General features: G+C 39.4%; 2 protein-coding genes and 1 non-coding gene across 3 annotated transcripts; all 3 read right to left on the bottom strand.

Moving 5' to 3' along the window:
- Positions 1–29,620: 29,620 nt before the first annotated feature.
- Positions 29,621–117,147, bottom strand: UHRF1BP1L (UHRF1 binding protein 1 like). Its single transcript, XM_040980115.1, has 21 exons — positions 116,857–117,147; positions 84,678–84,840; positions 83,443–83,481; positions 80,679–80,770; positions 71,220–71,409; positions 70,435–70,575; positions 69,387–69,557; positions 63,850–64,030; positions 62,886–62,969; positions 61,337–61,519; positions 60,526–60,644; positions 57,393–57,534; positions 55,305–55,498; positions 52,421–53,916; positions 51,991–52,166; positions 49,603–49,745; positions 48,537–48,687; positions 44,710–44,963; positions 44,306–44,414; positions 34,424–34,617; positions 29,621–32,781 (listed from the first exon to the last, which is right to left on the bottom strand). Exons 1-21 carry the CDS (start codon positions 116,898–116,900, stop codon positions 32,662–32,664), a joined length of 4,386 nt encoding a protein of 1,461 aa, XP_040836049.1. The 5' UTR covers positions 116,901–117,147; the 3' UTR covers positions 29,621–32,661.
- Positions 117,148–129,422: 12,275 nt separating this feature from the next.
- On the bottom strand, positions 129,423–130,373 carry LOC121162468 (olfactory receptor 10A7). The gene has a single exon (XM_040989474.1). The coding sequence runs from the start codon at positions 130,371–130,373 to the stop codon at positions 129,423–129,425; it is 951 nt and encodes a 316-aa protein (XP_040845408.1).
- Positions 130,374–140,158: 9,785 nt separating this feature from the next.
- On the bottom strand, positions 140,159–140,267 carry LOC121164260. The gene has a single exon (XR_005885061.1). It is a non-coding gene; the product is annotated as a U6 spliceosomal RNA (small nuclear RNA).
- Between the last annotated feature and the right edge of the window lie 3,912 nt (positions 140,268–144,179).

Raw genomic sequence — 144,179 nt, 5'->3', positions numbered from 1 at the left:
ACAGCAATCAGGCTGGGCTGGGATAGGCTGCAGCACCCAGCAACAGGAGCTGGAACGGGGGCAGACTAGACTAAGCCACGCTGCGCAGTAACACTGCGGACACTGAGGTGAGGTGAGTCATTGCCAGTCTAGGTCCAATGGGGGCCTGGTACATGAGTCCCAGGGACAGGGGATCTGACAGGGCTCAGGTAGTTTGGTTCAGGTCTTGGGGCCCACCTGTGTCATGGGGGATGGGGACAGGGGAACCAGTGGGGTGTGGGCCGAATGGCCCAGATCCTGGGGACTGCCTTTTACGTGGATGTTAGTTTCATGAACCCCCGGGGGTGGGAGATCTGGCAGGGCTTGGGTCTCCTGGCCCAGATCCTAGGACCCACCTACTAGATGAGTGCTGGGTTCATGAGCCTCAGGGGGGTGGGGATTTGGCAGGGCTTGGGGCACCTGGCTCAGGTACTAGGACTTACCTGCAAGAACATGCCCTACTTAATAAAAGTTGGAGCAATGGACACAGGTCCTGTTGTAAAAGGAGAATATGGCAGCTTATTTGGTGCTGTAGTAGAAGGAGAACAGAACAAACTGGACAACTACCCCAAATGATGGCAGCAAAAAATCCGGGTGAATGGAACCAATGGACATCAGGAGGGTGGCGTCGGCAGCATTTCAGAATTATCCAAGCCACTTGGACAGAACCTTCGGAATATGTACGCGCTGAGACTCTGGGTTGATATGAGGTGGCGGTTCCTAATCCCTGGGTACTAGGATGTGTGGAAAGTCGTGGGTGGTTTTCCCCTTTGTTTCTCCCCTTCCCCCAGGAACAAAAAGAAGAGATAACAAATTTGGAAGTGGGCCCGGCGTGATGGTGTAGTGGTTAAGGTCCTTACCTTGTACACTGGGATCCCATATGGGCGCCGGTTCTAATCCCGGCAGCCCTGCTTCCCATCCAGCTCCCTGCTTGTGGCCCGGGAAAGCAGCTGAGGATGGCCCAAAGCTTTGGGACCCTGCACCTGCGTGGGAGACCCGGAAGAGCTCCTGGCTTCGGATTGGCATAGCATCGGCTGTTGTGCTCACTTGGGGAGTGAATCATCGGATGGAAGATCTTCCTCTCTATTTCTCCTCCTCTCTGTATATCTGACTTTCCCATAAAAATAAATAAATCTTTAAAAAACAAACACAAAAACAAAAACAAATTTGGAAGCAATGAATTCACCCAATTTTTCCTAAATCTCGATCCTTCCCATTTTGATCAACCATGTAATCATTATTTAAAAAATTATTTTAAAAACTGTAGTTTTCACTTTTTAAAAATATCTATGTATAACTTATGGATTAATGAACAGGAATGAAAAATATTTTCATGAAACAATGTGAAAACAAAGCGAAATATGAAAAATTGAATAGTTTAATCATCTAGCATATGCTTTTTAATTCTCTTACCCTAACAAAGAAACATGTGCAACTAATTTTCTATTTATTTTCCACAATCCGAAGTCCTCCCACCCACCATATCCATGGTTGGCTTTTCCTGTCACCCAGCTGAGGCCCAAGCCTGCCAATATAGGGATCGAGTTGGACTTGATTTGCAGCCAAGAACAGAAGGGAGTCATTGTGAGATTTTTTCTGGACTCAGCAGCTAACATCTGACTAAATGTGTCTTCTCCATTGGTACCTAATTGCTTTCCAATGCCCTCTTTCCATTATACAGAGAATTGTGGTTTCAAATCGCAAAAGTGCCAAAATCTTGGCTAGAGGATCTGAGCTTGAATCAAACATCTGGGTTCCAAACCTGGTGTCACCTCCTCTTGCCTTAGAAAACTTAAAAGAATCTTAAGTTCCCACAGGAGGAATATAATTAATCTCTCCTCGTGTGTAATAGCTTGACAGGGTTGCCATAACAAAACACCACAAACTGGATGGCGTATCCCTGAGTTGTGGAGGTAAAAAGTCCAAGATCAAGGCATTGGTAAGGATTCTGTTCATGGTGTATTGGCTTATAGATGGTCAGTTTCCCCATGCTTTCACAGAATCATCTCTCCAGATCTCCTCTTCTGATAAGAACACCAGAAGAATTGGATTAGGGCCAACATTAATGACCCCATTTTAACTTAATTTCCTCTTTAAAGACCTTATCTCTTTGGGATTAACGTCGCGGCATAGATGGCTAAGCAGCCACCTGTGATACTGGCATCCCACACAGTCACTGGTTCAAGTCCCAGCTACTCCATTTTCAGTCACACTCCCTGATTGTCTCCCAGCATAGGAAAGTCACAGAGGATGATCCAAGTGCCTGGGCCCCTGAAACCATTGGAAGACTCAGAAGACACTGCTGGATTTGGTCTGGTCCCGTCCTAGCAGGGTGATCTCTCTCTCACCCTCTCCTTCGCCTCTCTTTCTCTTGGTAACTCTTTCACATAAATGAAATAAATCTTCTTAATTAAAGGATCCTATCTCCAAAAATCAGAATCTGAGTTACTGGGGGTGGGGTGGGGGTGAAACCGCAACAGGGGGTTGTGGTTCTGAGGAATACATTCTAACCCACAACAGTAAGGTTGATTTATATATTGAGAATCGAATTAGACTAAAGAAGCGAAGGCATGTATCTTTTAGAAGATGCTTAGTAAATGTTTAGTAAAGCCAAACAAGTAGTTTTTGAGGTAGCAGTTTTTCTAAAGTTATCCATATTTAACGCAGAAATATACATAAAACTTTGAATAATTAGTTTATTTCTCATACACACACATATATATAATCTCATATATAATTTAAGACTAGACTTGATTTCTTTGCTGTTTTGAGTTTCAGTAATAATCAAGAAGTTACTTCTTTTCAATATCCATGTGATACTATACTTTGATAGACTTACATAACTTTTCTTTTTGGAATTCTGGATATTAAAAAACTCCCAATAATTTTACTCACGGTTATATTCAAAACTAGATTCAAACTTTCAAATTGACTGCTTGACTCAAAAATCCAAAATACAAGTGGATCAGACCACAGCACCTGCTGGCATAACCAAATCTGTGGGCCAGATGGTAGGGGATCTGGAGGATCACCTCGAGCATGTCAGAGCATCGGCCAGTGGGCTCAAGATGCAGGTCTGGAGGGGGGCTGGTTGGACCGCTGCACCTACTGAAGCCTGCCGAGAGTCAGATCTGGAGAACAGCTTAACAGCAATTCAAGGGATTACCATGACTGGGCCACTGTATCCACTGGTGTATTCCCCAGTCCAAGTTGACTTACAGATATGTACAGGAGATGAGGCAGATATGTACATACTGGACCAGGCTGTAGCACCCACCAGAAAGCACAGTCACTAGGGCTAGGGACAGGCCAGGCAGATGATCTGATTAGGAGGGGAGCTCCCTTAATTGCATGAGTACCTTAGTTTGAGAGGATCCTTGATCTTAGGGAACATCCCATGGACGTGTGGTCAACCATGGATAAACGCAGCAAGACCAGACCACCTCTGTTACTGACTGCAGAGAAAGAATGATCTGCATACCCATTGTACATGCCAGGCAAGACCAATGACTCCTGTAATCCAAGAGAAGATCTCAAGTACCTGTTCAAAGGATGGAAAGAAAAGCACCCGCCTCCGTGGATACATCTCTCCCACTACTCCTCCCCTCCCTGGCCCTCTCCACACCTATCAGGGGGCCCACAGGGGTCTGCAGTCCCCATAACCTCACTTCCGTAATGAACATTTAAAAAATGAATGGTTGGGCCCCAGTGGCATGGCCTAGTGGCTGAAGTCGCTGCCGGGTTCCCATATGGGTGCCAGTTCTAATCCTGGAGGCCCCACTTCCCATCCAGCTCCCTGCTTGTGTCCAGGGAAAGCAGCTGAGGACGGCCCAAGGCTTTGGGACCCTGCACCCGCGTGGGAGACCCGGAAGAGGTTCCTGGCTCCTGGCTTTGGATCGGTGCAAGCACTGGCCATTGCACTCACTTGGGGAGTAAACCATCGGCAGAAGATCTTTCTCTTTGCCTCTTCTCCTCTCTGTATATCTGACTTTGCAATAAAAATAAATAAATCTTTAAAAAAAAAAGGAATGGTTTTGATATGAAAAAAATACTTAGGAATTAGAAAATCTGGACGATAAGTATAAACAGGAAGCTAAAAAAAAGTCTGTGTGTTTCCATGCATATGTGAAACCATAAAACAAAAAAATACATTAACAAAATAAAAACTACATCAATTGATACATTATTGATATAATTCAACCACAAACATTGGCAAAGCTTTCTGTCCCTGGGCAGGAATAAAATTTAGGCAAAAATTAAAGACCTCTTCAGTATTTACAACCTTTGAATTCTTTGTATGTAAATTATTAGCTCAGTTTTATGATGATATCCAATAGCTATGAAATATATATTAGTAAATAATATCACATTTCCTAATAGAGAAATACAGATATACTTAATAAAAATAAATTTGATCTAGTACTTTGAATGAAAGAGAATAAATATTTAAGATTTTATAGAATCTATACCTGAAACAAATCTCTTCCTTGTTTATTTCCTCTTTGGGTTTTGCTATTTTATTTGAACAAATCTACACATAAAATAGACTGTTGCAACCCAACTCAATAAGATAAGCATCATAATGATCTTGAGTCTAGAAAAAAAAGGATAAAAGCAATTATACTGTAGTGCTACAATTAGGAAAGCAGCATAAAGAAAACCCCAATGAGAACTAGGAGTGAGGGAAGGATGAAGAAAAGTAAATGGCTAACTAGGAGGGACTTGCTTAGCTACTCTTACGTAAGCATTACAGAACAGACTAGCACATTCAAATCACCTTCCTCATAAAGCACTGGCTCTCACAGGGTAACTTAACTCTCAAGAAAGACATGATGCTTGCAAAAAAAGAAAAAAAAGGTGACAAAGCTAAATTTTTTGACAAAGCATCCTATCCCATTCCTAATACCCTCGTCATAGCTAACTCCCTTCTGCCTAAGCAGGTATCTCCTTCAAAGAAGGCACTTGGTAGTAGCCGGAAGATCTCTTTTTGGCTTCCTGCCTCCAACATCCTAGGCCTTTGGGAGAAGAAAAGAGCATTTCAAAAATGGAGGGGTTGGGAATTGAAGACAATAGGATTCTTCACCTCCACCCTGAGACAGAAAAATACTTCTGTGTTAGGAACACAACAAAAGAAGAGCTGGGCCTGGCTCAAGTACTGTGATCCCCTATGGGTGCTGGTTCATGCCACAGTTGCTCCACTTCCCATGCAGCTCCCGCTTATGGCCTAGGAAAGCAGCAGAGGATGGGACAAAGTCTTGGGACCCTGCACCCATGTGGAGACCTACAAGTGGCTTCTGGCTTCAGGTCAGCTCAGCTCCATTCGTTCCGGCCATTTGGGGAGTTAAACAGCAGATGGAGAGTCTTTCCCTCTGCCTTTCCTCTCTATAAATCTGCCTTTCCCATTAAAATAAACAAATCTTTTTTAAAAAATGAAAAGCTGCAGGAAAACAAATGTATGAACATTGAGAACAGCTGTGCCCATCTACCTTAAACATTAAATGTTAGCACTAAGACCTGAGGTCATCAAGTGTTGAGACAACTTTCATGTTCACTCCAGGAGATCATTGCCAGGAAGATAAACCTATAAGCTAGTAAATTATTTCCTGAATCCTTTAGCAATTTCCTTAAAATAAACTTATCTGAACAAATTGTTTCCTCATCTAGGCAGCCCCTTCTTGGTACTACAGGGGAGAAACAAATGTGCTTAATGGTAAACTATGCCATGCCTAGAGCACAGCCTTCTGGGTCATCTGACTGAGTGGGTGGAAATTCTGTGCCTTTCCTTGCTTCCTGGCTCTCTTGCAATCTTGTAAGTTGTTCATGAGTAATGGCAATGCAAAAACATTCATTTCTGCAGTCATATAACTAACCTGCTCGGTGAAGTGTTAACTGTTTTCCCTTCTTCATGATGAAAAGAGCAAATCTGGCCATCACTTGCACATTCATATTAGTGTTTCAAATACCACCCGAATTCCTCGTTCATAATGGGATAAATACACTATTTACACATGTTCATTTTACAGGTGCTGGGGAACCATTTTCTCTTGAAAGAAATTATTGTCTAATAAGACAATAAGTTTCTTAACTGGGCAAACAGCTAACTTAACAAATAGTTGCTAATCAAGATTCACTTCAAGATTCTGACAAGTTCCCACCAGTCTGTTCTATTGCATGTCAGCCAGTTCTCCTTAGATCCACACTGTTAAGCTACTGAAACATGAGACCAATATCTCCTTCTGAAATGCTGTGAAACATGAAGGTTTTTTTCTTATTGGAATATATTCAGTAAGCTTAGTTAGGGCTGATTATTACTTATTTGAATAAGCCTTTTATGGGCAGCTGGATATCTACACTATGGTGTGTAACAGTTCCCTAACTTGTAAAAGACCCACAATTAAGAAGAACATTTTAGGGAAAAGCATTTAGTCTAGCAGTTAAGATGTCCACATCCTGCACTGGGATATCTGGGTTCAATTCCTAACTTTGGTTCTTGGCTGCAGCTTCCAGCCAATAAAGACTCCAGGATGCACAATGCATGAACTCTAGGAATTGTATTCCTGTCACCCATGTCAGAATAGGGTTAAGTTCCTGGCTTCCAGCTTTGTCTCCAGCCCAGCCCCAGCTGTTGCAGGTGCTTGGGAAGAAAACCAGTGAATAGAAACCATGCCTCTCTGCCTAATATCCAGATAAACCACATACATATATTTTATATTTCAATCTAGTGACACTCAGGTCTATTTGTCCCTAAGTAAAACAAAAGTTGAGGAAACCAGGAAATAGCATTCATCTTCCCTGTAAGCAATGCATTCTGATAGCTTCTGCTCTATGCTTTTTCATTTTTAATTCTTGTATTTATTTTTATTGGAAAGGCAGATCAGATTTACAGAGTGAAGTAAAGACAGAGGGAAAGATCTTTCATCCACTGATTCACTCCCCAAATGGCTGCAATGAACAAAGCTGAGCTGATCCAAAGCCGGGAGTCAGGAGCTTCCTCCAGGTCTCCCATATGGGTGCAGTTCCCAAGGTTTTAGACCATGCTCTACTGCTTTCTCAGGCCATAAGCAGGGAACTGAATGGAAGTGGAGCAGCCTGGAAACAAAACTGGCACCCATACGGGATCCCAGCGCTTGCAAGGTGGAGGATTTAGTCATTGAACCATTGCACTGGGCCCTCTGCACTGTTGGTGATGGGAATTAAGTTAATGAGGCATGAACTGCATTGTAAAAAGTGCTTTTCTCAAAGAGGAGCATTCATGCACTTAGACCAAGACAAAGGAGTGTGACACCAAGGAGTGGGTCAGACTGGTGGCCTTGTCTCAAGGAACAAGTGACATCCTAGAGGAGGAGTGATTGTATCATCTGTCAACAGTTGGGCAAATGGAGTTGCAGACCTCTCACAAAATTGCTTGTCCCTCCTCCCCATCATGCTTACATGGATGAAGCAAAAACTGCCATCCTGCCCCAGAGCGCTGCACAACGTAAGTATGGGCATTCACTTTTGAGCTTCTCCATAAACAATCAGTGATGCACAAGGCTGATGTGTATTTTACAAATACCATAGGAAACACAAAACTTAGCCTCCAGCATTTGGTGATGAGCCAACAGCGACGGGCATGTCTATCAAGTACAAAGAGGACTGAGAAGCCTTAGCTGAGTGATATAGATGTCTACTGCTCTGGTAGACTGAAATCTTAAAAGTAGAAATTAAGATAATTCTTCATTCTAATACTAATGAGACAGAAGAAAGTTACATGTGTTTCATACCTGAGTGCTTACCTGCACATTTATATCTTAAAACCATGGGATTTGTGCCATAGAAATTGTATAATTCAGTCAAGGCTTTTGGAATGCTGATTTTTTTTTCCAGTGAGGCTTACAGGAACTAATTCAAAGTAAGTAGTCATATTATTGATTTAGGAACCACATGCAATCACATACTCCTTTTTGGGATCAGATACTTTGATCCACTGTCATGGTTTCGAACTAAATAGTGGTTTACAAGGAAAACAGTTTACAAAATGCAAACACAATTAGATATAATTATACATGATTCATATATTCTTAAGGATTAAATTTATAGTGCATTTTAGCACAACAAGTTCTATTTGTTAAGTATGTTACTAGTTGAGGCCATAGTACCACTAAACCATGCTTAACAAACAACCAAACTGTGCTTTTTTTGTGTATGTGTATGGAAGGTGAAGTCCTAACATTGAGGTGATAACCCTTCTGGGGAGGGCTGTCTTTCTGGCTTGCAAGCAGCTGCTGCTAGCTGTGCCCTCACATGATCTTTTTTAATGTGTGGGAGAGAGCAAAAGAGCAAGCTCTCTGGTGTCTCTTCAAATGATGACACAAATCCGGTCGGATCAAGGCTGTAAGCTTATGACCTCAGTTAACATTAAGCACTTCCTTATAGGCCCTATCTCTTAGTACAGTCACATTAGGCATTACAGTTTCCTAAGAGTTAAGGGGGAGGACACAACTCAGTGTGCAGCACTAATGCTTTGAGATGAACACCTACCAAAAGAACGATTTAAGAAACCGAAGAGCTTTATTGCATTTCCCCCCAATTCTTTCAGCTTGACTTACATTTTTCAAAAAATGGTTTATCTGAAAAGCAGAATGTTAGAGAAAGAGATCTTCCAACTGCTGTTCACTGCCCAAATGGCAACAGTGACTGGGGCTCTGCCAGGCCTAAGCCCAGAGCTTGGGTGTCAGGAATCAGGAGAGTGAGCCATCATCTCCTGCATTCAAACACCTTAGCAGGGAGCAAGACAGGAAACAGAGCCACGAGGAGTCCAGTTGGTGATCTGACAGAAGATGCCAGTGTCACAGGGGGCAGCTTGAACACAACTCAACGCAGGCCCCTTTCTTTGTTGATCTAGAAGGCAATGATTTCTTTCACGACAATGGATAAATGGCATTTTGGAGGTAAAGTTTAACTAAAAAATACGTTTTCTTTAGTAAAATTGGAAAACATTTTCTTTAAAGCCTTGGAAGCTATTTTATTCTTAAACGACTGTGACATTTATCCTTACATGACAACAGTTAAACTGTGATTCCAGAAAACCATTTGTGAAATGCATTATTGACTGTTGGCTATGCGCTTGTTTCTTTGTTAGCAGAAATGCCATCATTTTGGACAGCTCCTAAAGCCATATGATTAGAAGTTCTGATCCAAAATCAAAAATAAAATTTTTATTCTTCTTTTAGTTGCCAATATTAATGATAATGATAGTGGTGGCAAGGAGGAGGAAAACACTAGCCAGCCTGGCGTATTCATATTCTACACTTTTATCCCCTATACAAATGACTGATTTTGGCCAACAATGTGCTATTTATTCATAGTGACTTAATTAACACTTACCTTAAAGATACATTTATAAGTTTAGTGCATAGACAATGCAGTATTGAAGAAAATGAGCTTTATAAATATATTTTTGGTTACTTTTATGCTGCTGAATTTCTTGCAGATATAAGAGATAAATGAATAATTAAGCTTCAAATTAATGGAGTTGCTGGAAACTTTACAATTCTATTAAATTAATAATTACATAAGTCATAGATTATTACCAAATTATGATATTATCAAATTATTAACAATATGATTATGCATGCTTAAATATAATTGTACTGAGCAAGGGCAATTATGTTTTACAGAAAGTAGGTTATTAGGCATTTTAAACTGATGCTCATGAGGAACATTTGTTAAATAGTAATCCTTTCTTTTTGGTTTTTCTTTTTTTGTAAAGAGGGAGCACACTGAAGTTTTATGTATGCATCTTTAAACTATTATTTAAGCACAATTTATAGCCCATCCACTTTAGGTGAGCTTTAGAACATTTTAATCACCCTCCAAACTTCTCTACGTCTCTCCAAAGTCAAGCAATCTCTCGCCCCAGCTGCAAGACAAGCACGGCTCTGTTGTCTGTTGTTATATTTTTGCCTTTTGTAGAATGTAATAGTCATACTTCGTTGTCTTTTACTTGTCATGATAATTTTTAGATAAATCCATGTTCTGAGTATCACTTTATTCTGTTTTATTTACTGAGTTGTAGTCTCTTAAACATAAAAGTATCATTTGCTTTTACATTCTAACAGTTAATGACTGTTTGAATTGTCTCTACTGTTTGTTTGTCTCTACTCAAAGCATTTTGAATAATGCTTTGTTTGGACATGTGTCTTCATTGTTCTCAGTAATCACCTAGGAGTGGAACTGCTGGGTCAGGTCATAGGTGTATATTTACATTGTTTACAGATTTATTTGAAATAACAAATATTATTATTCATTGAATATTTGAAGAAGAGAGAAATGATATCCCATTCATTGGTTCATGTCCAAATGGTTCTTACTCCCAAGTGGTTCCAACACTCTGAGGTTGGGCCAGAATGAAGCCAGGTGCTTTCTGGCCATTTAAAATTTCTCCCTCACATGCATTATCAGGAAGCTGGATCGGAAATGGAGCAGCCAGGACTTGAACCTGTATGCAGTGACCTCATCTGCTATACCACAGCATCAGACCCGTATATTTCCACTTCCAAGACACTGCTGAATTGTTTTCCAGTGACTGTACCACTTACTTTCCCACCAGCAATGTAGGAATCCTGAATGTGCAACATTATCAGCAATGAGCGTGTCAGTTTTTAAGATATTCTGGTAGGTGTGAAGTAGTATCTCATTGATGTTTTAATTTGCATTTTCCCATAACCAGTCAGGTTCAGCATCTTTTGCCTATTTCTAGTATGGAATCGTTCATATTACTGACTTGGAAAACTTCTGTTTCATGTAGATCTAGATGCAGCTACTTTGTCAGATAAATGTTTGGCAGGAGTTTTCTTCCAAGCCATATCTTTGAGTTTTGTTTTCTTAATGGTTTGAACAAGCTAAAAATCTTGTTTCCTAAAGTACGTTTGCCAAGTTTTTAAAAATTAGTAATTTTTGCCTTATTTGTCTTATTCCAAGGTCACAGATCACTTACTCATATGTTTGCTCTAGAATATTTATGTGCTTCTGCCCTTACATTTGGTCTACAAGATTCATTTTGAACTAATTTTGGTGTATAATATGAAGAAATACATTTATTTCATTTCAGTGTGTATATCTAGCTATTCCAAAGCCATTTTTAAAAATTCCTACTCTTTTCGCAGTGGATTTCTCTAGCACTTTTACTGAAATATATTTGGCATGTAATTTTAAATTAATTTCTAGATTCTCAATTCCGTTCCATTGATTGTCTATCTTGATGAATTCTTTCAGTTTTTAACCCTCCAGAACAGGATAATAGTTAGAAAAAATAAACATGTTTAATACCTTCCATTGAATCACAGAATTCATCAAAATCTGGTTAACTAATCTTTGCTTAAAAACATTTTTTCTTGTACCCAGTGCAATGGCTCAATGACTAAATCCTCACCTTGCAAGCACCAGAATCCCACATGGGCGCCTGTTCATCTCCCAGCTGCTCCACTTCCCATCTAGCTCCCTACTTATTGGCTTGGTAAATTAGTACAGGATGGGCCAAAGTCTTGGGATCCTGTTCCCAGAAGGGGCTACTGGCTGCAGGATTCAGATCAGATTGGCTCAGCTCCAGCTGTTGTGGCCATTTGGGGAGTGAACCAGTGAATGCAATATCTTTATCTCTCTCTCTTCTCTATATAAATCTGATTTGCCTTTCCAATAAAAATAAATAAATCTTAAAATTTTTTTCTTACTATACACTATTTTGCATTTTCTTTTATTGGATCTAGAAACAGTAAGAAGGAAAAGACCTATTGCTTTGAGGGAATAAACTACCATTAACAAACAACTACTTACTACATCATTATAGGCATCAAGACTAGTTCTCAAAGTTAAGTGTGCTAAGTAAACATCATTGTGAAACAATTGAAATGTAACAATTGTTCCTACAAACTCATTCATGTCTTCAGCCACCAATGAATTATATCGAAGGATATAAAATATTAAAATAGATGACATAAAACCACTGTAATTTTGCAAGTGGGGAACACAAGAGTTGCCAGAGCAGAGAAGATGCAGATGTTTCCATTTTCAAACAATGGATTCCAGAAACTGAATGCTAACCAGCATGACATGGAAACCTGGCAAAATTATAGCACAGGTGAAGCAGTTCGTTTACCAACATCTTTTCTTGTGGTCAGGATAAAACTGTTTCTTTAACAAACTAAATTACTTAAATTACACATCTGGAAATAGCTAATCTAGATCTCAAATTATTTCAAATATCTGATAAATATATTTCTAAAAACATTTTTAGCATTGCATTCATTTGAAAGGTACATAAAGAGAGAGGGGGCAAGAGAGAGAGAGATTCTCATCTGCCGTTTCTCTAGCTATGTGCCCACAATGCCCATGACTATGGAGCCTGGCTCAACCCAGCATCTACGAACCCTCCCAGGTGTGGCACAAACCCAAGTACTTGAGCTATCATCTACTGCCTCCCAGGGTGCACATTCGCTGGAAGCTGGAACTCAAGAGCAGAGCCAGATCTCAAACCCAGGCGCACCAATATCCCAATTAGTGTCTGAAATGCTCTACTGAAGCCAAAATTTTCTTAGGAAAATCATATAACTAGGAAAAAGGTAATGACATTAAAAATAGAGAAAATTGGGACATACGCATTGTGGTGTACATCACTGGTGAGGTTGTTATTTCGGGCATTCACGTCACATATCAGAATACCTGGTTCAAGACCTGCTTGCTCTGGATTTCTGACACTGCTTCTTCTAAGGTGCATGGGAAGGCAGTGGATAATGGTCTAGCTACTTGGGTTCCTACCATCGACGTGAGGGACCCTGATAGAGTTCCCAGCTCCTACCTTGACTTCACTTAGCCATGGTTGTTGCAGGCATTTAGACAGAGAACCAGTGCTCAGGAGCTCTCTATGCCTCTCCCTCTCTCACACTGCCTTTCAAGCCAATCTTTAAAGAACAGAAAAACTATACAGAATTAATTTTTAAATACTACATATAATTCTATACTTAAAAATAGAACATGTTGGATGAAGTGAACTCGTATCTAATTATCAGAATTGATGTCCCTACACTCCATGTGACAGGCCTAGTGACATGAAGTATAGGAAATGTGTAGGTGAAATTTTGATGCATGAATTTAGAGTTCATGGAAGAACTCAGGCCTGTAAATATGAACTTGGAAATAAGCAATATGTTATGGTACTTAAATTAATGAAACCAGAATAGGTAGCCTAAGTGTATGGACAGATTGGTCTGGGGGCAAACAGCTAGATCAGTGGGAGAGACATAAAAGACAGGTCCTGAAGCTAAATGAAGTGTTTCAAAAGGAAGAAATGACCGGTTTTTCTTTCTTTTTTTTTTTTTATTGTTAATCACATTGTATTATGTGATACAGTTTTATAGGCACTGGGATTCCCCCTACCCCTCCCACAACCCTACCCCCATGGTGGATTCCTCCACCTTGCTGCATATTCACAGTTGAAGTTCAATTGGGATTCATTCATTGCATGCATAAACCTAGCATAGAGTTCAGCATCTTATTGTCCAGATAAGTTCAGCGGTTTCTAGGAGAGACCTTCTCTGGTCTGAAGGTAGAGCTAACAGAGTAAAGTCCCTGGAAATGACCAGTTTTTCAACTGCTTGGTGAGGGGACAGGTAATATGGAGACAGAGAACACAATTTGGACAAGAACCATTACTTAGGCCTTTGTCTGGCAGGGATGAAAGTCTAATTGGGGTTGGTTTAAGATCAAAAGGGAAGGGATAAGAGAGAGACAAGCAATACTTAGAAGGTTTTCTGTGAAGAGTACAAAAATGTAGCAGATGCTGAAGTGGAGTGGAGTGATCACAGACTCCAATAAAATAGTAAAATTTAATTTACTGCTTTAATGAATATACCTGTAAATTACAATAAAAATGAATGGCTTAAATGCCACTTATCCTGTGTTCTGAAAATCATGAATTAGATAGGTAAAGAGAAGAGCATTTTCAACAGATGGGATTATGTATATGTGTTTCCTTAAGGCTGAAACAGACCTGAACACAAGGTAGAGTGAAAATCAAAGACTTTTTTTTTTTTTTTTTTTTTTTTTTTTGGTAATTGGAAAGTCAGATTTTACAGAGAGGAGAGACAGAAAAAAAAAAAAGATTTCTCTTCACTGGTTTACTCCCCAAATGACTGCAATGACTGGAGTTGAGCTGAACAGAAGCTAGCACAGCCCGGAGTTTCTTCCGGGTTTCCACATGGGTGTAGGGCCCACAAGGCTTTGGGCCATTCTTCATAGCCTTCCAGGCCATAAGCAGGTAGCTGGAAAAGAAGGGGAGCAGCCAGGACATAAATGGTGGGTGCCCCTATGGGATTCTCATGCTTACAAGGGGTAAGACTAGCCAATAGAGCCATCATGCTGGGCCTCAACACTGTGTTTCTAAAAGAGGAATGAAATGCCTATATTCTACTATATTCTAAGATAACACTGGCCATTCTCAGGGAAAAAAAAAAAAGTTTGGGGTGTGACCAGAGCAAGGCTGAAAGGTAAGAGCTACTGAAAGTATGGTATGTTGCTTAGACCATTCGGGTGTGAAAATGGAGAGAAACTAACAATGGAAGTATGTATGCAGAAACAGTCCTTCAGCATGTATATAGTAATCAGCAGGGGAAACTGTACAGTCAAGAATCCAGAATTTTGGCCAGGTTGGTCGTAGTGTCCTTTCCACAGAGGTAAGACCAACAGAGTGATAGGTCATAGCTGAGAAGAGACGAAGCAAAGAGAACCAGGAGCTCCAGTCTGAATACGGTGACTGCAAGAGGCTTGTGAGAAGACCGAGAGAGGATAGCAACAGGTAGTTGCAATAGTGATCTGAGCTGAAGATACATTTTTGAGAGGTTTGGCACACAAATTATACTTTAAAATACAGGGAATGGCAGGCTAGCTAAGGAAAGAAAATCAATCAGAGTATTTAAAAGTTGACTAGAAAAAGAATCAATCAGTTGGAAAGAATGAAGAGCAAAATTGGTAATATCAGAGTGTTACGGAAATCAAGGCAAGGAGTACTAACAAACTCTATTTAAAAAACTCTAAAAGGTTGTGACGACATGCAGGTTTTCATTAGTTACAGCATGGATGTTGATGACAGCAAAGGCAGTTGTGTGTGGTGACAGGCATGAGACTTGAGGTTGGAGTGGAACTGAGAATGAAGAAAGTGTTGAACTGGAGACTGCTTATTTTATTTAGATAACTGTTACGGGAAGCTTGCCTCCGAAGACAGAACGAATATCTGGCTTTAAAAATATATGGTACAATAGTATGATTATTTCTCAAACATGAACAATAGAGGCTGAAGACAGGAATTAAATGGGAAGGAATAAATGGCTTTGGAAGATTTAAAACCCATTAGCAGGTATAAAAAAAACCTGAATTTCTTTTTTATTTTTATTGCAAAGTCAGATATATAGATAGAGGAAGAGAGACAGAGAGAAATATCTTCTGTCCGAAGATTCACTCTCCAAGTGGCCTCAATGGCTGGAGCTGAGCCAATCCGAAGCCAGGAACCCAGAGCCTCTTCCAGGTTTCCCACGTGGGTGCAGGGCCCCAAGGCCTTGAGCCGTCCTCGACTGCTTTCCCAGGCCACAAGCAGGGAGCTGAATGGGAAGTGGAACTGCCAGGATTAGAACCAGCACCCATATGGGACCCCGGCGTGTTCAAGGTGAGGACTTTAGCTACTAGGCCTTGGCAACGGGTCTAACAAACTGAATTTTATTGTATTCGTGAGTCGAGCTTAGTTCTAGCATTGGTGCTATTAGACAGAACAGCTAATAACCTGGCCCAAAGACAGTATTTTATAGAAAAGAGGGGAGATAACATATAAATAAACATATAGGGACAAATCACTCTGAACAACAATAATCGTTATAAATAAGAAGTCCATGGACCCGGCGCAATAGCCTAGGTGGCTAAAGTCTTCACCTTGCACACGCCAGGATCCCCTATGGGCACTGGTTTAGTCCCGGAACTTCCCATCCAGCTCCCTGCTTGTGACCTGGGAAAGCAGTCGAGGATGGCCCAAAGCCTTGGGGACTCTGCACCCACGTGGGAGACCTGGAAGAGGCTCTGGGTTCCTGGCTTCGATTGGCTCAGCTCCAGCCATTGAGGCCACTTGGAGAGTGAATCCTTTCTGTCTCTCCTCCTCTCTGTATATCTGACTGTCCAATAAGTCCATGAGCTTGAGGTAACAGTATCTTCTGCAGGCCTCTATGTGTTAGCTGCCAGGAAAAATCAAATGGAAGCATTCCAATAATATATGACCCTGGCAAAACGCTACTTTCCTGGTCCATACACTCATAACCTCACCATTACCTTCATGCCTGGAATCAAATGGACAAATATCACCCCCCTTGATTTCTATTTATGTTGTTAGCGTTGCTGTGGTTTGGATGTGCTTTGTCTCTCAAAGGTTCATGTGCTGGAAGACTGATTTCCATTTCAGAGTGTGCAGTGGGGAGACTTCTATGAAGTTGGGTCTAGCAGAAGATAATTAGGTCATGGCGACTCCACCTTCAAGAACGGATTGGTTCTGATTGTGAGAGGTTGTTAAAAAGCATGCATGGGCGCCTCTACACACATGTTTTCATGTCTACTTTTTTGCCATGTTGTGATTCAGGAAGGGGTCCTCCTGCCACAGAATCAGAATGTCAAACACACCGATTTAATTTGTAAATCTCCTAGCCTTGGGTAATTTGTTATAGCAACACAGAGTGGACTAAGGAGTGAGGTGAAGTGTACCCTTGCCCCCTCGCCATAAAAAAAATGTCTAACTCATTACTCTTGGTATCTGTGAAATTGTCATTATTTGAATGTAGATTTTTATAGATATAACAAAGTTAATATAAGCTCATTTGAGTGGAGCCTAATCCAGTATGACTGGAATCCAGATAAAGGAGAAATTTTAACACACACACACACACACACACACACACACACACTGAAGGTAGCCCAGTAAAAACAGAGGGAGAAATTAAGAACTATGTCACCACAAGGAAGACTACACTACTGGAAGCTGTTAACAGGCAAGAAAACATCCTTCTCTGTAAGTTTTAGAGGAAGCATATCCCTGTCAACATCTGGCCTTCAGACCTCCAGCTTCCAAAAGAGAGGATCCTTTTCTGTTGCTGTTAAGTCACTATGGGGCTTTGTTACAGCAGTCAGAGGAAGCTAGTGCACCTGGCTAAATTTTACATCCCCTTGCTTATCCTCTGATTTCTCTAGCCTCTCTTCCTTGATGGTACCTGCATAAGTAATAAAATCCCATTAAATCCAAAATTTCAGCCCTTTGCATGACCATACCTTCATAGTGAAACCCTGCATTGATTGTTCTCATTTAAAACACATGAGAATTAACTACAATTAGCGTTGCCTGGTAATCATAAGCTATTTCTCTATTCTTTCTCCCATAAAACTACCTTATATCTTTTCTCTCTTAACCCCCGCCCCAATACTTCTTCCCTAATCCTCACTCGTGGGATTAAATGACTTCACTGTTACAATAATAGAATACAAACCACATTCACAAGATCCACAAGCTTTCGTTAATCAATGCTATCTGAATTTGTCCCAATTCTCTGCCTTTTGTGTTTCCACCTAAAATCAGCCCTTCTATTTGTGCACTGCATTCTTTCTCACACCTCAAGGACATTATCCCTTTCCTCTTTCATCACAAAAATTTCCCTTGCTACCAGATTTTTTGCATTAACAATTCATTTTTCCTCTTATGTATAAAAAACCAACACTCATTTTACCCCACTTCCTTTCCAATGACAGCCTTTTCCCCTTGATTTTATAACATGTCATCTATTTCAGTTTTTCATAACATTCCATTTGTTCTTAAGTTAACCTTGGCTTAATAATTAATGATGCTCTTCAAATGTTTGCATTGGCAAGTTTGTGGTAAAGTTTCACTTTAATGCAAAACTCCAAGAACAACAATCTATACTTAGTATCTCCAAAATCTCATCCTTTTTTCTCTCTTGAGCCCTACTTCAAGCAGGTCTTGTTCCCATGTACCAATGCTATTTTTAAAGCCATCAACTGTGTCCACATTTGTTAAACCCAATTGTTGATTCCCATTCCTTGTCTTTTTGGCAGCACTGAACCAGTCGATTAGCCTTTCTCTCTTAAATAATTTCTTCACTTGATTTTCAGGGCATCATACTTTATGAATTCCTTCCTGCCACATAGGAGGAAACATCTGTTCCAGTCAGTAAGAAAAAGGAAAGGCTGTTCTGGCCCTTCCTTATGAAAACTTAACAGGTAGCATATAAGTCTCTGCTTGGTGATGTGGCCATCCTTGGCTATAAAGAAGCTTTGACTAAATCATCTCTATACATTCTTTTTAGAAAGTCACTTAAAAATTAGGGAATCCATTACGAAAGAGGAGGAAAAAAAATATTGCACAACAATTGGCACCATAATTTCTAAATATTCTAAGACTATATTTCTTAGGAGAAAACAATTCTGAAAGTAAAACTGAATAAAGATAGAACACATGGGAATGCTAAAGCATCACAAAATTCTTCAGTCTCATATTATTTGACATTTGCCTTTTGTTTTTTTCAATGAAATATACAAGAGCAAAAGGCGCATGGAGTCAAAAGTATTGAGTCATTTCCATTTCTTTTTGAAAGATAGTAGAGGAGAGGAGGAAAGATGATGGGAGGGGAGAAGACATGAGAGGAGAGGGGAGAGGAGGAACTGAAAAGGGAGGGGTGGGGTAAGAAGGGAAGGGAAGGGAAAGGAAAAGGAAGGGAAAGGGAGAGGTAAGGGAAGGGAAGGGAAGACAGAGGTGTCTTTCTTGTGCTAGTTCTCTTCCTCAAATGCCAGGATCCATGAACTCATTATGGGTTTCCCATGGCAGTGGCAGTGATCCAAGCAGTTAAGCCAACACCTGCTGCCTCTAAAGGTGTACACTGGCAGGAAGCTGGATCAGAAACCAAGGCAAGCCCAGGCGCTTGGATATGGAATGTGGTGTTCCAAGTGGTGGTTTCATAATCACTGTGCCATAACTCTGGCACATATTGGATCATTTTTTAGTAAATATAATACAGTATGTAACTGTGCACCAATCTATATGAAGAGTTCATATAATTCAGAGGGAAAAACAAGGTCTCATAGAACAAAAACACAACTAACAAAAAAAAATTCTAGACTTATCTTTACGTTTATTAGTTATGAGTAAAAAATATATATATATAGCCACAAGACAGAGAATTACCTATCTTTATAAAATAAAAAAGTTTTTGGTTAAAAAAAAACTTTTATCTCTGGAGCCAGCATTGTGCTACAGCAGGTAAAAACTAGCATGTAAAACACCCACATCCCATCTGGATGCCAGTTCATGTCTGAGCTGCTCCACTCCCAATCCACCTCCTTACTAATGGCCTGAGAAGGCAACAGAAGATGGCCCTTGCCTTCTTGCTTGAAACTGTGGATGAAGCTCCTGGCCTTGGCCTGACCCAGAGCTGGTCTCGAGGTCCCCCTAGGGAGTGAACCAGTGGATGGAAGATTTCTCTGTCTCTCTCTCTCTCATAAGTCTTTCAAATACAAACATTGGAAGAAAAAAGAAAAAGAAATTCACCTTTGATCAGAGTGCAATGAAAATAAAAACTGTTAATCCTTTAGAAAGTAATTTTTATCCTAGGAAATTAACAGCCTTTTCAAACAGGGTATTTATCCTAGGAAATTAATTAAGGGACCACTGTTGTGGCACAATGGGTTAAGCCACTGTTCATGACACCTGCATCTCGTAGCAGAATGTTGCTTCAGATCCTGGCTGTTCTGCTTTCACTCCAGGAAATCAGCAAGGATGGCTGAAGTCCTTAACTCCCTGTTACCCCCTGAGAGACTCACAGCCTCCAGCCTCAGACGGCCTGGACCAGGCTGCTGTTACAGCCGTTTGTTGGGTGAATCAGCAAAGAGAAGATCTCTTGCACTTTTCCTCTCTGTTATTATGATTTTTAAAGATGCTAATACATTTTTAAAAGAAATTATCCTGACATGTAGACAATCTTCTGGAACAAAAATGTACACTATAGAATTAAAAACTGAACACAGGAGTGAAAATCAAATGAATCAAGAAAATTTATTTATGATAAATTTTAGTAAGCCTATGTAATGATTATATAACTAAAATATTTATATAAAAGTCATTACCAAAGGGGAAATATTCATGATATACTGAGAAAAAAATATTCTGTGACTGCATAAATGTAAATGCCAAGTAATCAGCATAGAGAATAAGGGAAAAAAGCAACATTAATAACTATAGTAATAAAACATATTTAAAAGGCATGTTACAACTAACTGGAGAATTGGATTGTGCTAATATAAGTAAGCTGTGTTAGGTAAAATAATGGCCCCAAAGCTGTCTGCCTCCCTCCTACATCCAGTGTACATTCTGTTAAATGGCAAAACTAACTAAGGTGACAGATCTTGGGGTGACAGAAGAGCTTCCTGGAATATTCAAGTGGGTCCAATCTAGTAAGAACAGTTCTTAAAAACAGAAGCCTCTCCAGGTAGCCGAAGAAGAAATCAGAAGGGTTTAAAATACAAAAAGGTTCTGACCCATTGTTACTGATTTTGAAGATGGAAGATGGGGGTTAAGAGCTAAGGAATGAGGAGAACCCTGGGAGCTGAGAATGACTCCCTCCACAACCAGGAAACAGGACCTCAGTCCCCAAATTACCAAGAAATGATTTTGGCCAATGATCTGGGAAGCAGAACTATTCCAGAACCTCCCAAATGCCTAAAGTCCTGCAGAAACCTTGATTTCAACTTTGTGTGACTTAAGAAGTGTACCCAACTAAGCCATGCTGTATCAGCAGTTCTACTGAACTGTGGAGTAACAAATTTGTGGTGCTTTGTTATGGCGACAACAGAAAATACTAAGAGGGAAATACAGGTCAGTGTTAACAACAAATGTTTCAGCAGACTCTTGAATATCCATTCTCCAAAACTCTGACCCCTGCCTGGAATAACAGGAAGAAAATTTAATAGCATTATGATTATGGCCAAGGAAGGGCTTCATAAAGTAACGTCACAGGTATTAAGCCATTCTTTGCTATATGACGATACAATTAAATGAAGAAATTCATAAGGCTGCCCAAGGTCTGCTTGAGAATCTGGGTGGAATTAACAGGTAACTAAGGAATTGGTGATTAATACATAAAGTCTGAAGCAAGCTGGAGCTATTGGAGAGCAGCTTTGCCTGCTGGCTCTGGTTAAGTCAATGCAGTTGACAAAAATCACTCATTCTGGAGTTACATCTGTCACTTCTTTTCCAGGTCAGCATCCCTATCTGAAAATGGGCTGGGGAGAACCTCACTTTCCTGGTGTTGAATATAAATTATCATGGGACTAAAACAATTCAGGCATTTGAGGCTTCTAAGGGGTTGGCAGTCAATGGTCCACTGCCTAATTATGTAAATAAAGTTGTATGTATCACAGCCCATGCCCACTCATTTACATATTGTCTATGGCAGATTTCACTCTGTAGGGAAAGAGCTGTGTAGTTGCTACAGAGACCAGATGGTCCACTAAATACTTAATCTTGTCCTTTGCAAAGTTGCATTTTTTTTTTTTTTACCTTCCCAGCTCCTAGCCTAAAAATACTAAGCCTAAACAAAATGAAGTAAACACAATGATTTATGTTGAGGTGGGGAAAAAATCAACAGCAAATATATAGGACAAACCTGATTCAGCATGAATGTACCTTACCAAAAAAGTCCTGATGGTTACAAATAAGCATGAATTATAAATGGGAGGCCAAAGTGCTTTAAAACCAAGAAATCAAACCCTAAAATAAACATGATCTTGAACAGCAGTTGCAGTTCTACTGGAACCAACCATGCTCCAATATCCATATTTTTGTCTTCAAATTTATCTCTGCCTGGCATGTTCTAACCTGTGTGGTTAGTTGAAACTCTCAGATTGTGTGTTGTGCGTACTCAGCAGACTGTTCATTCCCTACTCGCTTTTCCCATCCTGCTGGTAGGCACAGCCCATTTAAACTAGGTTCTCTTCTCCGTACTGCTGTCCTTGGCGAAGAACCAGGCGTCAGTCCTCACTCACTCTAATCAATGACGACTCAGGCAAAAATGCAGTTTGCTTAAGTGCAGTGAGATACAATGGTTAGTCTGCTGAGGAATTCTGGGGACAGGAAAATAACTTGGAGGCAGCTTTACCAGAAAAGAAGTATGTGAAGAAAAAACACTCTTATCTTGTGCTGTGGGGAGCTGTAGGGAGCCTGCAGCCCACACCCTACACGGACGGGCGCCGAACTGCTGCTTCCTGCTGTGGTAGAAAAAACAAGTCTCAGGAAGTCTGCTGTGACTGGCCCAGGGGTGCGTGGATGGCGCGTGGACAGCGCGTGATCTGTGTGAGGATTGGCCTGCCCACTGCGTGCAGAGGTGACCTTTACGTTGATTGGCCAGTTACCCAATATAAGGGAGCCAAAGAAATGGGAGAAGGGAGAGGGAGAGAGCCGGCCTCGCCAAGATGTAGCTGCTGGTTTTGCTGTGTCTTCTCTACAATAAAGGTTCCACAAAGACGAGTGTCTGGGTTTGACTTGCTGGCCAAGGGATCCCGACATTGTGCCTTTGGCTATGACTGTTTAAAGAGGTTTGGCTAGGAGATGTTAACTACCATGAGTATTAGGTACGAAGACACAATCTCCCACATTAATGAAGGGTCAGAGATGAAACTGGGTCCTGGGTCCTGGATAACATGAATTAACATCTGTAACCACTCCATTTCCAGATGTACTGCTCTTCTATTTAAACCACTTTTAGAATAAACTTTGGTTTGGGCTGTACTTTTTTAGGAACGATGCTAACGAAAAACCAATTCAAATACAGATTTTTTTTTCCTGCATGCTTACAACTCAGATCACTTATAAACTCAAAAACAAAAACAAGGGTCAGAGAGATAGAGACAAAGCCCCCAGTCACTGGCTGCGATGTCTGTGGAGCTGAGGCAGGGAACTCTGCTCTCCCACAAGGGTGTCAAAAACACAACTATTGGAGCTCTCATCTTAACCTCCTTCCAGGGTCTGAATGAGGAAGCTGGAGTCAAGAGCTGGAGCGGACTATCAAATTGAAGCATTTCAACATGAAACACAGGCATCTCGGCCACTAGGCTCAAGCACAGATCACTTCTGATAGCAAACATGAAAAGCCACCCACCTCCACCGCCCAGCTTTAACACACACACTCCAAGCAAAACAATTCTGCAACAGCAGACAACCAGCTGGGTGTTTTCTCATTCAACTCTGATACTACTTACCCAGAGACAGCTTCGGTTCCCATCATCTGAGGCTTCAGTCTCCAAGTTGCTCCATCATCCCACTTGGCATGCCAGTCGAAAGGGTCGTATTGCTTACCTGTGCTTTTGACCCATTAAATATCAAGGATCCCACAACCCCTTTCTTGAGTTTGGTAATTTGGCTTGAGTGGTTCATAGAATCTACTGAAACACGTACTCACACTTACTGGTTAATGAGAAAGGATCTTATCAAGGATACAGCTGAGGGGAACAGGATAATGTACGGAGAAAGAACCAGCAAGCTTCTCTCTTCTCAGGGAACTCCATCCCACAGCAAATGCCTAGCTTGTGACTTTTTCAATGAGTAGGCTGAGTTTTTAAGATTGGGTGGGGAGCAGGGCATTCTCTCTTAGGGATAGCAGTGAAGGGTCTCTTTTCAAACAGGGGTCTTATGATCTACTACCAGGATTTCTTACACATGTTATGAATAAAGAATTGTGGATAAAAACAACGACGGTATGTCCTACTATCACAGGGACTTGGACAAGTTAGAGTACATTTAAGTGATGGCAGCAAAAGCTTTGAAACCTCGTCTTTTGTCAGATAAAAGAACAGGGATCTTAAGCCTAAAAGAGGCATAACATCTCTTTCATAAATGTCAATGAAAAATCTCAGACCAATGTGTAGTAACTTACTTTAATTTACTAACAGAAAAGAAGCAAATAAAGATTAAATTAGAACTACTTACAAGACAAAGGTTTGTGGCGTAGTGTTTTCTTACTGCCAAGATTTTCACCTCCCTGTTAGAAGTATTCTGGATTTGCTTTGGAAGGAGGTTGAACTAAAACTTTAATTTTCCTTCAACTCCAAGATGCCATGATTTTATTCTCTGAGTTTGTGATATGTAGTTCACTATGAAAAAGGCCAAGAGTAAATATAAAATCAACAGTATGTATTTTCATATTTCAAACTCAAAAATTGGTCACACTATAATAATCTCTGGACATAGTAAGGAAACTGCCCAAAAAACAGGCTAAAAATAAAATCAAAGTGGAAAGTTACTCAGTTAAAAGAAAAGTAATAGTGAGAAATGGAATTCTTTGTAAAGGCAATAATGTGGGGAATAGGAATTCTAAGTGATGCATGAGAAAAGTACAATGTATGAAATGTGTCCCCAGTAAGGCTTACATATATGAATGTATTAATTCCCAATATTAATGTATTACTATACTAATATTAATAATATTAATCCCTAAGATTACAGGGGAAAAGTTAACTTTTTAAATAAAGATATACTTGCTTCCTGGTTCATTTTTAGGTTGCTATTATACTATGGGAACACCTTAAATTCTAGACATTGTAAAAGCTGACTTTCTTGTTCATTTTATATCCTTCTTCAGAACTCTTGTGCTTTCTTTTAGCTCTAATGCTCTGTACTGAAAATCTCCTATTCCATTGCAAGGAACAGAGAATATAAAAATAAGAATGAAGCACCAAATATGATTTATCATACACATACAACTATGCTATTTAGAATTACAGCACAAATATACTGGCTTCACACAACATTCCATTTTTTGCCTTAATCATAATGCCTCCAGCAACAGAGTCCTGACTCTCTTTTCATGTCAAAATTGGAATCATAACAGATTCTAACAAATACAATCCTGTGGGTATCATTTTATTAAAGAACTGAACTACATGTACCATTTTCTTCTTATAGTTTTTCTGCTTTACATTTTAATGCAAATGATACACATTTAAATATCACTTGACATCATTAAGAACTTGTCATATCATTAACATTAAGAATTTGTCATAGATCTTCAAGTGTTTAATTGTTGAAAATGTATTCAATACATTCTCCATACTTGATTTGTTCGCTACTATTTTGAAAAGATTTACATATCTTTTTCAGTTGGGAAAGATTTTAAAAATTAGAAAAGGTAAACTTTCATCATACCTCTCTATATTTATTTTGTCCATGTCCTTCAGCATTACTTCTGCTTTCCTTGTTTTCCTTAAACCTTAATTTAAAAGTTCACAAAATCTCACTTGTTTTCAATTTCTGTGATTTGGTTTGAGTTTTTTCCCATCTAATTCTGCTGAATGGCTGTAAGAAAGTCTTAATCACCCCATTGAAGTCACCTTGCCAACAGAAACAGGGAAAAAATAAGAATATAAAAAATTTCACTGAACATTTGAAGAACTCGGTGTAATTTGTAAAGAACCAACTTTGAAGACACAAACCATACTGAAACCAAAAACTAAGTGATGAGTTATATGGCACTACACTGTTGTTACAATGGTTTTAGAATCTTAAGAAGCCCAAGTTATTCATCTTGATCATTAGTGATTTTTTTCTACCATAAAAAATTTTATAAATCTATGCAAAGTGGAAGACATGAATTGATTTCATGTCTTAACATCACTTTTCTTTAAAAAATGAAAGTTTCAAATTCTCAGACCTGGTAAGATCACACAGTAGCACTGCCAACATGAGAGATCTCTAAAAATTTCACAAAAGGTCGGGCTCTGTGGAGCAGTGGGTTGAGCTTCACCTGACAAGATGCCTGGGTTCAGTATTGGAATACCTGCTTGGAGTCCCAGCTACTTCATGCTTCCAACCCAGGCTCCTGCTAATGTACCTGAGAGAAATGGTTAGCATTTGACTCCCGGCTTTTGCCCAGACCAACTATGGTTGTTGCAAGCATCTAGGAAATGGGCCAGTGGATGGAAGATGGATCTCTATCTTGCTGCTTTTCAAATCAATCGATAAATCCTTCAAATGTGCATTAAGAAAAAAAGAATCACAAGAATTTCAAAAATTTTCACAATAAAATAGAATTAACTTTTAATTCCATTTTCTACTTTTTCAATGATCTATCTTTATATAAATTTTAACGTTAAAAAAAGATTAATTTAATCTTTATTGGAAAGTCAGATATACAGAGAGGAGGAGAGACAGAGAGGAAGATCTTCCATTTGTTGATTCACTCCCCAAGCAGCTGTACCAGCTGGAGCCTAGCTTATCTGGAGCCAGGAGCCTCTTCTGAGTTTTCCACGCAGGTGTAGGGTCCCAAGGTTTTGGGCCATCCTCCACTGTCTTTTGAGGCCACAAACAGGAGCTGGATGGGAAGCAGGGCCACCAGGATTAGAAACCAGTGCCCATATGGGATCCCAGTGTGTGCAAGGTGTACTTTAGCCACCTAGGCTATCATGCCAGACCCTGAATTTTAGAATCATTAGAATACACTTACATTTTTACTCATTTAAAAGTGTTTTTTAATATGGAGATAGACTTTTTTGTTTTTAAACATTTCTTTATTTTACTTAAGTTAGGCGAGAGAGGGGAATTTTCCATCTTTATTTCTCTCCAAATGGCTGCAATGGCCTGAGCTGACACGTCCAAAGGTGGGAATCAGGAGCTTCCTCTGGGTCTCCCACCTGGGTGCAGGGGTCCAAATATTCAGCTCATCCCCCACTGCTTTCCCATACCACTAGTAAGTAGCTGGATGGGAGGTGGAGCAGCTGGGACATGAACTGGTGCCCATAAGGGATGCTAGGCTTGTCCTTGGCAGAGGCTCAATCTGCCTCACCTTCATTTTATACAACTCTCAAAAAAGATTCCTCATAAGCCAAAAACAATAACAATGAATGATTATAATTTATTTGAAGCACATTATTGCCTTGGTGTTTTAGCATACTGTGCAATTCTAAATTTTAATATTCTATGTATTTTAAAAGAAAAAAGAAGCACAACTCAAAACATATTTTTGAGCACCTCTACGTGCAATGTAAGATGAGACTGTACTTGGAGGAACTGGGTATATTTGTAATTAATTTTGAATATCAGTCAACTTCCCAAAAAGAACCTATTTGAGCTACTACTCTTTTGGCCTCATTTCCATTCTGTTTGGCAAACAGAACTGGCAGATCTCAACAGCCACAACACCATATGTAGCCAGATGACTTTCTGGCACTGCAGCAGCACCATGAGTTATGTGCTCATTCTCCATTTTGTGATAAATCAACTAGACCTTTAGCTATTCCAAATTCTGCAGAACACATATGGCAAACATTCCCATCCCATCCTCCTGCCTTTACTTCCCCCTCTGTACGCAAGCAACCTGCCATCTTAAACAATTACCACAAACTTTTTTTCTGTTTCTGTCACATCTCCCTTCAGTCCAACTGGGAGGAAAAATAGAATGCCTAGAAAATATTCTTGATTCCTTATCCAGTCCTTTTCTTCTCCCAGTAAATGTATTCAGCACCTACTTTGTGCTGGGTACTCCATGAGGCATAAGGAATAAAAAGTTGAACAATAACAATGACAAAAACACAATTCCTGTCTTTATAGAGTTTACAATCTCTAGTTGGTTTGACATAATCAAACAACATATAGCTACAAAACTGTTAAATGCCAACCAGAGGCATGTGGTCATATGAGGATGAGTTAACCGCAGGAAGGTTTTAAACACTGACGCAAATCATGGAACATTTCCTGAGGAAGTGACAAATAAGCAGAGAGCTAAAGACACATAAGAGTTAACTAGATAATATGGACAAACAGGTATTTCAAGCCAAAGCACGAGCATAGGTCCTATGAAGCAGGATTAATTCTTACCTGCTAATTAAAGAAGGATAATGAAGGCAGAACACAAAGTAAAACATGGTACCCAAATAGGTTACTGATAACAGGTAACATCAAATGAAAAGGTGATGTGCCAGCTACTGTCCTGAGAGCTAGCTCACCATACATAGCAGTATGTAAAGGTCCCATGAAGTAGTGTTGGTATCAAGATTGGAGCCATGAAAAGGCCATTGAAATGTTTTGATTTAGAGATAAAGATGAGGTGTGTGAATTTAGTTAAATTCACTTGGTTAGAAGTTCACACTGAACAAAAACGATTCTGTCTGCTGAATGGAGGGTGCATGTGACAGGAGCCCCAGTTAACTTTGGGAAGACCAGTTAGCAGACAACTGCAGTAAATGTTGGCCCTGATGCCAACTTATTTACGGACTGAGTGGCACACAGTGAAATACACGAATGTTGATGAGGAGTTGATGATGGGGAAACGTGCCGATTACAGCCAGGATAAGTAGTGGTTCCATTCACTAATAATTGGAAGGGGCTTTGATTAAATCATAGATTATTGTCAGAGAGGGCAAATAATTCTCATACTGAGACATTTGTAATGACAATACAATAAGTTTAAGTGTTTTAAATTCATGTTCTCCACATAAATGTCCCTGTGGTCACGTAGTTACTGTTACTATTTTTACACAGATCACCTGAAATAATGCTTTGTCACTAGTGTGACAACTAGTGGTTGGTACTTTGAAATTCCAGGATGAGAAAAGAAAACTAATATTTAAAAAGTTCTGACATTTATAAAATTAAAAAGTTCAAGAAAATCTACAAAAAAACTATAATTTACAAAAAATAATGCCTGCCATGGAAACAGACACATACCAATGAAATAGAAAGTCCCCAAATAATATATCCTTGGACAATTAGCTGATCTTCAACAAAGAAGCCATAAACAATCTTAAATAAACAGAACAATCTTAAATAAACAGTGCTGTGAAAACTGGATATTCACATGTAGAAGATGGAAATTAGAACCTAATTTCACACCAAACACAGAACTCCACTCAAACTGGATTAACGACTTAAACACATAACCACAAGTTATAAAAATACTAGAAAAAAGCTCCAAAATATTGATCTAACCAAAGATGCAATCCCTAAAGCACAGCAAAAGAAATAATCAGTAAAATACAATGGCAACCTACAGAATGGGAGAATGTATCTGCAAACCATACATTTAATCCAGGTTACTATCCAAAATCTGTAAGAAGCAAGAAAATTTTAAAATTAGAGATGAAATTTTTAAAAAAATTAAAACAAAAGATCTGAACAAATGTTTCTCAAAAACTATACAAAGCCAACAGGTATGTGAAAAATGCTCAATGCCACTAATCAGAAAAAATGCACATTAAAATCACAGTTTGATGCCACTTCTCCATAGAATGGCCATCATTAAAAAAATGAAAGGTAAGTGTTGGTGAGAACGTTAGGAAAAAGGGACTTTTTACACTTAAATAAGAGACTGATAGAATTATGATTCCTTATGAAGGACTACACCATTGTAGTAAAAATCTGTCTGGGAGTAGGAGTTGGGGGGGGGGGAATCCCAGCCTATACAAAATTGTACCACATAATTAAAAAAGGAACCTTTGTCCCACTGGTGAGAATGTTAATTAGAATAGCCAGTATAGAAAACAGCACAGAGATTCCTCAAAAACAAAACCAGAACTACTGTATAATCCAGCAGTACTACCAATGGGCAAGTTTCTAAAGACTATAAAGCCAGTATGTTAAGAGTTAGCTACAATCCCATGTCCATTGCAACATTATGAAATAGCCAAGACACGTAATCCATCAACAAATGAATGAATTTTAAAAATTTGAAATATAAGCAAAATGGAGGGATATTTGCCTTTTTTTTTTTTTTAAGGAAATTCACCACTTGTAAGAACAAGGCCTGTGAAATACTATGTGAAATGAAATAAGCACAGAAAGCGAAATGAGTAGATGCTCTACTACTTCCAAGCAGCGTGCACAAAAATTGAACTCAGGAGCGCAGAGAGTACAACAGTGCTTGCAAAGTAGGGGTAAGAGCTGGGAGAGGCAGAATACTTTTCAAAGGACTCAAATTAAAAGGAATAAATTCAGGAACCATACCGTCTAACATTATGGTTACAGTTAATAACTTACAGATTGTATATCTGAAATGGCTCAGAGTGTTTTCAAAACAAAAAAGGATGTGAAGTAACACACACACATTAACTAGCTTGAATCAGCCATTCTGCAATGTAAACATAAAATATACTGTACATTGTAAATATAGTCTCAAGCTTGTCAGTGTAAAATAAAGAAACCTAAAACAAACATAAACAAACAGAAAGTGGAAACCTCTACCTCCACCAGTTATTAACGTCTCTCTGCTATGACTGAACAGAAAACAATTCAAGGTATGGCAACTTTGTGACTGGTGGTCAGTGTTTTTAAAACACTTGTAGTTTATTATAAACTCATTTTTTTGGCCTACTATGTAAGTAGCTTCAATAATACACACATGGTAATGTATCCTTCTTGCGTGCATGCACATATACACACACACAGTTAAAAGTGTCATAGTTGCATCTGAAAGGAAAACTGGGATAAGACAGTGGCTCCCTCCTGCTGACCCTCTTCTGTCAATTAATGCCAAGCTAACATAAAAGCATGTAAGATTATGGCACTAACTGATTTTGGTTAAACCATTTGATCTTTCTGAATGTTAAGATACTTTTAAAAAAAAAAAAAACTTGTAACAGTTGAATGATAAGTGCTCCTAAGATTTTGCTATGGGATTTATATGATGTAATATTTTTTAGAAGTGTTTTGTGAATGTTAAACATCTACTGAAAATAATCAAATCACCCATAATATTCAGAATGTTACCCTTTCTATTATTAAAATGATTTTCTTGGGAAGGCCAAATAGACCTAAAGGAGTAAAGGAAAAAACACCTGCTTTGCTTACTGAGCAAATGCAAAACGTTCACATGCACAGAAGAGGTCAGTCCTGAGAAACACAGGCTTCCGCAGAATATACATCCACCAGGGAGGGGCTTTCGCTGCGCACTTAATTCTTTCATCAGACCTTTGCTTCTGATATGAGGATACCAAATAGCTTTAGATTTACATGATTTAAAACATATCTGAGGTTAAATGTTAAACAATTTATTAGCTATACCCTCAGTTCCCAAAACAGTACCTGTATTTTTAAGTTATACCAATGCAAGTAGATGACATAGAAGAAAAAGGAAGGACAGAACCGTTTCCAATAATCACTGCAACCCTTAATGTAAATGAAATCTGTATTCTCCCAAGGATTTAGATACAGGGATGGCGAGAGAAGTCATGTGAAAGAAACAAAGCACCATAATAAAATGTCACAACATGGCCTAGAATTTTCAAGTATTTTAAAGAAAGAATAGTCCAGCTACTTGACATTCTATCTTGGATATATTTAAGAATGTGCAATTTTAAAATAGACATCACTTAGTTTAATTCTATCAGAAATATATTTAAAATCTTTAGAAGGCCCTTTCTTAAACATTCATGTACTTTATTTCATAGTGCAAGACTGTAATACTCTCATGTTGATTTCAACCTTAATCTCTAGAAAATAGAATTTAAAATTTACCAATGACTCTCATTATATAAGACTGTATATATTTATATATGTATATATCACACGGAACTGTAATCAAAACTAGCTTTATAAATTATGTGCAAACACCTAATATGATACTGTAAGAATGGTATGAAACTTTTATGTGCATGGTAAGCAAATTCTCTGAAAACATTCTCCTTAAAGAGGAAAGATAAAGAAATAATATAAACAGTATTAATTAAAAGTATCATAGTTACAAATGCTGCCAAATTTAGCAGAATAAATTATTACTTTTACTTCTAACAGTAAATATCTAAAGGAATGTACAAGTAATGGTTTTAAATCACTTGGCCACAGAGTTTAGTAATTTGCTCTTTTTTACAGTTGTGCTTTTTATTTTTACATCTGTACTATCTTTTTGTTAAAAAGAATAGCTCCCACTTACATGGCTTTCCCATCATTTAAGCTTTTTCTGTTTTTCAATAATTTAATTTACTTTTTAAGTTTAATACTTCAATACTTTGTAAGTTTCCAGTTCTCAAACTCCTTAAATATATAATTTATTAATTTGATTGGGCTTTTTATATAATAATCATGGATTTAAGTACATAATTTTAATGACATTTAAAATGTACACCCCACCTCCTTTTATTTTACATTATACCTAACAGCATTTGAATCTTTGTAATAATAGTAAATTATTAACAAACAGTGAGAAATAAATTCAACAATCTGTATAAACACAATAAGTTTTCATGTTCCTTTTTTTTTTTAAAAAAAAAAAAAAAGCCTAGAATGACACCAAAATTAGGAAATGCTATCTTTCCATTAGGCATGAATTATTTTGTAATATGTATTGACTGCCCTAGATCATCGTACCAGCTTACAGGAGAGTTAAACCCCAAAACACAAAATAATCAAAACATTGTTCACACCTGTACCTATACTTTCTAAACCATCTTTAGAATAGTCATCACTTTACCATTTTCAATTTTACTTTATTGTTTTTTCATGGAAAATCAAGTCTTTCAGTAATTGATAACATCACCATTATAAATATAGCCTTCCTTCTCCAAAGCTTGTAATTTGAGTTTTGACTGCCATTTCTGCTATTCCACTGGCATCTTCCTTAGATGATGAAGAAGAGCGTCTTTTTCTAGGTGGGCCTCTGCAAGAGCCATCTTAGCTTTAGCCAGCTCCTGTTTAAGAGATTCGTTTTCTTCCATGAGCTAAAATGACAAATTTGAAAAAGAAGAAAATTTAATCATGTCCAGAAATTACAAACTATCTGTACCTATCCAGTGATAGGGAGGGCCCACTTAGGCTGAAAACTGCTTTGAGACACAACACTTAAAAACGGTCCTAATTTTGGTTTAGGAATTCAAGACAAATTAATTTCCTAATTTCTAAATCTAACAGTGATTCTGCTTCATGGTGATATCTCTGGGCTGCTCTGTGACTTCAGATCCTCCCTCCCTCCCTTGTGGCATCATCCGGCTTATCCCTCCCAAGCTATGTCCTTTTCAATTTTTTCTCTCCTTTTAAAGAACGTTTACATTTTGCCAGTCCATTAGATCTCTCGGGTGGTCTTCTCCTGTTGTGTGACTCATTCTTTTGGATCATCTCATCTAATTCTGTGACTTAAACCATCATGGACTTCTGAGCTCCAGACTCTGGACGTTCTGAATATCTCACTAGACATGTCATCTAAAAGGCCAAGAGGATTCCCCTCCTTTCTTTAAATTCAAGTTCAAAGTTTTAAATCTCTTGGATCTACTCCATAAACCCTAAGAATAAGGATAGAATGAAACCAAGGACTTTCTGCATTTATTCAGATACATTAAAGTATATGCTTTTAATTTCAAAGAATCCTGGGATTCCTGGTCACAGCTGAGGAATTTCTGCCTTACAAACAGGTTCAGTAATTCTCTATACTTCCCCCAATCTGTAGCACAGCACTCGACATGGTATGTTTAACCACTGACTGTATACTTGTCTTTCCTATTAGATGCTGTATTCCTCAAAAGGCAGGTATAGTGTATCGTTTAATTCTATGCCTCCAGCTCTGATTTTTGCATTCAATAAATCTTTACTGAACAGATGAATGAACTCATTCTGCAGTTCCAGAATTAAGACTCCAATGAAAAATCTGTTTACTTATAAGGGCTAAAAATCAGAAGTAACTTGAACATTAACAAATATAAAGAGGAAAGCTCAAAAATTAACCACCCATCAAAATTAATTACAAAAAAGATGTAGAAATTGATATAGATTAGCTAAGATAGACAATGGTGACAGGACTAACCATGAACTCTGCAAAAGTGCCAGTTCAGGTGAGGCACTTGGCAAGCTGAAGGCCTCTGGCCTCAGGCACACGCCTGGAGCCCCAGCTAGCTGGGAGGCTGAGGCCAGAGGATCGCTCGAGTCCAGGAGTTCTGGGCTGTAGTGCGCTATGCCGATCAGCTGTCCGCACTAAAAGTGATGTGGATCAGCAAAAACAGACAGTAACATTAAAGAGGTCAGTTCATGGTTGGTCCTGTCTTAGCCAATTCATATCAAATAATACCAAAAAAGTTTGTTAAACAATACTAGGTCAAACTATTTTGTATATATACTCTACTCACTTGAATATTGCTCTGAAAGTTATGGAAAAGAGCTTGAGGGTATGAAATCACAAAAATATGGAAAACACTGCAGAAGGGTTGAATGAATTGCACTGAAATCACAGTATTTGGCACAGTGCCTGAACAGAAAAAGACATTCAATTCCAATAAGATTTTGGCAATAAAACATTTAGCATTTAGCATCTTAACATCTAATTACTTTTTTTTTAACTGTTGAAAACATACTTGAATCAAAGTTTCCTTTTACCTGTTCCTTGGTAATGTCAAAGGAGCCCTTAGGAACATTAACTGAGTGGGAAGGCCAAGGAACTTCGGGACTTGTCTGAGTGGCTTGAGTGACACTGCGTTGCTTCTTCAGATCAGACTTTCCACTGGTAAGCAGCATTGAGTCACTTTTTACATTTTCTTTCAAATCATTTCCAGTGTTAAACAAGGGAGAATCTGATCAGACAAATAAAATTATCAGTTAACATTTCCAAATAACTGAGAAACCTTTAAAAACTCAGTAGTGGAAAATTAATTTATAAATGAACACGTCTATTAGTTTGAAGACAAAATTATGAATTAAAAAGACACAGAATCTAAAGTACCACAAGTTCATTTCTTGAGAAAAAAAAAATAATGCCTTTAGTCAGAATAACTAAGAAAACACCAAGCTACAGGATCAGAAATGAAAAAGAAAACATTACTACCAATAATATTACACAAAGGTGAATAAAGTAAAACTGCATGCCAACAAATAAGCAACTTATGACAGAGATTTCTAGAAATAAACAAACTACACAGATAGACCCAAGAAACCAATTTGAACACACCTATAGGTGGTAAAGATTGAATCTACAATCAAGATACTACCCACAAAGACAAGCTCAGGCCAGTTGGCTTTACTGCTGAACTGTTTTCAGATATTTAAATTATATCGAATCTTCCAGAAAACAGAACAGGAGTCCTTCCAAAGTTTGTCTATCAAGTAGTAGGATACCAAAGTTAGACAAGCAAACAAAGATCAGTATACCTGGGAACATGGACTTAAAAATCTTTAATACAATATCAGCGAACTGAATCCAACAGGAAAAGCAACACGGATTTAATAGGAAAAAAAATCAATTAAGCTAAGACATTACATTAATAGACAAAATCGCAAAAGGTGCATGATCATATAAACACAGAGATAAGTATTTGGAGAAATTCTACACTATTTCAGGATAAAAACAGCAGTAAGCCAGAAGAAGATGCAATGGTGTGGCATAGTGGCTCAAGGTGCCACCTGTGGCATCAGCATTCTATATGGCAACAATATAAGTATCTGTTGCTCCACTCTTAATTCAGCTCCCTACTAATGCCCTGGGAAAGCAACAGAGGACAAAATGCTGGGCCCCTGCAACCACGTGGGAAATCTGGAAAAAGCTACTGGTTCTGACCTAGCCAGTGATGTGATGGCCATTTAAAGAGTGAACCAGCAGATGGGCGATCTCTCTGTCTTCTACCCTTCTCCTTTAACTTTATCAAATAAAAAATCTAAAATAAATAAAGAAAGAAAGAAATAATGGTCTCAACAGACAGTTCTCAAAAGCAATACAAATGGCCAAAAATAAAAGAAAAACAATGGTGATTATCACCAGCCACCAAGGAAATGGAAATCAAAACCACAATGATATCTCTATCACTTCACTTCTGTCAAAATGGGTATAATGCAGCCAGCATTGTGGCTTAGTGGCCTGAGCTTCTGTCTGTGCTCCTGGCATTCCATATGAATGCTGGTTCATGTCCTGGCTGCTCCACGTCTGATCTAGCTCCCTGCTAATGGCCAGGGAAAGCAGCAAAGGACAGTCGAAGTCCTTGAGTCCCTATATCCACATGACGGACCCAGAAGACACTGGCTAGAGATTGACCCAGCTTCAGCTTGTGGCCTTTTTCAGAGTGGACCAGTGGATGCATGATCTCTTTCTGTACTCAGCCTTTCAAATAGATAAAAACATGAATAAATAACTATTATTCAAAGGCAGAAACAAATGCTGGTGAAGATGTGGTGAAAGGGTAGCTCTTAGGCTTTCTTAGACTGTGGAACGCACTATGAAGAGCTCCTAAAAAAAAAAAAAAAAATAGAGAGAGAGAGAGAAATTGCCTTGCCATATTCTCTCCCATATATGGGAACTAAAATTTTAAACAAAGGAGAGAGAGAGAAATAACCTGTATCAGTAGTATTGCTACAAAACATTATTGTCAATCTTTTGCAGTTTGGTCAAACCAGTAGTTACTAACGCATACTCTTAGATCAGCCGACGGCGCAGCAGTTAAAGCCAGCACCTGCAACACTGGCATCCCACACAGGTGCCGATTCCAGTCCTGGGTGTTCTGCTTCCGATTCAGCTCCCTGGCACTGTGCATGGGAAGGCAGTGGAGGACTGCCCAAGTGCCTGGACCCCAGCCACCCACATGGGAAATTTTGGATGAAGCTCCTGGGTCATTGCAGCCATCTGGGAAGTGAACCAGCAGATGGAAGGAAGACCTCTCCTTCTCTCTAATTCTACCTTTCAAAAAGGTTATAATGACCTGTAAATATTTTTAAATTTATACTGCACACAGAAGAAATGGTTATCTTCCCACTGGATTACCATTTACAGCACTTACCTATTTTCAACTAAATGATGGCCTTTGCTTTTTATTTGTTAAATTTCTTATTTGGTGAAGCGTTCATCCCTTGATTGTACTGAAGTTTAAAATACGTTATCTCAGGAATTAAAGTGGAAATTTCAAAACATAATATTCTCTCTTAAATTTCTGTACGAGACTCGATGCCATAGCTTCTGTTAGAGATGGGCAGGTGAAGAATTGTTGACAGTGTATACTGCTGCGAAAACTCACTGGCAACAAACGGCACTATCTACACAAAAATGCATGAACCCGCATTTCATCTTTCTCTCCTAAATTATTAATTAGCAACATTTTACTGGAGCAAGAAGGAACTGGGATGTGCCCTCTTAAGTGTCTGAAGCTATTTGAAGTTTCTGTTTAAAGACTTCACTGAAACAATTGTTTTTAAGACTTTCCCAAGGAATTATGATAAGCAGCAAAACAATAACGCATTAAAACACCTGTTGTTTCACGGTGGACTTTAATTACATCCAGAAGAGCTGTAGTATAGCTTAGAATATATTAAAAGAACAGGAAAGAGTAAAGAGAAAATGTTAGGTAAGCTATTGTTATCACCACAAAAATAGTGTTTGAATGCCTCTGGTTATTAACTAAAATTTACTTTGAGAATGTAAAATACAGTATGGCTTTGTAACTTATTTAACTTAATTTTTGTACAGTTTAAAAAAGCTGGGCCATTCCGATCATTCCCCAAGAACACTGTTCCTTTCCGAGAAGCAAGTAAGGCTACTGGTTGACTGTTTATCATAACTGACATTATGGTTTCAGTCATACATCTGAATACATGCTCAGTGACACAGTGATTTACTTCTGACTGTAACCACTACATCATTAGCTGGAAAATCGTGTTTTACTATTGTATAGCTATATAACACTGATTAAGCAGCATAGAAGAAACTACTTGGGAAGAAACCTCCAAGAACTACGATTAGTTTTACTCATCAAGTTGATGTTTGATTCTGTGTTTATTGAACCTGTATATATAACTGGATATTTTTTCCCTACATGACGTAAAATTGCCGAAAATAACTATTTTCTTCAGCAAACAGTAATTATTTAGCAAGTCAAGTACATTTTTAGTCATGTGAGAAATACTATGAAAGTTTAATTAGATTGAGATGGTATTTTAAAGCAGGAAATCATGCTAGAAGTAATCTAATCTCAATTGTGACTAATTCCTCATGAAATATTTCAGACAATATACTAAAATTTTCTTAAACAAGCATTTTTGTTTTCTGCAACGCTTTTGTTAATGATAAATTTTACTACCAAAAAAGAAATGGCTTGAATGGAATCAATGTTTTAGAATCTATTGGCATTCTGTTTCTCAACAGGGAAACTTGGGGAGATCCAAATGGCTAAATAAGAAAAAAGAAAAGTGTGTTACCTTTAACCAGGAGAAGGTAACAGAAGGGGAGGGATGTCATGACCCAACAGAAAGCAAATCAGCACATGAAAGAGCTATCTGTTCCCTGAAGGATAGAGTAGTTCTACTCAACTATCACTAAGACATGGATTTCAGACAGACGCCCATCAACTGATGACTGCATGAAGACTGTGATTACGTATTTGCATGTATATAATTGTGTGTGAAAGAGACTACTCAGCTGTAAAAAAGAATGAAATTCTGTTACTGAACAAAATGGATGCAACTGCAGATCACTAGGTAAGTGAAATAAGACAAACCTAGAGAGTTAAATATTGTACGTTTTCCTTGCTTTGTTGCACCAATATAAATAAATGCGTATCAACCAATATACATTGTATAAATAAATAAATACAGTTTATATGAGCAAAACTGACATTTTTAAGATTTGACTATTTATAGATATTGTACTCCTGAGGGACAGTGATTTGCAACTTTAGTACTTGTTGAATTATTTAGAACAGAGGGTTAAACTTGTGGTTATAAGGCAAATTAGAAATAAGAAAAAAGGAGGCACAGTGCAAAAAGTAAGGCTGGGAAGATAGAGTTAGATTGATCGGATATCTTTTTCAATTTTCCTCTTGCCTTCGTGGTTTAACAGAAATTATTTCTCGGTCATGTATGATCATATACAAAATGTTACTAGATATTACTGAAATTTACATTGTAGAATCTTTAATGGTACTTTTATGTAATAAAATTTAAGCTTCAACTTTTAGCAGTTCCTTGGTTTACTGCTGTTCTTTCTTTTTTATCTTGACTAAGAAATCTGCAAAATTCACTGCAAAATTACTTTTATTTTGCCTTTTAAATAAAACTTAACTTAATCCACAGAACTCTGAAGATTCTACTTATCTTTACAAATGATACACAAATGTTGAAATACACACTGGAGTAAAATGAGTACAGAGAGAAACCAGAACAACAGCTACAAAATAAAAGTACCTGTATTCGCATGTATTAGACACAAGGCGAGGACAGAGGAAACATCACGGGCAATACTCTAAGAACTGTTTTCCCAAAAAACAATAATCTCCACTTGCCTCTCAGGCAAAAAAAGCCGTGACTACAATTCCCAGACACAGAAATCAGTGTAAGGATGCAAAATGGGGGTGGACACACAGAAGAAGATGGGCAGCGTCTACCCACAAACATGAGTAGATGGCACCTCAACACACTCCGGACACTGCACTGGGCTTCAGGGCATGAGTCCTGGAGAATAAGCCTTGAAAAGGCTATTCCAGATTTTTCAAGGTCCTACTGAAAAATTGATGTCATATCCTTCACCCATTTAAAGTGTACAGCTCAATGCTTTTCAGTATGTTTGCAGATGATACAATCATTGTTTCTTTCACTCTCAAAAATTCCCCTCATTAGCCTCTTAGTCTTCATTCCTTTTAAATTCCACCCCCATGGATCTAAGCAACCATGAATCTACTTTCTTTCTCCACTGACACTTCATATAAATGGAATTGCAGTACGTGGCCTTTTGTAACTGACATCTTCCATTTGACATAATGTTATTCATGGTGTCATATTTATCAGTGTACTGACCTTTTTACTACCATTTTAAAGCCCATTGTTACATAATGCCATTTTCATTTTGGTTATTATGAATATTATAAGTATTCACATACAAGTTTTGTATAGAGATGCCTTCACTTTTCTTGTGCATACACCTAGGAGGGAAGCTGCTGAGTTTCAGGTAAGGCTGTGCAGCTTTCTGAGGAACTACTAAACATCTCCAAACCATCTGCAGTGGAGATAATCCCAGCAGTGTAGCAGGGCTCCAACTGCTCCACACACCTGCCAACATTTCTACCTGCCTTTTTATTGTAGTCATTTTAGCAGACATGAAGTGTACTTCACTGTGGTTTTTATTTGCATTTCCCTACTGGCTAATTAGTATTAAGCACCTGTTCATGTACTTATTGGTCATTTACATATCTTCTCTGGAGACAAGTCCACTCTTCCTTTTCTAAAAAAATTAGTTTTAGGTCCCAGTGCAGTAGCCTAGTGGCTGATGTTTTCACCTTGCATGTCCAGGATCTCATATGGACACTGATTTGTATACCAGCTGCTCCACTTCCCTTTCAGTACTCTGCTTGTGTCCTGGGAAAGCACTCGCGTAGGAGACCCAGAAGAAGCTCCTGGCTCCTGGCTTTGAATCAGCTCCAGCTGTTGTGGCCACTTGGGGAGTAAACCAGTGGACAGAAGATCTTTATTTGTCTCTCATTCACTCTATAAATCTGACTTTCCAATTAAAATAAATGAATCTTTTAAAAATTGTCTTTAGTGTTTGTTACAGATGGTACGGCAGAACCATGCAGGCCTGAGATCAGAGCAGAAAGGACAGGGGTGGAAGAGAGTGGAATGGGGGCCAGTCTCCCCTCCTACACTGTTTCAGTACTTTTCCATTGAGTTATATCTTTACTACTGAACTATAAGGATTTGTTCTTCCTATATTCTGAACATCATTCCCTTACCAGATTCATAATTACAAATATTTTTTTCCCGACCAATTGGGTTGCCTTTTCATTTTCTTGATAGTATCATTTAAGCTATAAAAGTTAAATTTTGATGAAATCCAAGTCACTTTGGGAGGGAACATTTGTACTTTTTGTAAAGTATCTGAGAAGGTTTTGCCTAACCCAGGTCACAAAGATTTATTACTACATTTTAAGAATGTTATAGTTTTAGCTCTAATATTTAGGTATTTAAGTTATTCAAAGTAAACTTTGTACAAAAAAGAACGAAGAAGTTCAATGTGGCCATCTAGTACTACCAGCAACAATTGCAGAAAAGGCTGGCTTTTCCCCCTCTGAATTTAGCACCCTTGTTAAAAAAAATCAATTAACCGTAAAAATAAAGGCTTATTTCTAGACTATCAACTCTACCCTAGTTCTATAATTTTAAAGAAAAATCATTAAAAAGAGTAATACAGAGAAAGGGAGAGACATACAGACTTTCCATATCTGCTAGTTCACTCCAAAATACAATGGCCAGGTCTGAGACAGGTGGGAACCAGGAGCCAGGAGCTTCCTCCTGGTCTCCCACATGAGTGGCAAGGACCCAAACACTTGAATTTTTCCCAGGCCAGTAGTAGGGAATTAGATCAGAAGTGGAACAGTCCGGGCATGAACTGGCTTGAAGTGCTGTGCCGCAATGCTGGCCCCAATTCCAATCATGTTTAAAAGGTTCATCTTGTGCTCTATCAGCAACAGAATTCCCTGCTCACAGTTACGACGGACAACTGGTACTGCCTCATCCAAATGTCTGACAACTTTTAGGTGTATGTTCATACCATTTTCTATCCCTGGAGTCTACTGCTGTTTCTATTTGCTACAGCCACCCTCAAGTGGTCGTGAGAAGGGACTGTGATACCAGGTGAGAAACACCAAGTTCATCAGCTGAGTATGAAATCCTCCTCATTCCGAGGCTAACAGGTGCAGATGCCTTCAACATCTTACTCCATTTGCAAAGTCTACCAAAGTCTGCTACTAGGTGGAGAATCAGAGTAGGTTCTAGACTGTTCATGCCATTGCCTCAGGTCCCATTCTAATCCTGGTATCCTTCTAGAGAGATTTCTAATGTTTTTTAGGAAGAACTTCTCTAAAACTTTCAAGAACTTTCATGGCCCCTATTTATCCATGCCCAGAGAAGTTACAATTGATCTTATTCATGAGTTTAGAAAAGAAGCTACCAAGAGTGGGACTGTGGCATAGTATGCAAAGCTTCAGCCTGTGATGCTGGCATCCCATGTGAATGGTTCAAGTTCCAGCTGTTCCACTTCCAATCCAGTTCCCTGCTTACAGCTCAGAAAAGGAGCAGAGGATGGCTCAAGTTCTAAGGCCCCTGAACCCACAAGGGAGACCCAGAAGAAACTTCTGGTTCCTGGCTTCACATTGGCTCAGCTCCAGCTTTTATGGATATCCAGAGAGTGAGCCAGAGGATGTAAGATTCTCTCTCTCTCTCTCTCCTCTCTCTCTCTCTCGGTCTTTTTTTCTGTCTGTAACTCTTTCAAATAAAAATAAAATAAATCTATTTAAAAGAAAGGAGCTGGATATGTCTCAATGTGTTCCGGCTTTGGCAGACAGATTTGCTGTTTTTAAAGCTGAAGAGATCAAGACTCTCTTCTCACAGACTTGAATTACCTTTTTCCACTGGAACTTTTATCACCAAGGAAGGTGATGATTTTTTATCTTTGGTGGTGTGGCTTCTATCACTGTCTCTACAAACTGCTCTGATCTCAAGCACAGTCCTCTCTTATATGTATTTATAGTGCTGTATTTCTCTAGTTCTGCCTCTCTGATTTATATTCTGGTTGACCCTTGACCCTTTGAAGAATTTATTGTGGTAGGTCTTTGGTGCAGTAGTTAAGATGCTGGTTGGATGCTCACACTTCACGTTGGAGTGCCTGGAAAGTTCTGGCTTTGTCTTAGATCTAACGTCCTGCTCATGCACACTGGGGAGGCAGCAGATGTTGGCTCAGATACCTGCACATCTGCCACCCACACGGGAGATGCGGAGTGAGCTCCACTCTGCCAGCTTTGCCCTTGCCTATTGCAGGCATTTGGAGAGTGAACCAGCAGATGGAATATCTCTTGTTTTGTCTCTGAAATTTTCTCTACATTTCAAGGATGATAATAATTCTAGATTTCCGGAGTGAGCATCTGGGTTACTGGTCAAATCACACAACATCAGATAGTAGCATTTCATAACATACTGCCAGAGTTTGATTCCATCACCGCTCTGGATTCTTCTGCTTTCTTGCTAATTCACAACCTGAAAGTACTTGGGTTGTGCTAACAGTGTGGAACACCCAGACTGAGCTGCCAGCTCCCGGGTTCTACCTCACGCAGACCCGCTAAGTGAGCCAATGGATGGGAGAGCTCTGTGTATCTTGTTCTGGATTTCTTTTTCTCTTACTCACTCCCTCATTCACTACCTCTCTGTTTTTTAAACATGAGGTTGAAAAAAATCTGGCTCCCTAATGATTTTATTATTCTACTGCAGTATAATCAACTTTTTCTTTCTAAATATTTCTTGTCATTTCAAGAGATAAAATCCAACAGATCAGTCCATCATGTTTCAGCATCAGTCACTTATCAAAACAGGAACAGCTAAGTGTATTGGCTTATGCTCTTTCCACTATTCCACACTATATTCTGTAAACTGCAATCCTTTCCTGAGCCACCTTAAAAATCCTGTTAGAAGGCCCAGAGGCGTGGCCTAGCAGCTAAAGTCCTCGCCATATGGGCACCAGTTCTAATCCTGGCAGCTCCACTTCCCATCCAGCTCCCTGCTTGTGGCCTGGGAAAGCAGTCAAGGACAGCCCAAAGCTTTGGGACCCTGCACCCACAAGGGAGATCCAGAAAAGTTCCTGGATCCTGGCTTCGGATCGGCATAGCATCGGCCATTGCGCTCACTTGGGGAGTGAATCATCAGATGGAAGATCTTCCTCTCTATCTCTCCTCCTCTCTGTATATCTGACTTTCCAATAAATAAAAATCCTGTTAGAATAGAGACAAACATGGGGAATAAATATGTAGCAATGTATTATAAAGATAAACAGAAAATTACCATAAAGTAACACATCAGAGAATAAACAAGGTTTCATTAAAAAGGAGAAGTGTGAGACAGTCTTGAAAAACTAGAAGTATACACATGGCATGAACAAATAAGAAAATACAGATGGAAAAATGCAGAGTAAGTTCCATTCCAAAGAAGATGCCAGCATGTGTGAATATATATGAGGTCACAGTGGGAAATAACAGACACGAGGAGAAGCTGCAGGCATAGACCATGAAGTCTCTCACTCCCAATCAGACCACACGTGCAGGTCAGGCAGTGAACCTATACCAGATGAATTCCTTTCAGGTTAGAAGACTGCATGGATATTTCATCACAAGGTACTGCAAGTGTCCAATTATCCACTACTGCATAGTAAATATTATATAAATACACTAAATATTATGCAATCAGCAAGTAGCTCATAAAAAGTTTGACTTTGAAATCCGAACATTTCTTTAATGTTTTCAAATATACCTCTGATATGAAAAGAGCCATCGTCATTTCTCTCCACCACAAGATGATCGATGTGTACAACCACTGGAGCTGGTTCTAGGGACACCGTACTACTCCGAGGACTGTCATCCTGCCAGAGAGAAGCAGCAGTAGCATGCTTTAACCAAAACAATGCCTTTTTAAAAAATGAGTATTACTTTAGTTTATGATATTACTGTTAAGTCAGTTGACACAATAAGAAAACTGCCTGCTCTATTTTGACATTTCCTAATTTCTGAGAAGAATCTCTACCACCTTATTATGAAGACCAATGAATTCATTTCATACATACTGAGTACAGAGAGGCACATTCTAAGAAAGAATCAAAGTCCAGGTAGGAAAAAGTGAACATTTACAATATAAAAATATAAAGTTATTTAACATACTTTTAAATTTATTTTGGTGTTAGAAACCTGTATCTTCATTGGCATTACTGTTGCAACAGTTTCATCTTCCAAAAAATGTTGAATATTCGTAAGAGAAGATGTAAGAAACTCAGTACTAAAATTTTCTATACGGCATTGCAGAAATCCATTTTTTTCAGCAAGTACAGAGTGTATTACAGCACCAGGCCCACTTTCAAACTTCAGAGAAATTTCAGGAGAGGCTTTGGAATGAATTACAGCTTTTGGATCGGACCCTAAAGAAAATGCACACAAAAAAATCACAACCTTGTATTACCACTCAAACAACAACAACAAAAAAAACATTGCTATTAAGAAGCTATTGTCACTCTGAACACTAAAACAACGGACAATGAAGTAATTCTTATATTTCCCCTAATTTAAATGATATTCTATAGTATATACACACACACCACATATTTACTGATGTTTTAAGGCAACTTTATACAAAAATAATGTTGACTTTTCTGCATCTCACATTTTTTAATAACGGAAAAAAAGCAAGTCAAGATGTAACTGGTTATGATATACCTTACATGGACTGAGAGTGTGTCTGAGTGTCTAGCTATCTATACATTTGTAACATAATGGACAACAGTGATGCAGACACCATTATTGCATTTAAAGGGACTCTTAAGCCATTTCTGAAGAGGCAGCAAAAGCTGCTTTGCAACTTTGTATTAAACTGTTTTATTAAATAATGGAAAGTAACAGACCTCACTAAAATGCTTCTGTTACAAGACAAACTAAAAACTGAAGTTAAAATCATGTGTGTATACAAATTGCATACGTACATTTTGGCCCTGTTCCAAAAACAGATTTGAGATGGCATATATAGATACGAATATTTAAGCTTAAAAAAAAAATTGAGGGGCCAGCATAGTGGCATAGAGAGTTAAACCACTGCCTGTGATACTGACACCCCATACTGTCACTGGTTCAAGTTTCAGCTGCTATACTTCTAATTCAACTTTGTGTTAATGTGCACAGCAGAAGATCGGACAATTCCTTGAATCTCTGCATCCACATGGCGGACCTAGATGGAGCTCTAGGCTCCTGGCTTGGGCCTGGCTAAGCTCTGCCTGGCTAAGCCCTGCTTGCTGCAGCCATTTCAGGAGTGAAAAAGTGGATGGAAAACTGTTTCTCTCTCTCTTTGTCTCTCTCCAATTAAACCTTAGAATAATTAAATCAATCTAAAAGATAAATTAGGGACCAGCTTCAAAGCACGGAAGAATTAAGCCCCTGCTCTGATATTGTCTTCCCTTAGTCCAAGTCCCAGACCTGGCTGTTCTGCTTCCAATCCAGCTTCCTGCTAGTTTGCCTCGGAAGGCAACAAACACCCATGTACCTGGGCCTCCGTCATCCATGTGGGAGACATGTATGAATCTGGCCCCTGATTTGATCTGGTCCAAGCAGGCTTTTGTAGCCCACTGGGGAGGGAATCAATAGATGAAAGACTTTTCTCTGACTCTTTCATAGAAATAAATATATCTTTAAAAAATTTTTTGTAAAGATTATACTACCAATGGAACCACTGGAATAAATTTGTTAAACTGAACAGTCATGGTAGCTAGTTTGCTTAAGCACTTTATGTACTTGTTTCAAAATACAAGATAACATGCACTTACTATAACCCGATTAAAAAATAAGTAAGCAAGGAAAATGATGGGGAAAAAAAGCTGAATGATGAAGGTTAATAACCCAAAACACAACAGTTAAATTTCTGTGCAAAAATAGACCAGAACGCCTAGCAACAAGGAAATATATGATCAACTTCACAATTCACAGAACTCACGAGACAAAAACTAGTGATTTTGGAGAGAAAAAAACCACTGAGATTTCTACAGTATGAAAGTAATTTATCCTACGAGTTCTCAGGAAAAAGCCTCACTTTAAATTCTTAATATAACCATCTGAATACTCTTCAAAGGACTGAAGACAATAAGTGAAACTGTCATAAAAAAATTTTAAATTATTTATTTGAGAAAGAAAGAGTGCACATATATATTCACTGGTTTAGTCCTAAAACCTCAACAAGAGTTGGGAATGGTCTAGGCTGAACCTGGGAACTGGGAACTCAAGATGCAATTGCTTTCCAGGGTCTGTTTTAGCGTGGGCTAGAGCCGGGTGCTACCTCCATGTGTTCTAATATGGGAGACTGCTGTCTTCACTGCTAGTAAATGCCTGCCCCTCCAAATAAAACTTTGAAAACAGGACAGCATGCTGTGATTTCTTGTTTATATACTGAATGCTTTGTTGCTTATATTCCAGTGTATCCAAGCAAATATGTTTATCTCTGAAAAAACTACAAAAGAATACTTTTTTCAAAAATTTTTAAAGATTTCTGTATTTGTATTGCATAGTGGATGTTGGATCCGTGAGCCCCAGGAGTGGGGCTCAGGTTGCCTGGCTCAGGTTCTTGGCCCGCCTGTATGGTGGGGGCAGAGTCTGTGAGCATCAGGGTTGAGAGCCTGGCTGGGCATGCTTGACCTGGGTCCAAGGAGCACAACTATGAGAACCGGTCTTCCACAGCATAAAAGATGAAGTGATGGATGGCAGCCCATGGTGCATATAGAAGATTTGGGGCCTGTAGAGGACATCTGGGACCATAGCAGAAAACAGAGAAAGAATATATGGACAACTACCCCAGCCAAATGATTACAGCAAATAGCTGGGCCAATGAAGACTCTAAGGTCGACTGTATCAGGCAATGGACATTGAAAAGGATTCCTCATCCATAAATCAGCAAAATCAACAACAATTCAGAACTATTGCATCCATCTGGGCGGAATCTTCAAAGCATGCACCACACTGGGACCCTGGATTGATATTGGGTGGCCGGTCCCCTTCCTCAGGTAATGGGATGGTTGGGAGGCTGGGTATGGTTCTTCCTCTATTGCCCACTTCCCCCACAAATGGGAAAAAGAAATGGAAAGTTTGGAAACAATGATCACACCCTAACCATAGATCCTTCTCATCCTGATCAAATATGTAAATCACCTAAAATAATAAAATAAGTAAATAATTCTTAAAAGATTTCTATATTTGTATTGCAAAAGCTGAGAGAAGTAGAGACAGAGAGATTCTTCTATTTACTGGTTCACTCCCCAGATGGAGCCAGGAGCTAGGAGCTAGGAGCCTCCTCCAGGTCTCCCACATAGGAGGAGGGGTCCAAGGACCTGAGCCATCCTGCACTGCTCTCCAAGGCCATAAGCAGAAAATGGATGATGGGAAGTGGAGCAGCTGGGACACAAACCCATGCCCAAATGGGATGCTGGTATTTCTGGGTAGAGGATTAGCTAACTGGACCACGGTGCTGGCCCCAGGATACATATTTTTTCATATAAAACTGCATACTAGCCTCAGAAAAAGTTCAGTTTTAAGCAGGATAATGAAATATAAAAATTGCATTTATTCCAGAATAGAACTGAATTTTACCTGTTAGCATAATTAAACACTCTTCATGAACCAAGTTTTCAGTTCCTCAGAATCACAATCAAATAGTGGCAAAACAACACGTAAAAATAAGAAGTGGACTTTATCAACAACACAAATAAAAAGAAATCACATTATACTTCGAACAAATATTTCCAATAAACGAATTAAAATATTTTATGGAGATAAGGTAACGTAAAAGTACGTATCTTTAAACATAACAAGGATAAATAAAATGTCATTTCCCCTGAATCCAATGACATTAACGATAGGACTACCAATGAACTACAGGGGAAACAAACAACAAGCTTAAAGCATATCGAAATATATTCTGAGTGAAAAATAATTTAAGAAAAAAAAAAAAAGAATCTTACCAATCGGACGGTTACAAAGGTAATGCCGGAGACTGACATTGCCTAACTGATCCGGTATCACCTGGTTCACCTGAAGGCAGATTTCCGTGTCTTCTCCTCGGATATCAATTTCCCCATTAACACCAGTAATTTTAAATACCACAACTGACATCTATTAATGAGTACATAAATAACATTAGTATATCAAGCAATTCTAAATTAAATTTAAGGACTACAGGGAGACTACAATAAACCTCAAAAAATACAACTGTGAGTGACCAAACCAAAAAATGTACTTATTATCTATGGACCATAGATGTTACATTATCCCTAATTTAAAATGCCACATGCTACAATATCCAAAACTTTTTTAGAGATGACATGCCACAATTGGAAAATCCTCGACCATGACAGTTTCATGCACACACTTATTTATAATATTGTATAAAATCACACAGGCCTATGTGGGTGATTTTTGTGTATAAAATATAAAAAAAAACCCTGACACTTAGAATTGGATCACATGTCCAAGATACTACATTACATGTGCTCAAATATTCCAAACTAAAAAAAAAAATCTGAAATCCCAAATATTTCTGGCCAGTGGTAGGGTAAGCAATACACAATTTGAGGTGACAAGCACCGGAGTCTTCATTTAATAAAGAGAAAATATTTTAGAGAACAAAGATCAATTGTGGGCATAAAGTGTTCTGTAAGAATATTTCACTAGGTCAGGAAAGCTTAAAAGAAACCAGAAACCTATTTTACTCCATAGACAGCCCTGCATTTGGTCATCCTGGCCATTAGTTTTGCCAAGTACTTAAAGGAAACTGGAATAAAAAACAGAAGATATTCCAGAAAAAGAACTTTTTTCCCAACTACGAATAAGACAAACCTAGAAAAGTAAAATGTGGAGAAACTTAACTGAAATCTATGTGGAAAACAACATTTTCAAGAGAAGCAGCATTGTAAATCACCCACCATCTAAGAATTCACTTTCTATATTAATGCCTTAATATGTGTACATATCAAATATGAAATAAGGCTGCTGGTATTTCTCTTCACAGAATCCCCCTGAAATGATTACCAGGTCATCATGGGTTTCCTGAGCACCCTCTGAATTTGTACTGATGGCATCTGGAGAGACTTCACCATAATTCTGTAGATTTGCACTGGCGCTCACACTCTCTGCTGGGCTCTGGTAATTTGGGGTGGAGTTTTTTTTAATTCCTACAATAATATAAAAGCAAACTAACAAAAATCTGTGCTAGATGTTACCTCAAAATAATATATACATACACACATATAAACATATATATTTCTGATTGTCCTACAATTTTCTTTATTTCAAAGGCAGAGTGGAAGAGACAGAGACATTGATCTTCCACCTACTGGTTCATTGCCCAGATGTTCACAGCAGCCAGGGTTGACTTCAGCTAGGCTCGAGCCTAGGAACTGCATCTAGGTGTTCTACAGGAGTGGCAGGGACCCAAGCTCTTCAGTCATCACTGCTGCCCCCAAGAATGGGCATGAACAGGAAGCTGGGTGGGAGGGGGAGCAGCTGAGATCAAACCAGCTATGTAAGACATGAGATGTAGGCATCATAAAAAGCAGCTTTATCACAACACCTGCCCCACGCAGACTTACTCTTACCTAACCAAAAGAGATCATCCCTTCAACTCATTTTCAAGCTGCTTATAAACTGAGTATAGTTGGAGTGTGTGCCAAGGCTTCCTGTTAATCTGTATGCTAGGAGGCAGCAGAGGATACTTGAATCACTTGGGTCCCCATACGCACAAGAAAGATCTGTAATGGTTTCTGGGTTCTGAATTTACACAGGCTGAACTTCAGCTAACTGTGGGCATTTGGTGAGTAAACAAAAGATCTCTCATTGCCTTTCAAATACACACACACACACACACACCTTGGACATCTTAGACTAGCAAACCTGCCTCTATTATCCCCTTGCTGGAAAGCATTTGGTAAGATACTTCACCTAATTTCGATAAACCTCAGTTTCTGAATCTATAGAAAAGGAATCAACAATAGCTACTTCATGTTACTGTTTAAATTGGGCAAGCTGTGTAACCTTCCTAGATTCTATTTTCCTGTTAATGCAGAGACAATAGTTATTACCCGAGATTCAAGTGACAATTAAATAAAACACATAAAGTGTTTGTAATAGGAACTAACTTTGTAAGTACCTAGTGAATGTTGCAAGAGACTCTAGTGCAGAACACCCCTATTTAAATTGCTTACTAGCTGTGGTACCTTGGGTTACACAAGCTCTCAGAAGATACCAGTTCTCTGATGATATTGTTGTTGAGGGTTAAAAAGTAGCAACACAAAGTAAATATGCTAAGTAAATATTATATACCAGTACAGACTTGTAGTTCAAATTAAATAGTGTAAACTATCTGGTTTAAATGTGTACCCTCTAGGTGCTGCCAGGGAATGGCATCAACACTTGGGGCCTTTGAGCCATCAAGAACTTGGCCTTAACTAATAAGACTAAGGCCCTTACAAAACAGACTCCACTGGCCTCCTCTGCCCTCTTCGTTATGCTTCATGTGAGGACACAGCATTTTCCCCTCTGAAGGATGCCAACTTAACCGGAAGGCTTTCTCAGCCTCCAAAACTGTAGAAATACATTTCTGTTCTTCATAAATGACCTAGTCTGTGTTATTCTGTAATAGCAGCATAAAATGGACTGACACAGTGTCTGACAATAAGTAGAACCTATGACTATATATGACTATTTAGTATGCCATTACAAACTACATACTGGTAATTATTAGGCTTTTTTGCCTTCAAAGAGAAAATAACCTGTGTTTGTCTCTGGTCTCCTATGTTTTTGTGTCTATGTCAACTGTTCTCTGATTACAGCTCAGGACTTCATTCTGTTCAAAAAGTTGCCAGTGTCTTAAAGGGAATGTATCTAATAGTTTTAGTCTTCCCTAGCGGTTTTCAATGGGGTACTGTTTGCCTGTGAATGAAACTGAGACAGTCACTTAGCTCTCCCCATCCACATCACACATATGAAAGAACCAGGGTTTGTGAATCATGAGTTCCAGCCCAGAAAAATTACAGTCATAGAGCGAACAACTGGAAATCCACCATGTAAAGCAAGCCTACTTCATCACATTTTCAGATGCATTAGTCCTTGTAACAGAAGCTGTTAAAGTTGACTTTCTTGTAACATAAACGACTATGTACAAATTGCTGGATGGCAACCATAAAGGGACAAGAATACTTGCTTAAAAAAGCAATGGAATGAGAAATTAGTCAGGTATTCTTATATACATAATATGCATCTCAGTTTGTGCATGTGAGTGTATGTAAGTCTTTTGTGGGGAATATAATTAACAATTATTGAATTTAGCTAATTACTGAATATAGCTAAAAATTTTTCAACATCACTTTCTTATAAAACACATTTACATATAATACAAATTTGTAAACTGTTTTGCTTTACCTTTTTCCAAAAATATATGGCTATCACTTCCATCACTTTCTAACAACTGCTCTTCTAAGATCATGCTGTCGAGTGAAATGCTATCCAGTGAGACTTGGGAGGGACTTCGTTTCATGTTCTTATAAGAAACAGAGAGTGGAGCCAGACTGGGGGAACAGCGTTCCTTATGCTTTCCGCTGTTCAAAAATAAAATTAGTAGAACACTATTATATATGAAGAATTCTATCTAAAAGACAGTTCTAACAAATGAAAAATATGCACCCACACATTTCTAAATTACTTTAACATGCATGTTCAAAAATGTTTCTTCATCAAAATTTTCTTTCATGTGCTAATTCTAACAACGTCTCATCTTGTCATTTTTCCCCCAAAATAAATTACATGTATTCATTTAAATAAAAAAATTGAAAAATCACACAGCATTTATTACCTTAAAGATGTCTGTGATCTAAGTGTTCTGACTGCAGATGCCTCCTTATTGATTTCTGAGTTCTCAGCAAGTGAAGATGTTTCTGAACACAAATCTTCAGCTTTAAAAATTGATTCTATGGCTTCATTTCCTTTATTGGTTAAATTATCTGAAAGGATGTTTTGATTACCACCATTATCAAATGACAGCACATCTGAGCTTTCTCTGTAGTTTAAGACACTATTCACATCGGTACAAGATGAGTCCTTTCTGTCACTTCTTTCTGATGCAATCTCTCCCGAGTTGCTTTTGTAAGCAAGTCCAGTGCTTTCATCTTCACTAATTTTCCCTAAATGTTTATCTGATAAATAGTCTAGAAAAGATGTGCCTTTTTGCAGATTTGTGTCACTGGCGGATTTAAAAAGCAAAGGATCCTTTAAAGGGACATGGCTAAGGTCAACACTCAGAGATCTACTGTCGGACATATGATTAACAGTTACACTTCTTATCTGACTTATGCTACTACTAACTGGTTTTCTTTTAGAAGACAGAAACTTTCCGTTTTCTGTAGGCAAATAATCAGGAACCATTGGGCTCACATTTTCACAAACAGGAGACTTCAGAGCATTTGCTGGATCCACTGGATGTAGCAACAGAGCCAGTTCCGCACTTCTAACTAAAATTCCTATACAAATGGATGTCTGACTAGCAGGACTACCAGTCACCGCTTCTACATCATTCCTTAAATTCTCTGTAAGTAGAATAAGTGACTCATGGAGGAAAAGCAGGAAAACGTACTGGTAGTGATTGATCTGCATACTGACATGTTTATGAACATGAACCAAGATATGAATATCTGCATCTGTCGCTGAAGAAGAAAATCTTAAAAAAGTATCCGATGAATTCTGCCCTCCATTTGTGAAGGGCTCAGACTCTGTACTGTAATATTCCTTCAAGAGTTTTTTCCGTTTTAATCGGCCAGACAGATCACTAGATTCACTCTGGGATGTGTTCAGAGACACCTGATTACAAAACTGCCGCTCTTTTTGAGACTCAGCATATTTTGTTGGTTGACAAATCCAGATGGAGAGAGGAAAAGAGTCTATGAAACTTACTGGTCGTCCTTTACCACTTTTCATGCCTTCATAATCTATCCAAAACTGAGAAAAGTGCACAGCCCACACGTCAGTGGCAGCAGAAGTTTTAAGGGTGTGTTTATTCAATTTGGGAGGAATATTTCCTTTATAGACTTCATGCATTTTGGTGTCTTGCTCATGAGCATGCCTCTGGAAGATCGGATGTAGAAGATTGAAATTATCACAAGATTTGGGGAAGCTAGTATACGTTTTACTAAAAAAATCACAGTCTTTGAAGTTTTGAAACAAAGCTTCCAGATCAGAATGCCGACAGTTGGGGCAATGTCTTGTATTTGTGGCAATCATTTCAGAACTCTGAATAGAAATGGCACGTGGCCGATCTTGATGACACCCAGATTTCATTTCAGAAGGAATGACAAACTAAAAGGGAAAAAATGCAGTCTCACAAATCTATACATTGTGAAGGAAAAATAACCAAGAAAACAAGTTAGTTCATGAATTCTTTTTTTTCCTTACCATTCCTTGACCAAATATGACTTTCTTATCAGGACATAAAATTTTCTCTTTCCCTCCAAATCTTTTTAATAAATTGAGAAAAAGGAAGCCAAATGATAGATCACTAAAAAGTAAACAATCTTTTAAAAACATATGGGCTAATAATGCACTCAACAGATTTTTTTAAACACACAACAAATCACAAAATAATTACTTTCAAATGTTTACTATTTCTGAATACATAAGAAACTACCAAGTCTAGAAAGGGATTTTTGTTGCTGTTGTTTTGTTAGTGATTTGGAGCCTAGCTAGGAAACTGAATGAAATGACTAGATGTAATTAGAATTGCCTTTCTGAAAGAAAGGTATTTTAAAAATAAACTTAAGAAGATAGGTCATGGGATTGGCATTGTGGCTTGTAGGTTAAGCTAGTACCCACATCACTGGCATCCTATACGGGCAAGGCCTACTCTACCTCTGATCCAGCTCCTTCTATCTCTGTAAATCTACCCTTCAAATAAAAATAAATGAACCTTTAAGCAAATAGGAAAGCATCACATTATACTTCAGAAGCATGTGTGATCACTATGATAACAAAAAGAAAAATATATTCAAAAGTAAAATGTTAAAAATTATCAATTTAAATTTTACTTCTACAGCTCACCACCAAATCAATGAAAATAAATAAGAAGGGGGAAAGATGGAACCCAATGTTAGTGGCACAGTGAGTAAAACCGTTCCCTACAACACTTGCACCCCAGAACAGTGGTTCAAGTCCCAGTTTCTCTCAGTGGCTTGGAGAAGTAGCAGAGGATAGACAAGTCCTTCCAATCCTGAAGGAAACTTGGAGGAAGCTCCTGGTTCCTGTTCCCATCTGGTCCAGAGCTCTCTGCCGCAGCCATCTGAGAATGAACCAGCAGATGCAAGACTGCCCTTTCCCTGAACATCTTCTGAAGTAAAGAAATCCCTCTTTTTTAAAAAAAGTGGGTCTGGGGGAGCATAGGAAATACTAAAATGAGCAAGGAAATCATCTTTCTAAAGATGATATAATTGATAACCAAATGAAATCCTTAGAAGTATTTTATTTTCAGTAATTTTTACTTGTGTTTATTTGAAAGAGAGCAAGGAAGAGGTATCTTTCATTTGTTGATTCACTTCCCAAATGCACACAATACTTGTACCTCAAAATTAAACCTGAAGTTTCAAAATCAAAATTAAGATTATAGTAAAACTGATTTATATTCTGGGATTCATTATACTTTTGATTTGCTTCTATGAAATGGTTTTGTTTTAAGTCACTTTTTTTTACGGTACCTTCAGCATTAAGCCATCAACTCTAATATCAACATGCTCATCAGATTTTGAATTGTCATTCAGTTTGTACACAGCCATGAACTGATTAAGACTTTGCTTCAAATCCAAAAGAAACTGATTTAACCACAGAATGCTTCTTTCATCCACAGTAAACTGTAGTGCATTCAGCTGGCTATACAGGTTGGGAGATGGAACTGTAGAGAAAAAAAGAAAAGTTTAAAAAATTTAAATGAACAGATAGTTCTATATTTTCGGAGAGTAGAAAACACACTTCCCACAACTTGTATTTTTTCTTAACCTATTTGAAATTTTACGTACATAATTAGAGTAACACATGTGACTAATACACCACAGATTTAGGTTGAAACAACATTTTTCTATACTTCACTAACCTAAAATTATATATATTTAAACTAAAACTATATAAATAACAAGTACAGTTTAGGTTTCTCTTCCTGAAGTTATAATCACTAAGAAGTAAACTAAACACATAAGCTTCTTGAAATACCACATCAAATTCTGATCCTCAATTACATTTTTCTAAAAGGATTCTCCTATTGCAATTTTAATCTACAACCTCTTAAAAGAGAAAACTAAGCATATGCCACTTTATTATTACAAAATTGTAATGTCTAGCAGGTTTCCTCAAGAGGGGGGTTTACACATCATTTTATTCTCCATCTGAATCAAGGCCTGGAGAAAAGTACCTGAGGGAAAGCAAAGCTTAAATCCTCTATACCCTTTTCCATTGCTATTCTAAAATAAACTAATATTTATAATTACAGGGTATATAACTGCTTGAAATCCACATATATTCCTATATCTAAAGCCATTTAATTTTCAGACCATCTTGGTGAAAATCATTTATTCTAAAAATCTGGACATAATTACTTCTACCAAAGATAAACATATGCATATTTAGAACTTCTACACTAACATAATGTAAGGAAAATACATTGAAGGTGTGAGGCACCAGCAAGGGAGTACATGTCCTGACTGTGGATTCCTTGCTTATCTCATTCATTAATTCATTCACTTTTGTTGGTAAAGATCCATTGAATATCAACTATAAACTGTATATTACGTTAATCACAAAAAATACCCAAAGAAACATGATCCCATTCCTTTAAAATATTCATAATGCACTACATGAGACAGGTAGGAAAGCAAATGTTACCATTCAGGTGTGCCAGACACACTCAATTACGAAGTGCAGATGTGTGTTTGTGGGAAAGGAAAGGGGGTGGGCAGTGAGATGGCCTCCCTCTCTGGGAAAGAAGGGGAGGGGATCCGAATTTATAGACTGAATCACGACAGGAAATCACGAAGAACACTGTATTTTCCCAAGGCTGATGCACAGACAGAAAACCCTGGTGGCAGATCTGGGACTTCAAACAGAATCCAACAAACTTTCTAGAAAGGGACTATTTTCCAACAGTGTCTACCTATGAAATATATCACTATACAGCTGTGAAAGACACTTAAAATGAACTTGTGGAAACCTCAGATATGTTCATATAATTAACATAAGAGGCAGGAACATGCAAAGGAAACTCACATGCAAGAAAAACAGTCATTCTTTCCAAAACTAAAGACTTACATAGCAAGCCAACTTCAAACAAGAGACAGACCAGGTCTAAGTGCTTTGTAGTTCCATTTTTAAAAAGAGGACACAATTTTTTCTCCTGTAATAACATAACCTATTTTATATAAACATTCTTACTCAACTGTGATTTTAATGGAAAATTTAGGCTAGGAAATAACTACGAGAAAGAAATATTAAAAAATGCTATAAGCACATACAAAATCACACATGATCTTAGCCAAAAGACCGAGAAGCAATAAAAAGCACATACAAAATCAAACATCAAGAACATTCTTAAGGATAAAACTAGTCAACAAAATTGCAAAAGTATTGCCATCAAGAAATTCTGAACAAATCAGAGAAAAATGCTATTGGAGTTGTATGCTACACACAAGAGCTCAGGAAAGAAAAACAGACAGTAGTTCTTTTTTCACAATAAGACAAAATTTAGCAAGAAACAAAACTCTCGAAAACCTGAACAAATAATAACAAAACTTTCTTACTGGGAAAATCTTTTCCATCTGGATAGTAATATTCTGTGAATTCTATATAAACAGCTGACATCTCTTGTGGAAGATAAAGGGATTTTTTATTGCAGGAAACCATACTTTTTGGGGAAGAGCGACACTGTTCCGCTGTAGAGACCTGGGAAAATGATCAAATTTATTGAAATAATACTGAGCAAAGCTCTTCCCAAAGAATTTCTGGAATTTCAATATCACATCAAGTTCTCATAAAGCTACCTAAAATAATTTAAGTGGTTAATTCACAATGCAAACTTGATCACATATTTTATTTCACATTAAGTTATTTTAAAATAACATGTAGCAATTATTCAGAAAACTCAATAACCTTTCCAGGTCCTTCGCAATTACAAAATCAACTTTTGTACAACATTCACTGAAAACTTATACTTTGAGGCTTACATTGACAGAAAAACAATGATCATTGGATTATAACAGGTAAACACTGGTAGGGTCAAAATACAGACCCGAATCCTGAGTACCTGAATTTTCCCAGTATGCTCCTTACACTAAAACTGCTTACAATTCCTCTATTTTAGCAAAAAATAGCAAATTCTGAATTTAGATGTAATTACTGCCAATGACTTACACATTTAAAAGTAATATTATATTTTGCCTTATTTTATCATAAAATAATTAATTCAAAATAATGTAACCATACTAAGTTTGGTCCAATAATTTGATATCTTCAGCTATTTTTCCAAAGGCACTACTATGATTATGTATTTTCATTCTCTCCCCAACTAATTTTCCCCAAAGTTCAACAAAGTTTATCAGTTGCATTTATTTATACTCATTCAGTAGCCAAGGGATGCAACTCAAAATACTGTATTAATCCATTCAACAAACGTGCATGTTTCTTATAAGAAATGGAATACATTTTTCAAAGGTTTACTTTGTTTTCCTTTTGTATAAATTGATGAATCAAACCTTTTGATTATTTGTACTCTAACAAGTCTGTCAATTCCTTATATTATCTAACTAAAAAGCATTTCTTCACACATACAGAAGTAAAACTTTTTAATTTAACGAACAAGTTATTTCATTTTCCCTTTAATACTTAAGACATTCAAAATGGGATAAATATTATATCTTGACTTACTCTTCTGTTTATCTTACTTCTGTGTATGTGAAGGTTCTTATCTGTGTTTTACGCCCGTCCACTTGGAATTACTGAAGATTTTCCTCCCTTATTTCCATAGGCATTATTTAAATTAAAAAAATTGAAAATGTCCTTTAAATAACCTCCTTATCATAGAATTAAAAAAAAAACCCAAATACACAATGAGAAAAGAATGGTTAAATTAAGGTTTCTCAAAACCGTATTATTATTTTGGGCTGCATAATCACTCTGGGAGTTGAGCACATGCAGGATGTCTCACAGAATCACGCTCTACCTGAAGTCAGCAGCATTCCTTTCTTCACGTGTCTTAATCCATTTCCTAACTTCACTGAGAAACAATCCTGGCTCCAGTTTTAACAACCAAACTAAAATTAAAGCTTTTCCAACAAAACTACATCTCTTAGTCATAAGCTCATCAGAATAAACCAAAATAATTCATAACTGACAATACATTATAGTCATTTATTTCATGCTTAAATTCTATAAATATGTTCCATTTTGTTGTTATCAATGACTGTAATGTAAGATCATGTTGTGTGACTATACTCTCTATAAGACTGCTATCGTAAGTGTGATAGAGTTCTTCACATAAAATTATGTTCATGTTATTGCAAATTCTTGGAAATTTGGTAAAAAAAAAAAAAAGGCATTTCAGGTTATTCCACAGAGACCACTGTATAGTAAAGAATTTTGTCTCCAAATTTTGTCTCTGTTTCTGGAAAGGAAGCATTTCCTTTCCATAGTGAGCCCTGGGACCACAACTGATTACATACCAACATAACTCAAGAAAGGACTGGCCATATTTTATAATCTTCATTATACACAGAAAAGGAAGGTAAGGGTTATTAGGGATCAGGCTGGCTAAAGACTGACTCACTCTCAATGTACTGCTTCTGCACATTGCTACATATCCACCACTGGAAACTAACATGGCCAGTAGACGTGCATCACCTTTGGAATCCCTCCACTCTAAGCTCTATGCATCCCCTTCCAATGGCTGGTTTTAATTCGCATTATTTTCCTGTAATAAAAGTGACTATAACAGGTATCAGTAAGTTCTGTGAGTCTTTCTAATATATTTTAACGGCAATCTGAAAATCTGTAGAACTTGCAAAAGGTGTCAGATTTCTTGGGCAGCAAAGGTAGCCTAATGCACCAGGCCTTCTGCCCCTGGCTTTAGAGTTTTAAGGGTAACCATATAAACCAGGAGTGGGAATGTCCAGTCCACTGGTTACACCAAGTAAAATTACTTGGTCTGAACTTGCTAAGGCAACTGCAAGCACAATGACATTCAACAAATCTACAGCAGTTTTGTTTTCAACTTATTTTGTATGTAAATATACAAATGGCTCTTTGTAGGATAAAAAAGGTTCCCCTTATCTTTTCTTCTTCTTTTTTCTTATTTTAATTGGAAAGGCAGATATTTACAGAGAGAAAGAGACCAAAAGCTATTCCATCCATTGGCTCCCTCCCCAAGTGGCCACAACAGCTAGAGCTGAGCAAAAAGAAGTCAGAAGGCAGTAGCTTCTCCTGCGTCTCCCACATATGGGTGTAGGGTCTCAATGCTTTGGGACATCCTCTGCTACTTCCCAGGTCATAGCAGGGAGCTGGATGGGAAGTGGAGCAGCCAGGACACAAACTGGCACCCATTTGGATCCTCACACTTGCAAGCTAAGGATTAGTCAATTGTGTTGAACTCACTTTTTTTTTTTTTTAATGAAAGCAACTTCTTAGTTTGCATTGTACTCAAAAGTTTAATGTTCCACTAAACAGAGTTCAATAAGTAGAAAAGATCAGAAATATACACAAGGAGTATAAACAATAACCAAGTCAAAAACTGTTAATTCAACTCACATGCACCTGATCTCATCTGAACTGCCTTCTCCCATCCCACCTGATGAAGCTATTTCTAAACAAAAGTGTGGTGTGTGTGACTAGAGTTGTCTGTAAGAGATACTGAGGAAAGTTAGCATAGAAATCAAAACATACCTGATAGATATTGAAATCTGCAAGTCTAACCACAACTGAACTAGACATTAGCTTAGCTTTGGATTGTTGAGATAATACTGAAGGTGTTCTGGAAGTTCCCTTCACAGTGGAATCCTTCTCTGCGGAAACAAAACTCCTTTAGATTCATTAAAAATCACTTTTTAGCAGTCATGCTTTTATTTTTGAGAGAACCAGTACAAATGCAGATGAAGACATTTATTCGAACAAGATAACATGTGGAAATATTTTATAAATTTGACCTGAACATCTTATTTTTGTTCATATCTCATAAAAGTATTTTGACTCACAATCTACGTGGGTCTGAATAAAGGTAACAGAGTTTTTAAATATTAACTAAAAGTAATACTTCTTAGAATAGGCATTGTGGTACAGTAGGGTATGCCACAGCTTAGGACATCTTCATTTTACACTGAACAGCCAGTTAATGGCTAGGCCAGTTTCCAGCTATTGAACCACAGCAAGCAGCAGGTGTGTGCTCAAGTGCTTGGGTCCTGGCCACTCATGCAGTAGGTTTGGATAAAGCTGCAAGCTACTGGCTTTGATGAGGCCCAGCCTTGGCTGTTGTGAATATTTAAGGAGTGAACCAGCAAACTGAAATTCAGCCAATCTCTCTTTCTCCCACTCTCATCAAGTGTATGGAAAAAAACATTTTTTTTTTTCAAAAGCACTACTTATTAACAGGAAATTCATTATGATCTTTCTCTCTCTCTCTCTCTCTCTCTCTCTCTCTCTCTCTCTCTCTCTCTCCATCTCCTTGGAGAATGCCACAATGTTGTTATAAGTAAAATACCTGTTTGTGTGTGCTGGGGAGAGCCATGTGTTGGAGATTTAGGAGGTGAGCCTACGTTATGATCCTTCACAGCCTGTTTAAGCATTTCAACATTACACTCAAATTCATGTAGCAACTCGTTGGCCCATCCATTTTTTGTTTTGGTTGCATCACTAAAATACATCCAATGAGTACAACTATCTCCTATAAAACAAATAAAAGATAAAGTACACAATTTTCATTTATTTCACTATAGCAATGTTTCCAACAAAATTTAGTCATTTTTCTAAGGAAAGACTTTATTAGTCTGGAATGTGAACAGCACATTTAGAGAGAAGTAAAGTGTGAAAAGCAAATGTCTAGACAGGGTGATATCAAGAACCCAAACTTATGGGCTGACACACACTTGGGATGTCCACAGTCCGTAGAAAAGGAAATGGGCTTAAGCCTGGCTACGCTTCCGATTACAGATGTCTGATACCGGTCACTCCAGGAGATAGCAGGTGGTAGCTCAAGCAGTTAGGACTTGGGCACTCATGTGGAAAACAGGAGTTGAGTTTCTAAATTTTAGTTGTGGCCTGGTCCAGCCCTAGTAGTTGGTTTTGGGGAGAAGATCAGCAGATGGGGGCTTTGCATCTCTCTAGTTGACTGAATAAATGAATGAATTTCATTGGTTTTGCTATCTACTAGGTTCATGAAAAATACTAAGAAAATAAAATCAATTCCATGTCTAAAAATTTTATCTGCACAAATATGAACACTCTGTACAATTAAAAGTTTTAAATATACATACGTAACTCACAAATCAGGAAGATAGGATATAAGATAGAGAACTAAAACCAAATGCATAACCTTCAAATTCTGTCAGGTACTGACAAGAAATGACAAACAATGGTAGGTGAAATGCACGAATACAAAAATTTTTTTAACCAGTTTAAAATATTTTTTGTTGACCTCTTATCTGTGTAAAAACAAAACCCCACACAACAGTAAAAAGCAGCTGGGTAGAAGGCTGAATTACTTAACTTGGCCAAAAAGGATCCCACAGTTTTTACGTTATTATATAGGAGAAAGCAGCCTATTAATATTTGATCTCTAAGGAACCTATTAAATCTTATTGCTAAAATTTAGAAAATAAAGAAAACAAAACAAAACCACCACACAAAAAATTTGCTAGAATTCAGTAATTATCCTTTGCTTTATTCTCTTTCCTGATTCTTAAATATATCATTTAAAAATTCAAAACATACTAATGAATTTTTATTTCAACAAAATAGTGCAAATACATGTTTGCTGATTTTCTTAAAACTTTAATCACTTCGAAAACGGTCAATTTTTAGCAATTACATTTTCTAGTAATCTACCTGAATTTTGATATGAAATACATAAATTAACTTCCACGACAATCCTATTTTCTTGGCAAAATAAAACTAGACCCTTAGAGGGAAATTAACAAATCTTATTAAAATTAAAAGATCTTTTGATCTCTTTTCTCCTTGACAAATTTAAAAAATAAACTGGCTATGTAATATTAAAGTCACAAATGTTTTTTAAAATTTGCTCTACATACCTGCTTTATGGTAAGGATAATAATCTATGGTTAGCTGGGTAAAAGAGAGCTGCATAGCACCACCAGTGATACGCCTATTTGAGTCTGGAAAATAAAAATAATGAGATTAAGAGAACAAAAGAGGAAAAATTAAGTAAACATTTGAAACAATTTATTAAAAGAAACGATTCAGCATCTCTCTTTTATCAGCTATAATAATAGTAAGAATTTTAGGAAACAATGCAATGTGTTTGGTGAACACCTATTATCTGCATGGCACTGGACTAATGGTAAAGCATGTAAAAATACTACATTCCCTGTCCTGAGAGTTCACAGAATGTAACAGTAGAACCTTCGTACTTCAGGCCTACTCACATAGCAGTAATTCTTTTACCTACTTCAGATATACTTACTTGATTTTCATAATGACCACATGAGACAGGTACTATTTTTATTTTTATTTTTTCCGAACAATGAACTGAGGAACAAAGGAGTAAATAGGCCAAGATCATGCAGCTAGTTAAGGGCAGAGCTAGGATTTGAACTCCAAAAACTTCTAACCATTTCACTATTCATCTTGCCTCTAACCATGAGGAAAGTCAGTCGAACTGGTTGTGTTAATTGTTCAAGGTCACCTTACTATAATGTGAGCAAAAGCAGGTAAGAACTTGGTATAACTCCAGCACAAAAATCAAACTTGAAAGCCACATGAGTACATCAGTTAGAGAAAAATATAAACTGGGGCAGGTGCAGTGGCACAGCAAGCTGATTCTCCCCCTTCAAGGTCTTGGATCTCATACGGGTGCTGGTTCGTGTCCTGGCTGCTTCATTTTCAATCCAGCTATCTGCCTGTGAACTAGGAAAGCAGTATATTCACTTAAACGACAGAACTAACAAGTTTTCTTATGGTACACACAACATAATACAATCCAATAAACAATTTCTACAAGAAACAAAATAACCTGAACTTAGCAGATTTTATTACCTTTTTCTTTAGCATGAATGTCATCACATATATGTAGATCCAAATGAGAGATCACTAGATGATGCGAGGTTTCCTTAACATCAAAGTCATTGAACAATTTTACAATAGCATCATTTACATCAGGAACATTTGAAGTCTGCGGTGTTTTTACATGCTGGGTAGTTGGGGTTACTGTAGAGCTCTAAAAGGATTCAAAATTACATTACTTTACCATTTATAGGTCTCACATTTTATGTACATTAGGCATTTTGGTAGTAAAGTCGGGAAAAATATCTGTATATATGTTCTTTTGTATCAGTAATTTAGTGCCTCTAAATCTTTTTCTGAATTACAAGAGAATAAAACTACATTATCTTAAACTAGACACAGATGCACAATTTGAATACAAGCTCAATATGTTTTAATAATTATATGAGTAGTTTCATTTACTTATTTGTGGTTCTTAATTTTAGAAAACATATATCAACCATAATGAATACTCTGTTTTAGATATTAAAACAAAATAAATGTAGGCCCTGTTATAAAAACCTGTGAACATAATTCACTTCTTCATAAAAAAAAAAAACCCTGGTAATATTATTTAGAACTTTAAGTATTCTGTTATTCCGCCATGATAAGAAATGGGATGTATCCTTTAAATTTGTATATCTAGGGCCCGGCGCAGTGGTGCAGTGGTTAAGGTCCTCGCCTTGCACGCCCGGGATCCCATATGGGCGCCGGTTGTATCCCAGCAGCCCTGCTTCCCTTCCAGCTCCCTGCCTGTGGCCCAGGAAAGCAGTCGAGGACGGCCCAAAGCTTTGGGACCCTGCACCCACGTGGGAGACCCGGAAGAGGCTCCTGGCTTCGGATTGGCATAGCATGGGCCATTGCGCTCACTTGGGGAGTGAATCATCGGACAGAAGATCTTCTCTGTCTCTCCTCTCTGTATATCCGCCTTTCCAACAATAAAAATAATAAAAATAAATCTTTTAAAAAAATTTGTATATCTAAAAATTTGTATATCAAAAAGAAAAAGGAACAAATAGATTGTTAATTCAAAAATTTTTTTTTAAAGAGAAAAACCACGGAATATTGGTGAGTTGTAAATGCAATTTAAGATCCTCTAACAAATTAAGATGACTATATATACATATATATGGTGAAATGATCTGACTCATAGTACAAAACTGCATTGAAAACCTGGTAATTATAAAAACCAATACTAAATATTCCACTTAAAATTAACTTTCAGAGGAAGCTATTCATGGGATAGTAAAGTACATTTATTTAATGCATATGTATTTAAATGAATTACTATCTATTAAGAATTAACTGTCGCTAAGCAGCAGTTTGAGTCCTGGGTCTCCACCTGCCATTCGGCTTCCTGCTGATGCACCTGGGAAAGCAGCAGAAGACAGTCCAGATCCTGGACCTCTGATTTGGGGAGTGAACCAGTAGAAGGGGAATCTCTACTTCTGAATCTGTCTCCTGCTCTCTGATATTCTGCCTTTTAAATAAACATATACATAAATAATTTAAGAAAAAGAACTATAATTATACTGTTAAAGGGACTAAAAATAAGAATCTCTCAAGGAGAACATTCGGGACCCACAGGAACTAGAAAGATCAGAGTTTCAGAGTAGCATTGTGAAGCAGCACGTAAGCTGTGCCTGAAATGACCACATCCCTTTATTCAAGTGCCTGTTCCAGTCCCAGCTACCCCATTTCTGAGTCAGCTCCCTAATGCGCATGGGAAGCGGAGGGAAACAGCCTAACTGCCTAGGTCTCTGCCACAAAAGTGGAAGGCACAGTAATCTTGGTTCCTGGCTTCAGTCTAAACCAGACCCTGCTGTTATACTTTGCCTTTCAAATAAATAAATTTTTAAAACCTTTTCAAAAGGAAGAAAGTAATTGGAAACAAGAAATACAGTAAACTTTAAACTCTAGGGCTCAAGCAAAACTTTTACATTTAACTATTAAATTAAATTGATCTCCTTCAGAAAAATGACTTTCTTTTCATGTTTTTCCTATCTACTTCTGTAATCACACTGGTACTGCAGGAAAGCTTCCTTATTTGTACAAAGAAAATTCAAGACTGTCCTCCTCTACTTTCTTTGGCACTGAGATACTTAATGGAAAATGCACATATTTCTCAAATAAAATACCTATCACGTCCAAAACAGGTCATTTGTTCAGGAAAACTATTGGATGAACTTTAGAAATCAGGCCCCTTAACAATTCTGAAGATATTGCTATTTATTGGTACAACAATACACAGACAACACAAGATCCACTATTCTCTATTTGCTTTTATAGATTTAAGTTCTTGAAAACCTTGTTCACATGAATAGGTATCGGAGTTTTGTTTTAGCAAAATGATCTTTTTCTGGATTCCTTTAAGTTAGAACCTAGGATTCACAGGGTATTTATTTATTTATTTATTGGAAAGGGAGATTTACAGAGAAAAGGAGAGACAGAAAGCTATTCCATCCGCTGGTTCACTCCCCAAATGGCAACAATGGCTGAAGTTGAGCTGATCTGAAGCCAGGAGCCAGAAGCTTCTTCTGGGTCTCCCATGTAGCTGCAGGGCTCCAGGTTCTGGGCTATCCTCCACTGCACTCTTTCCAGGCCACAAGCAGGGAATCAGAGAGGAAATGCTGTAGCCAAGATACAAACTGGTGTCCATACAGGATGCCTGAGCTTGCAAGACAAGGAGTTAGGGAGTTAGCCACTGAGCCACTGTGCTGTGCCTAACAGGATACTCTTAACACAAAATACCAAGTCCTTGGCAGGTGTTGTGACACAGCACACTAAGCTACCAACTGTAACACATACATTCCACATGAGGACTGATTTTTACTCCACTCTTATCCAGCTCCCTGCTAAAATGTCCGGGAAGGGAGTAGAAAAGGGCCTGAGTGCCTGGGCTTCTACCACTCACATTGGAGAAAGATGGCCTTCCAGGCTCCTGGCTTTGGCTCAATGGGTTCATATTTATTGTGGCCATTTGCAGAGTGAACCAACATATAGAATCTCTGTCTCCCTCTCTAACACCATCTAGCAGCTGACAATCATCAGATTTTCCTTAAAAGCAAAAGAGCTGGAAACTGCTTGACTCGGCACTTTGTCATTACAGTCATTAATATCATGTCAGCGCTGACATATTTCTTAGTCTTCTTTCCTGCAGTATTTTCATGCTTCCTTGTTTTGTCTTGTTTTGTTTTTGTTTTGCTTTGTCCCTGTTTCCTGGACAAACCCATCACAGAGAATCAGTGTCCTTCATTTGTAAGGCAGAGTAAAAGTAAGTATAGAAACGGAGAACCAATCTGACTCTATGTGGACTATAACACACAATCAGCCAGGTCAAGTTTAAAAAAAGAGTACACATTAAAGGGGACTATGTGAAACTTAATTTCCTTTAAAACACAAAATGTGAACAGTTTTATTATATCAACACAAATATTATTCATCTCACTCCTACAAATGCTTCTCTAGGAACACTAAACTCATTTTTATCAGAAAATATCATGTTCCTTAACACTATACCTTCACAGATTCTATTTTCTCTTCTGAAATTCCTTTACTCCATATCCCCTGAACCACTGGCCATTTTCACAACTTAATTTGATTTTCCTCTTGGTAAAACCTTTCCAAAAGCTGTAAACAAAGAATGTAACCTCTGTGCTTGTAAAGTTCCTACACCTCCTCTTTTAACACTCTGCTATTTATGCTGAGCTGATGTATTTGTTTTATAATTGACTCCCCATCACAGTCTAAGAACTTCGAGGACAGACTTAGACAATATTTACTTTTAACATCATGCATTTTATAACACAGCAGGCAGGCAATAATGCCAATCTGAGAGTCATTGAAAAACTGGAACCCGAGCCATTTTCAGGTACCAGGCATGAGTACCAACCCAAAACCTATACATCTGAGATGTATTATTACTGTTTCAAACAAAACAGTTTTACAAAAAGTATAATTTTAATCCTATGTTTTTATTAGGCATAGACATTAAAAAAAACTGAGCGTTTTATAAAATTCTCCTACACTACACACTGCAGTTGTCCGGCAATAAAGAAAATAGCAAAGGGCACAGCAGGCTGAGATACCGGTGGTAACCTGTGATGGCAGCTTACCGCACAAGTGCGGCTTCAAAACATCCAGCTGCTCCTTTTCCAATTCTGCTCTTGGGAAAGCACTACAAGATGGTCCAAGTGCTTGGGCTGCTGCCGCCAAGTGAGAGACCCAGATGCAATTACAGGTTTCTGTTTTCAGTTTGGCTAACAGATTCTCTCTCTCTCTATCTGTGATTCTTTTTTTCATACAAATTAAAATCTCACATTAGCATTCAGAGTTTAATACTGAGAAGGACTTAAAAATTGATAATCTAAACCTAGTTTCCCCCCACTTTTGCCCTGGAGAACTGTAACAGAGGTTTTGTGTTCAGCTTCAGTAATTTTCCACAGCTCTTGTCCTATGTATTATTAATTCTCATCTATCTCTTGAACATTATTACCCAGGTTTCAATTCTATTTGCCTTTACTTTAGCAGTGTGAAAATGCATTTTAACTTGATGAAAAAAGAAATTATAACATTATGCTTTTTTAAAAAAATAATATTCAGAAAAAAAAGAGATAGACAAACCTATCCACCTTTCTTCACTCTCCAAATCTGCATAATGACCATGACTGAGTGGGCCAGGTTGAAGCTGGGAGCTCAGAGGCCATGTCTCTTAGTGAAAGGAATCATGGAGTCCTGGAGCCATCACGCACTGCCTCCCAGGTTCTGCAGCAGCAGCGGGAAACTGGAGCAGGGAGCCGGGGCTGAGAATCAAATCTAAGCCTTGCAATTTGGGATGCAGACATCTTAACCAAGAGACTAAATGCCTGCTCTTAACACCAAATATATGTCATTTTAAATATTTATCTATTTGAAAAGGCAGAACTACAGAGAAAGAAAGGGAAAGACACAGAAAGAGATCTTCTATCTGCTGGTTCACTCCCCAAACAGTCCCATCAGGAGGAATATGCCAAGCACTTGGGCCATCTTCCACTGCTCTTCCAGGCACACCAGAAGGAAGCTAGATCAGAAGCAGAGCTGCTGGGATGCTGGTATTGCAGGTCGTAGCTTAACCAATTACACCCAATGCTGGCTCTAATATCACATATTTTGCTATCCATAATCTAGTATCTGCTATGTAACTACAAATAAGATAAGTACAACGTAGACACATAATACTATATTTAATGTTTTCAAGTAGACAGAATGCGTATAAAATTATACAGTCAATAAGAGACATAGGGAAGTTCTTAGACTCAATCACAATCTATTATATACAAAAAAAATACCAAGTTAAGCATTGTGATTGTTAAACTATGAAGATACTTTGTAAAGCCTCTGAAAACATACAATTAAAAACTACGTTTACTTTTGTGCAAAATTTTTTGAAATCCATGTTTAGTTTTTTTCATCATTAAGACTTTTCAATGAACTTTTATAAGATTTGTCATATTTACATGTGAAGTAAATCTTCTGTTAATTTTACAGCATACCTGTGCAGGTTCAGGAGCCATACTCTTCCTTTGCTCTGTTGATTTTTCTATTGCTTCACTGAGAGATTTTGCATATTGTACCATAGCCTTTAACTGAGAATCGGTTAAAACCCATAATAAGTCATCCAATATTAGAACTAACTTTGTTGCTATGACATTGCAGTCCTTCAGCTGTCAGAAAAGAAAAAAAAAAGATTTACAAAATGAAGCCAATAGATCTTATAATGTATTTGTTACATAAAAAAGGTGCAAGGTTTTTGAATGGAATTAAATATGGATACTGCACTCTACAAATTTTAATTGCACTCCTATATCACAGAAGGAATATCTCCTATTGCTAGAGAAACAATAGTAACAAATTTCTGTACTTTTTAACAATTACAAATTATACAGAATTATACAATTAAATTTTGCACTTAAGACTGGCAAATACTTATCTGCAATAATTCTACTCATTTTAGAAATAAAGCATGTTAAAATTAATTAAACTAATACTATTTTAATCACATTTCAGAATATGTGTAAACCACCATGAAAAAAAATTTTCAATACAGATATACTGTAAGAATTTAATAGAACTACAGTAACAAATATTTCAAAGAGATCATTACTAGACTTTATTACAAACCACAGATCTTCAACCTAGTATTCATAACTAATTAGCTTCACCATTCATCTAAATTATCCATAACTTAATTTCTAATTAAAGCTAACAGTTTTGGTTACTAACAATGAACACTTCGCTATTCTTGTCAGCAAGATTCAAAATAAGAAATGAAATTCTAACATGGTAAATGCTCAACAGATATTTAACAACTGAGAAATCTATTCAATTATGAAAAGCCAGTCCTTGAAAATTCAAATATTAAATCTAAAATACTGAGGAATCTTTTAGCTACTCTTTCTACAAATATTGCTTGAAGGATTGCATCATCCTTTCTTTTGCATCATTTTAATGCATCAATAGTAACATGTCAACATTACTTAAAATTTCATATCAGTTTCAAAAGTGAATATATGAATCACAAACGCAATCTGGGTGACTTACTCTTCTTTTAAGTGTCACTCTGATTTTTGACTGATTGGTTATTAATCGAACAGGAGCACACATAATTTCAAGATGTGAACTTTGGGTAGCATCTGCTTCTATTCGAATCATTTGCCAATTTATTTCCTTAAACGTTAAAACCTAAGGAGAATCCAGAGATTAGCTTCACTTACTCGTGCAAAATGAGAAAAACTGTAACCTTAAAATGCATGTAAATAAAAATGCACTGTCTCAATTTTCATAACATTCTGTATATATTATCATGCTTTTATTATTAAAAATATATACTTAAAAATTCAGTTATATAACTATCATTCTATTGATTACTTGGAGAGTTAATATTTTTATTCTAAGGAATTTAATGTGAAATAAATTATAAAACCAAAAAGCAGCTAAACAACATATTTTACTTGTGCACATTTAAAATTCAATTCTGAGTAGTTAAGCAGCTAAAATATGGCTTGTTAATTATGGACTGATTTGTTAAAATAAAAAATATTAAAATATGCACATTTTATCATTAAATGGTTAAGAAGCGAAAAACATGTTAATCTGGGCAAATAAGACATAATTATTCTAAAAAGCTCTGTAAAAATTTAAAACAAAGATTTAAAAAAAGAAAGAAAGAAAGAAAACCAAAGAAACAATCAATGTCTGAGGTGATGGATATGCTAGTTACCCCTATCTGATAATTATACAGTAAATAAATTGAAATGTCTTGCTGCACTCCAAGAATATGTATAATCTGTCAACTGAAAATATAAAGTATTTTAAAACACCTTTACCTCTCCTCTTTGTTGGTCTTGAATACGAGTAAACCTTAAATCTCCATGTTCCCAGTTTGCATTTACACTATAAATCCGCAGCTGAGAAAGTTCAAAGGATGCATTGAAAGCTTTTGCTCTAATTCTGATAACAATGGAATTCACAGAAACAGTAATTCCCTCAACTACTTTTTCAGCAAAGCCATATTCACTGGAAAAAGAGTCAAAAAATATATAATGCACTAAAGGAAAAAAAAACGTAAAAGCTTATCTGTTAACACTAACATTCTCATACAAATACATGCATAGACTGTCATAATGTTATATCACCCAATTTTGTTTTAAAAGAACCAATTTGTTTTTCTGCTAAAACAATAATCTAGTCTTGTTAAAAAGAAATGCTGTACTAGGTATAGGTTTTATAGCCCAGGCGGTTAAGTGCTGCTTCCAATGCGCACAACCCAAGAGTGCTGGTTTGAGTCTCAGTTGCTCCACTTTCTACCCAGTTCCCTAACATGCACAAAAAGCAGCAGATGAAGACCAAAGCAGTCAGGCTCTTGCCACCCACACAGAACAAGTGCACGGGGCTTTAGGCTCTGGACTTTGGCCTGGCCCAGCCTGGCTGTTCCAGCATTTGAAGAATGAACAAGCTGGTAGAGAGCAAACTCTCTGTATCTCTCCTTTTATTTCTATAACTCTGTCTTCCAAATAAATAAGTAAATATCCAAAATGTTCTAAGATTGTAAAGATTTTTAAAACTGGAAATTATTCTCTGAACTACTTTATTAAAATCAATGTCCACAGCTGTTTTCCTTGCAAAAAGCATTAATCTGGACAACTGGCAACTCTAAAGGACAGAAGGAGTAAATATCCAAAACAAAGATTACTGGGTCTAATTGGAATAGAAACAAGCATCTTAGGAATAAGGCAAAAAGAAAAGAAAAATACATTCTTAATTCAACAAGTATTTACCGATCCATGTAAACAGCAACAGGACACAAAGAAAACCAAAATGTTACAGTAGCATGACAGTACTCACAAAAGCATGAGAAGGAAAACACATCCCTATTAAGTGTAACATTAGTCAGTCTGTAAGTGCTTTTCAACAAGCAATCAAATCACTTCCCAACTGTAGATAACTGCCTCGGTTGCCTTGGACCTAGGCAAGTGTTACACTGCTGTGAGAAAAGCATCCAGTAACTGCTGGGTGTGCCAAATTTGTGTTAACGGTATCAGTATGCCAGTATAGTTGCTCATTTATTTGTTTGTTTGTTTGTTTATTACATGTGCATGTAAAAGGCAAGGAACTCTGGGCCAAAATATGCCACTGTGCCCCCAGAGGGCTGGGGGGAGCTGTAGATTGCCCAGGAAAAGCATCTGGGGACATATTGGAGCTGGAGGGGAAGTTGGAATTTGACATGGAAGGAATGATTTCTGGGGTCTTCCACAGGCCAGGCCACTGCACTTGGAGGTAGTCAAGGGAGCTTAGATGGAATGGTTTAGAGGTGGGAAACTGAAGGCATGTCTGCGTCAGGCCAGGTGGCTAGGCTAAACAGCATCGCCTACTGCCTACTGGTACATGCAAAAGCTGGGGCTAGGGGGCATGCCTGGTTGGGATAGGCTCCAATACCTTCCTGTGGGCATAAGAACAGGAGGTAGACCATGCAGGCTTGGCTGCAGCACCCACCAGAATGTGAGAGAACAGAATATCGGGGTAGATTCTATAGGGTGATTGTGGACTCATCTCTTTGGGACTGTAACACCTGCTGTTTATGTGAAGAGCTGGGGTGGGGACTGGTCAAGTCAGACTGAACCACAGAACTCACAGGAACCCACATGAAAACTCACAGGGCTAAGGCTGGGAGTAGGCCTGCAGGGGAACTTAGGAATTCCCCCTACTACTCCACAGCGCCCTCTAAGGCTGGGAGCAGGCCAGACCAGGCAAGACTGCAGCTTTATCAGCAATTATGTGGCCCAGATATGAAGACAGGGCAGACTGAAACAGACCTTAGCACTTGCTGGCACATACAAAAACCAGAACAGAGTGTGAGGAGTGCCCGGCTGGGCTAGGCTGCAACACCTGCCAGCCAGAGTTGAGACTGTAGGCAGGCCATGCCAGGCTGAGTCAAAGTATCTGCCAGCACACTCAACACTCAGGGCTGGGAACGGTCCTGGCAAGACAATTCTGGGGACTCCCCTGCTGGGCTGCATCTCCCACTGGTAAGCATGAGTGCCACGGCTGTGGGTGGACCAGGTTAGGCAAGGTCACAGCACACCATCAGCATGTGTGTGGGCTTGGTCTGGAGGTGAGCCAAACTTGGCTGGGATCCAGTATCCACTAGTGCTCATGGAAGTTAGAATGAGTGTAGGCTGCAGCACTCACCAGATCACATGACAGCCAGGTCTGGGGGTGAACCAGGCTCAGATAGGCTGCAGCACCCACTGGTGAGAATCAGAATGGGACAGTCAGAACAGGCTGCAGTATCTACTGCTTGGATGAGAAGATAAGAAGCCAGCCATCAGTCTGGGCAGCAACACCTGATGGTACACATGAGACCCACTGCTGGGAGTGGACCTAGTAGGGGAACTTCGGGGGGACTCTCCTGCTAGGCACAGTTTCTGCAAGACAGCATAAGAGCCAGAGATGGGAGCAGGCTAGACCAAGCTGGCCTCTAACACCTGTTGGCACATGTATAAGCTGGATCTGGGAAAGGCAGGGTCAGTCCATAGCACACACACTGGCATAAATTAGAGCCAGGACAGGGTGCAGGCCAGGCCAGGTTAGGCCACAACTTTCACCAATTTACATGAGAACTGGGGGTAGACCAGTGCTAATGGGGGGGGGGGGGGAAGGGGGGGAGGGAGCTGGCTGAACCAGGCTGTAACATTTGAGCATGGGTCATCTCAGACTGGGCTGCAGTACCCACTGGCAAACACAAAACCCAGGGCTGGCAGTGGACTTGGTTGGGGACTTCTGGGGATTCCCTTGCTGGGTTGCTGCTTCCATTGGTGAGCGTGAGAGTTGGTCCTACAGGTAGATTGCTCTGGGGACAAGCTAGATTGCTATACCTATTGGTATTCATGAGAGGCAGAATGGGTGCAGGCCAGCCAAGCTAGGCCACAGTACCAGCTGGTAAGTGCTGGGACGGGGTGTGATTCATGTCACACAAGACCATAGTACCCCCTGGCAGACACAGCTTAGGGGCTGAGAATATGCAAGGCAGGGAAACTGTGGGCACTCTCCTGTTAGGCTGTACTTATTGCTGATGAGCACAAGAACCAGGGCTGGACCAGGTTGGATAAGGCCACATCAGCGCCTGTCAGCATCTGTGAGGGTCAGGTCTGGGAAGCAGAGGTCACATTTTGACGAGTAGTAAAGGATGATTGGAATACAGTACACTATCGTTGTAATTTGGTAGCAAGAATGGTAGAAGCTTGCCTAAATGTCCATTATTTCTAAATTTATACACCTAAGCAGATGTCTTGTTGGAACTTCAAATTGTATAATTAAAATGCCTATCAGATATTTTTACCCAGCTGTTTTTCACGCATTTGAAATCCACTACATGTAAAATGAATACATCACCCATGTCCCTCTTCTACATCTGCTGTTTCTGTGTCTGTGTGTGTGTGTGTGTGTGTGTACTATCTTAGTGAATGCATCAATTATTTCTACTTTCTAAGCCTCAGAAAATTCATCTTTCAAATGGGGTAATACCTCATAAAATGTGCAAATGAGCCAAGTAAATGAAGTCTTAATTCATGACACTTTCTAAAATATAAGCATCACTCATAATAAAATAAAAATACCCTTATAATTATCAGCAAACTATGTAAAATTTGTTTCTTCACTTAGAAATCAAAAACTACACCTGTCTGAAAAGGCTGCTGTAGTGCTTAAATGAATTGATGTAGGTATAGAAACTTACAAACTCCCTGGTTTGCTGAGGTACATCTGGCATAAAATGAAGCGGTATAAAATGAAGTGGTCAACTACTAAGTTTAGAAAATTGAGAAATGAAGAACAAGAATTCGTCTTCATCCTAGAGAACAGCTGATTTGATCCAAAGAGCAAGTACTCAATATAGCAAGGTCACTCAATATAGAAATATTCTTGTGGCTAAAAAGAATATTTCCATCGCAATCACCTGAGGGAACCTTAGGAATAACTCCATCTGTTCTAACTCTAGACAGCCCCCTGCTGGCTTGCCTGGAAAGGCAGTGGTGTTTCAACCGTCCTTGGGTCCCTGATAGTCACACAGAGACCAGGATGCCATTCTGGCTCTGGGCTTCAGCCTCAGCACTGCAGTCATTTGGAAAGTGAACCAGCAGGATGGAACAACTCTTCTCCTCATGGCCTGCCTTTTAAATAAAATAAAAATATATATGTATCTTTAAGAAAAAAAAAAGTAAAATGTTATAACACATATATTGGAGGACCAACCAATTAAAGAAGAATCAATGACTATAGCCTATGTTTTTAAGGTTCTACTGAAATCCTGCTAGAAATATGGAATTATATTTTACAATTAAGGTGTTTTTTTGTTTTTTTTTTAATTTGATCACCTTCTCAGGAGTGTATCTCCCTACGTGAGGTGGCACCACAGTGCAGCAAGTGAAGCCACTGCTTGTGATGCTACCAACCCGTGCAGAACGCTGCTCTAAGTCCTGCTACTCTGCCTCTGACCCAGCCTAACAGTAACAAAATGATGAATGACACACCAAGTGCTTGTACCCCCCAAAATCCCTCATGGGAGACGCAGCAAGAGAGACAGATCCCAACTGTCCACCACGACTGGGGCTGCCCTGGGAAAAAAGGCAGGAGCTGGAAACTCAATCCCCATCTCCCACACGAGTGGCAGGAACCCAATTACTTGAGATATCACCAGCACTTCCCAGAGTCTGCATGAACAAGAAGCTGGAGTAAGAACCAGAATCAGTTATTAAACTCAGGCACTCAAATATAGACCACAGACCTCGGCAGCTGAACCGCTCGGCCAAGTGCCTACTCCATATTCAAATTCTCGATATCCATTCCAGACCTACTGATTATAATTTTAAGAGAAGTAGCTTAAAAGACTGTGTGTCAGTAATCACTCAAAACAGTAAACTTGGACCAATTCTGGAACACATGAAATAGATTAACCATATCATCATTTGTAAAAATTCAAGAATTACTATGACTCCAAAGCCAAAATTTAAAAGCTTGCTAATATGACAACAAATATAAGTTAGGAAGAATATTACCAAACACACTAAGCATACATTGACAAAATGGTTCACTTCTGCAATATTTAATTTTTAAAACTCCTTCCTTCTTATTAGTTCTCTTTTCCTCTTTTAATGTTCTTAAATTTTATTTTATTTTATTTGAAAGACAGGAAAGAGAGAATATGTCCACAACAATGCGGGGGGGGGGGGGGGGGTCGAAGCCAGGACCCAGGACCCAGAGACCCAGGGACCCAGGGACCCAGGGACCCAGGACCCAGGGACCATATCATGTCTCCCACAAGGGTAGCTACAACTCAGACACTGATAGCCATAGCTTGCCAGCTTCAGCCTCTTTAACCTTTGCAGGCAACTGGGAAGAGAACCAGTGGGTAGGAGCTTTTTCTGTCTCACAAATAAAACAAGGAAAATTTTTTAAAAATCAACTAGTAGATTTTGCATAAACTGCAAAGTTAATGTGGAATATCATTTTCAAGTTCATCATTACCTGTAGCCCAAACATAAACTGTTTACCGGATAAACACAGGTTTTAGTCAACTCCTAAGAACAGGATGGAACATCATTATTTTTCCATGTAGAAAGTGACTGGTTAAATACGGGCATTTTCATACGACACATGAACACATGTGTGCATTAATCTTCGTGAAAGAGGAGTACATGACTGAGTGTGAGTGTATGCACATTAGATATTCACCCTTGAGACGTTTTACTAGTAGTTTTTACAAAGCATCTAGGATATTATGGATGTACAGAGTCATGTGGCACACAACTTGAGGTGGTACCAATCACATTAAAACACATGAGATCATTCTTAACTGATCTAGACATAATAAAGGCATCAATCATTAAGAAAATGATATATGATCCAGGGATTACAAAAACAAGCAAATTTCATAAAGTATTATTCTAACTTTTCAAGAAAGTTTTATGGGTCAGGCACTGGACGCAGTCATTAAAACGTTCCTTGGTATACTCCTGTCCCATACTGCAGCCCAAGTTCCGGTTCTGTTCCTAATCTCAGCCTTTTATTTTTATTTTTTTTAGAAGATTTGTTTTTATCACAAAGTCAGATATACGGAGAGAAAAAGAGACAGAGAGGAAGATCTTCTGTCCGATGATTCACTCCCCAAGTGACCACAACGGCCAGCACTCTAGATCTGAAACCAGGAGCCCAGATTCTCTTCCGGGTCTCCCGCGCGGGTGCAGGGTCCCAATGCTTTGGGCCGTCCTTGACTGCTTTTCCAGGCCACAAGCAGGGAACTGGATGGGAAGCAGGGCGGCCAGGATTAGAATCGGCGCCCATTTGGGATCCGGGCACATTCAAGGCAGGGACTTCAGCCACTAGGCCACAGCAGCGGGCCCCTAATCTAGGCTTTTTGCAAACACACATTTGCAGGTGGGTCCCTGCCTAATCAGGTAGGAGAGTTAGATCAACTTTTTGGCTTCTAGCTTTGGCCTGGGCCATCTTTGGCTGTGGTAGGCATTTGAGGAATGAACCAAGGGAAGGTTCTCTTTCTGTGTTTTTATATAAATAAAAATAAATAAATAAGAAATGACAAAAATCGAGCCTTATAAAATAGCCCACTATTATTTTTTACTAATATTTATCAAGATTCAACCTGTGGGAAGTGCTAACATTTTATATTGAATTTTAGGATAATCCAAACAGACTTCAATTAATTATGGCATCAATCAATCCAAATCTTGAAAGTCACAAAAGTTCTATTGATGTACAGGAAATGACATGCAAAGAAATTATGGTAGTTCCTTCTCATCTGAAAGGGAAACATTGTAAGATCTCGGGTGGAAGCCTGAAACACAGTAGTACTACTCTATGCACTTATCATATATAAACAGTTTTGTAATACAAGCTGTGCAAACGTGGTCTCTCTCTCTCTCTCTCTCTCTCTCTATTTCAGAATATTGCACTAGGGGGAGGGGGAGGGAGCAGTGCTGTGACATATAGGGTAAACCTGCCTGCAGTGCCAGTGTCCCACCCATAGGGATGCTGGTCTGAGTCCCAGGTACTACACTCTTTTTTTTTTTAAAGATTTATTTTTATTATTATTTTTTTTTTATTGGAAAGGCGGATATACAGAGAGGAGAGACAAAGAAGAAGATTTTCTGTCCGATGATTCACTCCCCAAGTAAGCGCAACGGCTGATGCTATGCCAATCCAAAGCCAGGAGCCTCTTCCAGGTCTCCCACACGGGTGCAGGGTCCTAAAGCTTTGGGCCGTCCTAGACTGCTGCTTTCCTGGGCCACAGGCAGGGAGCTGGAAGGGAAGCGGGGCTGCTGGGATAGAAGCGGCGCCCATATGGGATCCCGGGCGTGCAAGGCGAGGACCTTAACTACTTGCGCCACCGCGCCGGGCCCCAGGTACTACACTCTTGACTCAGCTCGCTGCTAAGGAACCTGGGAAAGCAGCAAAAGACATCCCAGTTGCTTGGACCCCTTCACCCACTAGAAGCGCCACAAGTTCCTGGCTCCTGGCTTTGGCTCAGTCCAGCAATAACCATTGCAATCATTTGGGGAGCCAACAGGCAGATAGAAGATCATGGTCTGTCTCTATCTTTAATTCTACCTGTCAAATAAATACATCTTTAAAAAAATATATTTCACTGGGTTTGGGCATTTGGTGCAGTAGGTAAGGCACTGCTGGGGATAGCTGCATCCCACGTCAGATGCCTGGATTCACATCACAGCTCTACTTCTAATTCTCTAATGTACTCTAGGAGGTAGCCACCAATGGTTAAGTAATTGGGCCCCTGCTACCTACTTGGGATTTCTGCCTTGAGTTTCAGGCTGCTGGCTTCAGCTGGCCCAGTCCCAGCTGTTGCAGGCATATGGGTTATGGGAACCAGGGATACAAGAGTTGTGTCTTCAGGCCGGTGCCACCAGCAATATCAGTGTCTCATATGGATGTCAGTTCATGTCCCAGCTGCTCTGCTTCCAATCCGGCTTCTAACTTACAGCCAGGAAAAAGCAGCAGGTGGCCGAGGGATATGATTGCCTGTTAACCACATGAGACCTGGAAGAAGTTCCTGGCTTCTGGCTTCAGCCTGGCTCAGCACTGGAGAGTGAACCAGTGGCTGTAAGAGCTCTTTGACTCTCTTCCTGTAATTCCAATGTTCCAATAAATAAATAACCCCCTTTTTAAAATAAAAGATCTCTATCTTTAAAATAAAAATAAAAAGTAAAAATGTGGGGGCTAGCATTGTGGCATAGCGGGTACAGCCATTGCCTGGGATGCTGCCATCCCATATAGCCACTGGTGTGTCCCAACTGCTTCACTTCATATCTAGCTCCCTGTTATCAGCCTGTGAAAAGCAGCAGGAGATGGCTCAATTACTTGTACCCTACCATCCATATGCAGACCCAGATTTCCACTTGGTCCAGACCCAGAAAACACAGACATGTGAGGGGGAAACCAATGGACTGATCTTTGTCTCTCTGTAACTCTGCCACTCAAATAAATAATCTTTCTAAAAGTAAAAAAATGTTTAATTATATTTTACTGAACTATACTCACCTTTCTTCTTGTGATAAGATGATACAATGGCTACTCAATAAGATACTCTGTGGTGAATGACAGGCATTGTGACTTAGAGCTCATTAAGGTTTCTGCTTGAATAAAATACATTGTGGTACATGACAGTCCACCTGATAAGCCAGAACTCTACCAAGTGACTAATGGGAAAACAGCATCTACAGCGTGGTTACAATGGGCAGATGAATGATTTACATCCCTGGAAGAGTGGAGTGACGATTCACAAAATTTCACCATGCCACTCAGAACAGACATATAGTTTAAAATGTACAAACTATTAAGTATTTTTGGATCATATTTGAGCACAGACTAAAACTGCACTAAGCAAAATCATGGAAAACAAAGGGATTATATATTCAAGACTAAGAAACTGACTTACAGAGTACCAAAGCTCTTTGCTTGCTACTGCTCTGTCCTGGTTATCTACTGTTATTTAACAGTAAGAAAAGAAAAAATATTAAAAGAAGCTGATATTTTCACAATGTATATAACTAACATTATAAAATGTATAATGGGACAATAACTGAAGTAAAAAAAAAAGTTTGAGGATAAGGGATTCTATTTTCCTTCTGTTTCATTACTGAAAATAACTGAGTTAACTATTTTAAAAAACAAAACAAAACAAATAAACAACAATAACAATAACAACAACAGCAACAAGAAGAAAGAAAACCACACACAGTGACAGCTACACAGCTTACCTCTGTCCTGAAGCAGTTGCAATTGGGGATGGGCCGTTAGGAGCTCGTGGTTCTTCACATGTACTCATTTCCATTATTACTTTATCCAAAGTCTAAGAAAGATATTTAAAAAGATACTTAAACAGTAAAATATTTTCCTTAAATTACAAAAGTATTTTTTAAGACTTCTAGCTTTCATTTCTTTTTTTTTTTTCTTAAGGAACAAATGAAAATAAAACAGTAAATGAGGAGTCATTTCAGTTGTTTATTATTTTAAGGCCTAAAAAGACACATATGAAAAAGGAAAAAAGTGCTGTCTTCCCCCAAGGCATTTGTTATCTTTTGGTATTAAACAAAGAAAATAGAAGAAAAACAAAACAAAACAAAAAACAAAACGAAGGGGCAAATATTTGGGGCAGCACTGGAGACACCACCTACTTGGAACGCCTGCACCCCTTGTCAGAGTGCCTGGGTGGAGTCCCAGCCCACTTGTGATGCACCTGCCTGCTAACGTGTACCCTGGAAGGCAGTCACTAACGGTTCAACTTTTGGATCTCTGCTACCCACTTGGGAAAACTGGATTGTCTTCCACGTGCCAAGCTTCAGCCTGACTTAGCACCACCAGCTACTGCAAGAATATTGGGATTGAATCAGCAGATGGAAGATTCTGTTTCTCTGAACTTAAAATAAATAAAAATTAAACATTAAAATCAAGAAGTATCCATTAACTATTGAGATGATCAGATTTTCATGGAAATGGAATTTCTCATCTCAGATGTGTGATATTGGCAATGAACAAATGAGATGATAATAAAGACAGGAGCGATTGCACAGTGCATTAAGCTACCGCTTGCAATGCCAGGATCTCATATTAGAGAGCCAGCTTACGTCCTGGCAACTCTGCTTCTGACCCAGCTTCCTGCTTAAGGCATCCCAGGGGGCAGCAGATAATGCATCAAGTCCTTTAGCCACCATCACCCAGGGAGGAAAGTTAGAAAGAGTTCTTGTCTTTTGGCTCTGGATTGCTTCAAACCTGGCTATTGTAGCCATTTGGGGAGCAAATCAGCAAAATATCTCTTTTCCATGCATATGCACACAGGCATGTGCTCTTGTTTTGCCTTTCAAGAAGATAAAAATAAACATAAATGTCAAAAGATGATATATTAATAGCACTGGACTACTCTAAAAACTTAAACACCTTATTCAATTTAAGAACTGAGCTTTGACATATGAGAAAGAAAACTGAAGTAAGCAGGAAGTGTGAAAAAATAAACACTCTCATAATGTAAAAAGCTGTTTTTCAGAATAATCTTTCTTGAGGAAAGACCTTACACCCTTATTGGCTGAACATAACTAGTCATTCTCCTTTCTCTATTTTTTAATATATAAATAATATATTTTAAGATTTATTTTATTTTTATCATAAAGTCAGATGTACAAAGAGGAGGAGAGACAGAGAGGAATATCTTCCGTAATATGGATCACTCTCCAAGTGACTGCAACAGCTGGAGCTGAGCCAATCCGAGGCCAGGAGCCAGGAGCTCTTCCAGGTGTCCCACATGGGTGCAGGGTCCCAAGGCTTTGGGCCATCCTCAACCGCCTTCCCAGGCCACAAGCAGGGAGCTGAATGGGAAGTGGAGCTGCAGGGATTAAAACCGGCGCCCGTATGGTATCCCAGCGCATTGAAGGCGAGGACTTTAGCCGCTGGGCCTTTGTGGTGGGCCCTCTTTTATATATTTATTATTATCTAAAACAATCTTGTCTTATTTTTTTGAATTATTCATTGTAAGAGTATACACATTGCTTCAGGCAACTATATAGGTGCTGAACAAGTGTCTGTAGAAAGAATGAATCACTAAATCATGAAGTGATCCATTTTCCTTAAAAAGCAAAGTATATTTGGGGACCAGTGTTGTAACTTGGCAAATTAGGCTGCTTCCTGCAACACTGCTATCCCATTTTGGTGGTAGTTTGTACCCCAGCTGCTTCACTGCCCGCTCAGCCTCTGGAATGTGACTGGAAAGCACTGGCCTCTGTACCCATGTGGGAGACCTGGACAAAGATCTGGGCCTCAGCCTGGCCAAGGCATGCTCACTTGGGGGGTAAACCAACAGACAGAAATTCGCACTCCCCTTTGCTGGCTCTGTCTCTTTAACTCCTGTATGCTCAGGAACACACTACTTAATTTACTAGATAGGTAGAAGGACAAGATTAAAGAAAATCCCCAGTGGGGAGAGCATTGTGGTACAGTTTAGGCTGCTGCTTGCAATCTCAGTATCCCTCCCACACAGGCACTACTTTGAGACCCGGGTGCTCTTCTTCCAATCCAGGTTCCTACTAACATGCCAGCAGCAATGTTCCAGAGGCTTGGGTCCCTGCACAGATGTGGGAGAACTGCAAGAAGCACCAGGCTCCTGGCTTTGGCTTGACCCAGCTGTGGCCACTGTGACCATTTTAGGAGTGAACCGGCAGATGAAAAAATCTCTCTAAAATCCCTCTCTCTCTGTAACCCTTTCAAATAAATAAAAATGTTTATTAAAAAAAAAGAAAAATCCCATAATATATCAATAAAGCATTTAATCTTGTAATATATCTATTTAGACCCTAATATTAGACCTGAAGAACTTACTTCTCATTTAATGCCTGAGAAAATTAGGTTATATCAAAATAAAGTGAAAGATAACTAATAGAAAATCCAGAAAATTATTTGCATGGAAAAAGAAATTAATAGAGTAGATAATGTATATATGTAAATGTTTATTTTTGAGGCTGCTTCAAAACTCACCAAACAGATGGGATGTGTTTTCAATTTTGTCCACGGGATCTACAAATAAAAACACTTTTCTTTAAAACATGTAACTTTTTTCAAAAATGAAAACAGTATGCAACATAAATATTATCTTAATACAGTGATAGACATCAAATTGTATTGCACAGCATTCTTCTAAAATTATAAATAATAGAATGAGAGACTCCTCTACAATTTTAAAACAGGCTGTTATCCATTTTATATAAGAAATATAAAAAATTATTATTTTCTTAGTTATCCTTAACTCAGGAACTTCAAGTATTTTATTTTCTTAGTCCTGAAATAGTTCAGTCTCATAATTTAAATAGTTTCCAGCAAAGTATAATCAATATTCTGTTCGTTTAATAATTTATTTAATCATAAAATGTTTTTATATATAGCCAAATACAAAACTTGAGTCCATTAACATAAAATGTAGGCAATACCAAATAAATAACATTCAAAATGCTATGAATGAACTAAAAATGTCATATCTTTGTAGTTATTTGCATTTATACAGAAAAAAAAAAGTTTTGAAAAAGGACCTTTTAAGGAAACTACCAAAGAATATAGGAAAATTTTCTATAACTTTTTCTTGAGTGGCGATATCTTCACTTTATGAAGCAAAGTAGCACACAGTATTTCCACTGAGTAGACTTGCAAGCTATGACAATGAAGAGCAAGATGTGATATAAATGGCATCCTTAATCAAACAATACTGTCACTAGGATAATAATAACAGTAAACAGGAAATTTTTAAACTTCAAACTGAGAAATAAACAAATGAAGAAAAGAGAAATTTCAAATGAAAGTAGACAGTTCTTCTGTATTTATTTGAAATAGAGTAATTTACTCACTGCAAACTTAAAGTATCTCATGACAATAAAATACACTAAAAATTTATTTAGAAAAGTATTAATAATGTTAAAATTAAAATACATACGTTAATAACAGTAATAGGTAAGGGTATTTCCAAATGTACACTTGATCTTAGCCGAAAGGCTGAGAAGTGATTGGGGTATTTCAAAATGTCTGGGATACAATTAAACTATAAATAATGTTTACTTTCAATAAATTTTGTGAAGTACACTTGTATGAATTCTATCCCTTTCAAAAGGTACAGGCATACAACTGCTTACATAAAGGAATTTTTCTAAATTATGTTAATTACAATAATTAGTTGAAATATATTCCTTTTAAGGAGAAAAAGAAAATACAGATATCAGTCTCACCCTAATGGACGCTTTGTTACAACAAACTTTGTTGATAGCAAGCCATGTGGGCAAATCCAACATATTCTGCAGCACCTCTTCATCCAACTCCAAATTCTTCAGTTCACCTTCTCCTTTAAGAGTACTTAGATTTATCTTGTCAGGAGATAAATTTTTGGTAAACCTGAAAGAAAATATATTTATTGAGATTTATTTCAGTGTCAGTTACTGTAATCCATAGTCATTCTTATAAATCTACGGAGCATTAAAAACGTAACAGCAGCACTGAGAGCCACAGAACCACAGTGGTAGGCCTCACATTAAAACAAAAAAGGTTAATCTTCTCTTCTAGAAAGGGAGATTATTAGAGAGCTATTCCATTCGCTAGTTGACTCCCCAGGGCTAGATGGGGCTGAAGCTAGGAGTCTCCAACTCCGTCCCACCTGAGGGACAGGTGCCCGAGCACTCTCCAGGAGGCAACAGCAGGAAACTGGGTAAGAAGAGAAGAGGCTGAGACTCCAGCTGGAAATTCTGCTAACAATGCCATCTGGCTCTGCATTAATCCGCATGCAGTGTATTGTGCTGTCTTGATATCTCCTATCTATAGCTTTCTATAAAGCCTACAATTCGGAGGCGTCATCTGAAAATCATATTCCCATATATGATCAAGCACTGGTTCTTACAGCCTTTCAAACTTGCTGTCTAGTGGGTATCCAGTATTTTCAAGGTACTATGCCAGAGAGGAAATGATGGCTTGAACAACATTCAATTACATTTTGTTCATTTCCCTAGGGATCACATCACAGAAGGGAATAGCCCTACACTGATAGCCAACCTAAAAGGGGAATGAGAGATACCCTCCAGCAGCAAGCAGCAACCACAGCAGCAACAGATGTTGTCCACTGTCTTCAGACTGAATGACCAAAGGACGTCCGTGTTCCCTTTACATTCACTGGCTCCTGGTATTAGAAACTAATCATTCCAGGCACAAAAATTTTTTTAAAGATTTTGAGGAAAGGGATTACACAATCATATTCAGGGTTAATTTTTGCTGCTTCACATTTTAAAATGCCAATTACTTAGAACACGTAATTAGCTATATGTACCATTTAGTCTTTCTCTGAGAGTCAAATGCTTAATCAAAATGTCCAAAATGCTTAATCAAAAACCAGTCTCCTAGTTAAAGAACTCAAATTCTTTACAATGGCTAAAACAAAATTCCTTTGACTTACAAATTAAGCATAATAGTATTTTCAAATGAGTCAAGGAGAACTGGGCTCTTTGCATGCACGTTACATCATTACGTTTGAGTATTTATTCTCATACTACGTGAACAAACAAAAATAAGTCTGTATTCACTTGCCTAAATAATAACAACAGATTTAGTGAAGACACAATTATCATTTACTTATGAGATTAAAGTCTATGTTGGGAGTTCCAAGATGGCTGAATAAGTGAAAGATAACATTGGTTTTGACCACAGGAATATACCAGAACAGAACAGGGGAGAGTCCGTGTTCCCTAAAGACAGTTGGAGAGAAGTTTTCATTGGAAAGTGTACATGAGAAGAGATTCCACACAGCAGTGAACACAGTGCACAAATGCGCCCGCAGCTGGCAGCAAGCTCCCAGCGACTCCCACGGCCCGCAGTGCAGATGTCCTCAATCCAGACCAAGGAGAAAGGAGGCTGCGCCAACCAGAGTGCCACTGGTGACCTCATCAGAGGAAGAACCCACAGACCCCACCACTGTGAGTCAGGTCTACAGAGTTGGTTCAGGGGAGGGTACCCACTTATCTATAGTCAGAGAGGTCATGCCGTTTCCCTCCCACTGCTCTTTCCACCAAAGCACCTGGTGGCCAGCAGAGGGAATGCCATCTCTCGAGAGCATGACCATTGGTGGAGTTTTGTCTAAGAGAAAACTTGGAGGTGCTCACTGAGTTCAGCCTGGAGAATTGGCTGTGGGTGGGGCTCCCAGCACCCCATGACTGTAGAGATCTTGTGACTGTAGAGATCCTGTGACTGTGATGTTTATAGGCTCGGAGACTGAGACGGGACTGAAATGTTGCTGATCTTTGAGCAATTGCTCAGTTCAACTTCCAAATCTCAGAATACCACGTGCAGGGAAAGGAACCTACAGAGGGCTCAGGGATCACACTTCGGAGTGCACAGACCCTTTGTGAGGTGTGCGAACCTGAGTGTGTGAGCTCTGCAGGCACCATGAACTCACTCTTGGCAGCTGGTTAACCTGGGCTCAGAAAAGGGCTCAGTCAGCCAACATGCCAGCCAGCAGGCCCATCCTCTCCCCATACTGATAACAGAGGAGATCCACTCTGCTGAATTAATTCACTGCTACCCTGGACTCTTGCCCCACCCACAAACACTGGCCAGAGTTCCCTGGCTCTACCCAGCATATACGGCTGGAGAGCTGCTGAAGCTGCAGGCATTCCACGAAATCATAGACACCCTTCCAAGAACAAAGGCTTCAGAGGAGATATTAACAAGTGTTTCCTCAGATTAATAACAATAAACTTAAAAATATAAGAAACATGAACAAGAGAGACAATATGACTCCCTAAATGAAACCAGAAATACTTAGACTTTGAAGATCAGGATAATGATAACATACCTGAAAAAGAATTCAATAGAATGATTGTAAGATCACTCATAACACAGAGAAGCAATTATAGGAGTTAACTGTAAATCAGTATAAGACATGGACAAAAAATTGTACAGGAAGACAAACATGTCCAAGAAAAAAATTAAACAAAAATACTAGAAATGAAGAATTCAATATGTTAAATAAACAATACAGTAGAAAGCCTTAACAACAGACTTGGTGATGCAGAAGAAAAGTACATCCAAGGGGAAAATCTCAATCAGGCTGAAAAGAATAAAAAGAATAAGGAACAAAATAAGAAAACAAAAAAAGTGTTCAGGAATATGGATGTCAACAAATATATGTATCTTAGGAATTCTGAAGGAATGAAGAACAAAATGGCTAAGAAAACTTACTGAGAGAAACAACAGCAGGAAAATCGGAAAATGTCCCTCCTTTGAGAAAGATACCTAAGTACAGGAAGCACATAGAACCCCAAAGACATGGGAATAAAGAAGAATTCAGCACAACAACACATTCAAGCTTTCAAAAGTAACGCATAAAGAAAAGGCCCTAAAATGTGCAGGAGAGAAATACCAGATTATCTTCAAAGGCTCTCCATTTAGATTGACTGCAGATTTTTTATTACAAATCCAACATTCTTGTAGACAATGAAGAGGTACATTGAGTCCTTAAAGAAAAACTATCAAGAATACCTTACCCTGAGACACTTCCATTTATAAATAAAGGTGAAATGAAGACCTTCCAAAAGAAAGAAAAATGGAAAGAATGTGGTGATCATCTGACAAGCCTTACAAATGATACTTTGGAAGTACTACACAGAAACAGGGACAGATAACCAGCATCATGAAAGATGAAAGCAGGGCACTTTCTAGTACAGTACAAAGGAGATCAACACAAACAGAAGGCGTATTTGTTGAAAAATGGCAGGACCGAGTCATTACTTATCAACACAACCTTGAATATTTCTGGATTAAATTCTCCAACTAAAAGACAGCCTGGGTAGATGGATTAAAAAACAAGACCCATGTATCTACATGCTATCTGAAAGAAATACCTTACCAATAAAGTCTGAATACAGACTGAGTATAAAAGGATTTCCATGTAAATGGAAATAAAAAGGAAGCATTAGTAGCTACTTTGATATTAGATAATACAGACTTCAGAATCAAAACAAACAGTTAAAAGAGGGCAGGAAATTATGTAATTAAGGGATCAAATCAACAAGAAAATGTGATTATAGTAAATATATATGCAGTCAATTATAGGGCATACACCTTTTTAAAAACAAATGTAAGGAGACAGCATGGTAGTATAGTGAGTAAAATCAGCACTGATGGGCGCCAGTTCCTGTCCTGGCTGCTCTACCTCTGATCCAGCTCCCAGCCCATGGCCTGTGAAAAGCAGCTGAGGAGGAACCAAATCTTTAGGTTCCTGTCACCCATGTGCGAAACCTGGAGGAAGCTCCCAGCTCCTGGTTTCAGCCTGGCCTGGTTTCACCCCTGGGGACATCTGCGGAATAAACCACAAGACAGAAGATTCCTTCTCTGTCCCTATTCCCCTCTCTCTGTAATACTGACTTTCAAACAAATAAATAACTCTTTAGAAAATAAAAATGAATTGATAAAAGTGAGCAATATGTTCCAAAGAAAGAATGGAAGACCTCACTTTCATCAATACCCAGAACTACTCTATCCTCTCAACCAATGGATCTTACTGATATCAATACAACATTTCATCCCACACATGAAAAATACACATTATTTTTTTCATCACTGCATGGAACTTTCCTTAGAACAGAAAATCATATAAAACTTTCCTTAGGACAAGAAAACCGTATACAATATCATTGAAATGAAGAGCCCATTTTTTCATGTCTTTTTTCTGTTTATTTATGTTAATACTGACTACATGGCTGAGTGGGTTGCAGACCTATCTGGCCCTCAAATTAGGGTGGAGAAGGTCAGGATGGGGGCTGAAGGAGGATGAAAAAAAGGTTTCAGTCTTCTCAACTGTTTGTGGGGGTGCAGGATACTGCATTGCTCTGTGCTATCAAACCACTTCAGCACTCAGGAACAGAGACAGCTGATATTGTCAGTTCAACAAACACAGATTAATAAATGTGACCCATCACATTAGCAAAATGAAGAATAAAAATCATATTATTATCTCATTCGATACAGAGCAAGCTTTTCATAAAACACAACATTCCTTAATAATTTTTTTTTTAAAAAAAAAGGACCTTTAAGCAAATTGGGTACAGAAGGAGCATGCCTCAACATATAACCAAGGAAATATACAACAAACTCACAGCCAGCATCATACTGAAGGGGAAGCTGGAGCACTTCCATTAAGAACTGGAGACAGAGCATATTTTCACAATTTCTATTCAATACAATTCTGTACGTTTTAGCCAGAGCTATTAATCAAGAGAAACAAATCAAAGGGATGTAAATTAGAAAGGAAGAAGTCAAATTATCCCTGTACGCAGATGATGTAATCCTATATCTAAAAGAACAAAAAGCTCCACTAAGAGACTGGAACTGTGAAGATGACAGCAAAGTTGTCCCAGCTGTATGTTCCTTGTACCTAGGCAAGTGTTACACTGCTGGGAGAAAAGCAGCCAGTAACTGGCAGGCTCTGGGCCTAGTTAGTGCCAAATTTGTGTTAACTATAACCAGGATGACAGCATAGTTGCCTATTTTTTTTTAAAGATATGTGGGGAAGTCAACTCTGGGGCCTATTCCACCACCATTGCCACTATTGCCACCAAAGGGCCAGAGGGACCCATGAGAATATGACCCTGGTTTGGTCATAGTGACCCAAGGAGGGGATTTGGAGATATGTGGAAGCGAAGGCTGCTGACGGAGTACTTCACAGGTGTGGAATGACTTCTGGGGGCTCCCAATGACTGGGTCTCTGCACTCTCGGGTAAACAAGAGAGCGGAGATCAAGCAGTTTCGAGAGAGAAAACCAGATGGGATGTCTGGGTCAGACCAATGCACGCTCCCATGTGGGAGACTTGGGCTGGCCTCGCCCATCACCAGACAGCGCACATGAAGGCTGGGGCTTGGGACTGCCTGGCAGGGTGAGGCCACAGTACCCACAAGTGTTGGGGCAGGGGAAGGGCCATGCAATACTGGGCCATGACATCAACCAGAACACAAGAGAGCTGGGTCTGGAGGCAGATTCTGTAGGAGACAGATCAGCTCACTCCTGAGGGTCTGCAATATCTGCTGGTTTCCACAACAGCTGGAGCTGGTAATGGGCCAAGCTAGGCATAATCATGGAACTCACCAAAACTTGCAGGAATTGGGGTTGGGAGCAGATCACCCCAGGTGAACCTGAGAATCAGGTCTGGGGGTAGGCCGACTGCAGCGCCTACCAGCATATACAAAGGCAGGGACGTGGGTGGACTATGCCAGCAAGGGTCGGCAAACTGAGATACAGGTCTGGGAGCAGGCTTGGTGAAGGAACTTGGGAAGTTCCCCTACTGGGCCACAGCTCCCACTAAAGAGCCTGAGGGCCAGGGATGGCAGTAGGCCAGGCCAGACAGGGCTGCACCACTCATCAGCATGTGTGTGGGCTGGCTTAGAGGATGGGTCAGGCTAGGCTGGGCTAAACCTTAACATCCATTGGCTCATGTGTAATCAGGACGGGGTGTGGGCCATGCCGGGATAGGCTATTCACCCAACGGTTCACCAAAGATAAAGAATGGGGGAAGGCTCGGCAGAGCTAGGCCACAGCACCCATCAGTGAGAACCGAAAATGGGGGTGGGCCATGCCAAGCTGGGCCAGAGCACCACCAGTAATGCACATGATCAGGTCTGGCAACAGATCTGGTAGAGGAACTAAGTTCCCCTACTAAGTTCCCCTACTAAGTTCAGTTTCCGTTGGTGAGCATAAAAGGCCGGGCTGGGGAAAGACCAGACACAATCCTTGGGATGCATGTGGGTTTGGTCTGGGGGCAGGCCAGACTGGGCTAGGCCCTGGCATCCACAGGTGCTTGTGAGAGCCCAAGTAGGTGTGGGCTGGGCTGGGCTGGGCTGTGGCACCCACCGGGCCAAGTAACAGTCAATTCTGGGCTGGGCCAGGTGGGGACGGGCTGCAGCACCCACCAGTGAGAGCTGGAATGTGTTTGGGCTCATCAGGCAGGGTTGCAGTTCCTACTGGCGAATACCAGGATTGCAGGCAGTCCAGATCAGGCTAAGCCAAGCACCACTTCTCCTCACACCAACACCAAGGGGTAGGAGCTGGTCTGACAAGGGAACCTGGGCAACTCCCGCTAGACTGCAGCCCAGGCTAGGCTACAACATCCACTGGCATACATGTGGGTCAGCCAGATTGGGCCAGTTCACAGTATCTACTGGTGGAACCGAGGGCCAGGATAGGGTCCAAGCCAGATCGGGTTGGACCACTTTAACCCAACCAGCATAAGCTGGAATTGCAGGCAGGCAGGACAGAGCCAGACTGCAGTTCCTGTTAGCAAATGCCAAAGTGAGCCTGGCCATGCCAGACTGGGCTGCAGCACTCACCAGCACATGCAAGACCTAGGGCTGGGGCAGGATAGAGGGGAAAATTCGGGGGACTCACTATGGGCTGCTGCTCCTGCTGGTAAGCATGAGAGCTGGGACTGGAGGCGGATCAGGCTGGGCAGGGCTGCAGCACCTGTCAGCACATATGTGGCCTGGGTTTAGTAGAGGGCCAGGCTGGCCTGGTTTGGGCCCAACGTCCACCGGCACATGCAAGAGCCAGAGCTAAGAGTGGGACAGATGGGCTTTGCCACAGCATCCACTGGCAAGTATCGGAACTGGGTGCAAGTCATGTCAGGCTGGACTGAAGTGCCCCTGGATGGCACAGGATCTGGACCTGGGAGTGGACCATCCTCTGCTGGGCTGCAGCTCCCAACAGTATACATAAGGTCTGGGTTTGTGGTGGGCTGGGTTGGGCTAGGCAGCAGCACTGTTGCTTTGCATGGGAGATGGGGTCAAGGGCAGAACTGAACAGGCAATGGCATTCACCAGTATTTGAGTAGGCCGATGTGAGTGATGGACTGAACTAAATACCACACTAGCTGGTGCACACAAGAGACAGGTCTGAGGTCACCCCAGAAGAGGTTTCTTGGGGGACTCCCAAACTAGACCGCTGGACTCAAACTCCAACCACAGGGAAAAATCACAGGATATGTGGTGGGACCTTGGAGCACACGTTATCGAGACTGGGCCTCCTCAGTTGCTGGTGCCCACGTAGTAGACAGAATACACAGATGCACACAGGGGACATGACAGCCAGATTACTGAGGCAGGCAGAGGAAGTCAAGTGCCACAGCAGAGAATGGAAAGTACAACAGGCTGGACATCTCTCGTGGCCAGGCTTTGGCAGCTTGTGTTTGGGTGTGTGGCTGGACGTAGGCTGTCAACCAATAGACCTTGGAAAGATTTTCTCATTCTAAGATCAATGAAACCAACATGTCAGAACTTTTAAAAGCACTCAAGTATTACCCTCTGAACATTCTTCCCCTCACTGGGGTCTCTAAGATGACATCAAATGACCGTCCTCCCTTCCTGGGTGCTGATGTAGTTTGACAGCAAGGAGCAGCTCCCTACCCTGCATCCACTACAGATACAGGAGAAAAAGGGGAAAAAAATAGCTGGAAACATTTGTCCTGCCCTCCTCCTTCTCCACCCTGGCCAGTGGCCCACGTGGGCATACATTCTTCTCAACTATGTAAACAACATTATAAACAAAATAAATGTTTTTAAGAGATGATAGCAATGTTGTAAGATATAAAATCACACAAAAGCAATAGCATTTGGATACACAGACAATGCCGAGGCTGAGAAATAAGTGTAAGGTCCATTCACAATAGCTATAAAAACTTAACCAAGAATGTGAAACAGCACCATAGTGAAAATTACAAAACATTTAGGGAAAAAAAAAGATATCAAAAAATAGAAAAATCTTCCATATTCATAGACTGGAAAAATAAATATCCTCAAAATGTCTGCACTACCCAAATCAATTCACAGATTCAATGTGATCCCAATCAAAATACAAAGCACAATCTTCCCAGATCAAGAAAAAAGTAATTCTAAAATGTACATAAAAGACAAAACATCCCTATTAGCTAAAGCAATCTTTTTTTTTTTTGGTTTTGTTTTTGTTTTTTGTAGCTAAAGCAATCTTAAACAAGAAAAACAAAGCCAGTAGACTTACAGCACCAGACTTCAAGACAAGCTATCTGTAAACAAAGTAGCCTAACACTGGCACAGATACACTTAGAAGAGCAGCCTAAGATCACCCAAGTACTTGACCCCTGGACCCGCACAGGATTCAGAAAAAAAGCTGCGGGCTTCTGGCTTCAGATTGGTCCAGCCATTTCGGGAGTGAACAAGTGCAGGGAAGACTATGTCCCTTCTCTCTACTTTTGAAACACTGCCCTTCAAATGAAACTGAATAAATCCTTAAAAAAAAATCAAAATGACATAAAGACCAATGAAAATGAATAGAAAACCACCAAATTAATATACACAGCTATAACAAACAAATCTTAGCAAAAGAGCTAAAATCAATCCGTGGAGAAACAATAATCTCTTGAACAATTAGTGCTGAGAAGGGGTGCAACTGGAGACGATTATGTTTATTGAAATAAGCTAAACCCCAAAAGACAAATAGCTAACATAGAGCACAGAGATAAAATAAAACCTTAATGTGTGCAGGCAAAGCTGACATATTGTGATCTAATTGTTGTTTATCGCCCAGTCTACATTCTTGTGGAACAGTGATCTTTCCACTTCTACTTCAAGACCTGTTTAGACAAGCATTAAGCCTGAGATCATAAAGTAAATTAAAAGACTTACTAGAACAATGCTTCTCTCTCTTTTTTTAAAGACTTATTTATTTTATTGCAAAGTCAAGTATACAGAGAGGAGGAGAGTCAGAGAGAAAGATTTTCCGTCCGATGATTCACTCGCCAAGCAGCCACAGAAGCCAGGAGCTGAGCCAATCCCAAGGCAGAAGCAGGAGCTTCTCCCAGGTCTCCCACATGGGTGCAGGTGCAAGGTCCCAAGGCTTTGGGCCATCCTCACTGCTTTTCCAGGCCACAAGCAGGAAGCTGGATGGGAAGAAGGGCTTCCGGGATTAGAACTGACACCCATATGGGACCCAGGCGCATTCAAGACAAGGACTTTAGCCACTAGGCCACTGCGCTGAGCCCAATGCTTCTCTTTCTAAACAAACATTTTCTTTAAAAAAAAAAATAATGAAGGGAGAGGGAAAATTAAAAGTATGCTTATATTCTGAAACTTATATTTATGTAATCTGCTCTTTTGTATTAATAGATACAAATATAGCAACCTATAAAACAGCAATGTAGCAAGTAATAATAACAACATCAGGTATAATTTAAAATACCTTCATATACGTATTTAGTCTTCAAACAATCCTAGAAAATGAAACATTCTTAACTTTCTCAGCAAGCAATTTTTCAAAAGTGAAATGATTGAAAAAGTATTGAGTTAATCAGTTTTTCACCATATTCTGGAGTTAAATATTAAGGCTACCAAATATATTGGATCATTTAATGCCCTACAAGGTTAGTAAGAATACTAATATACACATGATCAGTGGACCCCAAACTCCAATTTCTCGAGCCAGGTAACTATCTGCATTTTTTTTTCATAAAATTCTAACAGAGAAATAAAAAATACATAATAAAATCCATATGTGACCAAAGATGGTGGATTGTACATTCACTACTAATTGTAATTCAAGACCACACAGTCAGACAGGCTGTCATTCCCAAGCATATATGCCCTGTCAATTCCCATTGGAAGGAAGTACTACATGAGAACTCACGGGATTTGCTATTCCAATCCACTAGCAGGGACTACACTCAGGTCCTGCCCACACAGAGTCTTCGAAGTAGCTATGAGAAAGAATATCAACTAGCACAACTGAGAGAATATTTAGCAGGGGTCTTACTGTGGAGCTTCTTTGTAAGTTGATATTTAAAGGATGAGTAGAAATTAAATAGGTAAAGAAAAGGAGGAGGAGGGGCTTGACAAGGAAAGAAACAAAAAGGAGCTACACCAAGAGGAGGTTCAGTGACAGGAGGGTACATGATATAAAACAGAATCGCATGTAGAAAGAGGTCGAGATGATCAGAAGGTAAATTTGGAAAGAAAAAGAGGCAGGGGAGTGAACAATTATTTAACATTTTGAACATTTCATTAATTCAATGTTAGCAATTGTAATTTAATAGGTACTAAGGACTTTTTTAAAAAGATTTATTTTAACTGAATAGGCAGATTTACAGAAACATAGAAAGAAAGACAGAGGATCTTCCATCTGTTGGTTAACTCCCCAAATGGATACAATGGCCAGAGCTAAGCAATCAGAAGACAAGAGCCAAGCGCCCCCTCCAGATCTCCCATGTGGGTGCAGGAGCCCTTTTGCTGACTTCCCAGGTCATAAGCAGACAGCTGGGTGAGAAGTGGAGCAGCTAGAACATGAATCAGCACCCATCCCTGCAGGTAGAGGATTCCCAATTGAGCCACAGTGCTGGCTCCATGAGGATTTTAGAATAAGCAGATTAGGAAAAAAAAAAAAAAAGATGTACTCCCAATAAAACTTCTAAATGTACCTTGACAATAGGATGCTGGCTGTCTGCTATTGTCCGTACCCACAGCATCAGGATACACTTTAATAGAATGATGGGCTTATGACTGCTTATGAAGGACTATAACATGGTTAAAATACAGCAGAAATCAGTGGGAGGGAGGTAGTTAGGGAAGGGGACAAGGGAAACCCCAGAGCCTATGGAATTGTATCATAAAAAATAAATTTAAAAAACCTCTGCCTCATGGAATGTAATGGGTGGAGGCAAAGAATTCAAACAGATATACAATAGCTCAGATCCTGACACAGGGAGACCAGGATGGTACAACAGCAAGAAGTCTAAGTGGAGGACGTAAACAGGACAAATCTCACAGGAAAAAAAAATGGCAATTGGGAAAAATCTAAATCAAATGAGAGAGTTATTATACATTTATCTAGAGGAAGCATGCTCTAAGTAGAGAAATAGCAAGGCCAAAAACTTACATGCTTAGCATTAATGAGGGCTAGCAAAGACAATGTGGATGGAGAAAACAAGACAAGAAAAAGGGGATGAGGTTAGAGACCCAACAGAGGCCAGATTACGGTGCGACCTTTTGAGTCATTTATCCACAGATTCTAATTTCTACCTTCAGTTAAGAAAGAATAAAAGTGACCAGGCACAAAGGCTCAATGGCCAAATCCTCACCTTGCAAGCGCTGGGATCCAATATGGGTACCAGTTCATTTCCTGGGTGCTTCACTTAAAATCCAGCTCCCTGCCTGTGACCTGGGAAAGTAGTGAAGGATGGCCCAAACAAAGCCTTGGGACCCTGCAAGGCCAAGAACTTTAGCCACTAGGCTACTACACTGGGTCCAAAAACTTTTGAAGGGCCAAGTTATGAAACTAATATTGAAACCATATGATTATTCATCTATTCAAATATGTCATCTTACCTTTTTTTTTTTAAAGATTTATTTATTTATTGGAAAGTCAGATATACAGAGAGCAGGAGAGACAGAGAGGAAGATCTTCCATCTGATGATTCACTTCCCAAGTGAGCGCAACGGCCGATCTGAAGCCAGGAGCCAGGAACTTCTTCTGGGTCTCCCACACAGGTACAGGGTCCCAAGGCCTTGGGCTGTCCTCGACTGCTTTCCCAGGCCACAAGCAGGGAGCTGGATGGGAAGTGGAGCAGCCAGGATTAGAACTGGCGCCCATATGGGATCTCGGTGCCCATATGGGATCTTGGTGTGTTCAAGGCGAGGACTTTAGCGCCGGGCCCGTCATCTTACCTTAAATAGATAACTATATATTATATACATAGCTATACTAAATAGATAGATATAAGCCATATTGGCAACTGTCACAGACATAGCTATTAGAAAACTTACATAGATATTTCCAGAATATATATATATACATACATGATAGCACATATATGAAGTTATCTCTCATTAATTATATGTTGGCTTTAACATATGTATTTCAGTTTTACACAAATGCCTTACAATTGCTTACTAATATGAGTATACTGTCTTGGAAATGGAAACAGGAGAGTGGTTCTTTACATTTCTATCAGATTGGTTATCAGGAAAGTAGACTATTGAGGACAGCATAGTAGGCTAAGTTGCCACCTACAGTACTGGCATCCTAAGTGGATGCCAGTTCAACTCCAGCTGCTCCACTTTCAATCCAGCTCCCTGCTTATGGCCTGGAAAAGGAGCAGACGATGGCCCAAAGCCTTGGGACCCTGCACCCATGTGGGAGACCTGGAAGAAGCCCCTGGCTTCTAGCTTTGGATCAGTTCAGCTCTGGCCATTGTAGTCATTTGGAGAGTAAACCAACAGATGGAATCTCTCTCCTTTACTTTCTTTCTCTCTTTCTCTGTAGCTCTGTATTTCAAATAAAAAAGAAACCTCAAAAAAAAAAAAAAAAGAAAAAGAAAATTAGACTATTTTATTCTTCTAAAAAGTGATTATGACCCTCTAAACTGATTTCACAAGACAAACCATGACCCTCAATTTGAAACAGTCATGCCTACGTAACCAAATTGGTGCCAAAATTAGTTCTAGGAAAATCCCCAAATATAAAATGGTGTAATATTTGCATATAATCTATGTAATATCCTCGAACACATCCCACAGTATACTTTTAACCATGTTTCTATGCTGATAATATCCATTATTAATGACATATAAACAACTATTTCACTAAATTGCTTATGAGTAACAAGAAATTCTATGCCCATTCAATACAGACACAATTTGTCCAAATATTTTCGATATGAGATTGGTTGGATGCACATATGTATGCAGAACCTGAGAGTACAGAAGGCCAACTATATACAAGAATATTAGATGACCAAGTGCTCATTCCAGGAATAAAGTTGATTTAACATTCTAAAACCAACTAACATAACTCACTGCATCAGAAGCAAAATCACACAATGAGCTCAACTGAGAAATAAAAAGCATCTGACAAAAGTCAACACTCTCACGCAACAGATGTAAAAAAAATCTACAGTTAATATCATATTGGAGTAATTCCAAAAGTTCATGAAAAATAACACTTATTTCTGTGGCCATCTCACCAAAAACCCATAACTTGTACTAATAACTACACTGTGCAAACACAGGAGGCCCTGATGGAGTTCCAGACTCCTAGTTTCAGCCAAGTCCAAAATCCATATACCACTTGCATGTTAAAATTAAAAGTTCAGGGCCCTGGCACCATGGCCTAGTGGCTAAAGTCCCTGCCTTGAACGCACTGGGATCCCATATGGGCGCCAGTTCTAATCCCGGCACCTCCACTTCCCATCCAACTCCCTGCTTGTGGCCTGGGAAAGCAGTCGAGGATGGCCCAAAGCCTTGGGACCTTGCACCCACATGGGAGACCCAGAAGAAGCTCCTGGCTCCTGGCTTTAGATCGGCTCAGCACCGGCTGTTGTGATCACTTGGGGAGTGAATCATCAGATGGAAGATCTTCTTCTCTGTCTCTCCTCCTCTCTGTATATCTGACTTTGCTATAAAAATAAGTAACTCTTTTTTAAAAATTAAAAATTTAGAGTTATAGACTACTTGAAAAGCAGCCAGATTCTGCAAAATCATGCTTCAACGCTATAAACTGCTAAATACTAAAATTAAAATAGACACAAGACAGCTGAACAGTAATCTATAGCCATTTTAATGTGTATAAAACCCAGTTGTATATAAACTAATAATTGAAATGTCAATGAAGAAGTCACAGGATGTGGTTCAGAATTTGCATTCTTCTTTTTTTCTTTTAACATATTGGTTACTCAATACCATGTTAATTAACTCCATAACATTATAAATTGTTACTGATGTTATATCGGGGCTTTCAACTGATCGGGATGATACTCTGCCGGCTCTACCTTCAGACCAGAGATGGTCTCCCCAAGAAACCGTTGAACTTATCTGGATAATAAGATGCTGGACTTTATGCTTGGTAAATGCTTGCAATGAAAGAATCTCAACTGAAATATGACATGACTTAGGTAGACATGCACGAGTTGGGTTAATACAGTTGATGCAAGAGAGGTTGTATGCATTATGATTAACTTTGATCTGACTATGTTTTTAGGAAATGGATACTCACCAATGAGGCAGTCCAGGGTTAAACTGCCTTGGCAAGATTTAGTAATTATAGATATTGATTATATCATTGGGCTGACAGGATAAGAAAGGCCCACCAGTCTCATGCTTGGGTCTTTTTATTTCTCACAAGATGGATGAGTTAACAAACGGAGCAAGCACTCCCATAAATTCAGCATCTGTAATATTTGTCACCTTCAGAATTACTTGGATGAGAGGAACATACTTTATGTGAATTCACAGGAGAGGACTAGAAGACTTTCCTTAGATGTGTACTCCACAATGTGATTAATGTTATGTTGATGTTTAAAGAGGCAGTGTCATTAGGCTAAAATGAGATGAGAAAGAACCATGTTCCCTGTACAGTGCATCCAAACACGCTGAGTGTATTTGTACCAGTAACGATCTTGCTTAGTCTCGTGGCTTTGTTGCGTTTCATTCCCAGCAACATAGTTTGGAAGAGTAAGAATTTCAACTTCATATCACATGTGTAAACAACAAAATTGTTGTATCCAAAGGAGAAAGTTGAATATAAATATTTTTGCACATGTAAAAAAAATTAAAATTTAACTATTCTGAGAATTGGTGAAGATAAGGAACAACTGGAAGTCTCATATCTTGTGAACTGAATAGAATGTGCAATGTGCACCTTGCAATCATTTTGGAAAGCTGTTTTGGCAGTTTCCTAAAATGTTATACATGTTCTTAAAATATTCTATTCACCCCAATGCTGCTCCATGTCTGATCTCTAATGTGCCTGAAAAGCCTAATGTACTCTGGAAAGATGGTCCCAGTGCTTGGATCCCTCAATACACGCAGGAGACCCTTATGAAGTCCCTAGTTCTGGGCCAACCCTAGCACTTGCAATCATTGTGCAGTAAACTAGCATACAGAAGATCTCTTTCTTTCTAACTGTGCCTTTCAAAAAAAGAAATAAATGCTAAAAAAAAAAAAAAAAAAAAAAGTTATGCTGGGGTGGCAATTATTTGCTGTGGTGTAGGGGCTAAAGCTTTCACTTTGCAATTCTAGCTTACCACATGAGCACCAGTTTCTGTTCCCTTGCTCCACTTCCAGTCCAGCTCCCTATTAATACTCCTGGGAAGGCAGCAGAAGATGGCTCAACAAGGCCACTGTTCCTGCCAGGACGGAAGGTGGACTATGTCAGCTCGGGCCAAGGAACCACTGATATGAGCAAGATCTGCCACTGGGAGGAAACCTGATAGAGGAGCTTGGGGAACTCTTTTGCCAGGTTGCAGTCCCTGCAGGTGAGCACAAGAACCAAGACAGGGAACAGCCCAGACCAAGCTAGGTTATACTACCTGCCAGCACATGTATAGGTCAAGTCTAAGAGCAGGATAGACTGAGCCAATTCATAACACCCACTGGAAGATCTGAGAACAAGGATGGAGGTATGGGACGGGTTAGGTCAGGCTGCAGCACCAGCCAGTTCATATTAGGGTCGTGACTGGGGGCAGAATGGGACAGGCCATGCTATAGCACTCACTGACATATGCCAAGGTGAAGTGGGCCATACCAGACCCAAAGCACATGTGTGAGTAGTCCTGGTAGGGGAGAAGTGGGGATTCCTGCTGGGCCACTGTTCCTGCTGGTGAGCGTGAGAGCTGGGACTGCAAGCAGACCAGGCAGAGCAGGGTTACAGCACGTGCATGTGAACTGCATTAGTGGGAGAGCCAGACTGGGCTAACCTACTGTATCCATTGGTGCAGGAATGAGCCAGAGTAAGGGCAGGCTGGCTGGGCTTTGCCACAGCATCAGCTGGCAACTGCTAGGACTATGGGCAAGTCCTGTCAAGCTAGACGCAGAACCACCTGAAGAGTGCAAGATTCAGGGTAGGGAGTTTGATCCCTACCAAGATCCCTACCAAGATCCAATAGGGAAATTGTGGGTACTTCTCTGATGGACTGCAGCTCTGACTGGCAAGCACGAGAATCAGGACTGGGGACAGGCCTGGCAAGGCAGGTGGTGGCACCTGCTGGCATTAGTGTGGGCTGGAGGGTGGAGTCTGTTGGGTTGAGTTCGGTTTTAACACTCAATGATGTGTATGAGAGCTGAATGTAATGTGGAATAGACTGGACCAGTCCACTGCACATACTTGTAGTCACAAGAACCAGGGTTCGGGCCAGCCCAATAGGGATTATTAGGGATCATTCTGACCAAGTGTGTGCTGGACAGGGTTGAACTGGACTGTAACACTCTTTGATTTACATAAGAAATGGGGCTGGAGACAGATAGGACCTAGCAGTTGCAGTGTGTATAAGCTGATGTGGGTGACGGAATGAGCCAGACCCAGTACTGGCGAGCGTACACAGGAGTCAGGTGTGGGATCACCTCAGATGAAATTTTTTTGAGAGTCCCCCCAGCTAAACCTCTGGACTCAGAATTCCAACCATGGGGAGAGTGGCAGGACCTGTAACCTGACAGTGAAGTGCATGTGTCTGAACTGGGCCTTCTCAGTTACTGAAGATGGAAGCAGGGGACAGCATACCCAGATGCACATGGAGGATATGTCAGACCATTAGAGCCTGCAGAGAGCATCTGATTGATAAACTACCCCCAGAGAAGCTTGATGGCAAATTTCTGGGCAAATGGAGACTCTGGGATGGACTGCACCAGCCAATGGATCTTGGAAGAATTTCTTCATCCTTGGATCTGTGAGACTGACAGCATGTCAGAACTATCAAAACCACCTGAACAGAATCCCTGGACATGTTCCCTATCGGGGACGCTGGGGTGACATTTGGTAGCTGTTCCCCTGGGTACTGGGGCAGTAGAGAGGCTTGGTGTGGCTTCTCCCCTTGTCTCCTCTCTCCCCACCACATATAGGAAGAAGGTAAGGAAGTTATGGAAGTAGTGGTCTTCCCCGTTTTCCCCTAGTCCTCAATCAACCCTTCCTACCCTAATCAATTGCGTAAACATCATCAAAATTAATGAATGGATTAAAAAAGAAGATGGCCCAAGTGCTTGTGTCCCTGCTCCCACATGGCAAACCCAGAAGTTATTCCTGGCTCTTGATTTCTACCTGGCCTAGCCCTGGCTACTGTGGCCACTTGGGCAGTAAATAACAGATAGATGATTTCTTTTTCTTCTCACGCTGCAACTCTTTCAAATAAATAAATGTGTGTGTATAATATACATATACATATATGTATATATACATATATTATAAAACACACTAGGAAAATAGCATGCTACATGAATCATTTAGTAAAATTCAAACTAAAACTATCAAATGTGTACTAACTTAGGTAAATAAAGTACAATAGTGGCTGCTGAGGAATGAGGCAAAAGAAGATTACAAAGATGCATTAGGAAACTTAGGAGTGTAGATATGTTCATATTTTTTAATTATGGCGATGATTTCATAAACACATCCATATATTAAAACTCTGTAATAGGGATATCTCACATATGTGCAGTTCACTACAAATATGCTAGTTATATTTAATAAAGCTGATTATATTATATGTATACATATACCCATCTATATGTACATGCATACACATCTTAATAAAGAATGACTGGACTTGTTAGAATAATAAAAAAGTACTCCACTGCATCTGTCAATCAACAAAGACATTACAAGCAAATTTAAGTTAGAAAAGAGAGCAGAGCCCTAGACATCCCTCATACTAGCCAAGGATCAATTAATTTTGTCATTTTTTGTACATGAAACATTCCTCTAACACAATCTCCTCATTTAAGAGTAGACAGTGTTATGACAACAGAATTTGGATCGGCCACTCAAGGTCACACCAAAGAAGATTTAAAACTATACTCAAATATAATTTTTAGTTTCAAAGGCATTTTAGAATCAATTCTCATTTCATTATCATATTGATAAATTTTCTATTTAACCAAGGTTACTGAGCATGTAGCAAGCACCAGGAGAGAATATTGCAATTCTCACTCTCAAGAAGCTTACTGTGTCAATTTGTACAAGCATATATGTTCAAAGAATAACAGTCATTTACAAATAGAATAAAACCTAAAAACAAGGATCTAGAGGTACTCACAATAACCTAAATTACCTGATTTCTTAGAATTCTCAATTTTAAATAAAGTTTGTTTGGCTTGCTTCTTTGTGTAAAGGCATATAAAAAAAGTCAATCTTGTGTAACCAGTTTTTCCACATAAATATCAGAAGAATGAGAGGTTGTAAAGTGACAGCTTGTGAACTATGCTCTGCCCACAGGATGTTTTGTTTGGCCTGCACAATGTTTTCAGAAAATCTGAATTTGTTGCAAACATTTCAAATAGGCTAATTTTACATCAAAATCTGGATATCTAGATTTTTTTTTTGAAGTAACAGAAGATGTGACAAAACTGGACAAACAACCGTCATGGCAAAAAACTACTCAGGCTCTTGGCAAACTGAGACAAACCCTAGTCAGACACATGCCAGCTCTCAAGGACTTCAGAGTTCATCACTGTACAAGTCACTGCAGGACACTGCAATACTACTGTGTGCCACACGCTGTGTTAGGGATTTCAACAAACATGAGAACAGGACAGCCAGAGGCACAGAGGAGACAGTGATCAATTCTGTTAACAAGACAGACAGCTTTGAGGAGACTTCACAAAGAAGGAAGCACCGAGCTATGGTTTTAAGAGTGAGTTTTTGCCAGATGAATAAGGCACAGAAGGACCTTTCTGATAAAAGTTGCAGCATGCTCATGGTTATAGGGTTACATACAGTAAACAAAGCTACAGCAGAAGGCACAAGACAGTTTAGAAAGAAATGACATGCCAAAAGGTTAAATGAAGTCAGATCATGAAGAATTTTTTGTTTCTCATAATAAGGAACATCCGTTCCATCCTATGTATCAGTGTTGTTCCCACAGTGTCTCTAAGGAGGGCTGCTCATAATTCAACCAAAATGGAAGAAACAAAAACAGAAAATGTATGCCTGATTATCTCTTCCCAATTATCAAATCTGTGGTCAAGTATAAAGTAACATACACACTCAATTCCTACTAAACCGTAAAGCCAGGAAGCCAACAAGGCAGAGCTAGACTACTGCCTTCAAGCTTGAGCGTGTCCTAGGGCATAGACTGCCTTGTTCCTGATTTCAACTTCTTTGCAGAGCAGGAGGACCTGTCAAGCAAGGACTACTCTTATCACCTGCAGATCTCAAGGATCATCTTGACAAAACAAGCTTTGGTTCTGGACCTGCATTACACCACCCTGCCCCCTCTGTGTGGCCCCTGTTAAACTCCCACTCTCATCCAACCAAAGCACTAGTCCTTGAGACACACCACTCTCTCACTCATCCACAGATTAAAGGTTCTCTTCAGCCCCAAACCTTGTCCTTGCTATTCGGATTTGGCACTGGAGATAGTGACCAAGCTTTTGTTAACAATTCAACTAAAGGAGCATCTCTTTTACCTATTTTATGTAGTGAAGTTTCCCTAAATTTATTTTCAGGCAAAAAAAAAAAAAAATTCTACAGTTACCAATATGGCTTTTAAAAAAATAGGAAAGTTTGAACAAATTTTTAGCAAGAAACTTAAAATTAACATTTTGGAAACCTCTCTCTGGTAACAGTGTCAAGAATGGAAGAGAAATATGAGAACAGAAGGAAATGTGAATATTTAGTTGCAACAATTGACGTAAGAAATGCTGAATTAAATCTGGGTAGTGTCAACAGATATTCAAATGTGTGCCAAGCCGGCTGCTGTCTCCTAGGTTTGTAACAGCAGGATACATTCAAGAGTTATTTAAATATAGAGGATCCATGACTAGTGTCCTAAAATGAGACAATTTTTTAAAAAAGAATTAAATTTTGGAAGTAACTTGAATAAATGTGTGTTAGTTGTGCTTTAAACTTAGAACATGATTATTACACCTTATCTTCTATAAACTAAGTTCACATCAGGTCAAAAAAAAAAAGATATGCTAAGGAGTTATAATCTAAAAAAAAAAAAGCAAAGCATTATAGTTGTGACTAAACTTAAATAGGTAACGCAGAGGATTTCCTGCACATATAATGCAAAACATAGAGCCATCCTTTGAATGTCACTATAAAGAACAAAAGACCTGAACTATCAATATACTGGAGTGAATCTCAAAGATCTACCAGAGCCTAAAGGGGGATATTTCTCCTTTGGCAATTAAGGGTGCCATCCAGATTCCCAATTAACAGTATGGAATCAATGCAGACAGGAATGAAAAACATTTAAGTCATCATATAACTGCTAGTTCACATATGGCCAACAAGTTTATCAACTGCCCTATGACTACTATGGCAAGTATGTAATTAGTCACAAAATTCCACTCATGATTAGTTATTAATTAACATTTTTTAAATCAGGCTTTTAGAATAGGTTCAAAGTGTTTATGTGGATACATTTCCAATGATTAAAAGTATGCAGCACCAGTTTTTAGTTTGCTGATTAAATCCTAAGTTGAAAGAAATTCAGCATCATTTCCCGGTTATATAACATGCTTGTTTCCCCCAGTGATCGTATTTTTAAAAGGAGAGAAGGGTTAAAAGAACAGAATGGGCAAGCTCCCTGTAGTCTTCAAGATCTGCATTGTCATTTATACTATTTCACTCTCTCATGAAGACTGTAACATTAAACACACAAAATAGGCTCTTAGCTCCATCAATTAGACCTGTCAATGCTAAATGAAAGAACTGATCAAAAGCACTTTCTGTTCCAAAAGAGCCTTCATACCTCACTGGATTCATTAAGACTGAAGTCTTGGGGCCTATACTGTGGCCCAGCACAGTAAGCTGCCAGCTGAAGCACCAGCATCCCATATAGGCATGAGTTGCTGTTCCACTTCTGATCCATCTCCCTGCCAATGTGCTTAGGAAAGCAGTGGGAGATGGCCCAAATTCTTGGGTCCCTGCATCCACATGAGACAGCCAAAAGCTCCTGGCTCCTATTGATCCTGCCCAGCCCTGGCTGTTGCAGTCTTCTGAGGATTAAACAAGTGGGCAGAAGACTTTTCTGTTTGTGTGTATGTATATCTTCTCCCATCTCTGTAATCCTAGCTTTCAAATGCAAAAATCTTAAAAAAAAATAACAACAAAATATATTTTTTAAAAGTCTATGAAGCCTTTCCCATTAAAAACTAAAGCAAATGCTAATTATTATTTCCAAATAGTCGATTGTAAGTTAATAAAACTTTGCCCTCCAGTACCAGCAAGAGCTGGTTATAACCTTATGTGCACTAGCAAATCTTATCTGTAAGAAGACATTGTAAGAGCTGCATTACATAATTTGTAGCTTCATAGTATAACGACAATAAAATCTGGGGCCAGCACTGTAGGACAGTGAGCTAAGTCAATGCCTATGATGCCAGCACCCCATATGAGCACTAGGTCGAAACCAGCTGCTCCACTTCCAATCCAGTTCCCTGCTAATGCTCCTAGGAAAGTGGCAGAAGATGAACCTAGTGCTTCGGCCCTGCCCCCATGTGTGAAAAGCAGAAGCCCTGGGCTCCTGGATTCAGCCTGGCACAGCCCCAGGTATTGTGGCCATGGGGAGGGGAGTGAGCGGAGGTGGGGAAACAGCAGATGAAAGATCTCTCTGTAACTCTTCTTTCAAATAAATGAAAAATAAATCACAAAAAAAAAGAAAAAAATGAAATTGGAATCTGACTAAAACATTGTAAGAATAAGAAACTATTCTCAAAGTATCTTTATGTGAGGGTATATTAAGTGCTCGCATTTATAGTAAGAAAAAAAAAAAGGTGGGGAATAGAAGCATTACCTGAGGGCAGGAATGTCACACAAAAGGTACCTATTCCTGGTGAAAGTAAGCAGTCAGTTGCCAGGATTTCTTAGACTCTTCGGTACTCATTTGGGTGATTATGCAATTCACAGCACACCAATCTCCACCACAACCAGCAGGGGACGCTGCAGGGGATGGGTACACAGGGGAATACAGAAGGGAGCAAATTTAAGGGAAGGAGGAGGAAAGGAATGATATGATAAAAATATTTAGCTGTGATGCACTTTTTAAAAGACAGTTGTATTTCACACTGGATTAACTAAAGGCAAACATTGCTTAAATTTTAAGATGAATTTTAGGATGTTTTTCCTTCTCTCCAGCAGTGATGCTACTATACTCACTCGTGTTTTTCTAAAATCATTTCAAATTAAGACAATTAACAAAAATAAAAAGTTATGTTGCACAAAAGTTACAAAGGCTAAACTGTATGATTTAATATTATATGAAAGCAATTGACCACTCTGTAAAACAAGCAACCTATAAATACAAATTACCAACTTAGCTTAAGTACCAGAAGCCCCATTTAAACTGTAATCCTCATTTTATAGAGAATATTGAGGCCTAAGTTTACCTATGAAAAATAATCCACAAGCCAAAGACAGAATCAACAATGGACTATATTCATGGCATTTCAAAACTTCACAGAATAATGTGATTGGAAGATAAACACATTGGTGCAAAAGATTTGTAGTTTTTGAAATATGTACTTTTCATGAACTTCTGAAAGACCCCTTTATAAATGCTCAAAAGTAAACTGGAGAACTACAGCATCTACAACAAAAAAAAAAAATTTAAGCTAATTTCCTGGATATGAGTCAATTTTTTAGACCTCCCAAAAATGTGTTCTGGATAATCAATATACATGGTAGTTAAATTTCTGTCTTCAGTTAGACACGTTTTTGAACAACATACCACAGTATTGTGACAGATGCTAAAAATTGTGAACAAGACAAGCAGAGTCATTACTGTTATGACCTACCAAGGCAATTTTGTTCTGAAAGAGATGACAAGCCACAGAACAAAAATAAAGCCTGTTTCAACCCCTCCGAAAAAAAAGCAGGATATATTTCAATAATTAAAGTAGTTCAAAAATGGAGATCAGTGAAGACAAATTAAAGTTATCCATGCACTACAAAAAAATGAAGCCTGGGAGAAGATGGCCTGTCACAGAAGGATGCAGACAACTTGTCTGCAGGAAACAGGAAACAAAAGGTGGATGGAAAAAATACAAAGGCGAAGAGTGACGTGCTGGAAAATCAAACTGGACAACCTAACAAAACTACTCTTAACTCATCCAGATATCTGCCTGAAATATGTTTTTCTATGTATCATAGCCTAGCCAAAAGAAATAGATTCAATTAATATTCATTTTATGCACTCAAGCTGCCATACATGTGCTTTTATTTCATTATTTGTTATAAGCATCTAACATTTAAGACGGCCTCTGCCTCATTGTCTGCTTCTGTTCAAACTGCACTGTTCTTTGCACATGATTCTATCATGAACTCTTGTTTATTCACTCATCCACCAGACCATTCCCAAAGGATATTCCTATAAATTAATCTTATTTATGTTATAGAACTCTCTAAGCATACGCAGAAAAAAATTAACTTATGAGCCATTTAATGGAGTGAGTCAGGTAATCATTCCTTAAAAATAAAGATAAATCTTGCATTTTATGGCTGTTAATTTTCACAGTACATCTTTGCTGTATGTAAAGTTTGAATCATAGCAGAAGTAAAAATTTGGGATAAATTAATTTAACAACTAAAAATACTGTTTTGTCATATTTTAACATGGCTCGATTTTCATCCAGTTTATTTCTAAATATTAATAATAAATCATACACAGACAACAGTAGAGGAAAATAACACTTCATGCCATACTAACAAAAGCAACTGGAGTCAGAGATCCCCTGCTTAATGATACATCTGTGTAATAATGGATACATATACATATAAAAATCAAATTAAATCTTACAGGACAAGATGCAGAACTCCAGAATTTGTATGGCAACAATCGTCTTGGCTGGGAGACATCTCAACATGAATCAGTAAGTAAGCAAACTATCAGCATATTTAAAAACTTTAAAAAAATAAATAAATCATTCTATGCTCATCTTCCACTCATGGAAAGTTTTTCACTTGTAACTTATATGCAAACTGCTAAATACCAACACTTAGTAAGAATATTAAATACTCATCTTAGGCACATAAATATTCATAACATGCAAGAGACTAACTTAGGAAAGAAATATTTACAGGCAACTGCAATACTAAGGCAAAGTATAATGTTGCAAAAAGTAGAGTTATGCAAGTAAAAGAAGTAAATGGAGAAATTATGTTTCCCAACTTTAAAGAACTGCTGAGTCAAGGTCCCTGATCTCTGACTTCAAAAGACTAGAGAATTAAAGCATGCTCAAGTAATAACACAATCTTCTCAAGTTATGGCAATAGGTTGGTGAGACATCATAAAGAGTAGTAGCGGAAGTGTGGAAAAGTGCCATGTAAAAGAAATACAAACTATTAGGTAGGAATAACCACCTGCCCCAGCGATACAGCAAGTCAAACACACATGACAATGGCTCTGCGAATTTATCCCCCAACACCTCTGACCTTGGGCAAATGAACACTTGTAATGATTTCTTTTTCTGGGACAAGAAGAGGTTCCTTTTGTTTCAGAATTCTAGACGGGAACATTACATCTACTAAAACAAGCATCCATCCCCCTTCTACTTGAAGCCTTCAATCTCCTAAAAGTAACTTTTATATAAATCAATGTCTTTTTTTTTAATTATTAAAAAGTCAGATGCACAGAGAGCAGGAGAGACAGAGAGGAAGATCTTCCATCCACTGATTCACTCCCCAAGTGGCTGCAATGGCTGGAGCCGGGCTAATCTGAAGCCAGGAACCAGGAGCCTCGTCGGGTATCCCATGTGGGTGCAGGGTCCCAAGGCTTTGGGTCGTCTTTCACTACTTTCCCAGGCCACAAGCAGGGAACTGGATAGGTAGTGGAGCTGCCGGGATTAGAACCAGTGCCCATATGGGATCCAAGCACATGTAAAGCAAAGATTTTAGCTGCTATGCTACTGCACCGTGCCAAAATGTCTAGTTTTGATCCAATGTAAGAGATACTTGCTGTAGGTCAGATGCTTCTAGAGTCAGAAATCCCTCTCCTACCAAAATAATCATGTGATAATTACCTATTGCATAAACCAAAGGATAATCACACAAAAGTGTTGCCATTGTTGCTGCCACACTAAACTACGTCATTCTGACTAGATCATAATGAAAATAGAGAGCAAAGGGCCAGTGCAGTGGCATAGCAACAGCAAGCTAATGCAGTGCCTGTGCCAGCATCTCAAATGGATGCTGGGGCTAGTCCTGGCCTGGCAAAGCAGAGGAGCATGGCCCAAGGTCTAGGGCCCCTGCACCCATGTGGGAATCCCAGAAGAAGCTTGTGGCTCCCAGCTTCGGAAGGGCTCAGCTCTGGCCATCGTGATCATTTGGGGGAGTGATCCAGAGGGTCTTTCTCTTTCCCTTTCACTCTCTGCAACTCTTTCAAATAATTAACATACATAACTCTGTGTGTGTGTGTGTGTGTGTGTGTGTGTGTGTGTGTGTGTGTGTGTGTGTATAGGGAGAGAGAGAGAGAGAGAGATCACATGTCCATGGAGATATCTAATGTTCACTCCAAAACCAAACTCCTGCTCTTCTCCCAAGCTTGCTCCTCCTGCAGTTGTCTCCGAGTAAGTTGTTACCTCACTCTTTCAGTTCCTATACCAAAATTTTGGCATCATCTCAATTTTTACTCAATCTCATTTTCTCTCTCGGTCAACCCTGGCTCTACTTTCAAAGTGCATCAAGATCCACCCCTACAAGTGCACAACATCTACCTTGTTCACAGCCAATATTCCTCTCGCCTGGATAGATAACCTGGCGTTAACTGACCTGTTAACTAGGGGCCCACTTCTGCCTCTGCCCCATTTATCTCCCATATGGCTGCCAGAATCATTGTTGATTCTAAGGCTTCCATGTTCCCTGAGGGTGAAAGAATGGTTACAAGGCTTCATAGAATCTGATCTTTGTTTTTTTCCATCCCATTATCCTCCCCTCACTTTCTCCTTCACTCCACTTAATTATTGGTAGCCCAGATAGATTTCAAAAATGAGAAACAAAATCTCAACTCTATTCCCTTTATATTTGTTCATTTCACCTCCTTCAGGTCTCAGGCCTTCTGGATCACCACTTGGGGATAGGAAAACCTCAGAGTCTATGGAACTACATTGTAAAATAATAATAATAATTTTTAAAAGATTGTGAATTTCTCCACATTCCTTTCTTTCCCTATGCTATTTTTTCTGTTCAACAGCATACAATTCAAACAGATATACCATGGATTTCACTTATGTATTTCCTTAGTACATGTTTCCTCTGATTAAAATGTAAACTACATGAAGGAGGAATTTTTGCCTATTTTGTTCATTGCTATGTTACAAGCACTACAAAGCAGTACCTAGTACAAAACGGGCATCCAGGTAAGTATTTGTGAAACAAATAACTAGTGTATCTAGTGTCCAAATCCACACTACCATAATAGCCACTGTGACACAGCAGGTTACACTGGCACTTGGTATCAGAACACCTGGAATCAAGTCCTACCTCTGCTTAGCTTCCTGCTAACGTACATTCTGGAAAGCAGCAGTGATGACTCAAGTAACTGGGTCCCTGTTACCACAACGGACACCCAGATGGAGTCTGTGGCTCCTGGATTCACCCCGGTCCATCCCTAATGGTTGCAGTTATTTGGGGAGTGAATCAATAGGTAGAAGTCTGTCTTTGTCTCTGTCTCTCTCTCTCCCTAACTCTGCCTTTCAAAATAAAAAATTTTTTTTTCAATTTTTCCTTCTCATTAGTTTAATAAGCAAGCTAAGTTTAGATGATCAAGTAGGTAGTTTTCCTTATCTATATCTTTGGAGCTGGGATGGATCCAGGCTATTTCCAAGTTCTTAGGCCTTTGTACCAACATGAGGAACCGGAAGAAGTTCCTGCCTCCTGGCAGCAATCGGTCACAGTCTGGCTGCTGCGACCATTTGGGAAGTGAAACAGTGGATAGAAGATCTTTTTCTCTGTAACTCTGCCTTTAAAGTAAGTAAATAAAACTTTAAAAAAGGGGGGGAGGTGGTACTTCTCTTTTCAAAAGATACAACATCTGGAATGGTTAAGAAAAAAAAAAAGAAAGAAAGAAAAGTTCCCCAAACCCATTGCTAATTTATCTGTGAGTAACTAGAACTAGGCTGCACAGATTCTCGGGTCTGGGGATCTAAAACCTGACAGGAGACATCAGCGACAGAGAGCTGACAGCACTTCCAAGCTGTGGCTCCCAATCAAGAGCCAATTCTCCCCAAGTGGCAGGTGGCAACCTCTGGAGGCACTGAACATTCTACAGTGAAGAGAACAACTCTCCAAAAATGAAGAATTTAGTGCAAAATGTCAACAGTGCCGGCTCCAAGAGGAAGTGAGACTGGAAGCGCTGCCTGGGCTCCTGGCCTTCCCTTGGTGAGGCCGCTCCTGTCTCCCTCCGGCTCTGTGACCCACTCCAATGCACTTTCTGTTGCTTTTCTTTCACTCGGAGCACTTTTCTATTGTTTGCTGGCACAGAGATCCAGCTCATTCACCTGATCATATCTGTATAATATCTGCTAATATCTGTATACTTTCAACCTGAGCTTCAACCTTCAAAGCTACAGACATGCGGGCCAAGAAATGGTTGGTGTGACTCGTATTCACTACTGGATGTTTTATGGCATCCTTGTCCTTTACTTCTAGAAGTCAATCACAGCCATTCCCAAAAATCTAACACCCAAAAATGTTTCCAAACATTGCCAGATTTCCCAAAGAGTAAAAACGTCCCTGGTTGATCACGGTTTTTAAGTTATATAAAAACTCCACTCAGGTTAGGGGTACAGGTAGGCCCAGTCAACTCTTAACTCCCCAGTGAACCTGGCACCTAGCACTTGGTGTCCTGAGCCTCAGGGACTACAAAGGTCCAGAGTATTTATATCTGAACCTTTCCCACTCTTTGTGAGGTCCTGGCTTCATTAAATATACAAATCTCTTTGGCCCTGTGTGCACACCTATGCACATGGACACACTCACACAGAGTAAATAAGGCCTTGGGCTGAAAGGCAGCTCCTGCTTACTCCTCTGCTTCCCTTACAACTTCAGAGCATTGCACTCTCTCAAAAAAAGGACTATCCTAGCAAAGTCCCCCAAACATGCTTTATGCTGCTCTAGTTTGAAGCACTGCAGACATTCCTCCTTCATGGGTTTTTCCTCTTTGACTTTTCTTTAAAATAATCACTGCTCTAACTCCCGTCTCGCAGCAAACACACTCCGTGTCCTCCATTCAGATGAATGAAGTGCAGAAGCTTTTTGTTAGTGCTGCAAGAGAAGCCTTTTTACCAGTGCTGGAATGCAAACTCAACAACCATCAGATAAGTAGTAAGTCTGCAGGTTTGCATTTCCCAAATAGCTCAGCACTTACTTGAAGTATTTGTTAATGTTTTACAAACAATTCCTCTTCTGTAACTTTCCCAAAACACGAGATTCTCAAAAACCTGCATCCAGGAAACACTAGTTTCAATTTCGGAGTTTCACTGTACATCAATGTCAAGGCTAGGAGTGAGCATTTATTTCTCCTATTGGTCTTCTTCCTCAGGGGGAAGACCCCTATATGAGAACTAGGCCGTGTCCTTACTGAAGAATCCCCTATATATGTAAGACCTTATAAAAACTAGGTCATTTGCCTAGCTCTGCCTTTCCAGGACATCCATGGTACACACTTACGCAATTATTCAATCAACCACTGCGTCCTAAAACCACAGGGAACTGTACCTTGCCCTGACCTTGGCCAACTACAATCATGATAGTAGCATACAGCCTTCCCTCAGTTACAGAGTGGTAAGGGAGAGGCAGCTCATTCATGTTATTCCTTCAGCAGTTACTAAGAGCCAACTCCGTGCCTGCCCTGACAAAAAGCCTGGCTCCCATGTTACATCCAAACGTAGAGGAGGAGCAAACAGAAAAAAAGCATGGATCATAACGACAGATGAGGATGAGAGGAAAAGACGAAATCAATGAGTGGGACAGTGGGAATGAGAGTTCATTTTAAACTGTGTGGTCAGGGAAGCCGAATCTACAGGCACAGGAGTTGTGCATTAATAAAAAGAACTGTATTCTAATATTTCCTGTGAAACTGTCTGAAACTGTAACCCAGAGCACTAGATCAATACATTGAGCTTTTCATTACAATGTATAATCAGTGGGCCTGGCACAATAGCATAGCAGTTAAACTCCTTGCCTTGAACACACCAGGATACCATATTGTTGCCGGTTCTAATCCCAGCAGCTCCATTTCCCATCCAGCTCCCTGCTTGTGGTCTGAGAAAGCAGTCGAGGACAGCCCAAAGTTTTGGGACCCTGCACCCATGTGGGAGACCTGGAAGAGCTCCTGGTTCCTGGCTTTGGATTGACGTAGCACTGGCCAGTTGCGGTCACTTGGGGAGTGAATCATCGGACAGAAGATCTTCCTTTCTGTCTCTCCTCCTCTCTGAATAACTGCCTTTCCAATAAAAAAATAAATTATTTAAAAAAAAAACACACAATGTATAATCAGTAAAATTAAACCTGACCCACAAAATTTCAAAAGTTCATTTTTATTTGAATAATACAACAAATCACACTTGCCAAGCTTGTCTATTATAAAGAGCCTTTAGATTTATCTCTCAAAAATATCTTCACTATTGGGGATGGCACTGTAGTACAGTGGCTAAAGCCACCGTCTGTGGTGCCAGCATCCCAAATGGGCACCAGCTCAAGTCCTGGCTGCTTCACTTCTGATCCACCTCCCTGCTAACGCTTCTCCCACACAGGAGACCTGAAAGAAGCTCCTTGCTTCTGCTAGGCCAGCTACAGCCATTGCAGCCCCTTGCATACAGAAAACTGACCTCTCTCTCTGGCCCTCTCCGTAGTTCTGCCTTTCAAGTAAATAAATCTTTTTTTTTTTTTTTAACAGTCTTTCTTATTTACCACACAACTCTAAGAAGCAGTACAAACGAAAAAAGCAATCTTAACTATTCAATTCTGAATAGTGTGTTATCTTCAATGAAGTAAACCATGATATTTTCGTTCTTAATATTTGAAAGTCAGTCTCAAATGGAATTCTGCAAGAGAATGAAATTCTAATGTCACAAGGCATTTTCTGATTGGATTCACTTTTCCCTGAGCATCTAGGATGTTACTAACTAGGTACCATAATCCTTGACAGCAACAGAAGAGGCATCCAAGTCTTTTCTGCAGGTCTGAACTTTCTTCTGGACAGGGTACAAGAAACAAGCAAGGCAACTGATGCCAGACTTGACCTAAACACTAACTTCAGAAGAAGACAGGTAAGACCTTCTGCCAAAATAAATCATTCAGTATTTCATTATATGTGCCAAATTTTAAAAGAAACTATCCAACTAGATATTATGACAAATGGATAGTCATACGGGATGCTATGATTTGATATTTGTTCAAAAATTCACATCTTGTTCAATGTAATAGATTTGCTGAGCCACACATGTATTGATTTTGTTTCCAACCCATAACCTCTGGTATAAAGCAGTCTGGAGAATCAAAGATTGTGTTTGCTGTACAAGTCTATCATTACACCCCAGCCTGTCTCTGCAATCACTGAAGAGTAATCATTAACTGACAAACAACAGAGAAAGCAACCAAGCACTCCACGCTGGCCGTCAACTTGGGACAAGATCCTACATTTAGCCCGGATCTTGAGACAAATATGGAGAAGCCAGGAGCAGTTCGCAAACTGCCAGCTCTCCTGAGTCATGTTTCTGACTAAAACTGTGTTATGAAATGGAAAGAATGACATGTCTTGCGTTGAATCAGCACAGATGTTAACTCCTTGAATGTAAGGGTCTCGACTTAAAAACAGCAAAACGCTGCAGAACTGCGACCCCAGAGAGGACTGGGCAAGGCTGGCAAGGCTGGCAAGGCTGGCTCTCCCCCTAAATCCTAACTGTGTAAACAGTCACACCCGTATGCATGAGAGGGAACGTCGAGCAGGAGGTTGGGGGGAGGAATGCAGAACAATCACAAGGTTAACGTTTCACTGAGCACACACACCCAGGCCTGGCCCTGTGCGTGTACACCAGGCTGGGAGCCCTGGGGTAACGGAAACGCTCCTTTCGGAGCACGGGTTCGAGCCCACACAGCCACCGGACACCCGGGAGGCGCCAGGTCAAATCCAACCTCCACGAGCCGGTCCCGGGGCGATCCCACCCAAGCACTTGGAGCTCCCTGGACACACTGGGCCGAGGTGGGGAACCCAGGCAGGGGCTGACTCGTCAGCCCAGTCCCCGGCGCCTCAAGCCAAGGGAGAGCCGGGGCCGCGACTTGTGCCCTCAGCTGGACCCGGGCAACCCAACGAGTCGCCTCCCACACAACTTGCAAAACCTCCGTCACTACCGAGGCCACGGGCTGCCCTCTCGGCGGCAGGCGAGCGCGGAGGCCGACTGACTCCCCCGCCAGAGGCGCTGACTGACCTGGAGAGGTGCTTCAAGATCTGTTTCTTAATGATTCCAGCCATGGTGCCGGGACGGGAGGCGCCGCCGCTCTCTCTTGCTGTTCCTCACTGCCTCCTCTCTTCGTGGCCGTCTCCTCTCTGTCCAGGGCAGCCCGGCAGGAGGAAAGATGCCTGGGCGCTCACGGCAGGGAGAGACACGAGCCCCCGGCCGAGGCCACAGCCGCCGCCGCTGCCGACGACCCGGAGCATGACGTTCAGGCCACCGCGGCCGCCGCAGGCGCCATCTTGGCTGCAGCATCACCTAAGAGACCAGCGGGAGCGCGGGGGCGGGGCGGGCGTGGGTGAGGCGGGGCCGACGCGCTGTAGGCGGGGTTGGCGCGCGCTGTGGGAAGGGCCGGCGAGTGCTGTGGGCGGAGCGGCCTTGAAGGAGGCGGGGTTGGCGCGCGCTGTGGGCGGAACGGCCTTGAGGGAGGCGGGGCCGACGAGCTGTGGGAAGGGCCGGCGAGCGCAGTAGGCGGAGAGGGCGTGGAGGAGGCGGGGCGTACGCGCGCTGTGGGCGGAGTTGGCGGGGCCAGCGCGCTGTGGGCGGGGCCGGCGCGCATGCTAAGTGGGACAGGTGATTTTCAGCCCCGCTTTGCTCTCCTCGCGAGGCCCTACATGCAGGGTCGTCTGCCACTATGAGGGTCCGGGGTCCTTCCACTGCCAGTCACAGAACCTGCTGAAGCATTAATCCTCCTTCCACATTTCCACTTCTCTTTTTCATTTCGTTAGAATGGAAAGCTGCATTGCTCTCTTAACCTAACTAGCTTTCCTTACGGACTTTGCTCAGTGCCTTCTGCTTTACGTTAGCCACTTGCTATGGTCTGATATTTCCTCCAAATGATTCCAATCCGAGCAGAAATGAAAGTCGACGATGTGTCTCAGGAATGTCTAAGACTCAGAAACTAAAAGACCTAATTTGAAATACTAGGTCTAGCTTTTCTTTTTCTTTCTTTTTTTTTTTTTTTTAAGTTGGATCAACCTGGAAAAGAATTTCTCAACTTTTGGCCTCAATTGAGTCATCTGCAAAAACAGGTTAATCCTATCAGTTTTACTTCACTGGGTTGTATCTAAAGAGATGGGTGTGTAAAAGTCACTTGGGTATTTCCCTAGCAAGGAATTCGTTGAAATTCACCCCACCCAACTTCAAAACAACGTTTTTCAGAGGGTTAAATGACCAGAGATATGTCTACAAGGGCAAAAGTATAATACAGTATCCTGAGCCCCTTTTGAATAATGGAAAGATAAGATACCTGGATGACTACTCCCTTTGTGCTTGCCAAGAAGTTTGCCAACACTTCGAGGATTTTGTAATGCCTAAAGAAAACAAACCGGATCTTGCCATCCAAGAGTTAACAGCCTACACTGATTCACACTACTAGGCCCTGGGTCGCGAACGCTGACTGAACCCGCAGAGTTGTATAGACTTGGACAACTTCCTATCTCAGTCATCTCCTCTGTGACAGACATCATAAGCTCGCAGAATTTTGCGAGAACTAAATGACATTATGCGAATAGAGTATCCAAGAAAGTGGCCAGCACATTGCAAAACTGAGGAAGTGAGGGCTGGGGTCAAGGCCTGAAAGTGCTGAGAGCGCAAGGGGCACAGTGACCCATCCAGACGTGGATTGGCAAAGGGGCAGTTATTTCCAAGAGGAGACTGTCAGTTTGATTTCTTGAATGGAATGACCCTGAGATCAAAAGCTTGCATTGGAAACCCAAGTGTGTGGATGTTTTAACTGTATGATCTCCTAACAAAAAGTTTTGAGATTTTCCCATGCCTGCAGTACTGTGTATGAGATTTTTTCAAGGATTGACCAGGTTAAGCAAGCCAAAATAGAAGAATGACCAAGCAAAGTTTATTAGTGGCATCAGACTTTCATAGACCAAGGGTCACTTAGGACAAGGGAGGAGGTATTGAGCTTATCTATGGAACCCATCAATTGTTTCTATACTCTTGTTTGGAACTTTTATTTTGTATATCCCACCCAGTGTTTTCATTCACATGCTGTCCACTCAGCTGTTCTCATACAGATGATACCCAATCAGTCACACAAATGGCATCCGTCCAGTTCTCATACAAATGTTATCCCATCAATTGTAATCCTGTGCTCGCTGACCTTGTAGGGTCACAATGTCCTTCTACACCAATGGAACACAATTATTAAAGTGTGAAAAGTTCATGACTTTTATAAAGGGCAGAAGCCTTACTAGTATCACTAGGACATGCAGATTTTATTACAAAATATCAAGAAACTCCACAAATCGGTAATCATAACCATAATATTGTTTCATTGTGAAAAATAAGTGCTAATAATTTTATTTTTACTCCTTCTGGATTCAGAGAATCCATCTATTACACAAAATTTTGTTGGGAGGGGAGAAGTGTTGAGGCGTAGTGGGTACACCACTGGTGCTAACATTCCTTATAGTGTTGATTTGAGTTCTTGCTGCTGCACTTCACATCCAGCTGTCTTTAAATGAACTTGGGAAAGCAACCAAGGCCCAAGCACTGGGCCCGTATATGCATGTGGGAAACCTGGAAGAAGCTCCTGGCTCCTGGCTTCAGGCAAGCTGCAGCCTTTTGGGGAGTGAACCAGCAGATGCAAGATTCTCTGTCTTACTCTCATTCATTCTCTCTCTCTCTTTCTCTCTTCCTGCCTTTCAAACATATAAATATAAATTTTCTTTATTTAAAAAGCTTCCATCGGCTGTTTTACTCCCCAAATGGCTGCAATGGCCATGAACCCATACAAAGGCAGGAGCTTTTTGCAGGTCTCCCACGTGGGTGCAGGGTCCAAGTACTGGGGCCATCCTTCTCTGCTCTCCCATACCACCGCGCCAGCCCTCAAATAGGCAAATCTTATGATTTTTTCCCACTCTTTGGACTCCTTCTTTAAAAGCTGTAAAATTAATGTAATGGACCCGAAAGAAAGGAGGCTATGAGAGGTTTTTTGTTTGTTTGTTTGTTTTGCTGTTGTTCTTGTTTTTTGATACAATTTAGGCTATGAAAGTTTTGACTCAGCTGTAATCAGAAGGGGACAGGACGGGGTGGATGGACAGTCTTAGCCGTTGGGTGACCTGCGTCTACTGTTAGGTCGGTCCTCTCTATCCTAATGGTGCCTCATTGGGCATTCCACTGCAGCTATTCTCAAACTGGCCAGTACACAAGAAGTCCATAAGGGTGGAGATTAGTTAAAATGACGATGCTAAGGCTGGACTGAGTCCTGACACTGCCACCACCATGCCGTTGGTATTGACAGCAGCCTTTCTTAAATGAGAAGATGCCTGCTCAGTGGCCTCAAGCGCTTCTCCAGTGAGTCCCTCCCTTCTCCCTGAGGGTGTGTGGATGTCTGGAAGGCAGAGGAGCTGAGTTTTTGAGCCAGTCTGGCCACCGGTGTGCCTGGGTGGGTGAGTTGGTGGTGGCCGACTCCGACCTCAACTTCCCCATTGGTAAACAGGGAGTCTGTGGTTCTGAGCCCTGCCTGTGCACTGCAGGCAGCTGGAAGCTTAAAATATCCTGATGCCTGGCTCTGCCGCAGTAATGGTGGGTACAGCATGGCCTTACACAAATGATTATGTTCTTCTTGGCAGTTTAACTGTACTGGGCCACATGCTAAAAGAGTAACACATATTTAAGGTTCATAAATGGTATATTCAAGAGGTTTTTTTTTTTTTTAATGTTACGTCCTGATTTTTTTTAATGTCATGTCCCATAGGCTAAATGACAATATTTAAACAATTTACTTGAATACATTGGAATACCAAGTGGGTGAAACCACCCAATTCAAAGTGTAAAGCTCTCGTAATCTGACACACCTGTGAAAGCTTTAGACTCAGAACTGGATTTGAATTCAGTCAATTTTACTTTGGTAGTTGAGGATGCGAAGTCATTTACCATAACCTTTTGAAGTTTCTCTTATTATTTTTCACAAGATAATTTATGTTACAGTATTTATTGTTGTGATTGTTTGCTTTTATCTCATTGTTAATATATAATTTACAGGACAATGTATCACAGCATTGATTAATGTTCTATCTTTAAAATTGGGCCTGGCGCAGTAGCCTAGCAGCTGAAGTCCTCACCTTACACGCATCAGGATCCCAAATGGGCACCAGTTCTAATCCCAGCTGCCCCACTTTCCATCCAGCTCTCTGTCTGTGGCCTGGGAAAGCAGTCGAGAATGGCCCAAAGTTTTGGGACCCTGCACCCGTGTGGGAGACCTGGTGGAAGTTCCTGGCTCCTGGCTTCAGATCAACTCAGCATTGACTGTTGCGGTCACTTGGGGAGTGAATCATCGGACGGAAGATCTTCTTTGTCTCTCCTCCTCTCTGTATATCTGACTTTGCAATAAAAAAATAAATATTAAGGAAAAAAAACAGAGGTAAAGAAAAAAGAGGAGTGAGGGTGAGAGATATCGTCCATCCACTGGTTCACTCCCTAAATAGCTGCAATGGCTAGGTTGATTCAAAGCCAGGAGTCAACAAGCAGGAGCTGCTTCTGTGTCTCCATGTGGGTGCATGGACCCAAGTACTTAAGATGCTTTCCCAGGGCATACGCAAGGAACTGGATTGGAAGTGGAGCAGCTGGGATCTGAAATGGTTGCCACGTGGGATGCCAGCACCACAGAGGCTTAACCTGAAGTGCCACACCTCTGCGCCTCATTCAACAGTATTAGAAATACTATGTTTAATCTAGCTCTCTGTAGTATTTTTGGGCTGTATTTTAAAACCAACATCAAATATCCATAATTTTACTCTTCTACTTTATTATTTGATTCAATCAAAAAAGGAACTTTCAAAAGAACTATAATAACATTATCACATACAAACTAGCCTTTCAAAACTTTCCTTTCCTTTACCCTCTAAGTCCACACACAGAAGAAAACCCATAGGGCCCAGCGCGATAGCGTAGTGGTTAAAGTCCTCGCCTTGAATGCTCCAGGATCCCATATGGTTGCTGGCTCCCAGCTTCAGATTGGTGCAGAACCAGCCATTGTGGTCACTTGGGGAGTGAACTATCGGACAGATGGAAGATCTTCCTCTCTGTCTCTCCTCCTCGCTCTATATCTGCCTTTCCAATAAAAATAAATAAATCTTAAAAAAAAAAAAAGAAGCCCGTAATCTATCTGAATCCGCTCTTGCTCGTCTCTGGAGTACATTTGCTGTTCTTTCACTTGTCTCATTAAGCCAGTAGCTTAGCAAATGTCTGCCATGTGACTTCATTTTGCTCCTCCCTTTCTTCTCAGTCTCTCCCCTTGTAGCATAACGCGGGCTTAACATCTCACACCACCTATGGGACAATATTACTCCTCTTAATCTTTCTGAATCAAATATATATATATTTTTTTACCGCCTTTCAGTCTTAGTCCTCCAATTTCTTTTATTATTAGTATTATGTTTATTTTACATAGTTGATCAGGGTGGGAAGGATCTAGGGCTAGGGAGAAGTGGGTGTGATGGTTGTTTCCAGACTTCCTATTTCTTCTTCCCATTCCTGGGAGGCATGGAGGAGATAAGGGAGAAGTCACACCCAGCCTCCCACCCATCCCATTGCCTGAGGATGGAGAACAGTCACCTGTTACCAACCCAGGGTCCCAATGTGGCACATGCTCAGAAGAGTCTGCCCAGATGGATGTGTTAGTTCTAAAATGCTGTTGATCTCGCAGATCTGTGGGTGAGGAATCCCTTCCAATGTCCGTTGGCCGATACAGTCAACCTTAGAGTCTTCATTAGCCCAGACATTTGCTGTCATTGCTTGGCTGGGGTAGTTGTCCATATGGTCTTTTCTTCATTCTCTGCTATGGTACCAGGTGTCCTCTGCATGCCCCAATGGGCTACCATGTCCTCTGTGTGCAGCATGGTCTGCTGTCCAGCACTCCATCCTTTACACTGTGGCGTTCTCATAGGTGGGCCCACAGAGCTGGGCCAGGTGACCCAGACCCAGCCCGACTTGCAGTCCTGGGGTTCATGGATCTAGCACCCATTGCGCAGATAAGCCTTCAATTTATTTTTTTTTAAGAAATGTTTATTTGAAAAGCAGATTTGCAGAGAGAAAGGGAGAGACATACAGAAAGATTTTCCATTCATTGGTTCACTCCCAAATGGTCACAAATCTAGGGCTGGGCCAGGCTGAAGCCAAGAACCAGGAGCTTCATCTGGGCCTCCAAGGATGTGGGCCACGGTCCACTGATCTCACAGACACTAGCAGGGATGTGGATTGCAAGTGGAACAGTCAGAAGCGGGGATTCTGATGTTGCAAGAAGCAGGTTAACCCATTTCTCTTCAATACCTGCCCCTGAGGCCTCCAATTTTAACGTTAATTATCCCACTTTAAAACCACTTCATTGCGCATATCCTAAATCTAGTATATCAGTCAGGCTGGCACCTATATTCGTCCGTGTCATGGCATGACTGTGTCTTTCGAGCCTTTTGTGTGAGTAATTGGCTTTGATCATTTCGGCACCTTCAGAGGTGAACTTTCAGTCTTCTGAACAAGATCTGCATATTCTAAAATACACTGAGGGGTCTACGGCCATACTACCCTGAACGCGCCCGATCTCGTCTAAAATACACTGAGGAGACCTTCCACATCACACAACTGAAGACAATGCAAATTGGGGGGGGGGGGGAATTGAATTTTTTCAACAGCAATCGTCATGTTTCCGTTTTGAAAATGAATTGAATTTGTTGAAGGGAGGGAGAGGGGAGAAAGACAAGATATAAAGAAAATGCTAGAACAATGGAGCTGCATTAGAAGAACAAATAGGACAACCACAATAGTACCTTTAACAGCCTATGCTTCCATTTCCTCATCTGTATGGTTGAGACTGCGTTAGCCCCTACTGTATTGGTTATGTAAAAAATAAGCTTTAGAACAAATGGTTGTACAAATTTCAACATAAAACTTTAAAAATATCATGGAAAAGTGAAGGTAAAAGAAGAATGCACACTCTCAACAACTCTGTTGACATCTCCTTACACACATATTCCATATTGCGCAACATAAATATATAGAAGTTTACTTATATCTTAAAAATAAGTAAATAAACTAAGATTGGTTATTTTTTCTCCTACAATATGTGCAGTTCTGTTTTCATTCACATATGATTTTGTTCATAGTAACACTGTAAGTTGTTGAAATATCTTGGCTACTTACAAGTAATAGATTTTTGTGGTTATACCTATAAAAACTTTCCATTGCCAAAAAATGAAAACTGATTCTTGCTGACTTGTACAGAGAGAAGAAAATCTTGAAAAGATAATCACAGAATGGTACAGCATGAAAACATGGGAAGGAAAATGGGAAAATTGATAGCTGTATAGTCAGGACCACAGGGAAAATAGAAAGAGCATACACCTGACTGCTGTGGCCATATTGAAAACATACATGTCGGGCCTGGCGCGGTGGCACAAGTGGTTAAGTCCTCACCTTGCATGCCCGGGATCCCATATGGGCGCCGGTCCTAATCCCGGCAGCCCCGCTCCCTTCCAGCTCCCTGCCTGTGGCCTGGGAAAGCAGTCCAGGACTGCCCAAAGCTTTGGGAACCTGCACCCGCGTGGGAGACCCGGAAGAGGCTCCTGGCTTCGGATCGGCATAGTATCAGCCCGTTGCGCTCACTTGGGGAGTGAATCATCGGACGGAAGATCTTCCTCTCTGTCTCTCCTCTCTGTATATCTGCCTTTCCAATAAAAAAAATAATAATAAAAATAAATCTTTAAAAAAAAAAAAGGAAACATACATGTCACAGCTTAGGTTTGCGTGTCAGCATCTGGACTTTGGTTGTCATACTGCAATGGCTGTCTCTGTCCTTCCCTGACCCCCCAAAACACTAGTTCCATGTGAATCCTCAGTGCTCATTTCCTTACATCTGTATATTGCAACTCAAAACCTCATTATTTGAGCTTGGATGACTAGCCCAGAAATTAGCATGGAAGGGTAATTTGGTACAGCTGGCATTCACATCTTCTCCCCGGGAAGTAGTTCTGCCTCCCACGAACGCTCGTAAAATCAAGTTCAGAAGCTGTGCAGCCCTTACTGCCCCTCCCTAGTGCACATACCAACTCAACAACACAAGCAGAGTTCACATGACCTTAGCGTAAACCTGTGTAGCAACATGACTCACAAGAAGATACACCTTTCCTTATCATCTTTTATTGTTCCTGAGTGTATGGTTCGGAATTCAAACTCATAAATGACTATTACCAAGTCTGTGATTTGTGTTGCACAGCAAAATTCTATTACAACTTATCTTGTGTAACCTTTATTCTATTATCTGAAAAATCCCAAACCCACCATCAACAGTGGTTTATGAGTTTATTTTTATGTATCTTGGATTGAATTTGTTTTGACAATTGACAACTCACCGCACTCATTTATTCTTCTAATTGTGCTTAAGTTTTCTCTCAACAAAATTTAAAACTCCTTAGGATAGTTTTATTTGTTGCCCTTTAAAAGGGAAATGAAAAGCAGTGTTGTACAATGGATCATAGTCATTAGTTTGACTTGAGTGTCAATACATAACCTAAAGATAGAATTTTTACATGATGCTAAAATATGTAGATGAACTGCTTCTTCTTCTTACCTTAGTTCCTGTATGTGTGACAGAATTGCATGACACATAACCCAATGATCTTCTACCTGTTTTTGTTGGGCATGCTCTGTTTGGCCTTTGACACTACAATACAATGATCTGTAGAGGAATTTCCTGGAATTTGTTCAAAATAATAATTGAGGTCATTGAGTGTTAAAACTTAGAAGTCCTTCGTAGAGCTCTAGAGTTTAAATCACAGGCTATATGTAGCAAGTACAGGACTTAGCAAGAATTTTTTATGTCACATTTTCTTTCTCCATTTCTCTGATGAAGGGCGTGTTAATTGCTTTCATATCTTGAGTATGGTGAACAGTGCTTCTACAAACATTGTGTTGCAGGTCCGTTTGGGATAATGTATTCATGTCTTTTCGGTATATGCCCTTTAGCAGGATTGCTGGGTCATATCCTTTAGTGGGATTGCTGGATCATATTTCAAGTCTATTTCCAGGTTTTTTTTTTTTTTTAACATCCATACTGTTTTCCCACAGTGGACGCACTCATTCACATTCCTATCAACAGTGCATAAAGGTTACATTTTCCCACATCCTCATCAGCACTTGTTGTTTTAGCTTTTGAACACTCACCGTTCTGACGGGTCAGGTTTTGATTCATAGTTCCCTAATGGCTGGTGCTATTAAGCATCTTTTCATATGGTTGTTGGCAATTTATATTTCTTGCTTTCAGAACTATCTTTTCAGGTCCTTTTCCTATTTCTTAACTGGACTGGCTGAGTTTTTTGAGTTGCTGATATACTCTTGAGATCCATTTTGGGGGGGGGCGGTGTGAGTTACTAACGGTACTTTTCTGTTCTGTCAGAGTGTTTCACACTACTGATTATTTCTTTTGATTTGCAGAAGCTTCTGAACTTGATATAATTCCACTTGTTTAGTTTTTCTTTTGTTGCTTGTGCTTTGGGGTCTTATCCAAGAAGTCATCATTGACATCAATGACTTGAGCTGTTTTTCCTGTATCTTTTTCTAGAAACCTTACAGTCTCAGATCTAAAATTCAGGCCTTTGATCCATCTTGAGCTAGGTTTTTAATATGACGACAATGAATTAGATCTTTTGCCACTCTGTATTTTGTGTTCCTAATCGTGCTATCCAACACCTGGAGAATGTTAATTACGTCTCACATGCTCCAGAAGGACCTCTCATGTGCTTCTTTTCTGCTTTACTGTGCTAGCTTGTTAGATTGCACTGCTAAACTGATTTTACAACTTCATGGTATACTCATGAGTCATACACAGATAGCAGAAAAAACATTGCAATACAACTTCACCAGGTTATCACTGAACTCAGTAACAGTAACTTAGGAGTATTTGAGTTGAGCTTTAAAAAAGCTTAAAGGAGAAGGACTTAAACAGAACTTTAAGTAATTCTTATTTATCTAAAAATGACTAGAAAAAGAAAAAAAGAAAAAAGAGCTAGAGATCAATTTTATTTTATTCGCTGGTTCACTCTCCAGTTGCCGATAACAGCCAGAGCTAAGTAAAGCTGAAGCCAGGAGCCAGGGATTCAATGTAAGTCTCCCAAATGAGTTGGTAATCAGTACCCAAGCACTAACGCCATCACCTTCTGCCTTTTGGGGTGCATATTATCAGGAAGCTGGAATCAGAAGAGGAGCCAGTCCTCACCCTCAAGTATGGGATGCAGATGTCCCAAGAGGCATCTTAACTGTTGTCCCAAATGCCCACTCTGAGTGGAGAGAGAAACAGAAATGAACTGCCTCAAACTCTCATCACATTCAATAGATACACAAAATTAAATTCACGTACACAATTAAATTCCAATTGCAATTAGATCCAAATAACCATTACAAATTGCTAACTTCTGGTGGCTGTTGAATTTCCTGAAATTTGACAAAAAAAAATGATGGATGTAATTTACCACATGACGAATAAGCTGGACAGTTATGAGACACTTTGATCAATCAAGACATAAGTGAACTGATATTTCTACGTGTACTTTGTATTTTCAAATCCAATATGCTGTGCTCCTGAACATACAAAGCATTTTTCAAAATTAAGTTTTGCTCAGTCTTATTTTGTCTCACTGTTTCAGAAACCAAATTCCCACACAGGTGGGGAGATGACCCTGAGGAAATGTAACCAGAAATCAAAGATTTATTATAATAGATTATAATCTTAGAAGGATCTGGATTCATATTCTTTAAATTTTTATTTATTTATTTAAATATTTGCTTATATTTTGAAAGGTAGAGTGAAGGGGAGAAAGACAGGAAGAGAAAGAGAGAAAGCTTGCATGCTTTCATGCACTGGCCACTCCCCAAATAGCCACAATGACTGGAGTATCTTCCAGGTTGAAGCTAAGAGCTTGAACTCCATTTGTGTCTCCCATGTGTACAGCAGAGGCCTGAACACTTGGGTCAATGGCCATCGTCTTCCCAGGTGCATTAGCATGGAGCTGAACCCGAGGTAAAGCAGCTGAGGACAGAACTGGTGCTTTAATATGGGATGCCAGGACGAGCAATCTCTTAGCGTACTACACCATAATACCTACCCTCTAGATTAAAAATCATTGTGTATACTTACCTTTGCCTTGAAAACTAATTATATTTTCTGTTCCTAATTGAACTTTTAGGCAAAATAAAGATATACTAGAATCTATCTCTTAAGTGGTTGCAAAGGCATGTGTTAAAGGCAGTGCCACAAAAAAAGTGTTTTCTATCAGCACTAGTAATTTGCTTTACCATGATATCAAGCAAATGTTGTTCCTATACAAAAATAGTTCATTAGTGGGTAATTTAGGCAATGACCAAAAAATACAGAATTATATCATTAAATATTAATACCAAAGCAATTTTATTAAATAAGTTAACTTAAACATATAATCAATATAAAGAATTTGCATCATCAAGTACTGCCCTCTCATTTAAGTAACTAAAACACAGTATATAATCCATCTTTGCATTGTATCAGCTGCAGAATATACAATGATTTGCAGTGTGACTTTTATTTACCTTCTGTAACCTCTCTTACCCTTCCATCACGATCTGTGACTTGAAGTCATCCATGTATCTCAGATCTGGTTTGGCCAAGCAGAAAAGCCAACAGTAGACTAAGAGAATCAGAACAGAGTAAGATTGGGAAGGCCACTTCATCCAGTCAGGTGGTCTCTGATTGATAATAGCTTAACTTCTGATTTTTTTTTTTTTACTTCATTATGGTGTCAAGAAGATACATATTTCAGAGAAATTGTGTTTTGAATGTTGATGTTTTCTAAAACTCACAGTATGTGGCAGGTACTCCGTTACAATGCTGGGCAGCTGGGGAGCCTCCCTTAGCCACAGCTCTCAGTCAGCCCACAATCATGAGGCTAAATAATCAATATGCTAGAGTGAACTATGTTTCTAGGCTATGATGTTTGCCAAGACAGGTGGGATTAATTCTTTTTTGACTCAATTTTAAAAGATTCATTTTATTTTTATTGGAAAGGCAGATATACAGAGAGCAGGAGAGACAAAGAAGCTCTTCTGTCTGATGATTCACTCCTCAAGCGGTCAACAGTCGGAGCTGCGCCTATCCAAAGCCTGGAGCCTGGATCCTCTTCTGGGTTTCCCATGCGCGTGCAGGGTCCCAAGGCTTTGGACCATCCTTAACTGCTTTCCCAGGCCACAAGCAGGGAGCTGGATGGGATGCTGGGTGGCCCAAACTGGAGCCCATATGGGATGCTGGCACATGTAAGGTGAGGACTTTAGCTGCCAGGCTACCACACTGGACCCTTGACTCAGTTTTTAAATAGTCCTCTCATAATTTTTTTTTCCCTGTCTTCCCAGGTAAGAGTACTTATCTCTTTCTCAGTAAGACTCTGAAATATCCACTGAGATGCACTGACTGTAGTAGCGGGTAGTGATAGTAACTAACCCACTGTAGCTTTTCTTAGTGGGTTCTGCTTCTCCTAGGTTGTTTAGAGCACACTTCACTATAGGACTCAAAACACATCTGTCTTGTGCAAGACCTTGTGAGTCATTATCTTCCTGACTGCCCCTTTCACGTCACTGTTCCTTAGGCTATAAATGATGGGGTTCAACATGGGGGTGATGACTGTGTAGGACAATGATACAAGCTTCTTGCTCTCAGGGGACTGATTCGATTTAGGCCGAAGGTAGGTCAGGCTGGCTGTTCCATAAAAGAGAGATACCACAATGAGGTGCGAAGAGCAAGTAGAGAATGCTTTTTGATGACCAGTAGCAGAAGACATCCTCAGAATGGTTACGATAATGCGGGTACAGGAGACCAAAATAAGGGAGAAAGGAAACATGATAAATAGTAGTGTGGAAGCAAGTGCTTGCATTTCATACGTGGTTGTGTCTTCGGTGACTAGCTTCAACACTGGAGGACCGTCACAAAAAAAATGGTCTACAGCACTGGGTCCACAGAAAGGAAGGGCCATCATCCAACCTGTCTGCAGCATAGATACAGGGACACCAGACATCCAAGAGCCCATGGCCATCCACAAGCACAGAGACCTGTTCATTATGACTGGGTACCGAAGAGGATTACAGATGGCCACAAAGCGATCATAAGCCATCACAGAGAGAAGAAAACACTCAGAGCTCCCAAAGAAGAAGAAGAAATACATCTGGATTCCACAGCCCACGAAAGAGATGATTTTTCTTGGGGACAGTAGATCCACCAGCATCTTGGGCACCATGACTAGAGTGAAACAGACTTCCAGAAGTGACAGGTTTCGGAGAAAGAAGTACATGGGCGTGTGAAGGCCAGGGTCCACACTTGTAACTGTGACAATGAGAAAGTTGCCTAGCAGAGTGACCATATAGATGGCCAGAAATAGGATGAAAAGGGAAACCTGGATCTTGGGATTGGTTGTGAAACCAAGAAGAATGAATTCAGTGACTCTAGTGTGATTTTCACAGACCATATCCTAGGCACAGTTTCTTTCTAAGAATCAGAATATGTGTATTAAAACATTTTCTATCAATACTGAAACAGTCTCAAAAATGACAGCAAAATCCATAAAGCATGTTTCTGTTTTCAGTTGCTTAACTGCTTTGTTTCCCTGAAACAGAGAGGATATTTATAATAATATAATAAAGGAAAAAAAGAACATTTTGCATTATTCTTACCAATTGCTTATCATTTAGTTACAGTTTTTCTATCATCAGAGTCATGGCCTGAGCCCCGTCCTTTTCAAGATTAAGTGGAAAGTATTTAGATAAATAATAAAAGAAAATATTCTACCAAATTGTTAGTCTCAGTGATGATTAAATTTTTATAGTATTATTACTTCTCTTTAAATATTTATTAAGAATTATACATATTTATGTACGATTGTGTAATGTTTCAGTACATGTATACAAATTGTACTGTTCAAATCAATGCAATCAACATTTCTCCTTTGTTCACATTACCTTATGATTGGAACGTTGGGGTGCCTTTCTTTCACTTGCTCATAAAATATGTAGTAGATTGTGGGTTGTTATCACCCTCACTCTACTGAGTAACATTTAAAACTTTTTCCTTTGATCTAACTGATTTGCTACTCATTTTACAAATTCCGCCTAACCCCAAGCTCTAGTTATTACCCTTCTGTGCCAGAGTGAGTTTTTCAGTTTCTACATGTGAGGCTCAGAATGTGGCATTTGTCTGTGCCTTGTTTATTTCACTTAAAATGATGTCATCCAGTTCCACCCATTTTATTATAAATGACAGCATTTACTTCTTTCTGTAGCTGAATTTCATTGTGTATATATACCTTTTCTTTATCCATGTAACTGATGGCAGACATATTGCTTGATCTCATTTTCCAACCACTGTGAGCTGTGCTGCAGTAAACACAGTGAAGCAGATATGGCTTTGAGACAATGACTTCATGTCTCTGGGATATATATCCAGTAGGGGCCTTGCTGGATCATATGATAGTTCTGTTCACAGTTCGTAAGGAACTTTCATACTCTTTTCTATAATGACTGTCCCGCTAACCGTGTTCTAATTTCTTTGAATCCTCATCAGCATGCATTACTTTTCATCTTTTTGTTGTTGTTGTTGTTGTTAATGGCCATTGTTTTAGGATGCTGCAAAGAAAACAATGGGCTAATGTGACTATCTAATCTTTACTATAATAATCACATTTCTATTGAATGAAGCGTGTCTTACGCCATTTCGCTTACCGTATTTACACACACACGCGTACTTCTTAAATGTATCTATACCCATGAGGTGCACCTAGTGAATAGATGTCAGTGGCTAAGTAGAATGCACGACGATTTCAGTGTTTCCAGTAGTCTTTGTGGGCTTTGCTAACTTACCTGAATTTTTACATTTTTATATTATCTCTTATCATTCCACTCCACTGAGCCCTCACTTCTCACTATGCACAGTTATATTCATTTTAAGTAGGCCTGAAAACAAAATAGTCCTCTGAACAAATACGATTTGTAGTAGAAAAGTCATCCCTCCCAACATTCATCCCCAGTCATTGAAATGGTTGTTTCTGTGATTGTCCATTCTCCCCACAGCAGTCAGACTGGGAGCTTGGTGCTTCCCATTAGATGCCTGCTATTATAAGTACTTACTATTGAATATCTGCTGAACCAATCACAAAACGAATTCAACTATTACATACTCGGGGACTACATCTTAAAAGTAAACTTTTTTGACTAATAATAGAATTACAAATTTTTTCTCTGTGCCAATGGTTCTTAGTAATAGCATATCAACCAGGAGCACATGTTGGAAAAAAAACCTTACCTATAATGACACACTATACCTAAGCTGAATGCAGTCTTATTTTCAAATACTGTGGTTGGGTAAATAGTGGATTCATTCTTTTGTAATACATTTTTTCTACTATAAGTCACAAGTGAAACTTTCTAGTCAAAATATTTAAAATTGATTTCCACACTGGACTAAAGGCTCTGAAAAATCCACAGCCTACAGGATTAAAAAAGTATTGATTTATTTGAAATGGGAAAGAGAGAGAGATCATGCTGAAAGCAGGAGTCCAGAATTCAGTCTGGGTCTCCCACGTGCACGACAGGGATGAAGGCACCAGCGTCATTAATGTGGCATCCAAAGGTAGGTATTTGGAGGAGGTCGAATTTGAAGTGGAGTCAGTTCTTAAACCCACACACACTGATAAGGGATGTGGATGCTCTAGATAATATCTTAACCCGTATGCCCATTCTGAAACAAATGGTTCAGTTAAAGAATTGAATGCTTTGCGACCAGGGCGGTGGCTCAACACATTAATCTTCTATCTGCAAGCACTGGCATCCCATGTGGCCACCAGGTTTGTGTCTTGACTGCTCCACTTTCATTCCAGCCCTCTGCTTGTGGACTGAGAGAGCAGCAGAAGATGGCCCAACTCCTTGGCACCCTATACCCTTATGGGAGACCTGAAAGAAGATCTAGGCTTCTGCTTTCAAATCAGCTCAGCTCCAGCTGTTGTGGCCATTTGGCTAGTGAACCAGTGGATGAAGATCCATTTTTTTTTCTCTGTCTCTCCTCTTTGTAAAAGTACTTTTCCAATAAAAATAAATAAATCTTTAAACAAATTCTTAAAATACTCCTTTGCTACTGTTTTATTTAAAACAAGACTGTTTTATTTCTACTCTAAAGGTACACACTTACCTGTCTAGCATGTGTTGTGTGAGCGCTCAAGCCAATGCCCTCAGGAAAGAAACCCCTCTGGTGATATTAAGTTGTCCATGGTTCTAGGAGTCCGATTGTAGCCATTGCCCTCTCACATCTCAGCAAGAAACTGCTCTCCATCATTCTCATCATCGGTGCTAACAGCAAAATCATCAATACTGATACATTTTAGCAAAGTGTTTGAGAAGTTTCACTTGGATTGTATTTTATTCACCAGCATTCAGAACTGTTTCAAACTTGCAGCTGTTGTGAAACTACTGCATCCTTTGCTTTAAGAAAAAGAAAATGTGTGTTTGTGTGTGTGTGTGGGGGGGGGGAGTGACGTATCAAGATTTCATAGTAGATTTTAAAGATTCAGTGTATCCTAAAATACCACAACTAGCTCTCAAAACTCTGTTATCAGGCCCGGCCGTGGTAGCCTAGTGGCTGAAGTCCTCCCCTTGCATGCACTGGGATCCCATATGGGTGCCGGTTCTAATCGCAGCAGTTCTCCTTCCCATCTAGCTCCCTGCTTGTGGCCTGGGAATGCAGCCAAGGACAGCCCAAGGCCTTGGGACCCTGCACCCACATGGGAGACTCGCAAGAGGCTCTGGGCTCCTGGCTTCGAATTGGCTCAGGTCTGGCAGTTGCAGTCACTTGGGGAGTGAATCAGCACATGGAAGATCTTCTCTGTCTCTCCTCCTCTCTATATATGTGACTTTGCAATAAAAGTAAATAAATCTGAGAAAAAAAAAAAAAACACAACGCTGCTATCTGGGGCAACCCTGAGATAAATGCCTTGTCTCTAAGTAAGGTCTATTGTGTGGAGTATGAAAAACAGAATACAAACAATAGAAAATCTTTGAACTTTTGATCATTAGCACTGGACATTTTTTACCTTCCCAGGGAACATTTAAATCTAATAGAAGTGTGGGGACTGAAGGCAAGTAGTCTTTCAACATCCTAGAAAGCTCAGGGGTTGCAATACGTGTTTTCTCTAAAAGCAATCCATCAGCAGTGATAATGCCATCACTACCACAAGTTTATTTTGATATCTTTCTTCAAAACAGATTGCTAAACATTAGTATGTTGCTGGGATTATTACATCCTTCTATGGAATCATTTAATCATTTAATGTTAATTTTACTAGTTTAGTTGACTGCACCCTAATGAGGCCAAAATGTTTTTCATGTAAGCCCATCTTTTCCTTAGGAAATTGACTTTACCTCTTATTCTGGTTATTTTCTTTAAAAAAAAAAAACTTTTCAATTAAAAAAATGTGGATTAATGCTACTGTATCAACACAGGTTGGTATATAAGGTAAAATTAAGGTCTTTATTAAATCTGCAGAAATTCTAAATATAAATAACCAACTCTAAATATAAATAACCTCAGACTCTGAATTGAGAATGCATTGTATGTTATAATCCACAACATTTCCTAAATGTTTAACTCTTGTTTTGTTTCCCCCTAGACGTCACATCTTTGTCTTTCCAGAGACATTAAGAACCCCTTTATCTTTTGTGTCTTTTATTTTAATAAAACATAAAGGTATTCCTTTTTTCATACTTAAAGTTCCACAATTTGTTTTTCCAACACATTTTTGTAATCCACAGATGCAAATATCAAATTACATGTTTAAAATATCAAGGTATAAAACAAGCCATGAAGAAGTGACTGTATATTCCTTACCAAATAAAACCTCCTATGTCTTCTGATTTTATTTTAAAAAGATGTGTAACACATTTGGAAACAAAGCCACACCTAAAAATCTTCAGAATTAGGCAAATGACTTATGCAAACTTCTGCTCAACCTTAGCACTGTGTGGTTGATGTATTTCATAAGACTATTTAAAAGTGTGACTGGCCTTGAGGAAATGATTCCTGTGACAATAGAAGGACTCATTAATAATTTAAACAATTGTTTTCATCTCATGATGGAGTGAATATTTGATGTTCATGAAATGTATGTTTTCTGTTTAAGAGCTCATAGATAAAATGAAATTATCAGAAGAAAATATTTTGAATAATATTTCACATGACACTTACCTCCAATTAAATATTGTAAGCAAAAGACCTTGACAAGGTACGTGAGAATTGTTTTATTACAAGACATCAAAATTTTGCATTAATATTTAAACTCAAAAATTGAAATTCAACATAGACTATTCTGTATCTGAAATGTCTGAAAGAAACATATGATTGATGTCCTTTACACCAAGTGTTAAAGCTTACAGTTGTGTAGCTTGCAAATGCATAATTTTACTCAACTCTATATCCACAGGTTTAAATTTTTAATAATCATCATGTTCAACAAGTAAAAAGTAGGAATGTTTCAGGGTGTGAGCGAGATCACACCAGACATGTCTAAGGTTTATTAAGGAGTCTATTAACCAAGCTTGGTGATAATAGAGTTTACTAGAAACAACAAATCACAAGTCCATGTGGCAATCCAATCAATCATAATCCAACCAAACATAATCCCAAAAAAAACAAATGGTCATTATCTTTAAATCCATCTGTTAAGCTGAAGACCTATGTCCCAGCTTCCCCAACAATGTAAGCTATCCTAAGAGACATGCAATGAATCATATGGACACACTTACAAAGCTGCATTCACCTTTCCCTGACTTCTCTGCCACATTCCACTACTGCCAGACCTCACCTCTCCTGGAACTCCTGATAGTACACAAACCAGAAACAACATTATTACATCCATCGTCCCATCTAAGCAGTACACGTTATCCCATGCTCAGGGGATTACCTGTCCTTGGTCAGCCAAGAGTGGAGGTGCCAGAGTAATGGAAGCTCCCCGTCAGAAAGAGAGCAAGCTCCTGCTTTACAGACCTTTTAAAGGGGCTTGTGAGGGGAGTGGCTACACAACACAATACCGTCCCCTCTCAGATGATAAGTGAGTCACAGGTGGGCAGGAGCGAACCCTAAGTAGTGGGGGCAAACTGAGGATGGAATTAACAATCCATTGCTGTTAGGATCTACCTTCAGGATAGAGGGTAGGGGACACAGCCACATTTAATTTGCCCACTGTCAATGGGTGCTGGCTATCACTGGCTGCACCCCATTGCTTTTTCCTCTTGTTATCAAGTGTTATCTTGACATTTATGATCAAATTTCTCCAGTCTTCTGGCCTTACTGATTTTGGTAATCTTTACAATTCAGTTTACTAACACATAACTTCAATATAGTCCATCTTCTTATCTCTATTTCAACATTGTTTATTTCTGAGGTTAATTTTTGCTCCACCAATGGCCAAGGTGAAGCATTAATGAATAATTGAAAGCTGCATGTTCACAGCTTTTCAGAAGAGCTGGACAAAGTCATTCTCATTTTGAACACTTTGTTCTTCCTTTCAAAAAGATATTGGGTTGCTAAATCAGGATTGTGGTGCAGCAAGTTAATCTGTAAACTGTTTCTTGCAACACCGCAGCCCACATTGGTGTCTGGTGGCGTCTCAACTACTCCACTTGATCCAGCTCCCTACTAATGCACCCAGAAAACAACAGAATATGGCCCATGCACTTGAACCAGATCTGGAGGTTATATTTTGATCCTTTTGCTGGTGGTGCTTGTCTTCTGACCATCATTTCAAACATTGCTGCTGCTTATCTACTCATGCATGTTTGAGGCAGCAAGAGAGGACATTTGACTTCTCTCTTAAATGTTGCATATCCTATTACATTATCATGTCAGTTTTTTCTCAAATCGCGCATTAGTTTCAGAATCAGATAGAGAAACACAGAGCACAGGCAGTGATTAATGGAGAGAAGCCTCATAGTTTTCTTATTTTACTATTTTGTGTAAAAACAAACAAACAAACAAACAAACAACAACAAAAAAAAACAGGAAAGAAGTATGCATTCCAGGGTAGAATCAAGTGCACTTCCTGGGTGTGAATGCCAGCTCCACTTTTGACATCAGCATCCTTAGAACGTGCACCCTGGGAGACAGCAGGTCATGGCTACAATCCTGAGATCCCTGCCCCTTATGTGGGGGACAAGGAATGAGTTCTATAGGAACTGGGCTTCAATCTATCCCAGCATCACCTGTTGCCAGCCTTTGGAGAATTAAACCCAGGATGGGAGATGCCATCTTTCTCTTTCTCTCTCTCTCTCTTTCTCTCTCTCTCAGATCAATACAAACAAGTAAATATACTTACTCCCAAGCCTATACCCTTTGGGGGAGTTCAACAACAGACAGCATGCCGTAAGTGATCTGTAGTGCAGAATTTCCAGGGTGCCATGCTGTCAAGCAGAAGGTGTGTTTCTCTTCACTGCTTTCTTCCCGTGGCCCAGTTGTTAGGACAGCACTCACACAGAGTGCTGTTCCCCAAACACAGGATTTTATTTCCCATCTGAGGCTTTATGAGAAGTACCAAAAACATAAACTTTTCTCAGGGTTTGATACCATCTAAACTTCTGTACTGGTTAATTCAAAATGTCAAGTTGACTGAATAAAGGAATACTCAATAACTTGCTAGAGCATTTATTTTGGAATTGTCCGTGAGCGTGTCTCCAGAGATCGCTGTGTCTGCCAACCTCCCTCCTGAGGCCTTAGGATTTGGACGTGAGCCACATCACACTCTCCCAGGGTCTCCTGCTGGCAGATGGTCTGTCCAGAGACTTAGCTTCCATGCTCAAATGAGCCAATTTTCGAGGTAAACCTCTCTGTCTTTATCTCATCTCATCAACTCACCCTACCCTAACGTATCCTATTGGTTCTGTCTCTCAGGACTTCAACACAAACTCCCATCTTTTGGTTTGAGATGGGCATGATGCAAGAGAGGAGATACTGTTCCACCTAAGACAATCTCTTCAGAACTGACCTCATGACTACTCTACTCCTTAACACAATCAAATTGTGTTAGCATGGCTGAGACAACAAAAATTTCAGGTTGAAGAAATGAACACTATGGAGAAGGAAAAAGTTTTTCTCTCTTGGAGGAGAGTACAAAATTTTTTTGAACTTTTTGATAAATTATTGACATTAATTCCATTCGAGATTAGGATTATTCCTGTGTCCATTTTTGTGCTGCTAACAATTGACCACAAGTGAGGACTAAAATTAATACCATACATACAGTTTAGGGAGGCAACTGTGTGCTTCCCTATACCTGCAACTATTGTAAGTACTCAAATGGTCATTTGAAGGCTTTAAAGAAGATTATTAATACAAACATTCATGGATTTCCATAATTATTTCACCTCTGGTTGCCACAAAAGAGCATATCCAATGCTGAATTCCAGCCCTATTCTCATTAGCATATACAAAATTTGTCCTTTACTTGATTTATGTGATATTATTATTTTAATTCTACTAATGTAAATATTATACAGTTGTTGAATTTTTAAGAATATTGTCACACAAGTCAGAATTCTAGATTAAACTTTGCTATCTTCCTCTTTGTATTAAGGGTTTTTTGTGTGTGTGATTTTGTTTCTCCTTCTCTACAATGATAAAAATAAAACATAAAAGGTTAGAATTAGTATATAAATTTGTTTCAGTATTAAAAGATGTAATTTCTGTAAATTGCTCTGAAAAGTGTCTGACACAAGTTCAGTAATTTTAATAATCTATTTTTTGTTGCTCTTTTTACAAGTTACTCAAAAATCTTTTTAAAAGAACTATAAAAATTCAATAAATAAAAAGAAATTAGCACTTCTAATGCATTGCAAATCATGGTAAGTGGTATAGGGCTTTATGTAGAAATGCATTCCTTAAAACTGAAAATTCAGCTGGATATGTAAAATGACATTCATTAAAGTACAAATAATGGTACAGTAATTGCATTAAATTATGACAACTGGTAGAAGTTATCTAAAGTAGCAAGACAATGGCAATTATAGAGGAACTGAATCTTACATATTGCGAATTGCCCCAATTATACTGCAATAGGGGATGACTATAATGACATAAAAATGAATATGTGGGCTGGCACGATGGCTCAATTGGCTAATCCTTTACCTACATCCACCAGCATCCTATATGGACACTGTCATGTCCTGGCTGCTTCACTTCCCATTCAGCTCCCTGCTTATGCCCTGGGAAAGTAATAAGGGTTGGTCCAAAGCCTTGGGCCCCACATCCACCTGAGAGACCTGGGAAGGACGGGGAGCTTATGGCTCCTGGCTTCTGATTTGCTCAGCTCTGGCTGTTACAGCTATTAGAGGAGTAAACAAGCAGATAGAAAACCTTCTCTCTGTCTCCCCTTCTCTCCATAAGCACCTTTCTAATAAAAATAAAATAAATGCAACTTTAAAATGAATATGAAATCGTAATTATGTCAGAATAAATGTGAAGAGATACCAAATGTTACTTATGGCAGCAAGAGAATGGTGATTCTGGGAGATTTTAACTGAATTTCATGTGTTGGTGTGATGTAGAGCTAGACTCAAAGTATCAGGGATGATTCAAGCCATGGTATTGAATCTACTTTGAATGAAATGAATGGATGCAGAGTGGAGCATTCCCTCCAATTACAATTTGGAGAAGAACAGAAGCCCAAAGTTGTTAGATAAAAACCTGGGGACCAATAAAAATCTCTTAGGAAAAGAGTGACATGGTTGAAATAATGCTTTAGAAAGACAAGTCTGAATGCTCAAAGAATGAATGCTGAGGAGAACAAGGAAGTCATATAGAACTTTTAAATTTTATTTTTGACTTAATAGTACAATTCTATAGGGTTTGGGATTTTCTTTACCCCTTCCCCAAATTTCCTCCCCTCAACTGATTTCTCCATATTATTATAATAGTAGAGTCCTTCTTAAGCAGTCACAAGTTCATCATTCTGTTATTTAAGTGTGTCCTAACATTGCTGGCACAGACAATGACAGATATTCACTCCAGCACCCTATTGTCAAGCTACATCCAACAGTTTCATTGAGAGTCTATCTTTGATTTGGAAGGAGAGATGCATACAGCATTGTATCTTCACCTCTGGATATGATAGTCTCTATTATACTGCTACTATACATTCCCTTAAATGAGAAGCCACAAAACAAAATCAACAACAGAAATAAAATGAAAAAACGAAAGATTTACAGCACCATGGAGTTAGGTAACATGCTACTGAATAACCAAAAAAATTGCATGTCATCTTTATGCAGGGGCCATGCTAATCTTCTCTGTATGGTTCCAATTTTAGTATGTGTACTGCCGAAGCAAGCACAAGATCATATAGAATTTTAAAGATATATTATTATATACAGTTTGAAGTGAAGGTGTTCTAATTCAGGATTATCACGATATTAGTAAAAAAAAAAAAGAAAGAAAGAAAGGAAGGAAGGAAGAAAGAAAGAAAGAAAGAAAGAAAGAAAGAAAGAAAGAAAGAAAGAAAGAAAGAAAGAAAGAAAGAAAGAAAGAAAGAAAGAAAGAAAGAAAGAAAGAAAGAAAATAATATGAGCCTGGAGATTATTCTGAAGTAGTAGGTTAGAAATATTACTTTAGAAAAAGTCACAATAAATTTATAACTAAGAATCCAGTAAGTGCTCTTGTCATTAGCCTATGCAGATGTGTGTGTGTGTGTGTGTGTGTGTGTGTGTGTGTGTGTGTGTGTGCATGAGTACATGTTTGTGCACCTTCGATGAGAAGGAGGCAAAGAACAAGGAACTAGACCTGTGTGATTATTGACTGAAAGGGCAGGCACATAAGAATGACAATTTTTATCTTTCCTATGCTTTTGTTTCATTGCTATGTTCCCTTAAAGAGAGCGACTTTTTTTTGTTTTTAATACCCTACAGAAGTTTACATTCTATTGTTCCTAGAAGGGGAAGTGAAAAACAAATGTACAAAATTATTAGTTCTCTACCCAAGCAAGGAATGAAAATAAATATTCTTGTCTTGTTCCTGACCACAAGGGGAAACATTGACATTGACAGAGTATTAAGCTGTCTGTGAGTTCCTCATATAGGAACTTTATTGCACACATGTTGATATTTTATATATTTATTTGTTCAGATCTTTTGTTATGAAAATATGGAATTTTATCAAATGTACTCTTGTCGCCCATTGAAATTATCATATGATTTTTAAATACTACATTTGATAGATCATATTATTGCTTTGAATATTTGAACCATGCTTATATTCCTAGGATAAGTTTTACAAGATTATTTTGCAAGAACCTTTTCTTATGTTTTTGAAGTCAGTTTGCTAATATATTTTTGAGTTTATGGTTTTTTTTTTAAGATTTATTTATTTTTATTAGAAAGTCAGATATACAGAGAGGAGGAGAGACAGAGAGGAAGATCTTCTGCCCAATGGTTCACTCCCCAAGTTGTCACAACCGCTGAAGCTGAGCCAATCGGAAGCCAGCAACCTCTTCTGGGTCTCCCACATGGGTGCAGGGTCCCAAGGCTTTTGGCTGTCCTCAACTGCTTTCCCAGGCCACAAGCAGGGAACTGGAGGGAAGTGGGGCTGCCGGGATTAGAACCGGTGCCCATATGGGATCCTGGGTGTGCAAGGCAAGGACTTTAACCACTATACTATCACTCCAGGCCCGAGTTTATGTTTACTAGGATTACTAATCTCTAACTTTCTTTTCTTGTAATAGCCTTATCTAGTTCTCATGCAAGAGTAATGCTGGTGTCATAAACTAAATTTAGAAGTGATCTTCTTAGTTCAGGTTTTTTTTCTTTTTTTTTTTTTTTCCAAAAATGTGAGGAAAAAGGAGATAGATTCTTCAAATTTGGGATAAAATTCACCTGTCAAGATTATTGACCATGGATGTTTCTTTGTAGGAGATTTCTGATCACTATCTCCATCTCTTGCTACTGTTCTGATGAGATTTTCTGATTCTTCTAAGATTCAATCTTGTCTCTAGGAGTGTATTTGTTTCTTTGATGTTGTCTAATTTTTTAGCACAAAATTGTTCATAGCAATGTTTGTCGATGCTTGTATTTCCAGAATATCAATTATAATTTTTGTTGTTTTAGTTTTATTCATTTGGCCTCTCTCTTTTACGTGTTATAATAACTAAAGGTTTACTGATTTGGTTATCTTTTAAGAATTCTTTCTCCATTTTGTCTATCTACTGTTTCTTTAGTCTCAGTTTTAATTTGCATTATTTCCTTTCTACTGCTAGCTTTGCTTTTTGTTTCTTCCTCTTTTTTAGTTCTTTAGAATTTAAAGTTAGATTAGGAGCTTTTCCTTTTAGTTTTTAACTTTGGCGTTCAGAAACTTCCCTCTTAAAACTGATTTTTTGCATTCCATAAATTTTGGCATGTTGTGTTCCTGTTTTTCTGACAGAGAAAATGTATGGCCCTCAGGGGTCTCAGAACTTGGTACATGGGAGCACTGTTGATTGAATAAAGACACAGGGTCTACAGTGTATGAATCCAAGGTGTAAATGTTCATTGCAACAAGTTTTTATACTATGTTTTTCATGCAAAGCCAGGATATCTGAACAATGCTATATCATCACAAAACAATCTGCCATACACATGAGCTTTCACCAGGTTGTTTTACAGAACACATTTTAGTGTTTCTTCTCACAAACATTAATCGTTACAGGTCAACAGGTGAAGGCTGCGTTCCAGGAGCTGGGATGGAATGCAGGCAACAGAGAAAACCGTCCCAAGAGTGTAGCTTACCAGAGTCTCTCATAGGATGTGTTTGCAGGCATACATTACTGAGTTATTACCGGGTCCAGGGAGGGGACGGGGGGCTCCTCTGGGGTTGCTCAGGTACCTGCTGATCCTTGTCCCATCGTCATCCCAGCCTTGTTACAAAAATGAATTACTGCTCGGAGACAGGAGTAGGGACAACAAAACAAAAGGTCATTGGAATATATTTCAGAGAAGCAGTGACCCAGGACACAGAGCACATGACAATCGAACATCTTGGTGTGGCACTTTTGTCCCTGAAGTAGATGGTTGCTGACTCTTGATGTGGCAGTGAGGTTCACAATTGGGATCGCTGTCCATGTGGCCTCAAGCCAGACTTTTCTAGTTTGACTGAGTTCTCATTTTATCAGTATACTTACCCACAAGTTTATCCTGGCAGACAACAGAGTTCCTGATCCCTCCCCTGCATAAGGGTCTTCTGGCTCCTGTCCATTTGCTCATGTCTACCTAGCTACCTCCCTTCATGAAGAGTTAAATATTTCTTTTTCTGGTTTTAGCAGGCAATATATTGTTTAATGTTTATACTTGTATATTGCTTATAATTGTGTGGGTAGTCACAACACATATAAAATGACCTGATCCATAAAATGCTGCCAGCCTTTTTCACATGGATCAGGATTCTGAGTGAGGTCCATTGTCACTTAGAACTCACAAACACTTGAATCTGATAGTCTGTGAAACCAGCAAATATGATGACTGGAAAATCAAAGTGCAGGCTCCTGAAGGCTTTAGAGGAAAGTGAGCTGAATGCACGTGTTCTTTTTTGGAAATAGGTCGTATGTGAACCCTGATGGAGAGTGTGCTCTTGATTGCAATAATCGTGTGACTGCAGTGTCCTGAACAGGTGGCATCTGTCCCATCAAGGAAGCATTAGTCTGTGTTTGAAGGCAGGTACTTCATGAAGTTACTGACTGCAGTGTTTATCATGTCTACATCAAGTATGTTCAAAATCATAAATAGATTTTGTGACCAGTGACTCACATTTCTAGTACACCTGCTCCTAACAGCCAACTCTCTTTCAGCATATATCTATGATCACATGGGACATTCCCTCCTTGCAGCTTCTGAGATAAAAGATACTGGGTCAAGTTTACAGAGGTGCTGCATGTAATATTGGCAGCAGCAAGAAATGGACGAGACTATTGTCATACAACTACGACTCAAAGGCACTCCCTAAAGATCACTGAACTAGAAAAAATACTCCTAATGGGCATAAACTTAAGTAACATGTCTTACTGTTCTCTTGTTTGAAATTCAGCTCAAGGGGCTTGTGTGTGATTTCACAGGTTAAGCCTTCCCCTGAAGTGCCAGCATATATTGTATGAGTGCTAGTTTGTGTCCTGGCTTCTCCACTTCCAGTCCTGCTCCCTGCTAATCTGCCTGGCAAAGCATCAAAAGATGGACCTCTCCATTCAGATGGTAGATCCTAGAGAAGTTCCAGGCTCCTAGCTTTCAAC

This window comes from Ochotona curzoniae, unplaced genomic scaffold (genome assembly GCF_017591425.1).
Source record: "Ochotona curzoniae isolate NIBS_2020 unplaced genomic scaffold, NIBS_Ocur_1.0 contig_1014, whole genome shotgun sequence".
In the NCBI taxonomy this organism is placed as follows: Eukaryota; Metazoa; Chordata; class Mammalia; order Lagomorpha; family Ochotonidae; genus Ochotona; species Ochotona curzoniae.
This window is presented reverse-complemented; position numbering and strand designations above follow the sequence as displayed.

Coding starts and splice junctions, on each gene's coding strand:
- LOC121162468 (XM_040989474.1), bottom strand. CDS start 130,373: ATGGTCTGTGAAAATCACACTAGAGTCACTGAATTCATTCTTCTTGGT.
- UHRF1BP1L (XM_040980115.1), bottom strand. CDS start 116,900: ATGGCTGGAATCATTAAGAAACAGATCTTGAAGCACCTCTCCAG. Junction 52,167..52,420: donor AGATCACAGACATCTTTAAG/GTAATAAATGCT, acceptor ATTTTTGAACAG/CGGAAAGCATAAGGAACGCT. Junction 34,618..44,305: donor TGGCTCTTTTCATATCAGAG/GTATATTTGAAA, acceptor TTGTCTGATCAG/ATTCTCCCTTGTTTAACACT.